The following is a 144179-nucleotide window of genomic DNA, read 5'->3' on the forward strand; positions in this document are numbered from 1 at the left end:
GGAAACTAATACTGGTCTCACAGGGAGAGCTCAAAGCACCGACTATAAGAAGAGTCTCTATTCTTGTACTTATGGCGGCATTGTGCCTTTTGTATTTAATTCCGATGCGATATCTGTGTTTCATCGTCAATGTGAAGGTGCAAGGAAAACATTGAACCTGCAGTGGTGTATCGGAAACTAATACTGGTGTCACAGGGAATGCTCAAAGCACCGACTGTAAGAAGAGTCTCTATTCTTGTACTTACGGTGGCATTGTGTCTTTTGAATTTAATTCCGATGTAATTTCTGTGTTTCATCATCAATGCTAAGGTCCAAGGATTACCTTGAGTCTGCAGTAGTGTATCGGAAACTAATACGGGTCTCACAGGAAAGGAACAAAGCACAGACTCTAAGAAGTGTCACTCTTCTTACACTGAAAGCGGCATTGTGCCATTTGTATTTAATCCCGATGTAATTTCAGTGTTTCATCGTCAATGTGTATGTCCAAGGAATACATTGAAGCTGCAGGGGTGTATTGGAAACTAATACTGGTCTCACAGGAAAGGATCAAAGCACAGACTGTAAGAAGAGTCTCTATACTTGTACTTAAGGCGGCATTGTGCCTTTTGTATTTAATTCCGATGCGATTTCTGTGGTTCATCGTCAATGTGAAGGTCCAAGGAATACCCTGAACGTTCAGTGGTCTATCGGAAACTAATACTGGCTCGCAGGGAATGCTCAATGCACCAACTGTAAGAAGAGTCTCTATTCTTGTACTTAAGACGGCATTGTGCCTTTTGTATTTAATTCCGATACGATATCTGTGTTTCATCGTCAATGTGAAGGTCCAGTAATACATTGAACCTGCAGTGGTGTATCGGAAACTAATACTTGTCGCACAGGGAATGCTCAAAGCACCGACTGTAAGAAGAGTCTCTATTCTTGTACTTCAGACGGCATTGTGCCTTTTGTATTTAATTCCGATGTAATTTCACAGTTTTATCGTCAATGTGTATGTCCAAGGAATACATTGAACCTGCAGTGGTGTATTGGTAACTAATACTGGTTTCACAGGGAATGCTCAAAGCACCGACTGTAAGAAGTGTCTCTATTCTTGTACTTAAGGCGGAATTGTGCCTTTTAAATTTAATTCCGATGAGATTTCTGTGTTTCATCGTCAATGTGAAGGTCCAAGGAATACATTGAACCTGCAGTGGGGTATCGGAAACTAATACTGGTCTCACAGGGAATGGTCAAATCACCGACTGTCAGAAGAGTCTCTATTCTTGTACTTAAGGCGGCATTGTGCCTTTTGTATTTAATACCGATATAATTTTGTGTTTCATCGTCGATGTGAATGTCCAAGGAATACATTGAACCTGCAGTGGTGTATCGGAAACTATTACTGGTCTCACAGGGAGTGCTCAAATCACCGACTGTCAGAAGAGTCTCTATTCTTGGACTTAAGGCGGCATTGTGCCTTTTGTATTTAATTCCCATGTAATTTCAGTGTTTCATCGTCAATGTTTACTTCCAAAGAATACATTGAACCTGCAGTGGCGTATTGGAAACTAATACTGGTCTCACTGGGAATGCTCAAAGCACCGACTGTAAGAAGAGTTTTCATACTTGTACTTAAGGCGGCAATGTGCCTTTTGTATCTAATTCCGTTGCGATTTCTGTGTTTCATCGTCAATGTGAAGGTCCGAGGAATACATTGAACCTGCAGTGTTGTATCGGAAACTAATACTGGTCTCACAGGGAATGCTCAAAGCACTGACTATAAGAAGAGTCTCTATTCCTGTACTTATGGCGGCATTGTGACTTTTGTATTTAATTCCGTTGCGATTTCTGTGTTTCATCGTCAATGTGAATGTGCAAGGAATTCATTGAACCTGCATTGGTGTATCGGAAACTAATATTGGTCAAACAGGGAATGCTCAAAGCACCGACTGTAAGAAGAGTCTCTATTCTTGTACTTAAGGCGGCATTGTGCCGTTTGTATTTAATTCCGATGCGATTTCTGTGTTTCATCGTAAATGTGATGGTCCAAGGAATACATTAAACCTGCAGTGGTGTACCGGAAACTAATACTGGTCTCACAGGAAAGGATCAAAGCACAGATTCTAAGAAGTCTCACTCTTGTTGCACTTAAGGAGGCATTGTGCCTATTGTATTTAATTCCGAGATAATTTCAGTGTTTCATCATCAATTTTAATGTCCAAAGAATACATTGAACATGTAGTGCTGTATTGGATACTAATACTGGTCTCACAGGGATTGCCCAAAGCACCGACTGTAAGAAGAGTCTCTATTCTTGTACTTAAGGTGGCATTGTGCCTTTTGTATTTAATTCCGATGCGATATCTGTGTTTCATCGGCAGTGTGATGGTCCAAGGAATACATTGAACCTGCAGTGGTGTATCGGAAACTAATACTGGTCTCACAGGGAATGGTCAAATCACCGACTGTAAGAAGAATCTCTATTCTTGTACTTAAGGCGGCATTGTGCTTTTTGTATGTAATTGCGATACGATTTCTGTGTTTTATCGTCAATGTGAAGGTCAAAGGATTACATTGAACGTGCAGTGGTGTATCGGAAACTAATACTGGTCTCACAGGGAGTGCTCAATGCACCGACTGTAAGAAGAGTCTCTATTCTTGTACTTAAGGCGGCATTGTGACTTTTGTATTTAATTCCGTTGCGATTTCTGTGTTTCATCGTCAATATGAAGGTCCGAGGAATACATTGAACCTAGAGTGGTGTATCGGAAACTAATACTGGTCTCACAGGGAATGCTCAAAGCACCGACTATAAGAAGAGTCTCTATTCTTGTACTTATGGCGGCATTGTGCCTTTTGTATTTAATTCCGATGCGATTTCTGTGTTTCATCGTCAATGTGAAGGTGGAAGGAATACATTGAACCGGCAGTGGTGTATCGGAATCTAAAACTGGACTCACAGGGAATGCTCAAAACACCGTCTGTAAGAAGAGTCTGTAGTCTTGTACATAAGGTGACATTGTGATTTTTGTATTTAATTCCGATGCGATTTCTGTGTTTCATCGTCAATGTGAAGGTCCAAGGAATACATTGAACCTGCTGTGGTGTATCGGAAACTAATACTGGTATCACTGGGAATGCTCAAGGCACCGACTGTAAGAAGAGTCCCTATTCTTGTACTTACGGCGGCATTGTGTCTTTTGAATTTAATTCCGATGTAATTTCTGTGTTTCACCATCAATGCTAAGGTCCAAGGATTACCTTGAGCCTGCAGTAGTGTATCGGAAACTAATACTGGTCTCACAGGAAAGGAACAAAGCACAGACTCTAAGAAGAGTCACTCTTCTTGCACTGAAAGCGGCATTGTGCCAATTGTATTTAATCCCGATGTAATTTCAGTGTTTCATCGTCAATGTGTATGTCCAAGGAATACATTGAACCTGCAGTGGTGTATTGGAAACTAATACTGGTCTCACAGGGAATGCTCAAAGCACCGACTGTAAGAAGAGTCTCAATTCTTGTACTTAAGGCCGCATTGTGTCTTTTGTATTTAATTCGGATGCGATTTCTGTGTTTCATATTCAATTTGAAGGTCCAAGGAATAGATTGAACCTGCAGTGGTGTATCGGAAACTAATACTGGTCTCACAGGGAATGCTCAAAGCACCGACTGTAAGAAGAGTCTCTATTCTTGTACTTAAGGCGGCATTGTGCCTTTTGTATTTAATTCCGATGCGATTTCTGTGTTTCATTGTCAATGTGAAGGTCCAGTAATACATTAAACCTGCAGTGGGGTATCGGAAACTAATACTTGTCGCACAGGGAATGCTCAAAGCACCGACTGTAAGAAGAGTGTCTATTCTTGTACTTCAGACGGCATTGTGCCTTTTGTATTTAATTCCGATGTAATATCAGAGTTTCTTTGTCAATGTGTATGTCCAAGGAATACATTGAACCTGCAGTGGTCTATTGGAAACTAATACTGGTTTCACAGGGAATGCCCAAATCCCCGACTGTAAGAAGAGTCTACATTCTTGTACTTAAGGCGGCATTGTGCCTTTTGTATTTAATTCCGTTGCGATTTCTATGTCTTATCGTCAATGCGAAGGTCCAAGGAATTCATTGAACTTGCAGTGGGGTTTCGGAAACTATTACTGGTCTCATAGGGAATGCTCAAAGCACCGACTGTAAGAAGAGTCTCTATTCTTGTAGTTAAGGCGGCATTGTGCCTTTTGTATTTAATACCGATGTAATTTATGTGTTTCATCGTCAATATGTATGTCCAAGGAATACATTGAACCTGCAGTGGTGTATCGGAAACTAATACTGGTCTCACAGTGAATGCTCAAAGCACCGACTGTAAGAAGAGTCTCTATTCTTGTACTTCTAACGGCATTGTGCCTTTTGTATTTAATTCCGATGCGGTTTCTTTGTTTTATCGTCAATGTGAAGGTCCAAGGATTACCTTGAACCTGCAGTAGTGTATCGGAAACTAATACTGGTCTCGCAGGAAAGGATCAAAGCACAGACCCTAAGAAGTCTCACTCTTCTTGCACTTAAGGCGGCATTGTGACTTTTGTACTTAATTCCGATGTAAATTCAGTGTTTCATCGTAAATGTGAAGGTCCAAGGAATACTTTGAACCTGCAGTGGTGTATCGGAAACTAATACTGGTCTCACAGGGAATGCTCAAAGCAACGACTGTAAGAAGAGTCCCTATTCTTGTACTTAAGGCGGCATTGTGCCTTTTGTATATAATTCCGAGGCGGTTTCTTTGTTTTATCGTCAATGTGAAGGTCCAAGGATTACCATGAACCTGCAGTAGTGTATCGGAAACTAATACTGGTCTCACAGGAAAGGATCAAAGCACAGACCCTAAGAAGTCTCACTCTTCTTGCACTTAAGGCGGCATTGTGACTTTTGTATTTAATTCCGATGTAAAATCAGTGTTTCACCGTAAATGTGAAGGTCCAAGGAATACATTGAACCTGCAGTGGTGTATCGGAAACTAATAGTGGTCCCAAAGGGAATGCTTAAAGCACCGACTGTAAGAAGTGTCTCTATTCTTGTACATAAGTCGGCATTGTGCCTTTTGAATTTAATTCCGATGTAATTTCTGTGTTTCATCATCAATGCTAAGGTCCAAGAATTACCTTGGACCTGCAGTAGTGTATCGGATACTAATACTGGTCTCACAGGAAAAGATCAAAGCACAGACTCTAAGATGTCTCGCTCTTCTTGCTCTGAAAGCGGCATTGTGCATTTTGTATTTAATTCCGATGTAATCTCAGTGTTTCATCGTCAATGTGTATGTCCAAGGAATACACTGAACCTGCAGTGGTGTATTGGAAACTAATACTGGTCTCACAGGGAATGCTCAAACCACCGGCTGTAAGTATTGTCTCTATTCTTGTACTTACTGCCGCATTGTGCCTTTTGTATTTAATTCCGATGCGATATTTGTGTTTTATCTTCAATTTGAAGGTCCAAGGAATACATTGAACCTGCAGTGGTGTATCGAAAACCAATACTGGTCTCACAGGGAATGCTCAAAGCAACGACTGTAAGAAGAGTCTCTATTCGTGTACTTAAGGCGGCATTGTGCCTTTTGTATATAATTCCGATGCCGTTTCTTTGTTTTAACGTCAATGTGAAGGTCCAAGGATTACCTTGAACCTGCAGTAGTGTATCGGAAACTAATAATGGTCTCACAGGAAAGGATCAAAGCACAGACCCTAAGAAGTCTCACTCTTCTTGCACTTAAGGCGGCATTGTGCCTTTTGTATTCAATTCCGATGTAAATTCAGTGTTTGATCGTAAATGTGAAGGTCCAAGGAATACATTGAACCTGCAGTGGTGTATCGGAAACTAATACTGGTCTCACAGGGAATGCTCAAAGCACCGACTGGTAGAAGAGTCTCTATTCTTGCAATTAAGGCGGCATTATGCCTTTTCTATTTAATTCCGATGTAATTACTGTGTTTCATCGTCAATGTGAAGGTCCAAGGAATACATTGAACCTGCAGTGGTGTATCGGAAACTATTACTGGTCTCACAGGGAATGCTCAAAGCATCGGCTGTAAGGAGAGTCTCTATTCTTGTACTTAAGGCGGCATTGTGCCATTTGTATTTAATTCCGATGCGATTTCAGTGTTTCATCGTCAATGTGAAGGTCCAAGGAATACATTGAACCTGCAGTCGTGTATCGGAAAATAAAACTGGTCTCACAGGAAAGGATCAAAGCCCAGACTCGAAGAAGCCTCATTCCTCTTGCAGTTAAGGCGGCATTGTGCCTTTTGTATTTAATTCCGATGTAATTTCAGTGTTTCATCGACAATGTGTATGTCCAAGGAATTCATTGAACCTGCAGTGGTGTATCGGAAACTAATACTGGTCTCACAGGGAATGCTCAAAGCAACGACTGTAAGAAGAGTCTCTATTCTTGTACTTAAGGCGGCATTGTGCCATTTGTATTTAATTCCGATGCGATTTCTGTGTTTCATCGTCAATGTGAAGGTCCAAGGAATACATTGAACCTGCAGTCGTGTATCGGAAAATAAAACTGGTCTCACAGGAAAGGATCAAAGCCCAGACTCGAAGAAGCCTCATTCCTCTTGCAGTTAAGGGGGCATTGTGCCTTTTGTATTTAATTCCGATGTAATTTCAGTGTTTCATCGACAATGTGTATGTCCAAGGAATACATTGAACCTGCAGTGGTGTATCGGAAACTATTACTGGTCTCACAGGGAATGCTCAAAGCATCGGCTGTAAGAAGAGTCTCTATTCTTGTACTTAAGGCGGCATTGTGCCATTTGTATTTAATTCCGATGCGATTTCTGTGTTTCATCGTCAATGTGAAGGTCCAAGGAATACATTGAACCTGCAGTCGTGTATCGGAAAATAAAACTGGTCTCACAGGAAAGGATCAAAGCCCAGACTCGAAGAAGCCTCATTCCTCTTGCAGTTAAGGCGGCATTGTGCCTTTTGTATTTAATTCCGATGTAATTTCAGTGTTTCATCGACAATGTGTATGTCCAAGGAATACATTGAACCTGCAGTGGTGTATCGGAAACTATTACTGATCTCACAGGGAATGCTCAAAGCATCGGCTGTAAGAAGAGTCTCTATTCTTGTACTTAAGGCGGCATTGTGCCATTTGTATTTAATTCCGATGCGATTTCTGTGTTTCATCGTCAATGTGAAGGTCCAAGGAATACATTGAACCTGCAGTCGTGTATCGGAAAATAAAACTGGTCTCACAGGAAAGGATCAAAGCCCAGACTCGAAGAAGCCTCATTCCTCTTGCAGTTAAGGCGGCATTGTGCCTTTTGTATTTAATTCCGATGTAATTTCAGTGTTTCATCGACAATGTGTATGTCCAAGGAATACATTGGACTTGCAGTGGTGTATCGAAAACCAATACTGGTCTCACAGGGAATGCTCAAAGCAACGACTGTAAGAAGAGTCTCTATTCTTGTACTTAAGGCGGCATTGTGCCTTTTGTATATAATTCCGATGCCGTTTCTTTGTTTTAACGTCAATGTGAAGGTCCAAGGATTACCTTGAACCTGCAGTAGTGTATCGGATACTAATACTGGTCTCACAGGGAATGCTCAAAGCACCGACTGGTAGAAGAGTCTCTATTCTTGCAATTAAGGCGGCATTATGCCTTTTCTATTTAATTCCGATGTAATTACTGTGTTTCATCGTCAATGTGAAGGTCCAAGGAATACATTGAACCTGCAGTGGTGTATCGGAAACTATTACTGGTCTCACAGGGAATGCTCAAAGCATCGGCTGTAAGAAGAGTCTCTATTCTTGTACTTAAGGCGGCATTGTGCCATTTGTATTTAATTCCGATGCGATTTCTGTGTTTCATCGTCAATGTGAAGGTCCAAGGAATACATTGAACCTGCAGTGGTGTATCGGAAACTATTACTGGTCTCACAGGAAATGCTCAAAGCATCGGCTGTAAGAAGAGTCTCTATTCTTGTACTTAAGGCGGCATTGTGCCACTTGTATTTAATTCCGATGCGATTTCTGTGTTTCATCGTCAATGTGAAGGTCCAAGGAATACATTGAACCTGCAGTGGTGTATCGGAAACTAATACTGGTCTCACAGGGAATGCTCAAAGCACCGACTGGTAGAAGAGTCTCTATTCTTGCAATTAAGGCGGCATTATGCCTTTTCTATTTAATTCCGATGTAATTACTGTGTTTCATCGTCAATGTGAAGGTCCAAGGAATACATTGAACCTGCAGTGGTGTATCGGAAACTATTACTGGTCTCACAGGGAATGCTCAAAGCATCGGCTGTAAGAAGAGTCTCATTCTTGTACTTAAGGCGGCATTGTGCCTTTTGTATATAATTCCGATGCCGTTTCTTTGTTTTAACGTCAATGTGAAGGTCCAAGGATTACCTTGAACCTGCAGTAGTGTATCGGAAACTAATAATGGTCTCACAGGAAAGGATCAAAGCACAGACCCTAAGAAGTCTCACTCTTCTTGCACTTAAGGCGGCATTGTGCCTTTTGTATTCAATTCCGATGTAAATTCAGTGTTTGATCGTAAATGTGAAGGTCCAAGGAATACATTGAACCTGCAGTGGTGTATCGGAAACTAATACTGGTCTCACAGGGAATGCTCAAAGCACCGACTGGTAGAAGAGTCTCTATTCTTGCAATTAAGGCGGCATTATGCCTTTTCTATTTAATTCCGATGTAATTACTGTGTTTCATCGTCAATGTGAAGGTCCAAGGAATACATTGAACCTGCAGTGGTGTATCGGAAACTATTACTGGTCTCACAGGGAATGCCCAAAGCATCGGCTGTAAGAAGAGTCTCTATTCTTGTACTTAAGGCGGCATTGTGCCATTTGTATTTAATTCCGATGCGATTTCTGTGTTTCATCGTCAATGTGAAGGTCCAAGGAATACATTGAACCTGCAGTCGTGTATCGGAAAATAAAACTGGTCTCACAGGAAAGGATCAAAGCCCAGACTCGAAGAAGCCTCATTCCTCTTGCAGTTAAGGCGGCATTGTGCCTTTTGTATTTAATTCCGATGTAATTTCAGTGTTTCATCGACAATGTGTATGTCCAAGGAATTCATTGAACCTGCAGTGGTGTATCGGAAACTAATACTGGTCTCACAGGAAAGGATCAAAGCACAGACTGTAAGAAGAGTCTCTATTCTTGTACTTAAGGCGGCATTATGCCTTTTGTATTTAATTCCGATGCGATTTCTGTGTTTCATCGTCAATGTGTATGTCGAAGGAATACATTGAACCTGCAGTGGTGTATCGGAAACTAATACTGGTCTCACAGGGAATGCTCAAAGCACCGACTGTAAGAGGTGTCTCTATTCTTGTACTTATGGCGGCATTGTGCCCTTTGTATTTAATTCCGATGCGATTTCTGTGTTTCATCGTCAATGTGAAGGTCGAAGGAATACATTGAACCTGCGGTGGTGTACCGGAAACTAATACTGGTCTCACAGGAAAGAATCAAAGCACAGACTCTAAGAAGTCTCACCCTTATTGCACTTAAGGCGGCATTGTGGCTTTTGTATTTAATTCCGATGTAATTTCAGTGTTTCATCGTCAATGTGTATGTCCAAGGAATTCATTGAACCTGCAGTGATACATCGGAAACTTATACTGGTCTCACAGGGAATGCTCAAAGCATCGACAGTAAGAAGTGTCACTATTCTTGTACTTAAGGCGGCATTGTGCCATTTGTATATAATTCCCATGCGATTTCTGTGTTTTATCATCAATGTGAAGGTCCAAGGAATACATTGAACCTACAGTGGTGTATCGGAAACTAATACTGGTCTCACAGGGGCGGATCAAAGCCCAGACTCTAAGAAGCTTCATTCCTCTCGCACTTAATGCGGCATTTTGCCCTTTGTATTTAATTCCGATGTAATTTCAGTGTTTCATTGACAATGTGTATGTCCAAGGAATACATTGAACCTGCAGTGGTGTATCAGAAACTAATAATGGTCTCACAGGAAAGGATCAAAGCACAGACTGTAAGAAGTGTCGTTATTCTTGTACTTAAGGCGGCATTGTGCCTTTTGTAATTAATTCCGATGCCATATCTGTGTTTCATCGTGAATGTGAAGCTCCAAGGAATACATTGAACCTGCAGTGGTGTATCGGAAACTAATACTGGTCTCACAGGAAAGTATCAAAGCACAGCCTGTAAGAAGGGTCTCTATTCTTGTACTTAAGGCGGCATTGTGCCTTTTGTATTTAATTCCGATCCGACTTCTGTGTTTCATCGTCAATTTGAAGGTCCAAGGACTACATTGAGCCTGAGGTGGTGTATCGGAAACTAATACTGGTCTCACAGGAAAGGATCAAAGCACAGACTGTAAGAAGAATCTCTATTCTTGTACTTAAGGCGACATTGTGCCTTTTGTATTTAATTCCGATACGATTTGTGTGTTTCATTGTCAATGTTTACGTCCAAGGAATACATTGAACCTGCAGTGGTGTATCGGAAACTAATACTGGTCTCACAGGAAAGGATCAAAGCACCGACTGTAAGAAGAGTCTCTATTCTTGGACCTAAGGCGGCATTGTGCGTTTTGTATCTAATTCCGATCCGATTTCTGTGTTTCATTGTCAATGTGAAGGTCAAAGGAATACATTGAACCTGCAGTGGTGTATCGGAAACTAATACTGGTCGCACAGGAAAGGATCAAATCACAGACTGTAAGAAGAGTCTTTATTCTTGTACTTAAGGCGGCATTATAATTTTTGTATTTAATTCCGATGCGATTTCTGTGTTTCATCGTCAATGTAAAGGTCAAAGGAATACATTGAACCTACAGTGGTGTATCGGAAACTATTACTGGTCTCACAGGGAATGCTCAAAGCACCGACTGTAAGAAGAGTCTCTATTCTTGTACTTTAGGCGGCATTGTGCCTTTTGTATTAAATTCCGATGCCATTTCTGTGTTTCATCGTCAATGTGAAGGTCAAAGGAATACATTGAACCGGCAGTGATGTTTCGGAAACTAATACTGGTCTCACAGGAAAGGATCAAACACAGACTCTAAGAAGTCTCACTCTTCTTGCACTTAAGGAGGCATGGTGTCTTTTTTATTTAATTCCGATGTAATTTCAGTGTTTCATCGTCAATGTGTATATCCAAGAAATACATTGAACCTGCAGTGGTGTTTCGGAAACTAATACTGGTCTCACAGGGAATGCTGAAAGCACCGACTGTAAGAAGAATCTCTATGCTTGTACTTAAGGCGGCATTGTGCCTGTTGTATTTAATTCCGATGCGATTTCTGTGTTTCATCGTCAATGTGAAGGTCCAAGTAATACATTGAACCTGCAGTGGTGTATCGGAAACAAATACTGGTCGCACAGGGAATGCTCAAAGCACCGACTGTAAGAAGAGTATATATTCTTGTACTTCAGGCGGCATTGTGCCTTTTGTATTTAATTCCGTTGTAATCTCAGTGTTTGCATCGTCAATGTGTATGTCCAGGGAATACATTGAACCGGCAGTGGTGTATTGGAAACTAATACTGGTCTCACAGGGAATGCTCAAAGGACCGACTGTAAGAAGTGTCTCTATACTTGTACTTAAGGCGGCATTGTGCCTTTTATATTTAATTCCGATGAGATTTCTGTGTTTAATCGTCAATGTGAAGGTCCAAGAAATACATTGAACCTGCAGTGGTGTATCGGAAACTAATACTGGTCTCACAGGAAAGGATCAAAGCACAGACTCTAAGAAGTCTCACTCTTCTCGCATTTAAAGCGGCATTGTGCATTTAACATTTAATTCCGATGTAATTTAAGTGTTTCATCGTCAATGTGTATGTCCATGGACTACATTGAACCTGCAGTGGTGTATTGGAAACTAATACTGGTCTCTCAGGGAATGCTCAAGGCACCGACTGTAAGAAGTGTCTCTATTCTTGTACTTAAGGCGGCATTGTGCCTTTTGTATTTAATTCCGATGCGATTTGTGTGTTTCATCTTCAATGTTATGGTCGAAGGAATACATTGAACATGCAGTGGTGTATCGAAAATTTAATACTGGTCTCACAGGGAATGCTCAAAAGCAACGACTGTAAGAAGAGTCTCAATTCTTGTACTTATGCGGCATTGTGCATTTTGTATTTAATTCCGATGCAATTTCTGTGTTTCATCGTCAATGTGAAGGTCAAAGGATTACATTGAACCTGCAGTGGTGTATTGGAAACTAATACTGGTCTCACAGGGAGTGCTCAATGCACCGACTGTAAGAAGAGTCTCTATTCTAGTACTTAAGGCGGCATTGTGACCTTTGTATTTAATTCCGTTGCGATTTCTTTGTTTCATCGTCAATGTGAAGGTCCGAGGAATACATTGAACCTGCAGTGGTGTATCGGAAACTAATACTGGTCTCACAGGGAATGCTCAAAGCACCGACTATAAGAAGAGACTCTATTCTTGTACTTATGGCGGCATTGTGCCTTTTGTATTTAATTCCGATGCGATATCTGTGTTTCATCGTCAATGTGAAGGTTCAAGGAATACATTGAACCGGCAGTGGTGTATCGGAATCTAAAACTGGACTCACAGGTAATGCTCAAAACACCGTCTGTAAGAAGAGTCTGTATTCTTGTACATAAGGTGACATTGTGATTCTGTATTTAATTACGATGCGATTTCTGTGTTTCATCGTCAATGTGAAGGTCCAAGGAATACATTGAACCTGCAGTGGTGTATCGGAAACTAATACTGGTGTCACACGGAATGCTCAAAGCACCGACTGTAAGAAGAGTCTCTATTCTTGTACTTACGGCGGCATTGTGTCTTTTGAATTTAATTCCGATGTAATTTCTGTGTTTCATCATCAATGCTGTGGTCCAAGGATTACCTTGAGTCTGCAGTAGTGTATCGGAAACTAATACTGGTCTCACAGGAAAGGAACAAAGCACAGACTCTAATAAGTGTCACTCTTCTTACACTGAAAGCGGCATTGTGCCATTTGTATTTAATCCCGATGTAATTTCAGTGTTTCATCGTCAGTGTGTATGTCCAAGGAATACATTGAAGCTGCAGTGGTGTATTGGAAACTAATACTGGTCTCACAGGGAATGCTCAAAGCACCGACTGTAAGAAGAGTCTCAATTCTTGTACTTAGGCCGCATTGTGCCTTTTGTATTTAATTCGGATGCGATTTCTGTGTTTCATATTCAATTTGAAGGTCCAAGGAATACTTTGAACCTGCAGTGGGGTATCGGAGACTAATACAGGTCTCACAGGGAATGCTCAAAGCACCGACTGTAAGAAGAGTCTACATTCTTGTACTTAAGGCGGCATTGTGCCTTTTGTATTTAATTCCGATGCCATCTATGTTTTATCGTCAATGTGAAGGTCCAAGGAATACATTGAACGTGCAGTGGTGTATCAGAAACTAATACTGGTCTCACAGGGAATGCTGAAACACCGACTGTGTAGAAGAGTCTCTATTCTTGGACTTAAGGCGGCATTGTGCCTTTTGTATTTAATTCCCATGTAATTTATGTGTTTCATCGTCAATATGTATGTCCAAGGACTACATCGAACCTGCAGTGGTGTATTGGAAAGTAATACTGGTCTCACAGGGAATGCTCAATGCACCGACTGTAAGAAGAGTCTCTATTCTTGTACTTAAGGCGGCATTGTGCCTTTTGTATTTAATTACGATGTAATTTATGAGTTTCATCGTAAATGTGTATGTCCAAGGAATACATTGAACCTGCAGTGGTGTATCGGAAACTAATACTGGTCTCACAGGAAAGAATCAAAGCACAGACTCTAAGAAGTCTCAGTCTTCTGGCATTTAAAGCGGCATTGTTCCTTTTGCATTTAATTCCGATGTAATTTCAGTGTTTCATCGTCAATGTGTATGTCCAAGGACTACATTGAACCTGCAGTGGTGTATCGGAAACTAATACTGGTCTCACAGGGTGTGCTCAATGCACCGACTGTAAGAAGAGTCCCTATTCTTGTACTTAAGGCGGCATTGTGACTTTTGTATCTAATTCCGTTGCGATTTCTGTGTTTCATCGTCAATGTGAAGGTCCGAGGAATACATTGAACCTGCAGTGGTGTATCGGAAACTAATACTGGTCTCACAGGGAATGCTCAAATCACTGACTATAAGAAGAGTCTCTATTCTTGTACTTATGGCGGCATTGTGACTTTTGTATTTAATTCCGTTGCGATTTCTGTGTTTCATCGTCAATGTGAATGTGCAAGGAATTCATTGAACCTGTAGTGGTGTATCGGAAACTAATATTGGTCTCATAGGGAATGCTCAAAGCACCGACTGTAAGAAGAGTCTCAATTCTTGTACTTATGGCGGCATTGTGCCTTTTGTATTTAATTCCGATGCGATTTCTGTGTTTCATCGTAAATGTGATGGTCCAAGGAATACATTAAACCTGCAGTGGTGTACCGGAGACTAATACTGGTCCCACAGAGAATGCTCAAATCACCGACTGTAAGAAGGGTCTCTATTCTTGTACTTAAGGCGGCATTGTGCATTTTGTATTTAATTCCGATGCGATTTCAGTGTTTCATCGTCAATGTGAAGGTCCAAGGAATACATTGAACGTTCAGTGGTCTATCGGAAACTAATACTGGTTCGCAGGGAATGCTCAAAGCACCAACTATAAGAAGAGTCTCTATTCTTGTACTTAAGACGGCATTGTGCCTTTTGTATTTAATTCCGATGCGATTTCTATGTTTCATTGTCAATGTGAAGGTCCAGTAATACATTAAACCTGCAGTGGGGTATCGGAAACTAATACTTGTCGCACAGGGAATGCTCAAAGCACCGACTGTAAGAAGAGTGTCTATTCTTGTACTTCAGACGGCATTGTGCCTTTTGTATTTAATTCCGATGTAATATCAGAGTTTCATTGTCAATGTGTATGTCCAAGGAATACATTGAACCTGCAGTGGTGTATTGGAAACTAATACTGGTTTCACATGGAATGCTCAAATCCCCGACTGTAAGAAGAGTCCACATTCTTGTACTTAAGGCGGCATTGTGCCTTTTGTATTTAATTCCGTTGCGATTTCTATGTCTTATCGTCAATGCGACGGTCCAAGGAATACATTGAACCTGCAGTGGGGTATCGGAAACTATTACTGGTCTCATAGGGAATGCTCAAAGCACCGACTGTAAGAAGAGTCTACATACTTGTACTTATGGCGGCATTGTGCCTTTTGTATTTAATTCCGGTGTAATTTATGTGTTTCATCGTCAATATGTATGTCCAAGGAATACATTGAACCTGCAGTGGTGTATCGGAAACTAATACTGGTCCCACAGGGAATGCTCAAAGCACCGTCTGTAAGAAGAGTCTCTATTCTTGTACTTCAGACGGCATTGTGCCTTTTGTATATAATTCCGATGCGGTTTCTTTGTTTTATCGTCAATGTGAAGGCCCAAGGATTACCATGAACCTGCAGTAGTGTATCGGAAACTAATACTGGTCTCACAGGAAAGCATCAAAGCACAGACCCTAAGAAGTCTCACTCTTCTTGCACTTAAGGCGGCATTGTGTCTTTTGTATTTAATTCGGATGCGATTACTGTGTTTCATCTTCAATTTGAAGGTCCAAGGAATACATTGAACCTGCAGTGGTGTATCGGAGACTATTACTGGTGTCAGAGGAAAGGATCAAAGCACAGATTCTAACAAGTCTCACTCTTCTGGCACTTAAGGCGGCATTGTGTCTTTTATATTTAATTCCGATGAGATTTCTGTGTTTCATCGTCAATGTGAAGGTCCAAGGAATACATTGAACCTGCAGTGGTGTATCGGAAACTAATACTGGTCTCCCAGGGAATGCTGAAAGCACCGACTGTAAGAAGAGTCTCTATTCTTGTACTTAAGGCGGCATTGTGCCTTTTGTATATAATTCCGATGCGGTTTCTTTGTTTTATCGTCAATGTGAAGGTCCAAGGATTACCATGAACCTGCAGTAGTGTATCGGAAACTAATACTGGTCTCACAGGAAAGGATCAAAGCACAGACCCTAAGAAGTCTCACTCTACTTGCACTTAAGGCGGCATTGTGACTTTTGTATTTAATTCCGATGTAAATTCAGTGTTTCATCGTCAATGTGAAGGTCCAAGGAATACATTGAACCAGCAGTGGTGTATCGGAAACTAATACTGGTCCCACAGGGAATGCTCAAAGCACCGACTGTAAGAAGTGTCTCTATTCTTGTACATAAGTCGGCATTGTGCCTTTTGAATTTAATTCCAATGTAATTTCTGTGTTTCATCATCAATGCTAAGGTCCAAGGATTACCTTGGACCTGCAGTAGTGTATCGGATTCTAATACTGGTCTCACAGGAAAAGATCAAAGCACAGACTCTAAGAATTCTCACTCTTCTTGCACTGAAAGCGGCATTGTGCCTTTTGTATTTAATTCCGATGTAATCTCAGTGTTTCATCGTCAATGTGTATGTCCTAGGAATACACTGAACCTGCAGTGGTGTATTGGGAACTAATACTGGTCTCACAGGGAATGCTCAAACCACCGATTGTAAGTATTGTCTCTATTCTTGTACTTACGGCCGCATTGTGCCTTTTCTGTTTAATTCCGATGCGATATTTGTGTTTTATCTTCAATTTGAAGGTCCAAGGAATACATTGAACCTGCAGTGGTGTATCGAAAACCTATACTGGTCTCACAGGGAATGTTCAAAGCACCGACTGTAAGAAGAGTCTCTATTCTTGTACTTAAGGCGGCATTGTGCCTTTTGTATATAATTCCGATGCCGTTTCTTTGTTTTAACGTCAATGTGAAGGTCCAAGGATTACCTTGAACCTGCAGTGGTGTATCGGAAACTAATACTGGTCTCACAGGGAATGCTCAAAGCACCGACTGTAAGAAGAGTCTCTATTCTTGTACTTAAGGCGGCATTGTGCCTTTTGTATTTAATTCCGATGCGATATCTGTGTTTCATCGTCAATGTGAAGGTCCAAGGAATACATTGAACGTTCAGTGGTCTATCGGAAACTAATACTGGTTCGCAGGGAATGCTCAAAGCACCAACTAAAGGAAAAGAGTCTATATTCTTGTACTTAAGACGGCATTGTGCCTTTTGTATTTAATTCCGATGCGATTTCTGTGTTTCATTGTCAATGTGAAGGTCCAGTAATACATTAAACCTGCAGTGGGGTATCGGAAACTAATACTTGTCGCACAGGGAATGCTCAAAGCACCGACTGTAAGAAGAGTGTCTATTCTTGTACTTCAGCCGGCATTGTGCCTTTTGTATTTAATTCCGATGTAATATCAGATTTTCATTGTCAATGTGTATGTCCAAGGAATACATTGAAACTGCAGTGGGGTATCGGAAACTATTACTGGTCTCATAGGGAATGCTCAAAGCACCGACTGTAAGAAGAGTCTCTATTCTTGTAGTTAAGGCGGCATTGTGCCTTTTGTATTTAATACCGATGTAATTTATGTGTCTCATCGTCGATGTGTATGTCCAAGGAATACATTGAACCTGCAGTGGTGTATCGGAAACTATTACTGGTCTCACAGGGAATGGTCAAATCACCGACTGTAAGAAGAGTCTACATTCTTGTACTTAAGGCGGCATTGTGCCTTTTGTATTTAATTCCGATGCGATTTCTATGTTTTATCGTCAATGCGAAGGTCCAAGGAATACATTGAACGTGCAGTGGTGTATCGGAAAATAATTCTGGTCTCACAGGGAATGCTGAAACACCGACTGTAAGAAGAGTCTCTATTCTTGGACTTAAAGCGGCATCGTGCCTTTTGTATTTAATTCCCATGTAATTTCAGTGTTTCATCGTCAATGTTTACTTCCAAGGAATACTTTGAATCTGCAGTGGTGTGTTGGAAACTAATACTGGTCTCACAGGGAATGCTCAAATCACCGACGGTAAGAAGAGTCTACATACTTGTACTTATGGCGGCATTGTGCCTTTTGTATTTAATTCCGATGTAATTTATGTGTTTCATCGTCAATATGTATGTCCAAGGAATACATTGAACCTGCAGTAGTGCATCGGAAACTAATACTGGTCCCACAGGGAATGCTCAAAGCACCGACTGTAAGAAGTGTCTCTATTCTTGTACATAAGTCGGCATTGTGCCTTTTGAATTTAATTCCGATGTAATTTCTGTGTTTCATCATCAATGCTAAGGATCAAGGATTACCTTGGACCTGCAGTAGTGTATCGGATTCTAATACTGGTCTCACAGGAAAAGATCAAAGCACAGACTCTAAGAATTCTCACTCTTCTTGCACTGAAAGCGGCATTGTGCCTTTTGTATTTAATTCCGATGTAATCTCAGTGTTTCATCGTCAATGTGTATGTCCAAGGAATACACTGAACCTGCAGTGGTGTATTGGAAACTAATACTGGTCTCACAGGGAATGCTCAAACCACCGACTGTAAGTATTGTCTCTATTCTTGTACTTACGGCCGCATTGTGGCTTTTGTATTTAATTCCGATGCGATATTTGTGTTTTATCTTCAATTTGAAGGTCCAAGGAATACATTGAACCTGCAGTGGTGTATCGCATTCTAATACTGGTCTCACAGGAAAGGATCAAAGCACAGACTCTAACAAGTCTCACTCTTCTTGTACATAAGTCGGCATTGTGCCTTTTGTATTTAATTCCCATGTAATTTCAGTGTTTCATCGTCAATGTTTACTTCCAAGGAATACATTGAACCTGCAGTGGTGTGTTGGAAACTAATACTGGTCTCACAGGGAATGCTCAAAGCACCGACTGTAAGAAGAGTCTCTAATCTTTTACATAAGGCGGCATTGTGCCTTTTGTATTTAATTCCGATTCGATTTCTGTGTTTCATCGTCAATGTGAAGGTCCAAGGAATACGTTGAACCTGCAGTAGTGTATCGGAAACTAATACTGGTCTCACAGGGAATGCTCAAAGCACCGACTGTAAGAAGAGTCTCTATTCTTGTACTTAAGGCGGCATTGTGCCTTTTGTATATAATTCCGGTGCGGTTTCTTTGTTTTATCGTCAATGTGAAGGTCCAAGGATTACCATGAACCTGCAGTAGTGTATCGGAAACTAATACTGGTCTCACAGGAAAGGATCAAAGCACAGACCCTAAGAAGTCTCACTCTTCTTGCACTTAAGGCGGCATTGTGACTTTTGTATTTAATTCCGATGTAAATTCAGTGTTTCATCGTAAATGTGAAGGTCCAAGGAATACATTGAACCTGCAGTGGTGTATCGGAAACTAATACTGGTCCCACAGGGAATGCTCAAAGCACCGACTGTAAGAAGTGTCTCTATTCTTGTACATAAGTCGGCATTGTGCCTTTTGAATTTAATTCCGATGTAATTTCTGTGTTTCATCATCAATGCTAAGGTCCAAGGATTACCTTGGACCTGCAGTAGTGTATCGGATTCTAATACTGGTCTCACAGGAAAAGATCAAAGCACAGACTCTAAGAATTCTCACTCCTCTTGCACTGAAAGCGGCATTGTGCCTTTTGTATTTAATTCCGATGTAATCTCAGTGTTTCATCGTCAATGTGTATGTCCAAGGAATACACTGAACCTGCAGTGGTGTATTGGAAACTAATACTGGTCTCACAGGGAATGCTCAAACCACCGACTGTAAGTATTGTCTCTATTCTTGTACTTACGGCCGCATTGTGGCTTTTGTATTTAATTCCGATGCAATATTTGTGTTTTATCTTCAATTTGAAGGTCCAAGGAATACATTGAACCAGCAGTGGTGTATCGCAGACTAATACTGGTCTCACAGGAAAGGATCAAAGCACAGACTCTAACAAGTCAAACTCTTCTTGCACTTAAGGCGGCATTGTGACTTTTGTATTTAATTCCGATGTAATTTCTGTGTTTCATCGTCAATGTGTATGTCCAAGGAATACATTGAACCGGCAGTGGTGTATCGAAAACCTATACTGGTCTCACAGGGAATGCTCAAAGCAACGACTGTAAGAAGAGTCTCTAGTCTTGTACTTAAGGCGGCATTGTGCCTTTGTATATAATTCCGATGCCGTTTCTTTGTTTTAACGTCAATGTGAAGGTCCAAGGATTACCTTGAACCAGCAGTAATGTATCGGAAACTAATAATGGTCTCACAGGAAAGGATCAAAGCACAGACCCTAAAAAGTCTCACTCTTCTTGCACTTAAGGCGGCATTGTGCCTTTTGTATTCAATTCCGATTTAAAATCAGTGTTTGATCGTAAATGTGAAGGTCCAAGGAATACATTGAACCCGCAGTGGTGTATCGGAAACTAATACTGGTCTCACAGGGAATGCTCAAAGCACCGACTGTAAGAAGAGTCTCTATGCTTGTACTTAAGGCGGCATTGTGCGTTTTGAACTTAATTCCGATGTAATTTTTGTGTTTCATCATCAATGCTAAGGTCCAAGGATTACCTTGAACCTGCAGTAGTGTATCGGAAGCTAATACTGGTCTCACAGGAAAAGATCAAAGCACAGACTCTAAGAAGTCTCACTCTTCTTGCACTGAAAGCGGCATTGTGCCTTTTGTATTTAATTCCGAAGCGATTTCCTTGTTTTATCTTCAATTTGAAGGTCCAAGGAATACATTGAACATGCAGTGGTGTATAGGAGACTAATACTGGTCTCACAGGAAAGGATCAAAGCACAGACTCTAACAAGTCTCACTCTTCTGGCACTTAAGGCGGCATTGTGACTTTTGTATTTAATTCCGATGTAATTTCAGTGTTTCATCGTCAATGTGTATGTCCAAGGAACACATTGAACCAGCAGTGGTGTATCGGAAATTAATACTGGTCTCACAGGGAATGCTCAAAGCACCGACTGTAAGAAGAGTCTCTAGTCTTGTACTTAAGGCGGCATTGTGCCTTTTGTATTTAATTCGGATGCGATTACTGTGTTTCATCTTCAATTTGAAGGTCCAAGGAATACATTGAACCTGCAGTGGTGTATCGGAAACTAATACTGGCTCACAGGGAATGCTCAAACACCGACTGTAAGAAGAGTCTCTATTCTTGTACTTAAGGCGGCATTGTGCCTTTTGTATTTAATTCCCATATAATTTCAGTGTTTCATCGTCAATGTGTATGTCCAAGGAATACACTGAACCTGCAGTGGTGTATTGGAAACTAATACTGGTCTCACAGGGAATGCTCAAAGCACCGACTGAAAGAAGAGTCTCTATTCTTGTACTTAAAGCGGCATTGTGCCTTTTGTATGTAATTGCGATGCGATTTCTTTGTTTTATCGTCAATGTGAAGGTCGAAGGAATACATTGAACCTGCAGTGGTGTATCGGAAACTGATACTGGTCTCACAGGGAACGCTCAAAGCACCGACTGTAAGAAGTGTCTCTATTCTTGTACTTCAGGCGGCATTGCGCCATTTGTATTTAATTCCGATGTAATCTCAGTGTTTCATCGTCAATGTGTATGTCCAAGGAATACATTGAACCGGCAGTGGTGTATTGGAAACTAATACTGTTCTTACAGGGAATGCCAAAGCACCGACTGTAAGATGAGTCTCTATTCTTGCACTTAAGGCGGCATTGTGCCTTTTGTATTTAATTCCGATGTAATTTATGTGTTTCAACGTCAATGTGTATGTCCAAGGAATACATTGAACCTGCAGGGTGTATTGGAAACTAATACTGGTCTCACAGGCAATGCTCAAATCACCGACTGTAAGAAGAGTCTACATTATTGTACTTAAGGCGGCATTGTGCCTTTTGTATTTAATTCCGATGCGTTTTCTTTGTTTTATCGTCAATGTGAAGGTCCAAGGAATACATTGAACGTGCAGTGGTCTATCGGAACCTAATACTGGTCTCACAGGGAATGCTCAAACACCGACTGTAAGAAGAGTCTCTATTCCTGTACTTAAGGCGGCATTGTGCCTTTTGTATTTAATTCCCATGTAATTTCAGTGTTTCATCGTCAATGTTTACGTCCAAGGAATACATTGAACCGGCAGTGGTGTATTGGAAACTAATACTGGTCTCACAGGGAATGTTCAAACCACCGACTGTAAGAAGTGTCTCTATTCTTGTACTTAAGGCAGCATTGTGCCTTTTATATTTAATTCCGATGTGTTCGCAGGGTTTCATCGTCAATGATTACGTCCAAGGAATACATTGAACCTGCAGTGCTGTATCGGAAACTAATACTGGTCTCACAGGGAATGCTCTAAGCACAGACTGTAAGAAGAGTCACTATTCTTGTACTTAAGACGGCATTGTGCCTTTTGTATTTAATTCCGATTTAATTTATGTGTTTCATCGTCAATATGTATGTCCAAGGAATACAGTGACCCTGCAGTGGTGTATCGGAAACTAATACTGGTCTCACAGGAATGCTTAAAGAACCGACTGTAAGAAGAGTCTCTATTCTTGTACTTAAGGTGGCATTGTGCCTTTTGTATTTAATTCCGATGTGTTTTCTGTGTTTCATCGTCAATGTGAAGGTCCAAGTAATACATTGAACCTGCAGTGGTGTATCGGAAACTAATACTGGTCTCACAGGGAATGCTCAAAGCACCGACTGTAAGAAGAGTCTCTATTCTTGTACTTAAGGCGGCATTGTAAATTTTGTATTTAATTCCGATGCGATATCTGTGTATCATCGTCAATGTGAATGTCCAAGGAATACATTGAACCTGCAGTGGTCTATCGGAAACTAATACTGGCTCACAGGGAATGCTCAAAGCACCGACTGTAAGAAGTGTCTCTAATCTTGTACTTAAGGCGGCATTGTGCCTTTTGTATGTAATTGCGATGCGATTTCTTTATTTCATCGTCAATGTGAAGGTCGAAGGAATACATTGAACCTGCAGTGGTGTATCGGAAACTGATACTGGTCTCACAGGGAATGCTCAAAGCACCGAATGTAAGAGGAGTCTCTATTCTTGTACTTAAGACGGCATTGTGCCTTTTGTATTTAATTCCGATGCGATTTCTGTGTTTTATCGTCAATGTGAGGTCCAAGTAATACCATGAACCTGCAGTGGTGTATCGGAAACTAATACTGGTCGCACAGGGAATGCTCAAAGCACCGACTGTAAGAGCAGTCTCTATTCTTGTACTTCAGGCGGCATTGGGCCATTTGTATTTAATTCCGATGTAATCTCAGTGTTTCATCGTTAATGTGTATGTCCAAGGAATACATTGAACCTGCAGTGGTGTATTGGAAAGTAATACTGGTCTCACAGGGAATGCTGAAAGCACCGACTGTAAGAAGTGTCTCTATTCTTGTACTTAAGGCGGCATTGTGCCTTTTATATTAAATTCCGATGAGGTTTCTGTGTTTCATCGTCAATGTGTATGTCCAAGGAATACATTGAACCTGCAGTGGTGTATTGGTAACTAATACTGGTCTCACAGGGAATTCTCAAAACACCGACTGTAACAAGAGTCTCTATTCTTGTACTTAGGGCGGCATTGTGTCTCTTGTACTTAATTCCGATGCGATATCTGTGTTTCATCGTCAATGTGAAGGTCCAAGGAATACATTAAACTTGCAGTGGTGTATTGGAAACTAATACTGGTCTCACAGGGAATGCTCAAAGCACCGACCGTAAGAAGAGTCTCTATTCTTGTACTTAAGGCGGCATTGTGCCATTTGTATTTAATTCCGATGCGATTTCTGTGTTTCATCGTCAATGTGAAGGTCCACGGAATACATTGAACCTGCAGTGGTGTATTGGAAACTAATACTGGTCTCACAGGGAATGCTCAAACCACCGACTGTAAGAAGTGTCTCTATTCTTTTACTTAAGGCGGAATTGTGCCTTTTAAATTTAATTCCGATGTGTTCGCAGTGTTTCATCGTCAATGTGTAAGTCCAAGGAATACATTGAACCTGCAGTGGTGTATTGGTAACTAATACTGGTCTCACAGGAAATGCTCAAAGCTCCGACTGTATGAAGAGTCTCTATTCTTGTACATCAGGCGGCATTGTGCCTTTTGTATTTAATTCCGATGTAATCTCAGTGTTTCATCGTCAATGTGTATGTCCAAGGAATACATTGAACCTGCAGTGGTGTATTGGAAACTAATACTGGTCTCACAGGGAATGCTCAAAGCACCGACTGTAAGAAGAGTCTCTATTCTTGTACTTAAGCCCGCATTTTGCCTTTTGTATTTAATTCCGATGCGATTTCCGTGTTTTATCTTCAATTTGAAGGTCTAAGGAATACATTGAACATGCAGTGGTGTATCGGAGACTAATACTGGTCTCATAGGAAAGGATCAAAGCACAGACTCTAATAAGTCTCACTCTTCTGGCACTTAAGGCGGCATTGTGACTTTTGTATTTAATTCCGATGTAATTTCAGTGTTTCATCGTCAATGTGTATGTCCAAGGACTACATTGAACCAGCAGTGGTGTATCGGAAACTAATACTGGTCTTACAGGGAATGCTCAAAGCATCGACTGTAAGATGAGTCTCTATTCTTGTTCTTAAGGCGGCATTGTTCATTTTGTATTTAATTCGGATGCGATTACTGTGTTTCATCTTCAATTTGAAGGTCCAAGGACTACATTGAACCTGCAGTGGTGTATCGGAGACTAATACTGGTGTCAGAGGAAAGGATCAAAGCACAGACTCTAACAAGTCTCACTCTTCTCGCACTTAAGGCGGCATTGTGCCTTTTGTATTAAATTCCAATGTAATTTCAGTGTTTCATCGTCAATGTGTATGTCCAAGGAATACATTGAACCTGCAGTGGTGGATCAGAAACTAACACTGGTCTCACAGGGAATGCTCAAAGCACCGACTGTAAGAAGAGTCTCTATTCTTGTACTTTAGGCGGCATAGTGCCTTTTGTATTTAATTCCGATGGGATTTCTGTGTTTCATCGTCAATGTGAAGGTCCAAGGAATACATTGAACGTGCAGTGGTCTATCGGAAACTAATACTGGCTCACAGAGAATGCTCAAGGCACCGACTGTAAGAAGAGTCTCTATTCTTGTACTTAAGACGGCATTGTGCCTTTTGTATTTATTTCCGATGCGATTTCTGTGTTTCATCGTCAATGTGAAGGTCCCAGTAATACATTGAACCTGCAGTGGTGCATCAGAAACTAATACTAGTCGCACAGGGAATGCTCAAAGCACCGACTGTAAGAAGAGCCTCTATTCCTGTACTTCAGACGGCATTGTGCCTTTTGTATATAATGCCGATGTAATCTCAGAGTTTCATTGCCAATGTGTATGTCCAAGGAATACATTGAACCTGCAGAGGTGTATCGGAAACTATTACTGGTCTCAGAGGGACTGCTCAAATCACCGACTGTAAGAAGAGTCTACATTCTTGTACTTATGGCGGCATTGTGCCCTTTGTATTTAATTCCAATGCGATTTCTATGTTTTATCGTCAATGTGAAGGTCCAAGGAATACATTGAACGTGCAGTGGTATATCGGAAACTAATACTGGTCTCACAGGGAATGCTTAAACACCGACTGTAAGAAAAATCTCTATTCTTGTACTTAAGGCGGCATTGTGCCTTTTGTATTTAATTCCCATGTACTTTCAGTGTTTCTTCGTCAATGTTTACGTCCAAGGAATACATTCAACCTGCAGTGGTGTATTGGAACTACTACTGGTCTCACAGGGAATGCTCAAAACACCGACTGTAAGAAGAGTCTCTATTCTTGTACTTCAGGCGGCATTGTGACTTTTGTATTTAATTCCGATGCGATTTCCGTGTTTTATCTTCAATTTGAAGGTCCAAGGAATACATTGAACATGCAGTGGTGTATCGGAAACTAATACTGGCTCACAGGGAATGCTCAAAGCACCGACTGTAAGAAGAGTCTCTATTCTTGTACTTTAGGCGGCATAGTGCCTTTTGTATTTAATTCCGATGCGATTTCTGTGTTTCATCGTCAATGTGAAGGTCCAAGTATTACATTGAACCTGCAGTGGTGTATCGGAAACTAATACTTGTCGCACAGGGAATGCTCAAAGCACCGACTGTAAGAAGAGCCTCCATTCTTGTACTTCAGACGGCATTGTGCCTTTTGTATATAATGCCGATGTAATCTCAGAGTTTCATTGTCAATGTGTATGTCCAAGGAATACATTGAACCTGCAGTGGTGTATTGGAAACTAATACTGGTCTCACAGGGAATGCTCAAAGCACCGACTGTAAGAAGAGTCTCTATTCTTGTACTTAAGGCGGCATTGTGCCTTTTGAATTTAATTCCGATGTAATTTCTGTGTCATCAAAGCTAAGGTCCAAGGATTACCTTGAACCTGCAGTAGTTTATCGGAAACTAATACTGGTCTCACAGGAAAAGATCAAAGCACAGACTCTAAGAAGTCTCACTCTTCTTGCACTGTTAGCGGCATAGTGCCTTTTGTATTTAATTCCGATGTAATTTCAGTGTTTCATTGTCAATGTGTCTGTAAAAGGAATACACTGAACCTGCAGTGGTGTATTGGAAACTAATACTGGTCTCACAGGGAATGCTCATAGCACCGACTGTAAGAAGAGTCTCTATTCTTGTACTTAAGGCGGCATTGTGCCTTTTGTATGTAATTGCGATGCGATTTCTTTGTTTTATCGTCAATGTGAAGGTCGAAGGAATACATTGAACCTGCAGTGGTGTATCGGAAACTGATAATGGTCTCACAGGGAATGCTCAAAGCACCGACTGTAAGAAGAGTCTCTATTCTTGTACTTAAGGCGGCATTGTGCCTTTTGAATTTAATTCCGATGTAATTTCTGTGTTTCATCATCAAAGCTAAGGTCCAAGGATTACCTTGAACCTGCAGTAGTGTATCGGAAACTAATACTGGTCTCACAGGAAAAGATCAAAGCACAGACTCTAAGAAGTCTCACTCTTCTTGCACTGTTAGCGGCATAGTGCCTTTTGTATTTAATTCCGATGTAATTTCAGTGTTTCATTGTCAATGTGTATGTAAAAGGAATACACTGAACCTGCAGTGGTGTATTGGAAACTAATACTGGTCTCACAGGGAATGCTCATAGCACCGACTGTAAGAAGAGTCTCTATTCTTGTACTTAAGGCGGCATTGTGCCTTTTGTATGTAATTGCGATGCGATTTCTTTGTTTTATCGTCAATGTGAAGGTCGAAGGAATACATTGAACCTGCAGTGGTGTATCGGAAACTGATAATGGTCTCACAGGGAACGCTCAAAGCACCGACTGTAAGAAGTGTCTCTATTCTTGTACTTTAGGCGGCATTGGGCCATTTGTATTTTACTCCGATGTAATCTCAGTGTTTCATCGTCAATGTGTATGTCCAAGGAATACATTGAACCTGCAGTGGTGTATTGGAAACTAATACTGGTCTCACAGGGAATGCTCAAAGCACCGACTGTAAGAAGTGTGTTTATTCTTGTACTTAAGGCGTCATTGTGCCTTTTATATTAAATTCCGATGAGATTTCTGTGTTTCATCGTCAATGTGAAGGTCCAAGGAATACATTGAACCTACAGTGGTGTATCGGAAACTAATACTGGTCTCACATGGAATGCTCAAAGCACCGACTATAAAGATGAGTCTCTATCCTTGTACTTAAGGCGGCATTGTGCCTTTTGTATTTAATTCCGATGTAATTTATGTGTTTCATCGTCAATGTGTATGTCCAAGGAATACATTGAACCTGCAGGGTGTATTGGAAACTAATACTGCTCTCACAGGCAATGCTCAAATCACCGACTGTAAGAAGAGTCTACATTCTTGTACTTAAGGCGGCATTGTGCCTTTTGTATTTAATTCCGATGCGTTTTCTTTGTTTTATCGTCAATGTGAAGGTCCAAGGAATACATTGAACGTGCAGTGGTCTATCGGAAACTAATACTGATCACACAGGGAATGCTCAAACACCGACTGTAAGAAGAGTCTCTATTCTTGTACTTAAGGCGGCATTGTGCCTCTTGTATTTAATTCCCATGTAATTTCAGTGTTTCATCGTCAATGTTTACGTCCAAGGAATACATTGAACCGGCAGTGGTGTATTGGAAACTAATACTGGTCTCACAGGGAATGTTCAAACCACCGACTGTACGAAGTGTCTCTATTCTTGTACTTAATTCAGCATTGTGCCTGTTATATTTAATTCCGATGTGTTCGCAGTGTTTCATCGTCAATGGTTACGTCCAAGGAATACATTGAACCTGCAGTGGTGTATCGGAAACTAATACTGGTCTCACAGGGAATGTTAAAAAACCGACTGTAAGAAGAGTCTCTATTCTTGTACTTAAGGTGGCATTGTGCCTTTCGTATTTAATTCCTATGTGATTTCTGTGTTTCATCGTCAATGTGAAGGTCCAAGTAATACATTGAACCTGCAGTGGTGTATCGGAAACTAATACTGGTCGCACAGGAAAAGATCAAAGCACAGACTCTAAGAAGTCTCACTCTTCTTGCACTGTTAGCGGCATAGTGCCTTTTGTATTTAATTCCGATGTAATTTCAGTGTTTCATTGTCAATGTGTATGTAAAAGGAATACACTGAACCTGCAGTGGTGTATTGGAAACTAATACTGGTCTCACAGGGAATGCTCATAGCACCGACTGTAAGAAGAGTCTCTATTCTTGTACTTAAGGCGGCATTGTGCCTTTTGTATGTAATTGCGATGCGATTTCTTTGTTTTATCGTCAATGTGAAGGTCGAAGGAATACATTGAACCTGCAGTGGTGTATCGGAAACTGATAATGGTCTCACAGGGAACGCTCAAAGCACCGACTGTAAGAAGTGTCTCTATTCTTGTACTTTAGGCGGCATTGGGCCATTTGTATTTAATTTCGATGTAATCTCAGTGTTTCATCGTCAATGTGTATGTCCAAGGAATAAATTGAACCTGCAGTGGTGAATTGGAAGCTAATACTGGTCTCACAGGGAATGCTCAAAGCACCGACTGCAAGAAGTGTCTCTATTCTTGTACTTAAGGCGGAATTGTGCCTTTTATATTTAATTCCGATGACAATTCTGTGTTTCATCGTCAATGTGAAGGTCCAAGGAATACATCGAATCTGCAGTGGTGGATCGGAAACTAATACTGGTCTCACAGGGATTGCTCAAATCACCAACTGTAAGAAGAGTTTCTATTCTTGTACTTATGGCTGCATTGTGAATTTTGTATTTAATTCCGATGGAATTTATGTCTTTCATCGTCAATGTGTATGTCCAAGGAATACAGTGAACCTGCAGTGGTGTATCGGAAACTAATACTGGTCTCACAGGGAGTGCTCAAAGCACCGACTGTAAGTAGAGTCTCTATTCTTGTACTTAAGGCAGCATTGTGCCTTTTGTATATAATTCCGATGCGGTTTCTTTGTTTTATAGTCAATGTGAAGGTCCAAGGATTACCTTGAACCTGCAGTAGTGTATCGGAAACTAATACTGGTCTCACAGGAAAGGATCAAAGCACAGACCCTAAGAAGCCTCACTCTTCTTGAACTTAAGGCGGCATTGTGCACTTTGTATTTCATTCCGATGTAAACAGTGTTTCACCGTAAATGTGAAGGTCCAAGGAATACATTAAACCTGCAGTGGTGTATCGGAAACTAATACTGGTCTCACTGGGAATGCTCAAAGCACCGACTGTAAGAAGAGTCTCTATTCTTGTACTTAAGGCGGAATTGTGCCTTTTGAATTTAATTCCGATGCAATATCTGTATTTCATCATCAATGCTAAGGTCCAAGGATTACCTTGAACCTGCAGTAGTGTATCGGAAACTAATACTGGTCTCACAGGAAAAGATCAAAGCACAGACTCTAAGAAGTCTCACTCTTCTTGCACTGAAAGCGGCATTGTGCCTTTTGTATTTAATTCCGATGTAATTTCAGTGTTTCATCGTCAATGTGTATGTCCAAGGAATACATTGAACCTGGAGTGGTGTATCGGAAACTAATACAGTTCTCACAGGGAATGTTCAAAGCACCGACTGTAAGAAGAGTCTCTATTCTTGTACTTAAGGCGGCATTGTAACTTTTGTATTTAATTCCGATGCGATATCTGTGTGTCATCGTCAATGTGAAGGTCCAAGGAGTACATTGAACCTGCAGTGGTCTATCGGAAACTAATACTGGCTCACAGGGAATGCTCAAATCACCGACTGAAAGAAGAGTCTCTATTCTTGTACTTAAGGCGGCATTGTGCTTTTTGTATGTAATTGCGATGCGATTTCTTTGTTTTTTCGTCAATGTGAAGGTCGAAGGAATACATTGAACTTGCAGTGGTGTATCGGAAACTGATACTGGTCTCACAGGGAATGCTCAAAGCACCGACTGTAAGAAGAGTCTCTATTCTTGTACTTAAGACGGCATTGTGCCTTTTGTATTTAATTCCGATGCGATTTCTGTGTTTTATCGTCAATGTGAAGGTCCAAGTAATACATTGAACCTGCAGTGGTGTATCGGAAACTAATACTGGTCGCACAGGGAATGCTCAAAGCACCGACTGTAAGAGCAGTCTCTATTCATGTACTTCAGGCGGCATTGGGCCATTTGTATTTAATTCCGATGTAATCTCAGTGTTTCATCGTTAATGTGTATGTCCAAGGAATACATTGAACCTGCAGTGGTGTATTGGAAACTAATACTGGTCTCACAGGGAATGCTCAAAGCACCGACTGTAAGAAGTGTCTCTATTCTTGTACTTAAGGCGGAATTGTGCCTTTTATATTTAATTCCGATGAGAATTCTGTGTTTCATCGTCAATGTGAAGGTCCAAGGAATACATCGAATCTGCAGTGGCGTATCGGAAACTAATACTGGTCTCACAGGGAATGCTCAAATCACCAACTGTAAGACGAGTCTCTATTCTTGTACATAAGGTTGCATTGTGAATTTTGTATTTAATTCCGATGGAATTTATGTCTTACATCGTCAATGTGTATGTCCAAGGAATACATTGAACCTGCAGTGGTGTATCGGAAACTAATACTGGTCTCACAGGGAGTGCTCAAAGCACCGACTGTAAGAAGAGTCTCTATTCTAGTACTTATGGCGGCATTGTGCCTTTTGTAAATAATTCCGATGCGGTTTCTTTGTTTTATAGTCAATGTGAAGGTCCAAGGATTACCTTGAACCTGCAGTAGTGTATCGGAAACTAATACTGGTCTCACAGGAAAGGATCAAAGCACAGACCCTAAGAAGCCTCACTCTTCTTGCACTTAAGGCGGCATTGTGCATTTTGTATTTAATTCCGATGTAAACACAGTGTTTCACCGTAAATGTGAAGGTCCAAGGAATAGATTGAACCTGCAGTGGTTTATCGGAAACTAATACTGGTCTCACAGAGAATGCTCAAAGCACCGACTGTAAGAAGAGTCTCTATTCTTGTACTTAAGGCGGCATTGTGCCTTTTGAATTTAATTCCGATGTAATTTCTGTGTTTCATCATCAATGCTAAGGTCCAAGGATTACCTTAAACCTGCAGTAGTGTATCGGAAACTAATACTGGTCTCACAGGAAAAGATCAAAGCACAGACTCTAAGAAGTCTCACTCTTCTTGCACTGAAAGCGGCATTGTGCCTTTTGTATTTAATTCCGATGTAATTTCAGTGTTTCATCGTCAATGTGTATGTCCAAGGAATACATTGAACCTGGAGTGGTGTATCGGAAACTAATAGTGGTCTCACAGGGAATGCTCAAAGCACCGACTGTAAGAAGAGTCTCTATTCTTGTACTTAAGGCGGCATTGTAGCTTTTGCATTTAATTCCGATGCGATATCTGTGTTTCATCACCAATGTGAAGGTCCAAGGAATACATTGAACCTGCAGTGGTCTATCGGAAACAAATACTGGCTCACAGGGAATGCTCAAAGCACCGACTGTAAGAAGAGTCTCTATTCTTGTACTTATGGCGGCATTGTGCCTTTTGAATTTAATTCCGATGTAATTTCTGTGTTTCATCATCAATGCTAAGGTCCAAGGATTACCTTAAACCTGCAGTAGTGTATCGGAAACTAATACTGGTCTCACAGGAAAAGATCAAAGCACAGACTCTAAGAAGTCTCACTCTTCTTGCACTGAAAGCGGCATTGTGCCTTTTGTATTTAATTCCGATGTAATTTCAGTGTTTCATCGTCAATGTGTATGTCCAAGGAATACATTGAACCTGGAGTGGTGTATCGGAAACTAATAGTGGTCTCACAGGGAATGCTCAAAGCACCGACTGTAAGAAGAGTCTCTATTCTTGCACTTAAGGCGGCATTGTGCCTTTTGTATTTAATTCCGATGTAATTTATGTGTTTCATCGTCAATGTGTATGTCCAAGGAATACATTGAACCTGCAGGGTGTATCGGAAACTAATACTGGTCTCACAGGCAATGCTCAAATCACCGACTGTAAGAAGAGTCTACTTTCTTGTACTTAAGGCGGCATTGTGCCTTTTGTATTTAATTCCAATGCGACTTCTTTGTTTTATCGTCAATGTGAAGTTCCAAGGAATACATTGAACCTGCAGTGGTCTATCGGAAACTAATACTGGTCTCACAGGGAATGCTCAAACACCGACTGTAAGAAGAGTCTCTATTCTTGTACTTAAGGCGGCATTGTGCCTTTTGTATTTAATTCCCATGTAATTTCAGTGTTTCATCGTCAATGGTTACGTCCAAGGAATACATTGAACCGGCAGTGGTGTATTGGAAACTAATACTGGTCTCACAGGGAATGCTCAAACCACCGACTGTAAGAAGTGTCTCTATTCTTGTACTTAAGGCGGAATTGTGCCTTTTATATTTAATTCCGATGTGGTCGCAGTGTTTCATCGTCAATGTTTACGTCCAAGGAATACATTGAACCTGCAGTGCTGTATCGGAAACTAATACTGGTCTCACAGGGAATGCTCAAAGCACCGACTCTAAGAAGAACCTCTATTCTTGTTCTTAAGGCGGCATTGTGCCTTTTGTATTTAATTCCGATGTGATTTCTGTGGTTCATCGTCAATGTGAAGGTCCAAGTAATACATTGAATCTGCAGTGGTGTATCGGAAACTAATACTGGTCGCACAGGGAATGCCCAAAGCTCCGATTGTAAGAAGAGTCTTTATTCTTGTACTTCAGGCGGCATTCTGCCTTTTGTCTTTAAATCCGATGTAATCTCAGTGTTTCATCGTCAATGTGTATGTCCAAGGAATACATTGAACCTGCAGTGGTTTATTGGTAACTAATACTGGTCTCACAGGGAATGCTCAAAGCCCCGGCTGTAAGAAGAGTCTCTATTCTTGTACTTAGGGCGGCATTGTGTCTCTTGTATTTAATTCCGATGCGATTTCTGTGTTTCATCGTCAATGTGAAGGTCCAAGGAATACATTGAACCTGCATTGGTGTATTGGAAACTAATACTGGTCTCACAGGGAATGCTCAAAGCACCGACCGTAAAAACAGTCTCTATTCTTGTACTTAAGGCGGCATTGTGCCTTTTGTATTTAATTCCGATGCGATATCTGTGTTTCATCGTCAATGTGAAGGTCCAAGGAATACATTGAACCTGCAGTGGTGTATTGGAAACTAATACTGGTCTCACAGGGAATGCTCAAACCACCGACTGTAAGAAGAGTCTCTATTCTTGTACTCAAGACGGCATTGTACCTTTTGCATTTAATTCCGATGCGATTTCAGTGTTTTATCGTCAAGGTGAAGGTCCAAGTAATACATTGAACCTGCAGTGGTGTATCGGAAACTAATACTGGACGCACACGAAGGCTCAAAGCACCGACTGTACGAAGAGTCTCTATTCTTGTACTTAAGGCGGCATTGGGCCATTTGTATTTAATTCCGATGTAATCTCAGTGTATCATCGTTAATGTGTATGTCCAAGGAATACATTGAACCTGCAGTGGTGTATTGGAAACTAAGACTGGTCTCACAGGGTATGCTCAAAGCACCGACCGTAAGAAGAGTCTCTATTCTTGTACTTAAGGCGGCATTGTGCCTTTTGTATTTAATTCCGATTCGATTTCTGTGTTTCATCGTCAATGTGAAGGTCCAAGTAATACATTGAACCTGCAGTGGTGTATCGGAACCTAATACTGGTCTCACAGGGAATGCTCAAAGCACCGACTGTAAGAAGAGTCTGTATTCTTGTACTTAAGGCGGCGGTGTGCCTTTTATATTTAATTCCGATGAGATATCTGTGTTTCATCGTCAATGTGAAGGTCCAAGGAATACATTGAACCTGCAGTGGTGTATCGAAAACTAATACTGGTCTCACAGGGAATGCTCAAAGCACCGACTGTAAGTAGAGTCTCTATTCTTGCACTTAAGGCGGCATTGTGCCTTTTGTATTTAATTCCGATGTAATTTATGTGTATCATCGTCAATGTGTATGTCCAAGGAATACATTGAACCTGCTGTTGTGTATCGGAAACTAATACTGGTCGCACAGGGAATGCTCAAAGCACCGGCTGTAAGAGGAGAGTCTATTCTTGTACTTCAGGCGGCATTGGGTCATTTGTATTTAATTCCGATGTAATCTCAGTGTTTCATCGTTAATGTGTATGTCCAAGGAATACATTGAACCTGCAGTGGTGTATTGGAAACTAATACTGGTCTCACAGGGAATGCTCAAAGCACCGACTGTAAGAGGTGTCTCTATTCTTGTACTTAAGGCGGCATTGTGCCTTTTATATTAAATTCCGATGAGATTACTGTGTTTCATCGTCAATGTGAAGGTCCAAGGAATACATTGAACCTGCAGTGGTGTATCGGAAACTAATACTGGACTCACAGGGAATGCTCAAAGCACCGACTGTAAGAAGAGTCTCTAATCTTGCACTTAAGGCGGCATTGTGCCTTTTGTATTTAATTCCGATGTAATTTATGTGTTTCATCGTCAATGTGTATGTCCAAGGAATACATTGAACCTACAGGGTGTATCGGAAACTAATACTGGTCTCACAGGCAGTGCTCAAATCACCGACTGTAAGAAGAGTCTACTTTCTTGTACTTAAGGCGGCATTGTGCCTTTTGTATTTAATTCCAATGCGACTTCTTTGTTTTATCGTCAATGTGAAGTTCCAAGGAATACATTGAACCTGCAGTGGTCTATCGGAAACTAATACTGGTCTCACAGGGAATGCTCAAACACCGACTGTAAGAAGAGTCTCTATTCTTGTACTTAAGGCGGCATTGTGCCTTTTGTATTTAATTCCCATGTAATTTCAGTGTTTCATCGTCAATGTTTACGTCCAAGGAATACATTGAACCGGCAGTGGTGTATTGGAAACTAATACTTGTCTCACTGGGAATGCTCAAACCACCGACTGTAAGAAGTGTCTCTATTCTTGTACTTAAGGCGGAATTGTGCCTTTTATATTTAATTCCGATGTGGTCGCGGTGTTTGATCGTCAATGTTTACGTCCAAGGAATACATTGAACCTGCAGTGCTGTATCGGAAACTAATACTGGTCTCACAGGGAATGCTCAAAGCACCGACTCTAAGAAGATCCTCTATTCTTGTACTTAAGGCGGCATTGTGCCTTTTGTATTTAATTCCGATGTGATTTCTGTGGTTCATCATCAATGTGAAGGTCCAAGTAATACATTGAACCTGCAGTGGTGTATCGGAAACTAATACTGGTCGCACAGGGAATGCTCAAAGCTCCGATTGTAAGAAGAGTCTTTATTCTTGTACTTCAGGCGGCATTGTGCCTTTTGTCTTTAAATCCGATGTAATCTCAGTGTTTCATCGTCAATGTGTATGTCCAAGGAATACATTGAACCTGCAGTGGTGTATTGGTAACTAATACTGGTCTCACAGGGAATGCTCAAAGCCCCGGCAGTAAGAAGAGTCTCTATTCTTGTACTTAGGGCGGCATTGTGTCTCTTGTATTTAATTCCGATGCGATTTCTGTGTTTCATCGTCAATGTGAAGGTCCAAGGAATACATTGAACCTGCATCGGTGTATTGGAAACTAATACTGGTCTCACAGGGAATGCTCAAAGCACCGACCGTAAAAAGAGTCTCTATTCTTGTACTTAAGGCGGCATTGTGCCTTTTGTATTTAATTCCGATGCGATATCTGTGTTTCATCGTCAATGTGAAGGTCCAAGGAATACATTGAACCTGCAGTGGTGTATTGGAAACTAATTCTGGTCTCACAGGGAATGCTCAAACCACCGACTGTAAGAAGAGTCTCTACTCTTGTACTTAAGACGGCATTGTACCTTTTGCATTTAATTCCGATGCGATTTCTGTGTTTTATCGTCAATGTGAAGGTCCAAGTAATACATTGAACCTGCAGTGGTGTATCGGAAACTAATACTGGACGCACAGGGAAGGCTCAAAGCACCGACTGTACGAAGAGTCTCTATTCTTGTACTTCAGGCGGCATTGGGCCATTTGTATTTAATTCCGATGTAATCTCAGTGTTTCATCGTTAATGTGTATGTCCAAGGAATACATTGAACCTGCAGTGGTGTATTGGAAACTAAGACTGGTCTCACAGGGAATGCTCAAAGTACCGACCGTAAGAAGAGTCTCTATTCTTGTACTTAAGGCGGCATTGTGCCTTTTGTATTTAATTCCGATTCGATTTCTGTGTTTCATCGTCAATGTGAAGGTCCAAGTAATACATTGAACCTGCAGTGGTGTATCGGAACCTAATACTGGTCTCACAGGGAATGCTCAAAGCACCGACTGTAAGAAGAGTCTGTATTCTTGTACTTAAGGCGGCGTTGTGCCTTTTATATTTAATTCCGATGAGATTTCTGTGTTTCATCGTCAATGTGAAGGTCCAAGGAATACATTGAACCTGCAGTGGTGTATCGGAAACTAATACTGGTCTCACAGGGAATGCTCAAAAGCACCGACTGTAAGTAGAGTCTCTATTCTTGCACTTAAGGCGGCATTGTGCCTTTTGTATTTTATTCCGACGTAATTTATGTGTTTCATCGTCAATGTGTATGTCCAAGGAATACATTGAACCTGCAGGGTGTATCAGAAACTAATATTGGTCTCACAGGCAATGCTCAAATCACCGACTGTAAGAAGAGTGTACTTTCTTGTACTTAAGGCGGCATTGTGCCTTTTGTATTTAATTCCGTTGCGATTTCTTTGTTTTATCGTCAATGTGAAGTTCCAAGGAATACATTGAACGTGCAGTGGTCTATCGCAAACTAATACTGGTCTCACAGGGAATGCTCAAACACCGACTGTAAGAAGAGTCTCTATTCTCGTACTTAAGGCGGCGTTGTGCCTTTTGTATTTAATTCCCATGTAATTTCAGTGTTTCATCGTCAATGTTTACGTCCAAGGAATACATTGAACCGGCAGTGGTGTATTGGAAACTAATACTGGTCTCACAGGGAATGCTCAAAGCACCCACTGTAAGAAGAGTCTCTATTCGTGTACTTAGGGCGGCATTGTGCCTTTTGTATTTAATTCCGAAGCGATTTCTGTGTTTCATCGTCAATGTGAAGGTCCAAGGAATACATTGAACCTGCAGTGGTGTATTACAAACTAAGACTGGTCTCACAGGGAATGCTCAAAGCACCGACCGTAAGAAGAGTCTCTATTCTTGTACTTAAGGCGGCATTGTGCCTTTTGTATTTAATTCCGATACGATTTCTGTGCTTCATCGTCAATGTGAAGGTCCAAGTAATACATTGAACCTGCAGTGGTGTATCGGAACCTAATACTGGTCTCACAGGGAATGCTCAAAGCACCGACTGTAAGAAGAGTCTGTATTCTTGTATTTACGGCGGCATTTTGCCTTTTGTATTTAATTCCGATGCGATTTCTGTGTTTCTTCGTCAATGTCAAAGTCCTAGGGATAGATTGAACCGGCAGTGGTCTATCAGAAACTAATACTGGTCTCACAGGGAATGCTCAAAGCACCGACTGTAAGAAGAGTCTCTATTCATGCACTTAAGGCGGCATTGTGCCTTTTGTATTTAATTCCGATGTAATTTCTGTGTTTCATCGTCAATGTGAAGGACCAAGGAATACATTGATACTGCAGTGGTGTATCGGAAACTAATACTGGTCTCACAGGGTATGCTCAAAGCACCGACTCTAAGAAGAGTCTCTATTCTTGTACTTAAGGCGACATTGTGCCTTTTGTATTTAATTCCGATGCGATTTCTGTGTTTCATCGTCAATGTGAAGGTCCAAGGTATACTTTGAACCTCCAGTGGTGTATCGGAAACTAATACTGGTCTCACAGGGAATGCCCAAAGCACCGACAGTAAGAAGAGTCTCTATTCTTGTACTTAAGGCGACATTGTGCCTTTTGTATTTAATTCCGATGCGATTCCTGTGTTTCATCGCCAATGTGAAGGTCCAAGGAATACATTGAACCTGCAGTGGTGTATCGGAAACTAATACTGGTCTCACAGGGAATGCTCAAAACACCGACTGTAAATAGAGTCTCTATTCTTGCACTTAAGGCGGCATTGTGTCTTTTGTATTTAATTCCGATGTAATTTATGTGTTTCATCGTCAATGTGTATGTCCTTAGAATACATTGAACCTTCAGGGTGTATCGGAAACTAATATTGGTCTCACAGGCAATGCTCAAATCACCGACTGTAAGAAGAGTCTACTTTCTTGTACTTAATGCGGCATTGTGCCTTTTGTATTTAATTCCGTTGCGATTTCTTTGTTTTATCGTCAATGTGAAGTTCCAAGGAATACATTGAACGTGCAGTGGTTTATCGCAAACTAATACTGGTCTCACAGGGAATGCTCAAACACCGACTGTAAGAAGAGTCTCTATTCTTGTACTTAAGGCGGCATTGTGCCTTTTGTATTTAATTCCCATGTAATTTCAGTGTTTCATCGTCAATGTTTACATCCAAGGAATACATTGAACCGGCAGTGGTGTATTGGAAACTAATACTGGTCTCACAGGGAATGCTCATACCACCGACTGTATGAAGTGTCTGTATTCTTGTACTTAAGGCGGAATTGTGCCTTTTGTATTTAATTCCGATGTGTTCGCCGTGTTTCATCGTCAATGTTTACGTCCAAGGAATACATTGAACCTGCTGTGCTGTATCGGGAACTAATACTGGTCTCACAGGGAATGCTCAAAGCACCGACTGTAAGAAGAGTCCCTATTCTTGTACTTACGGCGGCATTGTGCCTTTTGTATTTAATTCCGATGTGATTTCTGTGTTTCATCGTCAATGTGAAGGTCCAAGTAATACAATGAACCTGCAGTGGTGTATCGGAAACTAATACTGGTCGCTCAGGGAAAGCTCAAAGCTCCGAATGTAAGAAGAGTCTCTATTCTTGTGCTTCAGGCGGCATTGTGCCTTTTGTATTTAATTCCGATGTAATCTCAGTCTTTCATCGTCAATGTGTATTTCCAAGGAATACATTGAACCTGCAGTGGTGTATTGGAAACTAATACTGGTCTCACAGGGAATGCTCAATGCACCGACTGTATGAAGAGTCTCTATTCGTGTACGTAGGGCGGCATTGTGCCTTTTGTATTTAATTCCGATGCGATTTCTGTGTCTCATCGTCAATGTGAAGGTCCATGGAATACAGTGAACCTGCAGTGGTGTATTGGAAACTAATACTGGTCTCACAGGGAATGCTCAAAGCACCGACTGTAAGAAGAGTCTCTATTCTTGTACTTAATGCGGCATTGTGCCTTTTGTATTTAATTCCGATGCGATTTCTGTGTTTCATCGTCAATGTGAAGGTCCAAGGAATACTTTGAACTTCCAGTGGTGTATCGGAAACTAATACTGGTCTCACAGGGAATCCCCAAAGCACCGACAGTAAGAAGAGTCTCTATTCTTGTACTTAAGGCGACATTGTGCATTTTGTATTTAATTCCGATGCGATTCCTGTGTTTCATCGCCAATGTGAAGGTCCAAGGAATAAATTGAACCTGCAGTGGTGTATCGGAAACTAATACTGGTCTCACAGGGAATGCTCAAAACACCGACTGTAAATAGAGTCTCTATTCTTGCACTTAAGGCGGCATTGTGTCTTTTGTATTTAATTCCGATGTAATTTATGTGTTTCATCGTCAATGTGTATGTCCAAGGAATACATTGAACCTGCAGGGTGTATCGGAAACTAATAATGGACTCACAGGCAATGCTCAAATCACCGACTGTAAGAAGAGTCTACTTTCTTGTACTTAAGGCGGCATTGTGCCTTTTGTATTAAATTCCGTTGCGATTTCTTTGTTTTATCGTCAATGTGAAGTTCCAAGGAATACATTGAACGTGCAGTGGTCTATCGCAAACAAAATCTGGTCTCACAGGGAATGCTCAAACACCGACTGTAAGAAGAGTCTCTATTCTTGTACTTAAGGCGGCATTGTGCCTTTTGTATTTAATTCCCATGTAATTTCAGTGTTTCATCGTCAATGTTTACGTCCAAGGAATACATTGAACCGGCAGTGGTGTATTGTAAACTAATACTGGTCTCACTGGGAATGCTCATACCACCGACTGTATGAAGTGTCTGTATTCTTGTACTTAAGGCGGAATTGTGCCTTTTATATTTAATTCCGATGTGATCGCCGTGTTTCATCGTCAATGTTTGCGTCCAAGGAATACATTGAACCTGCAGAGCTGTATCGGAAACTAATACTGGTCTCACAGGGAATGCTCAAAGCACCGACTGTAAGAAGAGTCTCTATTCTTGTACTTCAGGCGGCATTGTGCCTTTTGTATTTAATTCCGATGTAATCTCTGTCTTTCAACGTCAATCTGTATGTCCAAGGAATACATTGAACCTGCAGTGGTGTATTGGAAACTAATACTGGTCTCACAGGGAATGCTCAAAGAACCGACTGTATGAAGAGTCTCTATTCGTGTACATAGGGCGGCATTGTGCCTTTTGTATTTAATTCCGATGCGATTTCTGTGTTTCATCGTCAAGGTGAAGGTCCAAGGAATACAGTGAACCTGCAGTGGTGTATTGGAAACTAATACTGGTTACACAGGGAATGCTCAAAGCACCGACTGTAAGAAGAGTCCCTATTCTTGTACTTAAGGCGGCATTATGCCTTTTGTATTTAATTCCGATGTGATTTCTGTGTTTCATCGTCAATGTGAAGGTCCAAGTAATACATTGAACCTGCAGTGGTGTATCGGAAACTAATACTGGTCGCACAAGGAATGCTCAAAGCACCGACTGTAAGAAGAGTCTCTATTCTTGTACTTCAAACGGAATTGTGCCTTTTATATTTAATTCCGATGTGTTCGCAGTGTTTCATCGTCAATGTTTACGTCCAAGGAATACATTGAACCTGCAGTGCTGTATCGGAAACTAATACTGGTCTCACAGGGAATGCTCAAAGCACCGACTGTAAGAAGAGTCTCTATTCTTGTACTTAAGGCGGCATTGTGGCTTTTGTATTTAATTCCGATGTGATTTCTGTGTTTCATCGTCAATGTGAAGGTCCCAGTAATACATTGAACTTGCAGTGGTGTATCGGAACCTAATACTGGTCTCACAGGGAATGCTCAAAGCACCGACTGTAAGAAGAGTCTGTATTCTTGTATTTAAGGCGGCATTTTGCCTTTTGTATTTAATTCCGATGCGGTTTCTGTGTTTCTTCGTCAATGTCAAAGTCCTAGGAATAGATTGAACCTTCAGTGGTCTATCAGAAACTAATACTGGTCTCACAGGGAATGCTCAAAGCACCGACTGTAAGAAGAGTCTCTATTAAGGCACTTAAGGCGGCATTGTGCATTTTGGATTTAATTCCGAAGTAATTTCTGTGTATTATCGTCAATGTGGAGGACCAAGGAATACATTGATACTGCAGTGGTGCATCGGAAACTAGTACTGGTCTCACAGGGAATGCTCAAAGCACCGACTGTAAGAAGAGTCTCTATTCTTGTACTTAAGGCGGCATTGTGCCTTTTGAATTTAATTCCGATGTAATCTCTGTGTTTCATCATCAATGCTAAGGTCCAAGGATTACCTTGAACCTGCAGTAGTGTATCGGAAACTAATACTGGTCTCACAGGATAAGATCAAAGCACAGACACTTAGAAGTCTCACTCTTCTTGCACTGAAAGCGGCATTGTGCCTTTTGTATTTAATTCCGATGTAATTTATGTGTTTCATCGTCAATGTGTATGTCCAAGGAATACATTGAACCTGGAGTGGTGTTTCGGAAACTAATACTGGTCTCACAGGGAATGCTCAAAGCACCGACTGTAAGAAGAGTCTCTATTCTTGTACTTAAGGCGGCATTGTAACTTTTGTATTTAATTCCAATGCGATATCTGTGTTTCATCGTCAATGTGAAGGTCCATGGAATACATTGAACCTGCAGTGGTCTATCGGAAACTAATACTGGCTCACAGGGAATGCTCAAAGCACCGACTGTAAGTTGAGTCTCTAGTCTTGTACTTAAGGCTGCATTGTGCCTTTTGTATGTAATTGCGATGCGATTTCTTTGTTTTATCGTCAATGTGAAGGTCGAAGGAATACATTGAATCTGCAGTGGTGTATCGGAAACTGACACTGGTCTCACACGGAATGCTCAAGGCACCGACTGTAAGGCGAGTCTCTATTCTTGTACTTAAGACGGCATTGTGCCTTTTTTATTTAATTCCGATGCGATTTCTGTGTTTTATCGTCAATGTGAAGGTCCAAGTAATACATTGAACCTGCTGTTGTGTATCGGAAACTAATACTGGTCGCACAGGGAATGCTCAAAGCACCGACTGTAAGAGGAGTCTCTATTCTTGTACTTCAGGCGGCATTGGGCCATTTGTATTTAATTCCGATGTAATCTCAGTGTTTCATCGTTAATATGTATGTCCAAGGAATACATTGAACCTGCAGTGGTGTATTGGACACTAATACTGGTCTCACAGGGAATGCTCAAAGCACCGACTGTAAGAAGAGTCTCTATTCTTGTACTTAAGGCGGCATTGTGCCTTTTGTATTTAATTCCCATGTAATTTCAGTGTTTCATCGTCAATGTTTACGTCCAAGGAATACATTGAACCGGCAGTGGTGTATTGGCAACTAATACTGGTCTCACAGGGAATGCTCAAACCACCGACTGTAAAAAGTTTCTCTATTCTTGTACTTAAGGCGGAATTGTGCCTTTTATATTTAATTCCGATGTGGTCGCAGTGTTGCATCGTCAATGTTTACGTCCAAGGAATACATTGAACCTGCAGTGCTGTATCGGAAACTAATACTGGTCTCACAGGGAATGCTCAAAGCACCGACTGTAAGAAGTGTCTCTATTCTTGTACTTACGGCGGCATTTTGCCTTTTATATTAAATTCCGATGCGATTTCGTTGTTTTATCGTCAATGTGAAGTTCCAAGGAATACATTGAACGTGCAGAGGTCTATCGGAAACCAATACTGGTCTCACAGGGAATGCTCAAACACTGACTGTAAGAAGAGTCTCTATTCTTGTACTTAAGGCGGCATTGTGCCTTTTGTATTTAATTCCCATGTAATTTCAGTGTTTCATCGTCAATGTTTACGTCCAAGGAATACATTGAACCGGCAGTGGTGTATTGGAAACTAATACTGGTCTCACAGGGAATGCTCAAACCACCGACTGTAAGAAGAGTCTCTATTCTTGTACTTAAGGCGACATTGTGCCTTTTGTATTTAATTCCGATGCGATTCCTGTGTTTCATCGCCAATGTGAAGGTCCAAGGAATAAATTGAACCTGCAGTGGTGTATCGGAAACTAATACTGGTCTCACTGGGAATGCTCAAAACACCGACTGTAAATAGAGACTCTATTCTTGCACTTAAGGCGGCATTGTGTCTTTTGTATTTAATTCCGATGTAATTTATGTGTTTCATCGTCAATGTGTATGTCCAAGGAATACATTGAACCTGCAGTGCTGTATCAGAAACTAATACTGGTCTCACAGGGAATGCTCAAAGCACCGACTCTAAGAGAACCTCTATTCTTGTACTTAAGGCGGCATTGTGCCTTTTGTATTTAATTCCGATGTGATTTCTGTGTTTCATCGTCAATGTGAAGGTCCAAGTAATACAATGAACCTGCAGTGGTGTATCGGAAACTAATACTGGTCGCTCAGGGAAAGCTCAAAGTTCCGAATGTAAGAAGAGTCTCTATTCTTGTACTTCAGGCGGCATTGTGCCTTTTGTATTTAATTCCGATGTAATCTCAGTCTTTAATCGTCAATGTGTATGTCCAAGGAATACATTGAACCTGCAGGGTGTATCGGAAACTAATATTGGTCTCACAGGCAATGCTCAAATCACCGACTGTAAGAAGAGTCTACTTTCTTGTACTTAAGGCGGCATTGTGCCTTTTGTATTTAATTCCGTTGCGATTTCTTTGTTTTATCGTCAATGTGAAGTTCCTAGGAATACATTGAACGTGCAGTGGTCTATCGCAAACTAATTCTGGTCTCACAGGGAATGCTCAAACACCGACTGTAAGAAGAGTCTCTATTCTTGTACTTAAGGCGGCATTGTGCCTTTTGTATTTAATTCCCATGTAATTTCAGTGTTTCATCGTCAATGTTTACGTCCAAGGAATACATTGAACCGGCAGTGGTGTATTGGAAACTAATACTGGTCTCACTGGGAATGCTCATACCACCGACTGTATGAAGTGTCTGTATTCTTGTACTTAAGGCGGAATTGTGCCTTTTATATTTAATTCCGATGTGTTCGCCGTGTTTCATCGTCAATGTTTGCGTCCAAGGAATACATTGAACCTGCAGTGCTGTATCGGAAACTAATACTGGTCTCACAGGGAATGCTCAAAGCACCGACTGTAAGAAGAGTCTCTATTCTTGTACTTCAGGCGGCATTGTGCCTTTTGTATTTAATTCCGATGTAATCTCAGTCTTTCATCGTCAATCTGTATGTCCAAGGAATACATTGAACCTGCAGTGGTGTATTGGAAACTAATACTGGTCTCACAGGGAATGCTCAAAGCACCGACTGTATGAAGAGTCTCTATTCGTGTACTTAGGGCGGCATTGTGCCTTTTGTATTTAAATCCGATGCGATTTCTGTGTTTCATCGTCAAGGTGAAGGTCCAAGGAATACAGTGAACCTGCAGTGGTGTATTGGAAACTAATACTGGTTACACAGGGAATGCTCAAAGCACCGACTGTAAGAAGAGTCCCTATTCTTGTACTTAAGGCGGCATTGTGCCTTTTGTATTTAATTCCGATGTGATTTCTGTGTTTCATCGTCAACATGAAGGTCCAAGTAATACATTGAACCTGCAGTGGTGTATCGGAAACTAATACTGGTCGCACAAGGAATGCTCAAAGCTCCGACTGTAAGAAGAGTCTCTTTTCTTGTACTTCAAACGGAATTGTGCCTTTTATATTTAATTCCGATGTGTTCGCAGTGTTTCATCGTCAATGTTTACGTCCAAGGAATACATTGAACCTGCAGTGCTGTATCGGAAACTAATACTGGTCTCACAGGGAATGCTCAAAGCACCGACTGTAAGAAGAGTCTCTATTCTTGTACTTAAGGCGGCATTGTGGCTTTTGTATTTAATTCCGATGTGATTTCTGTGTTTCATCGTCAATGTGAAGGTCCAAGTAATACATTGAACTTGCAGTGGTGTATCGGAAACTAATACTGGTCGCACAGGGAATGCTCAAATCTCCGACTGTAAGAAGAGTCTCTATTCTTGTACTTCAGGCGGCATTGTGCCTTTTGTATTTAATTACGATGTAATCTCAGTGTTTCATCGTCAATGTGTATGTCCAAGGAATACATTGAACCTGCAGTGGTGTATTGGAAACTAATACTGGTCTCACAGGGAATGCTCAAAGCACCGACTGTAAGAAGAGTCTCTATTCGTGTACTTTGGGCGGCATTGTGCCTTTTGTATTTAATTCCGATGCGATTTCTGTGTTTCATCGTCAATGTGAAGGTCCAAGGAATACATTGAACCTGCAGTGGTGTATTGGATACTAATACTAGTCTCACAGGGAATGCTCAAAGCACCGACAGTAAGAAGAGTCTCTATTCTTGTACTTAAGGCGGCATTGTGCCTTTTGTATTTAATTCCGATGCGATTTCTGTGTTTCATCGTCAATGTGAAGGTCCGAGGAATACATTGAACCTGCAGTGGTGTATCGGAACCTAATACTGGTCTCACAGGGAATGCCCAAAGCACCGACAGTAAGAAGAGTCTCTATTCTTGTACTTAAGGCGACATTGTGCATTTTGTATTTAATTCCGATGCGATTCCTGTGTTTCATCGCCAATGTGAAGGTCCAAGGAATAAATTGAACCTGCAGTGGTGTATCGGAAACTAATACTGGTCTCACAGGGAATGCTCAAAACACCGACTGTAAATAGAGTCCCTATTCTTGCACTTAAGGCGGCATTGTGTATTTTGTATTTAATTCCGATGTAATTTATGTGTTTCATCGTCAATGTGTATGTCCAAGGAATACATTGAACCTGCAGGGTGTATCGGAAACTAATATTGGTCTCACAGGCAATGCTCAAATCACCGACTGTAAGAAGAGTCTACTTTCTTGTACTTAAGGCGGCATTGTGCCTTTTGTATTTAATTCCGTTGCGATTTCTTTGTTTTATCGTCAATGTGAAGTTCCAAGGAATACATTGAACGTGCAGTGGTCTATCGCAAACAAAATCTGGTCTCACAGGGAATGCTCAAACACCGACAGTAAGAAGAGTCTCTATTCTTGTACTTAAGGCGGTATTGTGCCTTTTGTATTTAATTCCCATGTAATTTCAGTGTTTCATCGTCAACGTTTACGTCCAAGGAATACATTGAACCGGCAGTGGTGTATTGGAAACTAATACTGGTCTCACTGGGAATGCTCATACCACCGACTGTATGAAGTGTCTGTATTCTTGTACTTAAGGCGGAATTGTGCCTTTTATATTTAATTCCGATGTGTTCGCCGTGTTTCATCGTCAATGTTTGCGTCCAAGGAATACATTGAACCTGCAGTGCTGTATCGGAAACTAATACTGGTCTCGCAGGGAATGCTCAAAGCACCGACTGTATGAAGAGTCTCTATTCGTGTACTTAGGGCGGCATTGTGCATTTTGTATTTAATTCCGATGCGATTTCTGTGTTTCATCGTCAAGGTGAAGGTCCAAGGTATACAGTGAACCTGCAGTGGTGAATTGGAAACTAATACTGGTTACACAAGGAATGCTCAAAGCTCCGACTGTAAGAAGAGTCTCTATTCTTGTACTTCAAACGGAATTGTGCCTTTTATATTTAATTCCGATGTGTTCGCAGTGTTTCATCGTCAATGTTTACGTCCAAGGAATACATTGAACCTGCAGTGCTGTATCGGAAACTAATACTGGTCTCACAGGGAATGCTCAAAGCACCGACTCTAAGAAGAGTCTCTATTCTTGTACTTAAGGCGGCATTGTGGCTTTTGTATTTAATTCCGATGTGATTTCTGTGTTTCATCGTCAATGTGAAGGTCCAAGTAATACATTGAACTTGCAGTGGTGTATCGGAAACTAATACTGGTCGCACAGGGAATGCTCAAATCTCCGACTGTAAGAAGAGTCTCTATTCTTGTACTTCAGGCGGCATTGTGCCTTTTGTATTTAATTACGATGTAATCTCAGTGTTTCATCGTCAATGTGTATGTCCAAGGAATACATTGAACCTGCAGTGGTGTATTGGAAACTAATACTGGTCTCACAGGGAATGCTCAAAGCACCGACTGTAAGAAGAGTCTCTATTCGTGTACTTTGGGCGGCATTGTGCCTTTTGTATTTAATTCCGATGCGATTTCTGTGTTTCATCGTCAATGTGAAGGTCCAAGGAATACATTGAACCTGCAGTGGTGTATTGGAAACTAATACTGGTCTCACAGGGAATGCTCAAAGCACCGACCGTAAGAAGAGTCTCTATTCTTGTACTTAAGGCGGCATTGTGCCTTTTGTATTTAATTCCGATGCGATTTCTGTGTTTCATCTTCAATGTGAAGGTCCAAGGAATACATTGAACCTGCAGTGGTGTATCGGAACCTAATACTGGTCTCACAGGGAATGCTCAAAGCACCGACTGTAAGAAGAGTCTGTATTCTTGTATTTAAGGCGGCATTTTGCCTTTTGTATTTAATTCCGATGCGGTTTCTGTGTTTCTTCGTCAATGTCAAAGTCCTAGGAATAGATTGAACCGGCAGTGGTCTATCAGAAACCAATACTGGTCTCACAGGGAATGCTCAAAGCACCGACTGTAAGAAGAGTCTCTATTAAGGCACTTAAGGCGGCATTGTGCTTTTTGTATTTAATTCCGAAGTAATTTCTGTGTATTATCGTCAATGTGGAGGACCAAGGAATACATTGATACTGCAGTGGTGCATCGGAAACTAGTACTGGTCTCACAGGGAATGCTCAAAGCACCGACTGTAAGAAGAGTCTCTATTCTTGTACTTAAGGCGGCATTGTGCCTTTTGAATTTAATTCCGATGTAATCTCTGTGTTTCATCATCAATGCTAAGGTCCAAGGATTACCTTGAACCTGCAGTAGTGTATCGGAAACTAATACTGGTCTCACAGGATAAGATCAAAGCACAGACTTTTAGAAGTCTCACTCTTCTTGCACTGAAAGCGGCATTGTGCCTTTTGTATTTAATTCCGATGTAATTTATGTGTTTCATCGTCAATGTGTATGTCCAAGGAATACATTGAACCTGGAGTGGTGTTTCGGAAACTAATACTGGTCTCACAGGGAATGCTCAAAGCACCGTCTGTAAGAAGAGTCTCTACTCTTGTACTTAAGGCGGCATTGTAACTTTTGTATTTAATTCCGATGCGATATCTGTGTTTCATCGTCAATGTGAAGGTCCATGGAATACATTGTACCTGCAGTGGTCTATGGGAAACTAATACTGGCTCACAGGGAATGCTCAAAGCACCGACTGTAAGTTGAGTCTCTATTCTTGTACTTAAGGCTGCATTGTGCCTTTTGTATGTAATTGCGATGCGATTTCTTTGTTTTATCGTCAATGTGAAGGTCGAAGGAATACATTGAATCTGCAGTGGTGTATCGGAAACTGACACTGGTCTAACACGGAATGCTCAAAGCACCGACTGTAAGGCGAGTCTCTATTCTTGTACTTAAGACGGCATTGTGCCTTTTTTATTTAATTCCGATGCGATTTCTGTGTTTTATCGTCAATGTGAAGGTCCAAGTAATACATTGAACCTGCTGTTGTGTATCGGAAACTAATACTGGTCGCACAGGGAATGCTCAAAGCACCGACTGTAAGAGGAGTCTCTATTCTTGTACTTCAGGCGGCATTGGGCCATTTGTATTTAATTCCGATGTAATCTCAGTGTTTCATCGTTAATATGTATGTCCAAGGAATACATTGAACCTGCAGTGGTGTATTGGACACTAATACTGGTCTCACAGGGAATGCTCAAAGCACCGACTGTAAGAAGAGTCTCTATTCTGGTACTTAAGGCGGCATTGTGCCTTTTGTATTTAATTCCCATGTAATTTCAGTGTTTCATCGTCAATGTTTACGTCCAAGGAATACATTGAACCGGCAGTGGTGTATTGGAAACTAATACTGGTCTCACAGGGAATGCTCAAACCACCGACTGTAAAAAGTGTCTCTATTCTTGTACTTAAGGCGGAATTGTGCCTTTTATATTTAATTCCGATGTGGTCGCAGTGTTTCATCGTCAATGTTTACGTCCAAGGAATACATTGAACCTGCAGTGCTGTATCGGAAACTAATACTGGTCTCACAGGGAATGCTCAAAGCACCGACTGTAAGAAGTGTCTCTATTCTTGTACTTACGGCGGCATTGTGCCTTTTATATTAAATTCCGATGCGATTTCGTTGTTTTATCGTCAATGTGAAGTTCCAAGGAATACATTGAACGTGCAGAGGTCTATCGGAAACCAATACTGGTCTCACAGGGAATGCTCAAACACCGACTGTAAGAAGAGTCTCTATTCTTGTACTTAAGGCGGCATTGTGCCTTTTGTATTTAATTCCCATGTAATTTCAGTGTTTCATCGTCAATGTTTACGTCCAAGGAATACATTGAACCGGCAGTGGTGTATTGGAAACTAATACTGGTCTCACAGGGAATGCTCAAACCACCGACTGTAAGAAGAGTCTCTATTCTTGTACTTAAGGCGACATTGTGCCTTTTGTATTTAATTCCGATGCGATTCCTGTGTTTCATCGCCAATGTGAAGGTCCAAGGAATAAATTGAACCTGCAGTGGTGTATCGGAAACTAATACTGGTCTCACAGGGAATGCTCAAAACACCGACTGTAAATAGAGCCTCTATTCTTGCACTTAAGGCGGCATTGTGCCTTTTGTATTTAATTCCGATGTGATTTCTGTGTTTCATCGTCAATGTGAAGGTCCAAGTAATACAATGAACCTGCAGTGGTGTATCGGAAACTAATACTGGTCGCTCAGGGAAAGCTCAAAGCTCCGAATGTAAGAAGAGTCTCTATTCTTGTACTTCAGGCGGCATTGTGCCTTTTGTATTTAATTCCGATGTAATCTCAGTCTTTCATCGTCAATGTGTATGTCCAAGGAATACATTGAACCTGCAGTGGTGTATTGGAAACTAATACTGGTCTCACAGGGAATGCTCAAAGCACCGACTGTATGAAGAGTCTCTATTCGTGTACTTAGGGCGGCATTGTGCCTTTTGAATTCAAATCCGATGCGATTTCTGTGTTTCATCGTCAATGTGAAGGTCCATGGAATACAGTGAACCTGCAGTGGTGTATTGGAAACTAATACTGGTCTCACAGGGAATGCTCAAAGCACCGACTGTAGGAAGAGTCTCTATTCTTGTACTTAATGCGGCATTGTGCCTTTTGTATTTAATTCCGATGCGATTTCTGTGTTTCATCGTCAATGTGAAGGTCCAAGGAATACTTTGAACCTCCAGTGGTGTATCGGAAACTAATACTGGTCTCACAGGGAATGCCCAAAACACCGACAGTAAGAAGAGTCTCTATTCTTGTACTTAAGGCGACATTGTGCCTTTTGTATTTAATTCCGATGCGATTCCTGTGTTTCATCGCCAATGTGAAGGTCCAAGGAATAAATTGAACCTGCAGTTGTGTATCGGAAACTAATACTGGTCTCACAGGGAATGCTCAAAACACCGACTGTAAATAGAGTCTCTATTCTTGCACTTAAGGCGGCATTGTGTCTTTTGTATTTAATTCCGATGTAATTTATGTGTTTCATCGTCAATGTGTATGTCCAAGGAATACATTGAACCTGCAGGGTGTATCGGAAACTAATATTGGTCTCACAGGCAATGCTCAAATCACCGACTGTAAGAAGAGTCTACTTTCTTGTACTTAAGGCGGCATTGTGCCTTTTGTATTTAATTCCGTTGCGATTTCTTTGTTTTATCGTCAATGTGAAGTTCCTAGGAATACATTGAACGTGCAGTGGTCTATCGCAAACTAATTCAGGTCTCACAGGGAATGCTCAAACACCGACTGTAAGAAGAGTCTCTATTCTTGTACTTAAGGCGGCATTGTGCCTTTTGTATTTAATTCCCATGTAATTTCAGTGTTTCATCGTCAATGTTTACGTCCAAGGAATACATTGAACCGGCAGTGGTGTATTGGAAACTAATACTGGTCTCACTGGGAATGCTCATACCACCGACTGTATGAAGTGTCTCTATTCTTGTACTTAAGGCGGAATTGTGCCTTTTATATTTAATTCCGATGTGTTCGCCGTGTTTCATCGTCAATGTTTGCGTCCAAGGAATACATTGAACCTGCAGTGCTGTATCGGAAACTAATACTGGTCTCACAGGGAATGCTCAAAGCACCGACTGTAAGAAGAGTCTCTATTCTTGTACTTCAGGCGGCTTTGTGCCTTTTGTATTTAATTCCGATGTAATCTCAGTCTTTCATCGTCAATCTGTATGTCCAAGGAATACATTGAACCTGCAGTGGTGTATTGGAAACTAATACTGGTCTCACAGGGAATGCTCAAAGCACCGACTGTATGAAGAGTCTCTATTCGTGTACTTAGGGCGGCATTGTGCCTTTTGTATTTAATTCCGATGCGATTTCTGTGTTTCATCGTCAAGGTGAAGGTCCAAGGAATACAGTGAACCTGCAGTGGTGTATTGGATACTAATACTGGTTACACAGGGAATGCTCAAAGCACCGACTGTAAGAAGAGTCCCTATTCTTGTACTTAAGGCGGCATTGTGCCTTTTGTATTTAATTCCGATGTGATTTCTGTGTTTCATCGTCAACATGAAGGTCCAAGTAATACATTGAACCTGCAGTGGTGTATCGGAAACTAATACTTGTCGCACAAGGAATGCTCAAAGCTCCGACTGTAAGAAGAGTCTCTTTTCTTGTACTTCAAACGGAATTGTGCCTTTTATATATAATTCCGATGTGTTCGCAGTGTTTCATCGTCAATGTTTACGTCCAAGGAATACATTGAACCTGCAGTGCTGTATCGGAAACTAATACTGGTCTCACAGGGAATGCTCAAAGCACCGACTGTAAGAAGAGTCTCTATTCTTGTACTTAAGGCGGCATTGTGGCTTTTGTATTTCATTCCGATGTGATTTCTGTGTTTCATCGTCAATGTGAAGGTCCAAGTAATACATTGAACTTGCAGTGGTGTATCGGAAACTAATACTGGTCGCACAGGGAATGCTCAATTCTCCGACTGTAAGAAGAGTCTCTATTCTTGTACTTCAGGCGGCATTGTGCCTTTTGTATTTAATTACGATGTAATCTCAGTGTTTCATCGGCAATGTGTATGTCCAAGGAATACATTGAACCTGCAGTGGTGTATTGGAAACTAATACTGGTCTCACAGGGAATGCTCAAAGCACCGACTGTAAGAAGAGTCTCTATTCGTGTACTTTGGGCGGCATTGTGCCTTTTGTATTTAATTCCGATGCGATTTCTGTGTTTCATCGTCAATGTGTATGTCCAAGGAATACATTGAACCTGCAGTGCTGTATCAGAAACTAATACTGGTCTCACAGGGAATGCTCAAAGCACCGACTCTAAGAGAACCTCTATTCTTGTAATTAAGGCGGCATTGTGCCTTTTGTATTTAATTCCGATGTGATTTCTGTGTTTCATCGTCAACATGAAGGTCCAAGTAATACATTGAACCTGCAGTGGTGTATCGGAACCTAATACTGGTCTCACAGGGAATGCCCAAAGCACCGACAGTAAGAAGAGTCTCTATTCTTGTACTTAAGGCGACATTGTGCATTTTGTATTTAATTCCGATGCGATTCCTGTGTTTCATCGCCAATGTGAAGGTCCAAGGAATAAATTGAACCTGCAGTGGTGTATCGGAAACTAATACTGGTCTCACAGGGAATGCTCAAAACACCGACTGTAAATAGAGTCCCTATTCTTGCACTTAAGGCGGCATTGTGTATTTTGTATTTAATTCCGATGTAATTTATGTGTTTCATCGTCAATGTGTATGTCCAAGGAATACATTGAACCTGCAGGGTGTATCGGAAACTAATATTGGTCTCACAGGCAATGCTCAAATCACCGACTGTAAGAAGAGTCTACTTTCTTGTACTTAAGGCGGCATTGTGCCTTTTGTATTTAATTCCGTTGCGATTTCTTTGTTTTATCGTCAATGTGAAGTTCCAAGGAATACATTGAACGTGCAGTGGTCTATCGCAAACAAAATCTGGTCTCACAGGGAATGCTCAAACACCGACAGTAAGAAGAGTCTCTATTCTTGTACTTAAGGCGGTATTGTGCCTTTTGTATTTAATTCCCATGTAATTTCAGTGTTTCATCGTCAACGTTTACGTCCAAGGAATACATTGAACCGGCAGTGGTGTATTGGAAACTAATACTGGTCTCACTGGGAATGCTCATACCACCGACTGTATGAAGTGTCTGTATTCTTGTACTTAAGGCGGAATTGTGCCTTTTATATTTAATTCCGATGTGTTCGCCGTGTTTCATCGTCAATGTTTGCGTCCAAGGAATACATTGAACCTGCAGTGCTGTATCGGAAACTAATACTGGTCTCGCAGGGAATGCTCAAAGCACCGACTGTATGAAGAGTCTCTATTCGTGTACTTAGGGCGGCATTGTGCATTTTGTATTTAATTCCGATGCGATTTCTGTGTTTCATCGTCAAGGTGAAGGTCCAAGGTATACAGTGAACCTGCAGTGGTGAATTGGAAACTAATACTGGTTACACAAGGAATGCTCAAAGCTCCGACTGTAAGAAGAGTCTCTATTCTTGTACTTCAAACGGAATTGTGCCTTTTATATTTAATTCCGATGTGTTCGCAGTGTTTCATCGTCAATGTTTACGTCCAAGGAATACATTGAACCTGCAGTGCTGTATCGGAAACTAATACTGGTCTCACAGGGAATGCTCAAAGCACCGACTCTAAGAAGAGTCTCTATTCTTGTACTTAAGGCGGCATTGTGGCTTTTGTATTTAATTCCGATGTGATTTCTGTGTTTCATCGTCAATGTGAAGGTCCAAGTAATACATTGAACTTGCAGTGGTGTATCGGAAACTAATACTGGTCGCACAGGGAATGCTCAAATCTCCGACTGTAAGAAGAGTCTCTATTCTTGTACTTCAGGCGGCATTGTGCCTTTTGTATTTAATTACGATGTAATCTCAGTGTTTCATCGTCAATGTGTATGTCCAAGGAATACATTGAACCTGCAGTGGTGTATTGGAAACTAATACTGGTCTCACAGGGAATGCTCAAAGCACCGACTGTAAGAAGAGTCTCTATTCGTGTACTTTGGGCGGCATTGTGCCTTTTGTATTTAATTCCGATGCGATTTCTGTGTTTCATCGTCAATGTGAAGGTCCAAGGAATACATTGAACCTGCAGTGGTGTATTGGAAACTAATACTGGTCTCACAGGGAATGCTCAAAGCACCGACCGTAAGAAGAGTCTCTATTCTTGTACTTAAGGCGGCATTGTGCCTTTTGTATTTAATTCCGATGCGATTTCTGTGTTTCATCTTCAATGTGAAGGTCCAAGGAATACATTGAACCTGCAGTGGTGTATCGGAACCTAATACTGGTCTCACAGGGAATGCTCAAAGCACCGACTGTAAGAAGAGTCTGTATTCTTGTATTTAAGGCGGCATTTTGCCTTTTGTATTTAATTCCGATGCGGTTTCTGTGTTTCTTCGTCAATGTCAAAGTCCTAGGAATAGATTGAACCGGCAGTGGTCTATCAGAAACCAATACTGGTCTCACAGGGAATGCTCAAAGCACCGACTGTAAGAAGAGTCTCTATTAAGGCACTTAAGGCGGCATTGTGCTTTTTGTATTTAATTCCGAAGTAATTTCTGTGTATTATCGTCAATGTGGAGGACCAAGGAATACATTGATACTGCAGTGGTGCATCGGAAACTAGTACTGGTCTCACAGGGAATGCTCAAAGCACCGACTGTAAGAAGAGTCTCTATTCTTGTACTTAAGGCGGCATTGTGCCTTTTGAATTTAATTCCGATGTAATCTCTGTGTTTCATCATCAATGCTAAGGTCCAAGGATTACCTTGAACCTGCAGTAGTGTATCGGAAACTAATACTGGTCTCACAGGATAAGATCAAAGCACAGACTTTTAGAAGTCTCACTCTTCTTGCACTGAAAGCGGCATTGTGCCTTTTGTATTTAATTCCGATGTAATTTATGTGTTTCATCGTCAATGTGTATGTCCAAGGAATACATTGAACCTGGAGTGGTGTTTCGGAAACTAATACTGGTCTCACAGGGAATGCTCAAAGCACCGTCTGTAAGAAGAGTCTCTACTCTTGTACTTAAGGCGGCATTGTAACTTTTGTATTTAATTCCGATGCGATATCTGTGTTTCATCGTCAATGTGAAGGTCCATGGAATACATTGTACCTGCAGTGGTCTATGGGAAACTAATACTGGCTCACAGGGAATGCTCAAAGCACCGACTGTAAGTTGAGTCTCTATTCTTGTACTTAAGGCTGCATTGTGCCTTTTGTATGTAATTGCGATGCGATTTCTTTGTTTTATCGTCAATGTGAAGGTCGAAGGAATACATTGAATCTGCAGTGGTGTATCGGAAACTGACACTGGTCTAACACGGAATGCTCAAAGCACCGACTGTAAGGCGAGTCTCTATTCTTGTACTTAAGACGGCATTGTGCCTTTTTTATTTAATTCCGATGCGATTTCTGTGTTTTATCGTCAATGTGAAGGTCCAAGTAATACATTGAACCTGCTGTTGTGTATCGGAAACTAATACTGGTCGCACAGGGAATGCTCAAAGCACCGACTGTAAGAGGAGTCTCTATTCTTGTACTTCAGGCGGCATTGGGCCATTTGTATTTAATTCCGATGTAATCTCAGTGTTTCATCGTTAATATGTATGTCCAAGGAATACATTGAACCTGCAGTGGTGTATTGGACACTAATACTGGTCTCACAGGGAATGCTCAAAGCACCGACTGTAAGAAGAGTCTCTATTCTGGTACTTAAGGCGGCATTGTGCCTTTTGTATTTAATTCCCATGTAATTTCAGTGTTTCATCGTCAATGTTTACGTCCAAGGAATACATTGAACCGGCAGTGGTGTATTGGAAACTAATACTGGTCTCACAGGGAATGCTCAAACCACCGACTGTAAAAAGTGTCTCTATTCTTGTACTTAAGGCGGAATTGTGCCTTTTATATTTAATTCCGATGTGGTCGCAGTGTTTCATCGTCAATGTTTACGTCCAAGGAATACATTGAACCTGCAGTGCTGTATCGGAAACTAATACTGGTCTCACAGGGAATGCTCAAAGCACCGACTGTAAGAAGTGTCTCTATTCTTGTACTTACGGCGGCATTGTGCCTTTTATATTAAATTCCGATGCGATTTCGTTGTTTTATCGTCAATGTGAAGTTCCAAGGAATACATTGAACGTGCAGAGGTCTATCGGAAACCAATACTGGTCTCACAGGGAATGCTCAAACACCGACTGTAAGAAGAGTCTCTATTCTTGTACTTAAGGCGGCATTGTGCCTTTTGTATTTAATTCCCATGTAATTTCAGTGTTTCATCGTCAATGTTTACGTCCAAGGAATACATTGAACCGGCAGTGGTGTATTGGAAACTAATACTGGTCTCACAGGGAATGCTCAAACCACCGACTGTAAGAAGAGTCTCTATTCTTGTACTTAAGGCGACATTGTGCCTTTTGTATTTAATTCCGATGCGATTCCTGTGTTTCATCGCCAATGTGAAGGTCCAAGGAATAAATTGAACCTGCAGTGGTGTATCGGAAACTAATACTGGTCTCACAGGGAATGCTCAAAACACCGACTGTAAATAGAGCCTCTATTCTTGCACTTAAGGCGGCATTGTGCCTTTTGTATTTAATTCCGATGTGATTTCTGTGTTTCATCGTCAATGTGAAGGTCCAAGTAATACAATGAACCTGCAGTGGTGTATCGGAAACTAATACTGGTCGCTCAGGGAAAGCTCAAAGCTCCGAATGTAAGAAGAGTCTCTATTCTTGTACTTCAGGCGGCATTGTGCCTTTTGTATTTAATTCCGATGTAATCTCAGTCTTTCATCGTCAATGTGTATGTCCAAGGAATACATTGAACCTGCAGTGGTGTATTGGAAACTAATACTGGTCTCACAGGGAATGCTCAAAGCACCGACTGTATGAAGAGTCTCTATTCGTGTACTTAGGGCGGCATTGTGCCTTTTGAATTTAAATCCGATGCGATTTCTGTGTTTCATCGTCAATGTGAAGGTCCATGGAATACAGTGAACCTGCAGTGGTGTATTGGAAACTAATACTGGTCTCACAGGGAATGCTCAAAGCACCGACTGTAGGAAGAGTCTCTATTCTTGTACTTAATGCGGCATTGTGCCTTTTGTATTTAATTCCGATGCGATTTCTGTGTTTCATCGTCAATGTGAAGGTCCAAGGAATACTTTGAACCTCCAGTGGTGTATCGGAAACTAATACTGGTCTCACAGGGAATGCCCAAAACACCGACAGTAAGAAGAGTCTCTATTCTTGTACTTAAGGCGACATTGTGCCTTTTGTATTTAATTCCGATGCGATTCCTGTGTTTCATCGCCAATGTGAAGGTCCAAGGAATAAATTGAACCTGCAGTTGTGTATCGGAAACTAATACTGGTCTCACAGGGAATGCTCAAAACACCGACTGTAAATAGAGTCTCTATTCTTGCACTTAAGGCGGCATTGTGTCTTTTGTATTTAATTCCGATGTAATTTATGTGTTTCATCGTCAATGTGTATGTCCAAGGAATACATTGAACCTGCAGGGTGTATCGGAAACTAATATTGGTCTCACAGGCAATGCTCAAATCACCGACTGTAAGAAGAGTCTACTTTCTTGTACTTAAGGCGGCATTGTGCCTTTTGTATTTAATTCCGTTGCGATTTCTTTGTTTTATCGTCAATGTGAAGTTCCTAGGAATACATTGAACGTGCAGTGGTCTATCGCAAACTAATTCAGGTCTCACAGGGAATGCTCAAACACCGACTGTAAGAAGAGTCTCTATTCTTGTACTTAAGGCGGCATTGTGCCTTTTGTATTTAATTCCCATGTAATTTCAGTGTTTCATCGTCAATGTTTACGTCCAAGGAATACATTGAACCGGCAGTGGTGTATTGGAAACTAATACTGGTCTCACTGGGAATGCTCATACCACCGACTGTATGAAGTGTCTCTATTCTTGTACTTAAGGCGGAATTGTGCCTTTTATATTTAATTCCGATGTGTTCGCCGTGTTTCATCGTCAATGTTTGCGTCCAAGGAATACATTGAACCTGCAGTGCTGTATCGGAAACTAATACTGGTCTCACAGGGAATGCTCAAAGCACCGACTGTAAGAAGAGTCTCTATTCTTGTACTTCAGGCGGCTTTGTGCCTTTTGTATTTAATTCCGATGTAATCTCAGTCTTTCATCGTCAATCTGTATGTCCAAGGAATACATTGAACCTGCAGTGGTGTATTGGAAACTAATACTGGTCTCACAGGGAATGCTCAAAGCACCGACTGTATGAAGAGTCTCTATTCGTGTACTTAGGGCGGCATTGTGCCTTTTGTATTTAATTCCGATGCGATTTCTGTGTTTCATCGTCAAGGTGAAGGTCCAAGGAATACAGTGAACCTGCAGTGGTGTATTGGATACTAATACTGGTTACACAGGGAATGCTCAAAGCACCGACTGTAAGAAGAGTCCCTATTCTTGTACTTAAGGCGGCATTGTGCCTTTTGTATTTAATTCCGATGTGATTTCTGTGTTTCATCGTCAACATGAAGGTCCAAGTAATACATTGAACCTGCAGTGGTGTATCGGAAACTAATACTGGTCGCACAAGGAATGCTCAAAGCTCCGACTGTAAGAAGAGTCTCTTTTCTTGTACTTCAAACGGAATTGTGCCTTTTATATATAATTCCGATGTGTTCGCAGTGTTTCATCGTCAATGTTTACGTCCAAGGAATACATTGAACCTGCAGTGCTGTATCGGAAACTAATACTGGTCTCACAGGGAATGCTCAAAGCACCGACTGTAAGAAGAGTCTCTATTCTTGTACTTAAGGCGGCATTGTGGCTTTTGTATTTCATTCCGATGTGATTTCTGTGTTTCATCGTCAATGTGAAGGTCCAAGTAATACATTGAACTTGCAGTGGTGTATCGGAAACTAATACTGGTCGCACAGGGAATGCTCAATTCTCCGACTGTAAGAAGAGTCTCTATTCTTGTACTTCAGGCGGCATTGTGCCTTTTGTATTTAATTACGATGTAATCTCAGTGTTTCATCGGCAATGTGTATGTCCAAGGAATACATTGAACCTGCAGTGGTGTATTGGAAACTAATACTGGTCTCACAGGGAATGCTCAAAGCACCGACTGTAAGAAGAGTCTCTATTCGTGTACTTTGGGCGGCATTGTGCCTTTTGTATTTAATTCCGATGCGATTTCTGTGTTTCATCGTCAATGTGTATGTCCAAGGAATACATTGAACCTGCAGTGCTGTATCAGAAACTAATACTGGTCTCACAGGGAATGCTCAAAGCACCGACTCTAAGAGAACCTCTATTCTTGTAATTAAGGCGGCATTGTGCCTTTTGTATTTAATTCCGATGTGATTTCTGTGTTTCATCGTCAATGTGAAGGTCCAAGTAATACAATGAACCTGCAGTGGTGTATCGGAAACTAATACTGGTCGCTCAGGGAAAGCTCAAAGCTCCGAATGTAAGAAGAGTCTCTATTCTTGTACTTCAGGCGGCATTGTGCCTTTTGTATTTAATTCCGATGTAATCTCAGTTTTTCATCGTCAATGTGTATGTCCAAGGAATACATTGAACCTGCAGTGGTGTATTGGAAATTAATACTGGTCTCACAGGGAATGCTCAAAGCACCGACTGTATGAAGAGTCTCTATTCGTGTACTTAGGGCGGCATTGTGCCTTTTGAATTTAAATCCGATGCGATTTCTGTGTTTCATCGTCAATGTGAAGGTCCATGGAATACAGTGAACCTGCAGTGGTGTATTGGAAACTAATACTGGTCTCACAGGGAATGCTCAAAGCACCGACTGTAGGAAGAGTCTCTATTCTTGTACTTAATGCGGCATTGTGCCTTTTGTATTTAATTCCGATGCGATTTCTGTGTTTCATCGTCAATGTGAAGGTCCAAGGAATACTTTGAACCTCCAGTGGTGTATCGGAAACTAATACTGGTCTCACAGGGAATGCCCAAAGCACCGACAGTGAGAAGAGTCTCTATTCTTGTACTTAAGGCGACATTGTGCCTTTTGTATTTAATTCCGATGCGATCCCTGTGTTTCATCGCCAATGTGAAGGTCCAAGGAATAAATTGAACCTGCAGTGGTGTATCGGAAACTAATACTGGTCTCACAGGGAATGCTCAAAACACCGACTGTAAATAGAGTCTCTATTCTTGCACTTAAGGCTCCATTGTGTCTTTTGTATTTAATTCCGATGTAATTTATGTGTTTCATCGTCAATGTGTATGTCCAAGGAATACATTGAACCTGCAGGGTGTATCGGAAACTAATATTGGTCTCACAGGCAATGCTCAAATCACCGACTGTAAGAAGAGTCTACTTTCTTGTACTTAAGGCGGCATTGTGCCTTTTGTATTTAATTCCGTTGCGATTTCTTTGTTTTATCGTCAATGTGAAGTTCCTAGGAATACATTGAACGTGCAGTGGTCTATCGCAAACTAATTCAGGTCTCACAGGGAATGCTCAAACACCGACTGTAAGAAGAGTCTCTATTCTTGTACTTAAGGCGGCATTGTGCCTTTTGTATTTAATTCCCATGTAATTTCAGTGTTTCATCGTCAATGTTTACGTCCAAGGAATACATTGAACCGGCAGTGGTGTATTGGAAACTAATACTGGTCTCACTGGGAATGCTCATACCACCGACTGTATGAAGTGTCTCTATTCTTGTACTTAAGGCGGAATTGTGCCTTTTATATTTAATTCCGATGTGTTCGCCGTGTTTCATCGTCAATGTTTGCGTCCAAGGAATACATTGAACCTGCAGTGCTGTATCGGAAACTAATACTGGTCTCACAGGGAATGCTCAAAGCACCGACTGTAAGAAGAGTCTCTATTCTTGTACTTCAGGCGGCATTGTGCCTTTTGTATTTAATTCCGATGTAATCTCAGTCTTTCATCGTCAATCTGTATGTCCAAGGAATACATTGAACCTGCAGTGGTGTATTGGAAACTAATACTGGTCTCACAGGGAATGCTCAAAGCACCGACTGTATGAAGAGTCTCTATTCGTGTACTTAGGGCGGCATTGTGCCTTTTGTATTTAATTCCGATGCGATTTCTGTGTTTCATCGTCAAGGTGAAGGTCCAAGGAATACAGTGAACCTGCAGTGGTGTATTGGATACTAATACTGGTTACACAGGGAATGCTCAAAGCACCGACTGTAAGAAGAGTCCCTATTCTTGTACTTAAGGCGGCATTGTGCCTTTTGTATTTAATTCCGATGTGATTTCTGTGTTTCATCGTCAACATGAAGGTCCAAGTAATACATTGAACCTGCAGTGGTGTATCGGAAACTAATACTGGTCGCACAAGGAATGCTCAAAGCTCCGACTGTAAGAAGAGTCTCTTTTCTTGTACTTCAAACGGAATTGTGCCTTTTATATTTAATTCCGATGTGTTCGCAGTGTTTCATCGTCAATGTTTACGTCCAAGGAATACATTGAACCTGCAGTGCTGTATCGGAAACTAATACTGGTCTCACAGGGAATGCTCAAAGCACCGACTGTAAGAAGAGTCTCTATTCTTGTACTTAAGGCGGCATTGTGGCTTTTGTATTTAATTCCGATGTGATTTCTGTGTTTCATCGTCAATGTGAAGGTCCAAGTAATACATTGAACTTGCAGTGGTGTATCGGAAACTAATACTGGTCGCACAGGGAATGCTCAAATCTCCGACTGTAAGAAGAGTCTCTATTCTTGTACTTCAGGCGGCATTGTGCCTTTTGTATTTAATTACGATGTAATCTCAGTGTTTCATCGTCAATGTGTATGTCCAAGGAATACATTGAACCTGCAGTGGTGTATTGGAAACTAATACTGGTCTCACAGGGAATGCTCAAAGCACCGACTGTAAGAAGAGTCTCTATTCGTGTACTTTGGGCGGCATTGTGCCTTTTGTATTTAATTCCGATGCGATTTCTGTGTTTCATCGTCAATGTGAAGGTCCAAGGAATACATTGAACCTGCAGTGGTGTATTGGAAACTAATACTGGTCTCACAGGGAATGCTCAAAGCACCGACCGTAAGAAGAGTCTCTATTCTTGTACTTAAGGCGGCATTGTGCCTTTTGTATTTAATTCCGATGCGATTTCTGTGTTTCATCGTCAATGTGAAGGTCCAAGGAATACATTGAACCTGCAGTGGTGTATCGGAACCTAATACTGGTCTCACAGGGAATGCTCAAAGCACCGACTGTAAGAAGAGTCTGTATTCTTGTATTTAAGGCGGCATTTTGCCTTTTGTATTTAATTCCGATGCGGTTTCTGTGTTTCTTCGTCAATGTCAAAGTCCTAGGAATAGATTGAACCGGCAGTGGTCTATCAGAAACTAATACTGGTCTCACAGGGAATGCTCAAAGCACCGACTGTAAGAAGAGTCTCTATTCAGGCACTTAAGGCGGCATTGTGCTTTTTGTATTTAATTCCGAAGTAATTTCTGTGTATTATCGTCAATGTGGAGGACCAAGGAATACATTGATACTGCAGTGGTGCATCGGAAACTAGTACTGGTCTCACAGGGAATGCTCAAAGCACCGACTGTAAGAAGAGTCTCTATTCTTGTACTTAAGGCGGCATTGTGCCTTTTGAATTTAATTCCGATGTAATCTCTGTGTTTCATCATCAATGCTAAGGTCCAAGGATTACCTTGAACGTGCAGTAGTGTATCGGAAACTAATACTGGTCTCACAGGATAAGATCAAAGCACAGACTCTTAGAAGTCTCACTCTTCTTGCACTGAAAGCGGCATTGTGCCTTTTGTATTTAATTCCGATGTAATTTATGTGTTTCATCGTCAATGTGTATGTCCAAGGAATACATTGAACCTGGAGTGGTGTTTCGGAAACTAATACTGGTCTCACAGGGAATGCTCAAAGCACCGACTGTAAGAAGAGTCTCTATTCTTGTACTTAAGGCGGCATTGTAACTTTTGTATTTAATTCCGATGCGATATCTGTGTTTCATCGTCAATGTGAAGGTCCAAGGAATACATTGAACCTGCAGTGGTCTATCGGAAACTAATACTGGCTCACAGGGAATGCTCAAAGCACCGACTGTAAGTTGAGTCTCTATTCTTGTACTTAAGGCTGCATTGTGCCTTTTGTATGTAATTGCGATGCGATTTCTTTGTTTTATCGTCAATGTGAAGGTCGAAGGAATACATTGAATCTGCAGTGGTGTATCGGAAACTGATACTGGTCTCTCACGGAATGCTCAAAGCACCGACTGTAAGAAGAGTCTCTATTCTTGTACTTAAGACGGCATTGTGCCATTTATATTTAATTCCGATGCGATTTCTGTGTTTTATCGTCAATGTGAAGGTCCAAGTAATACATTGAACCTGCTGTTGTGTATCGGAAACTAATACTGGTCGCACTGGGAATGCTCAAAGCACCGACTGTAAGAGGAGTCTCTATTCTTGTACTTCAGGCGGCATTGGGCCATTTGTAATTAATTCCGATGTAATCTCAGTGTTTCATCGTTAATATGTATGTCCAAGGAATACATTGAACCTGCAGTGGTGTATTGGACACTAATACTGGTCTCACAGGGAATGCTCAAAGCACCGACTGTAAGAAGAGTCTCTATTCTTGTACTTAAGGCGGCATTGTGCGTTTTGTATTTAATTCCCATGTAATTTCAGTGTTTCATCGTCAATGTTTACGTCCAAGGAATACATTGAACCGGCAGTGGTGTATTGGAAACTAATACTGGTCTCACAGGGAATGCTCAAACCACCGACTGTAAGAAGTGTCTCTATTCTTGTACTTAAGGCGGAATTGTGCCTTTTATATTTAATTCCGATGTGGTCGCAGTGTTTCATCGTCAATGTTTACGTCCAAGGAATACATTGAACCTGCAGTGCTGTATCGGAAACTAATACTGGTCTCACAGGGAATGCTCAAAGCACCGACTGTAAGAAGTGTCTCTATTCTTGTACTTACGGCGGCATTGTGCCTTTTATATTAAATTCCGATGCGATTTCGTTGTTTTATCGTCAATGTGAAGTTCCAAGGAATACATTGATCGTGCAGAGGTCTATCGGAAACTAATACTGGTCTCACAGGGAATGCTCAAACACCGACTGTAAGAAGTGTCTCTATTCTTGTACTTAAGGCGGCATTGTGCCTTTTGTATTTAATTCCCATGTAATTTCAGTGTTTCATCGTCAATGTTTACGTCCAAGGAATACATTGAACCGGCAGTGGTGTATTGGAAACTAATACTGGTCTCACAGGGAATGCTCAAACCACCGACTGTAAGAAGTGTCTCTATTCTTGTACTTAAGGCGGAATTGTGCCATTTATATTTAATTCCGATGTGGTCGCAGTGTTCCATCGTCAATGTTTACGTCCAAGGAATACATTGAACCTGCAGTGCTGTATCAGAAACTAATACTGGTCTCACAGGGAATGCTCAAAGCACCGACTCTAAGAGAACCTCTATTCTTGTACTTAAGGCGGCATTGTGCCTTTTGTATTTAATTCCGATGTGATTTCTGTGTTTCATCGTCAAAGTGAAGATCCAAGTAATACATTGAACCTGCAGTGGTGTATCGGAAACTAATACTGGTCGCACAGGGAATGCTCAAAGCTCCGATTGTAAGAAGAGTCTCTATTCTTGTACTTCAGGCGGCATTGTGCCTTTTGTATTTAATTCCGATGTAATCTCAGTGTTTCATCGTCAATGTGTTTGTCCAAGGAATACATTGAACCTGCAGTGGTGTATTGGTAACTAATACTGGTCTCACAGGGAATGCTCAAAGCACAGACTGTAAGAAGAGTCTCTATTCTTGTACTTAGGGCGGCATTGTGTCTGTTGTATTTAATTCCGATGCCATTTCTGTGTTTCATCGTCAATGTGAAGGTCCAAGGAATACATTGAACCTGTAGTGGTGTATTGGAAACTAATACTGGTCTCACAGGGAATGCTCAAAGCACCGACCGTAAGAAGAGTCTCTATTCTTGTACTTAAGGCGGCATTGTGCCTTTTGTATTTAATTCCGATGCGATTTCTGTGTTTCATCGTCAATGTGAAGGTCCTAGGAATACATTGAACCTGCAGTGGTGTATTGGAATTTAATACTGGTCTCACAGGGAATGCTCAAACCACCGACTGTAAGAAGTGTCTCTATTCTTGTACGTAAGGCGGAATTGTCCCTTTTATATTTAATTCCGATGTGTTCGCAGTGTTTCATCGTCAATGTTTACGTCCAAGGAATACACTGAACCTGCAGTGCTGTATCGGAAACTAATACTGGTCTCACAGGGAATGCTCAAAGCACCGACTGTAAGAAGAGTCTCTATTCTTGTACATAAGGCGGCATTGTGCCTTTTGTATTTAATTCCGATGTGATTTCTGTGTTTCATCGTCAATGTGAAGGTCCAAGTAATACATTGAACCTGCAGTGGTGTATCGGAAACTAATACTGGTCGCACAGCTAATGCTCAAAGCTCCGACTGTAAGAAGAGTCTCTATTCTTGTACTTCAGGCGGCATTGTGCCTTTTGTATTTAATTCCGATGTAATCTCAGTGTTTCATCGTCAATGTGTATGTCCAAGGAATACATTGAACCTGCAGTGGTGTATCGGAAACTGATACTGGTCTCACAGGGAATGCTCAAAGCACCGACTGTAAGAAGAGTCTCTATTCTTGTAATTAAGACGGCATTGTACCTTTTGCATTTAATTCCGATGCGATTTCTGTGTTTTATCGTCAATGTGATGGTCCAAGTAATACATTGAACCTGCAGTGGTGGATCGGAAACTAATACTTGTCACACAGGGAATGCTCAAAGCACCGACTGTAAGAAGAGTCTCAATTCTTCTACTTCAGGCGGCATTGGGCCATTTGTATTTAATTCCGATGTAATCTCAGTGATTCATCGTTAATGTGTATGTCCAAGGAATACATTGAACCTGCAGTGGTGTATTGGAAACTAATACTGGTCTCACAGGGAATGCTCAAAGCACCGACTGCAAGAAGTGTCTCTATTCTTGTACTTAAGGCGGCATTGTGCCTTTTATATTAAATTCCGATGAGATTTCTGTGTTTCATCGTCAATGTGAAGGTACAAGGAATACATTGAACCTGCAGTGGTGTATCGGAAACTAATACTGGTCTCACAGGCAATGCTCAAATCACCGACTGTAGGAAGAGTCTACTTTCTTGTACTTAAGGCGGCATTGTGCCTTTTGTATTTAATTCCGTTGCGATTTCTTTGTTTTATCGTCAATGTGAAGTTCCAAGGAATACATTGAACGTGCAGTGGTCTATCGGAAACTAATACTGGTCTCACAGGGAATGCTCAAAGCACCGACTGTAAGAAGAGTCTCTATTCTTGTACATAAGGCGGCATTGTGCCTTTTGTATTTCATTCCGATGTGATTTCTGTGTTTCATCGTCAATGTGAAGGTCCAAGTAATACATTGAACCTGCAGTGGTGTATCGGAAACTAATACTGGTCGCACAGGGAATGCTCAAAGCTCCCATTGTAAGAAGAGTCTCTATTCTTGTACTTCAGGCGGCATTGTGCCTTTTTTATTTAATTCCGATGTAATCTCAGTGTTTCATCGTCAATGTGTATGTCCAAGGAATACATTGAACCTGCAGTGGTGTATTGGTAACGAATACTGGTCTCACAGGGAATGCTCAAAGCACCGACTGTAAGAAGAGTCTCTATTCTTGTACTTAGGGGGGCATTGTGTCTCTTGTATTTAATTCCGATGCGATTTCTGTGTCTCATCGTCAATGTGAAGGTCCAAGTAATACATTGAACCTGCAGTGGTGTATCGGAAACTAACACTGGTCGCACAGGGAATGCTCAAAGCTCCCATTGTAAGAAGAGTCTCTATTCTTGTACTTAAGGCGGAATTGTGCCTTTTATATTTAATTCCGATGTGTTCGCAGTGTTTCATCGTCAATGTTTACGTCCAAGGAATACACTGAACCTGCAGTGCTGTATCGGGAACTAATACTGGTCTCACAGGGAATGCTCAAAGCACCGACTGTAAGAAGAGTCTCTATTCTTGTACTTAAGGCGGCATTGTGCCTTTTGTATTTAATTCCGATGTGATTTCTGTGTTTCATCGTCAATGTGAAGGTCCAAGTAATACATTGAACCTGCAGTGTTGTATCGGAAACTAATACTGGTCGCACAGGGAATGCTCAAAGCTCCGACTGTAAGAAGAGTCTCTATTCTTGTACTTAAGACGGCATTGTACCTTTTGCATTTAATTCCGATGCGATATCTGTGTTTTATCGTCAATGTGAAGGTCCAAGTAATACATTGAACTTGCAGTGGTGTATCGAAAACTAATACTGGACGCACAGGGAAGGCTCAAAGCACCGACTGTAACAAGAGTCTCTATTCTTGTACTTCAGGCGGCATTGGGCCATTTGTATTTAAGTCCGATGTAATCTCAGTGTTTCATCGTTAATGTGTTAGTCCAAGGAATACATTGAACCTGCAGTGGTGGATTGTAAACTAATACTGGTCTCACAGGGAATGCTCAAAGCACCGACTGTAAGAAGTGTCTCTATTCTTGTACTTAAGGCGGCATTGTGCCTTTTATATTTAATTCCGATGAGATTTCTGTGTTTCATCGTCAATGTGAAGGTCCAGGGAATACATTGAACCTGCAGTGGTGTATCGGAAACTAATACTGGTCTCACAGGGAATGCTAAAAACACCGACTGTAAGTAGAGTCTCTATTGTTGCACTTAAGGCGCATTGTGTCTTTTGTATTTCATTCCGATGTAATTTATGTGTTTCATCGTCAATGTGTATGTCCAAGGAATACATTGAACCTGCAGGGTGTATCGGAAACTAATATTGGTCTCACAGGCATTGCTCAAATCACCGACTGTAAGAAGAGTCTACTTTCTTGTACTTAGGGCGGCATTGTGACTTTTGTATTTAATGCCGTTGCGATTTCTTTGTTTTATCGTCAATGTGAAGTTCCAAGGAATACATTGAACGTGCAGTGGACTGTCGCAAACTAATACTAGTCTCACAGGGAATGCTCAAACACCGACTGTAAGAAGAGTCTCTATTCATGTACTTAAGGCGGCATTGTGCCTTTTGTATTTAATTCCCATGTAATTTCAGTGTTTCATCGTCAATGTTTACGTCCAAGGAATACATTGAACCGGCAGTGGTGTATTGGAAACTAATACTGGTCTCACAGGGAATGCTCAAAGCACCGACTGTATGAAGAGTCTCTATTCGTGTACTTAGGGCGGCATTGTGCCTTTTGTATTTAATTCCGATGCGGTTTCTGTGTTTCATCGTCAATGTGAAGGTCCAAGGAATACAGTGAACCAGCAGTGGTGTATTAGAAACTAATACTGGTCTCACAGGGAATGCTCAAAGCACCGACTGTAAGAAGAGTCTCTATTCTTGTACTTAAGGCGGCATTGTGCCTTTTGTATTTAATTCCGATGTGATTTCTGTGTTTCATCGTCAATGAGAAGGTCCAAGTAATACATTGAACCTGCAGTGGTGTATCGGAAACTAATACTGGTCGTACAAGGAATGCTCAAAGCTCCGACTGTAAGGAGAGTCTCTATTCTTGTACTTCAAACGGAATAGTGCCTTTTATATTTAATTCCGATGTGTTTGCAGTGTTTCATTGTCAATGTTTACGTCCAAGGAATACATTGAACCTGCAGTGCTGTATCGGAAACTAATACTGGTCTCACAGGGAATGCTCAAAGCACCGACTGTAAGAAGAGTCTCTATTCTTGTACTTAAGGCGGCATTGTGGCTTTTGTATTTAATTCCGATGTGATTTCTGTGTTTCATCGTCAATGTGAAGGTCCAAGTAATACATTGAACTTGCAGTGGTGTATCGGAAACTAATACTGGTCGCACAGGGAATGCTCAAAGCTCCGACTGTATGAAGAGTCTCTATTCTTGTACTTCAGGTGGCATTGTGCCTTTTGTATTAAATTCCGATGTAATCTCAGTGTTTCATCGTCAATGTGTATGTCCAAGGAATACATTGAACCTGCAGTGGTGTATTGGAAACCAATACTGGTCTCACAGGGAATGCTCAAAGCACCGACTGTAAGAAGAGTCTCTATTCGTGTACTTTGGGCGGCTTTGTGCCTTTTGTATTTAATTCCGATGCGATTTCTGTGTTTCATCGTCAATGTGAAGGTCCAAGGAATACATTGAACCTGCAGTGGTGTATTGGAAACTAATACTGGTCTCACAGCGAATGCTCAAAGCACCGACCGTAAGAAGAGTCTCTATTCTTGAACTTAAGGCGGCATTGTGCCTTTTGTATTTAATTCCGATGCGATTTCTGTGTTTCATCGTCAATGTGAAGGTCCAAGGAATACATTGAACCTGCAGTGGTGTATCGGAACCTAATACTGGTCTCACAGGGAATGCTCAAAGCACCGACTGTAAGAAGAGTCTGTATTCTTGTATTTAAGGCGGCATTTTGCCTTTTGTATTTAATTCCGATGGGGTTTCTGTGTTTCTTCGTCAATGTCAACGTCCTAGGAATAGATTGAACCGGCAGTGGTCTATCAGAAACTAATACTGGTCTCACAGGGAATGCTCAAAGCACCGACTGTAAGAAGAGTCTCTATTAATGCATTTAAAGCGGCATTGTGCCTTTTGTATTTAATTCCGAAGTAATTTCTGTGTTTCATCGTCAATGTGAAGGACCAAGGAATACATTGATACTGCAGTGGTGTATCGGAAACTAATACTGGTCTCACAGGGAATGCTCAAAGCACCGACTGTAAGAAGAGTCTCTATTCTTGTACTTAAGGCGACATTGTGCCTTTTGTATTTAATTCCGGTGCGATTTCTGTGTTTCATCGTCAATGTGAAGGTCCAAGGAATACTTTGAACCTCCAGTGGTGTATCGGAAACTAATACTGGTCTCACAGGGAATGCTCAAAGCACCGACTGTAAGAAGAGTCTGTATTCTTGTATTTAAGGCGGCATTTTGCCTTTTGTATTTAATTCCGATGGGGTTTCTGTGTTTCTTCGTCAATGTCAACGTCCTAGGAATAGATTGAACCGGCAGTGGTCTATCAGAAACTAATACTGGTCTCACAGGGAATGCTCAAAGCACCGACTGTAAGAAGAGTCTCTATTAATGCATTTAAAGCGGCATTGTGCCTTTTGTATTTAATTCCGAAGTAATTTCTGTGTTTCATCGTCAATGTGAAGGACCAAGGAATACATTGAACCTGTAGTGGTGTATTGGAAACTAATACTGGTCTCACAGGGAATGCTCAAAGCACCGACCGTAAGAAGAGTCTCTATTCTTGTACTTAAGGCGGCATTGTGTCTGTTGTATTTAATTCCGATGCCATTTCTGTGTTTCATCGTCAATGTGAAGGTCCAAGGAATACATTGAACCTGTAGTGGTGTATTGGAAACTAATACTGGTCTCACAGGGAATGCTCAAAGCACCGACCGTAAGAAGAGTCTCTATTCTTGTACTTAAGGCGGCATTGTGCCTTTTGTATTTAATTCCGATGCGATTTCTGTGTTTCATCGTCAATGTGAAGGTCCTAGGAATACATTGAACCTGCAGTGGTGTATTGGAATTTAATACTGGTCTCACAGGGAATGCTCAAACCACCGACTGTAAGAAGTGTCTCTATTCTTGTACGTAAGGCGGAATTGTCCCTTTTATATTTAATTCCGATGTGTTCGCAGTGTTTCATCGTCAATGTTTACGTCCAAGGAATACACTGAACCTGCAGTGCTGTATCGGAAACTAATACTGGTCTCACAGGGAATGCTCAAAGCACCGACTGTAAGAAGAGTCTCTATTCTTGTACATAAGGCGGCATTGTGCCTTTTGTATTTAATTCCGATGTGATTTCTGTGTTTCATCGTCAATGTGAAGGTCCAAGTAATACATTGAACCTGCAGTGGTGTATCGGAAACTAATACTGGTCGCACAGCTAATGCTCAAAGCTCCGACTGTAAGAAGAGTCTCTATTCTTGTACTTCAGGCGGCATTGTGCCTTTTGTATTTAATTCCGATGTAATCTCAGTGTTTCATCGTCAATGTGTATGTCCAAGGAATACATTGAACCTGCAGTGGTGTATCGGAAACTGATACTGGTCTCACAGGGAATGCTCAAAGCACCGACTGTAAGAAGAGTCTCTATTCTTGTAATTAAGACGGCATTGTACCTTTTGCATTTAATTCCGATGCGATTTCTGTGTTTTATCGTCAATGTGATGGTCCAAGTAATACATTGAACCTGCAGTGGTGGATCGGAAACTAATACTTGTCACACAGGGAATGCTCAAAGCACCGACTGTAAGAAGAGTCTCAATTCTTCTACTTCAGGCGGCATTGGGCCATTTGTATTTAATTCCGATGTAATCTCAGTGATTCATCGTTAATGTGTATGTCCAAGGAATACATTGAACCTGCAGTGGTGTATTGGAAACTAATACTGGTCTCACAGGGAATGCTCAAAGCACCGACTGCAAGAAGTGTCTCTATTCTTGTACTTAAGGCGGCATTGTGCCTTTTATATTAAATTCCGATGAGATTTCTGTGTTTCATCGTCAATGTGAAGGTACAAGGAATACATTGAACCTGCAGTGGTGTATCGGAAACTAATACTGGTCTCACAGGCAATGCTCAAATCACCGACTGTAGGAAGAGTCTACTTTCTTGTACTTAAGGCGGCATTGTGCCTTTTGTATTTAATTCCGTTGCGATTTCTTTGTTTTATCGTCAATGTGAAGTTCCAAGGAATACATTGAACGTGCAGTGGTCTATCGGAAACTAATACTGGTCTCACAGGGAATGCTCAAAGCACCGACTGTAAGAAGAGTCTCTATTCTTGTACATAAGGCGGCATTGTGCCTTTTGTATTTCATTCCGATGTGATTTCTGTGTTTCATCGTCAATGTGAAGGTCCAAGTAATACATTGAACCTGCAGTGGTGTATCGGAAACTAATACTGGTCGCACAGGGAATGCTCAAAGCTCCCATTGTAAGAAGAGTCTCTATTCTTGTACTTCAGGCGGCATTGTGCCTTTTTTATTTAATTCCGATGTAATCTCAGTGTTTCATCGTCAATGTGTATGTCCAAGGAATACATTGAACCTGCAGTGGTGTATTGGTAACGAATACTGGTCTCACAGGGAATGCTCAAAGCACCGACTGTAAGAAGAGTCTCTATTCTTGTACTTAGGGGGGCATTGTGTCTCTTGTATTTAATTCCGATGCGATTTCTGTGTCTCATCGTCAATGTGAAGGTCCAAGTAATACATTGAACCTGCAGTGGTGTATCGGAAACTAACACTGGTCGCACAGGGAATGCTCAAAGCTCCCATTGTAAGAAGAGTCTCTATTCTTGTACTTAAGGCGGAATTGTGCCTTTTATATTTAATTCCGATGTGTTCGCAGTGTTTCATCGTCAATGTTTACGTCCAAGGAATACACTGAACCTGCAGTGCTGTATCGGGAACTAATACTGGTCTCACAGGGAATGCTCAAAGCACCGACTGTAAGAAGAGTCTCTATTCTTGAACTTAAGGCGGCATTGTGCCTTTTGTATTTAATTCCGATGCGATTTCTGTGTTTCATCGTCAATGTGAAGGTCCAAGGAATACATTGAACCTGCAGTGGTGTATCGGAACCTAATACTGGTCTCACAGGGAATGCTCAAAGCACCGACTGTAAGAAGAGTCTGTATTCTTGTATTTAAGGCGGCATTTTGCCTTTTGTATTTAATTCCGATGGGGTTTCTGTGTTTCTTCGTCAATGTCAACGTCCTAGGAATAGATTGAACCGGCAGTGGTCTATCAGAAACTAATACTGGTCTCACAGGGAATGCTCAAAGCACCGACTGTAAGAAGAGTCTCTATTAATGCATTTAAAGCGGCATTGTGCCTTTTGTATTTAATTCCGAAGTAATTTCTGTGTTTCATCGTCAATGTGAAGGACCAAGGAATACATTGATACTGCAGTGGTGTATCGGAAACTAATACTGGTCTCACAGGGAATGCTCAAAGCACCGACTGTAAGAAGAGTCTCTATTCTTGTACTTAAGGCGACATTGTGCCTTTTGTATTTAATTCCGGTGCGATTTCTGTGTTTCATCGTCAATGTGAAGGTCCAAGGAATACTTTGAACCTCCAGTGGTGTATCGGAAACTAATACTGGTCTCACAGGGAATGCTCAAAGCACCGACAGTAAGAAGAGTCTCTATTCTTGTACTTAAGGCGACATTGTGCCTTTTGTATTTAATTCCGATGCGATTCCTGTGTTTCATCGCCAATGTGAAGGTCCAAGGAATACATTGAACCTGCAGTGGTGTATCGGAAGCTAATACTGGTCTCACAGGAAAGGATCAAAGCACAGACTAAGAAGTCTCACTCTTCTTGCACTTAAGGCGGCATTATGCCCTTTGTATTAAATTCCGATGTAATTTCAGTGTTTCATCGTCATTGTGAAGGTCCAGGGAATACAATGAACCCGCAGTGGTGTATCGGAAACTAATACTGGTCTCACAGGGAATTCTCAAAGCACCGAATGTAAGATGATTCTCTATTCATGTACTTAAGTCAGCATTGTGCCTTTTGTATTTAATTCTGATTTAATTTCAGTGTTTCATCTTCAATATGTATGTCCATGGAATACATTGAACCCGCAGTGGTGTATCGGAAACTAATACTGGTCTCGCAGCGAATGCTCAAAGCACCGACTGTAAGAAGAGACTCTATTCCTGTACTTAAGGCTGCATTGTACCTTTTGTACTTAATTCCGATGCGATTTCTGTGTTTCATCGTTAATGTTAAGGTCCACGGAATACATTGAACCTGCAGTGGTGTATCGGAAACTAATACTGGTCTCACATTAAAGGATCAAAGACAGACTCTAAGAAGTCTCACTCTTCTTGCACTTAAGGCGGTATTGTGCCTTTTGTATTTAATTCCAATGTAATTTCAGTGTTTCATCGTCAATGTGTGTGTCCAAGGAATACATTTAACCTGCAGTGGTGTATCGGAAACAATTACTAGTCTCACAGGGAATGCTCAAAGCACCGACTGTAAGAAGAGTCTCTATTCTTGTACTTAAGGCGGCAGTGTGCCTTTTGTATTTAATTCCGATGCAATTTCTGTGTTTCATCGTCAATGTGAACGTCCAAGTTATGCATTAAACCTTCAGTGGTGCATCGGATTCTAGTACTGGTCTCACAGAAAACGGTCAAAGTATAGACTCATAGAAGAGTCTCTCTTCTTGTACATAAGGCGGCATTGTGGCTTTTGTATTTAATTCCGATGCAATTTCTTTGTTTCATCGTCAATGTGAAGGTCCAATTAATACATTGCACCTGCAGTGGTTTATCGGAAACTAATACTGGTCTCACACGGATTGCTCATTGCACAGACTGTAAGAAGAGTCGCTATTTGTGTACTTACGGCGGCATTTTGCCATTTGTATTTAAATCCAATGCAATCTCTGTGTTTCATCGTCAATGTGTGGGACCAAGTAATACATTAATCCTGCATTGCTGCATCGGTATCTAAAACTGGTCTCACAGGAAATGCTCAAATCACAGACTGTAAGAAGAGTCACTATTCTTGTACTTAAGGCGGTTTTGTGCCTTTTGTATTTAATTCCGATGTATTTTCAGGGTTTCATCGTCTATGTGTATGTCCAAGGAATACATTGAACCTGCAGTGGTGTATCGGAAACTAATACTGGTCTCACAGGGAATGCTCAAAGCACCGGCTGTAAGAAGAGTCTCTATTCTTGTACTTACGGGGGCATTGTGCCTTTTGTATTTAATTCCGATGTATTTTCAGTGTTTCATCGCCAGTGTGTATGTCCAAGGAATACATTGAACCTCCAGTGGTGCATCGGAAACTAATACTGGTCACACAGGGAGTGTTCAAGGCAGAGACTGTAGAGGAGTCACTATTCTTGTACTTAAGACGGAATTGTGCGATTTGTATTTAATTCCGATGTAAGTTCCTAGTTTCATTGTCAATGAGTAGGTCCAAGGAATACATTGTGCCTGCAGTGGTGAATCGGAAACTAATACTGGCCTCACAGGAACGGATCAAAGCACAGACACTAGGAAGTGTCACTCTTCTTGCACTTAAAGTAGCATTGTGACTTTTGTTTTTAATTCCGATGTAATTTGAGTGTTTCATCGTCAATGTGTATGATCAAGGAATACATTGAACCTGCAGTGGTGTATCGGAAACTAATACTGGTCTCACAGGGAGTGTTCAAGGCACAGACTGTAGAAGAGTCTCTGATCTTGTACTTTACGCGGGATTGTGCTTCTTATTTTTAATTCCGATGCGGTTTCTGTGTTTCATCGTCAATGTGAAGCTCCAAGGAATACATTGAACCTGCAGCGGTGTATCGGAAACTAATACTGGTCTCACAGGAAAGGATCAAGGTCAGACTCAAAGAAGTCTCACTTTCTAGCACTTAAGGCGGCATTGTCCTTTTTGTAATTAATTCCGATGTAATTTCAGTATTTCATCGTCAATGTGTATGTCCAAGGAATACATTGAACCTGCAGTGGTGTATCGGAAATGAATACTGGTCTCACAGGGAATGCTCAAAGCACCGACTGTAAGAAGAGTCTCTATTCTTGAACTTAAGGCGGCATTGTGCCTTTTGTATTTAATTCCGAAGCGATTTCTTTGTTTCATCGTCAATGTGAAGGTCCAAGGAATACATTGAACCTGCAGTGGTGTATCGGAAACTAATACTGGTCTCACAGGGAATGGTCAAAACACCGACTGTAAGAAGAGTCTCTATTTTTTGTACTTAAGGCGGCATTGTGCTTTTTGCATTTAATTCCGCTGCGATTTCTGTGTTTCATAGTCAATGTGAATGTCCAAGAATAACTTTGAACCTGCAGTGGAGTATCGGAAACTAATACTGGCCTCACAGGGAATGCTCAAAGCACCGACTGTAAGAAGAGTCTCTGTTCTTGTACTTAAGGCGGCCTTGTGCCTTTTGTATTTAATTCCGATGCGATATCTGTGTTTCATAGTCAATGTGAAGGTCCAAGGAATACCTTGAACCTGCGGTGGTGTATCGGAAACTAATACTGCTCTCAGAGGGAATGCTCAAAACACCGACTGTAAGAAGTGTCTCTATTCTTGTACTTAAGGCGGAACTGTGCATTTGTATTTAATTCCGAAGCGATTTCTGTGTTTCATCGTCAATGTGAAGGTCCAAGGATTACATTGATACTGCAGTGGTGTATCGGAAACTAATACAGGTCTCACAGGGAATGCTCAAAGCCGCGACTGTAAGAAGTGTCTCTATTCATGTAATTAAGGCGGCATTGTGCCATTTGTATTTAATTCCGATGCGATTTCTGTGTTTCATCTTCAATGTGAAGGTCCAAGGAATACATTGAACCTGCAGTGGTGTATCGGAAACTAATACTGGTCTCACAGAAAAGGATCAAAGAATGGAATCTAAGAAGTCTCACAATTCTTGCATTAAGGCGGCATTCTGTCTTTTGTATTTAATTCCGATGTAATTTCTGTGTTTCATCGTAAATGTGAAGGTCCAAGGAATACATTGAACCTACAGTGGTGTATCGGAAACTAATACTGGTCTCTGAATGCTCAAAGCACCGACTGTAAGAAGATTCTCTATTCTTTTACTTAAGGCGGCATTGTTGCCGTTTGTATTTAATTCGGATGCGATTTCTGTGTTTCATCGTCAACTTGAAGTTCCAAGGAATACATTGAACCTGCAGTGGTGTATCGGAAACTAACCCTGGTCTCACAGGGAATGTTCAAAGCACCGACTGTAAGAAGAATCTCTATTGTTGTACTTAAGGCGGCTTTGTGCCTTTTGTACTTAATTCCGATGCGATTTCTGTGTTCCATCGTCAATTTGAAGGTCCAAGGAATACACTGAACCTGCAGTTGTGAATCGGTAACTAATACTGGTCTCACAGGGAATGCTCAAAGCACCGATTGTAAGAAGAGTCTCCATTCTTGCACTTAAAGCGGCATTGTGCCTTTTGTATTTAACTCTGATGTAATTTCAGTGTTTAATCGTCAATGTGTATGACAGGGAATACATTGAACCAGCAGTGGTGTATCGGAAATTAATACTGGCCTCACAGGAAATGCTCAAAGCACTAACTGTAAGAAGAGTCTCTATTCTTGTACTTAAGCCGGCATTGTGCCTTTTGTATTTAATTCCGATGCGATTTCTGTGTTTCATAGTCAATGTGAAGGTCCAAGGAATACTTTGAACCTGCAGTCGTGTATCGGAAAGTAATGCTGGTCTCACATTAATGGATCAAAGCGCAGATTCTAAGAAGTCTCACTCATCTTCCACTAATGGCGGCATTGTGCCTTTTGTATTTAATTCCGATGTAATTTCTATGTTTCTTCGTCAATGTTTAGGACCAAGGAATACATTGAGCCTGCAGTGGTGCATCGGAAACTAATACTGGTCACACAGGGAGTGTTCAAGGCACAGACTGTAGGAGAGTCCTGATCTTGTACTTTACGCGGCATAGTGCTTCTTGTATTTAATTCCGATGCGATTTCTGTGTTTCATCGTCAATTTGAAGGTCCAAGAGGTACATTGAACCTGCAGTGGTGTATCGGAAACTAATACTGGTCTCACAGGAAACGATGAAAACACAGACACTAAGAAGTCTCACTCTTCTGGCACTTAATTCGGCATTGTGCCTTTTGTGTTTAATTCCGATGTAATTTGAGTGTTTCATCGTCAATGTGTATGTCCAAGGAATACATTGAACCTGCAGTGGTGATTCAGAAACTAATACTGGTCTCACAGGAAAGGATCAAAGCACAGACTCTAAGAAGTCTCACTCTTCTTGCACTTAAGGCGGCATTGTGCCTTTTGTGTTTAATTTCGATGTAATTTCAGAGTTTCATCGTCAATGTGTATGTCCAAGGAATACATTGAACCTGCAGTGGTGTATCGGAAACTAATACTGGTCTCACAGTGAATGCTCAAAACACTAACTGTAAGAAGAGTCTCTATTCTTGTACTTAAGCCGGCATTGTGCCGTTTGTATTTAATTCCGATGCGATTTCTGTGTTTCATAGTCAATGTGAAGTCCAAGAAATAGATTGAACCTGCAGTGGAGTATCGGAATCTAATACTGGTCTCACAGGGAATGCTCAAAGCACCAACTGTAAGAAGAGTCTCTATTCTTGTACTTAAGGCGGCCTTGTGCCTTTTGTATCTAATTCCGATGCGATTTCTGTGTTTCATAGTCAATGTGAAGTCCATGGAATAGATTGAACCTGCAGTGGTGTATCGGAAACTAATACTGGTCTCACAGGGAATGCTCAAAGCATCAACTGTAAGAAGAGTCTCTATTCTTGTACTTAAGGCGGCCTTGTGCCTTTTGTATTTAATTCCGATGCGATTTCTGTGTTTCATAGTCAATGTGAAGGTTCAAGGAATACCTTGAACCTGAAGTGGTGTATCGGAAACTAATACTGCTCTCAGAGGGAATGCTCAAAGCACCGACTGTAAGAAGTGTCTCTATTTTTGTACTTAAGGCGGCAATGTGCCTTTTGTATTTAATTCCGATGCGATTTCTGTGTTTCATCGTTAATCTGAAGGTCCAAAGAATTCATTGAACCTACAGTGGTGTATCGGAAACTATTACTCGTCTCACAGGGAATGCTCAAAGCACCGACTGTAAGAAGAGTCTCTATTCTTGCACATTAGGCGGCATTGTGCCTTTTGTATTTAATTCCGATGTAATTTCAGTGTTTCATCGTCAATCTGTATGACAAGGAACACATTGCACCAGCAGTGGTGTATCGGAAATTAATACTGGTCTCACAGGGAATGCTCAAAGCAATAACTGTAAGAAGGGTCTCTACTCCTTTACTTAAGGCGGCATTGTGCCTTTTGTATATAATTCCGATGCGATTTCTGTGTTTCATCTCCATTTTGAAGCTCCAAGCAATACATTGAACCTGCAGTGGTGTATCGGAAACTAATACTGGTCTCACAGGGAACGCTCAAAGCACCGACAGTAAGAAGAGTCTCTATTCTTGTACTTAAGGCGGCATTGTGTTTTTGTATTTAATTCCGATGCGATTTCTGTGTTTCATTGTCAATATGAAGGTCCAAGGAATACAGTGAACCTGCAGTTGTGTATCGGAAACTAATACTGGTCTCACAGGAAAGGATCAAGGCACAGACTCTAAGAAGTCTCACTCTTCTGGAACTAAAGGCGGCATTGTGCCTTTTGTATTTAATTCCGATGTAATTTCAGTATTTCATCGTCAATGTGTATGTCCAAGGAATACATCGAAACTGCAGTGGTGTATCGGAAACTAATACTGGTCTCACAAGGAATGCTCAAAGCACCGACTGTAAGAAGAGTCTCTATTCTTGTACTTATGGCGGCATTGTGCCTTTTGTATTTTATTCCGACGCGATTTCTGTGTTTCATCGTCAATGTGAAGGTCCAAGGAATATATTTAACCTGCAGTGGTGTATCGGAAACTAATACTAGCGTCACAGGGAATGCTCAAGGCACCGGCTGTAAGAAGAGTCTCTGTTCTTGTACTTAAGGCGGCCTTGTGCCTTTTGTATTTAATTCCGATGTGATTTCCGTGTTTCATAGTCAATGTGAAGGTCCAAGGAATACCTTGATCCTGCAGTGGTGTATCGGAAACTAATACTGCTCTAAGAGGGAATGCCCAAAGAACCGACTGTTGGAAGTGTCTCTATTCTTGTACTTAATTCGGAATTGTGCCTTTTGTATTTAATTCTGATGTGATTTCTGTGTTTCATCGTCAATGTGAAGGTCCAAGGAATACATTGAAACTGCAGTGGTGTATCGGAAACTAATACTGGTCTCACAGGGAATGCTCAAAGCAGCGACTGTAAGAAGAGTCTCTATTCTTGTAATTAAGGCGGTATTGTGCCATTTGTATTTAATTCCGATGCGATTTCTGTGTTTCATCTTCAATGTGAAGGTCCAAGTAATATATTGAACCTGCAGTGGTGTATCGGAAACTAATACTGGTCTCACAGGAAACGATTAAAGAATGGCCTCTAAGAAGTCTCACACTTCTTGCATTAAGGCGGCATTCTTTCTTTTGTATTTAATTCCGATGTAATTTCTGTGTTTCATCGTCAATGTGAATGTCCAAGGAATAGTTTTGAACCTGCAGTGGTGTATCGGAAACTAATACTGCTCTCAGAGGCAATGCTCAAAAGACCGACTGCAAGAAGTGTCTCTATTCTTGCACTTAAGGCGGCATTGTGCCTTTTGAATTTAATTCCGATGCGATTTCTGTGTTTCATCGTGAATGCGAAGGTTCAAGGAATACATTGAACCTGCAGTGGTGTATCGGAAACTATTACTGGTCTCTCAGGGAATGCTCAAAGCACCAAATGTAAGAAGAGTATCTATTCTTGTAATTAAGTCGGCATTGTGCCTTTTGTAATTAATTGCGATATGATTTCTGTGTTTCATCGTCAATGTAAAGGTCCAAGGAATACATTGAACCTGCAGTGGTGTAACGGAAACTCATACTGGTGTCACAGGGAATGCTCAAATCACCGACTGTAAGAAGAGTCTCTATTCTTGTACTCAAGGCGGCCGTGTGCCTTTTGTATTTAATTCCGATGCGATTTCTGTGTTTCACAGTCAATGTGAATTTCCAAGGAACACCTAGAACCTGCAGTGGTGTATCGGAAACTAATACGGCTCTCAGAGGGAATGTTCAAAGCACCGACTGTAAGAAGTGTCTCTATTCTTGTACTTAAGGCGGCATTGTGCCTTTTGCATTTAATTCCGCGTCGATTTCTGTGTTTCATAGTCTATGTGAAGGTCCAAGGAAAACTTTGAACCTGCAGTGGTGTATCGAAAACTAATACTGATCTCACAGGGAATGCTTAAAACACCGACTGTAAGAAGAGTCCCTATTCTTGTACTCAAGGCGGCCGTGTGCCTTTTGTATTTAATTCCGATGCGATTTCTGTGTTTCATAGTCAATGTGAATTTCCAAGGAACACCTAGAACCTGCAGTGGTGTATCGGAAACTAATAGGGCCTCAGAGGGAATGCTCAAAGCACCGACTGTAAGAAGTGTCTCTGTTCTTGTACATAAGGCGGCATTGTGCCTTTTGTATTTAATTGCGATGCGATTTCTGTGTTTCATCGTTAATGCGAAGGTCCAAGGAATACATTGAACCTGCAGTGGTGTATCGGAAACTAATACTGGTCTCACAGGGAATGCTCAAAGCACCGTCTGTAAGAAGAGTCTCTATTCTTGTAATTAAAGCGGCATTGTGCCTTTTGTATTTAATTCCGATGCGATTTCTGTGTTTCATCTTCAATGTGAAGGTCCAAGGAATACATTGAACCTGCAGTGGTGTATCGGAAACTAATACTGGTCTCACAGGAAAGGATCAAAGAATGGACTCTAAGAAGTCTTACTCTTCTTGCATTAAGGCGGCATTCTGTCTTTTGTATTTAATTCCGATGTAATTGCAGTGTTTCATCGTCATTGTGTATGTCCAAGGAATACATTGAACCTGCAGTGGTGTATCGGAAACTAATACTGGTCTCACAGGGAATGCTCAAAGCACCGACTGTAAGAAGAGTCTGTATTCTTGTACTTAAGCCGGCATTGTGCCTTTTGTATTTCATTCCGATGCGATTTCTGTGTTTCATCGTCAACTTGAAGTTCCAAGGAATACATTGAACCTGCAGTGGTGTATCGGAAACTAATACTGGTCTCACAGGGAATGCTCAAAGCACCAACTGTAAGAAGAATCCCTATTCTTGTACTTAAGGCGGCATTGTGGTTTTTGTATTTAATTGCGATGCGATTTCTGTGTTTCATCGTCAATGTGAAGGTCCAAGGAATACATTGAACCTGCAGTGGTGTATCGGAAACTAATACTGGTCTCACAGGGAGTGCTCAAAGCACCGACTGTAAGAAGAGTCTCTAATCTTGTAATTAAGGCGGCATTGTGCCTTTTGTATTTAAATCCGATGCGATTTCTGTGTGTCATAGTCAATGTGAAGGTCCAAGGAATACCTTGACCCTGCAGTGTTGTATCGGAAACTAATACTGGTCTCACAGGAACGGATCAAGTCACATACTCTAAGAAGTCTCACTCTTCTAGCACTTAAGGCGGCATTGTGCCTTTTGTATTTAATTCCAATGTAATTTCAGTATTTCATCGTCAATGTGTATGTCCAAGGAATACATTGAGCCTGCAGTGGTGTATCGGAAACTAATACTGGTCTCCCAGGGATGCTCAAAGCACCGACTGTAAGAAGAGTCTCTATTCTTGTACTTAAGGCGGCATTGTGCCTTTTGTATTTAATTCCGATGCGATTTCTGTGTTTCATCGTCAATGTGAAGGTCCAAGGAATACATTGAACTTGCTGTGGTGTATTGGAAACTAATACTGGCCTCACAGGGAATGCTCAAAGCACCGGCTGTAAGAAGAGTCTCTGTTCTTGTACTTAAGGCGGCCTTGTGCCTTTTGTATTTAATTCCGATGCGATTTCTGTGTTTCATAGTCAATGTGAAGGTCCAAGGAATATATTTAACCTGCAGTGGTGTATCGGAAACTAATACTAGCGTCACAGGGAATGCTCAAGGCACCGGCTGTAAGAAGAGTCTCTGTTCTTGTACTTAAGGCGGCCTTGTGCCTTTTGTATTTAATTCCGATGCGATTTCTGTGTTTCATCGTCAATTTGAAGCTCCAAGCAATACATTGAACCTGCAGTGGTGTATCGGAAACTAATACTGGTCCCACAGGGAACGCTCAAAGCACCGACAGTAAGAAGAGTCTCTATTCTTGTACTTAAGGCGGCATTGTGTTTTTGTATTTAATTCCGATGCGATTTCTGTGTTTCATTGTCAATATGAAGGTCCAAGGAATACACTGAACCTGCAGTTGTGTATCGGAAACTAATACTGGTCTCACAGGAAAGGATCAAGGCACAGACTCTAAGAAGTCTCACTCTTCTGGCACTAAAGGCGGCATTGTGCCTTTTGTATTTAATTCCGATGTAATTTCAGTATTTCATCGTCAATGTGTATGTCCAAGGAATACATTGAACCTGCAGTGGTGTATCGGAAACTAATACTGGTCTCACAAGGAATGCTCAAAGCACCGACTGTAAGAAGAGTCTCTATTCTTGTACTTATGGCGGCATTGTGCCTTTTGTATTTTATTCCGACGCGATTACTGTGTTTCATCGTCAATGTGAAGGTCCAAGGAATATATTTAACCTGCAGTGGTGTATCGGAAACTAATACTAGCGTCACAGGGAATGCTCAAGGCACCGGCTGTAAGAAGAGTCTCTGTTCTTGTACTTAAGGTGGCCTTGTGCCTTTTGTATTTAATTCCGATGTGATTTCCGTGTTTCATAGTCAATGTGAAGGTCCAAGGAATACCTTGAACCTGCAGTGGTGTATCGGAAACTAATACTGCTCTAAGAGGGAATGCCCAAAGAACCGACTGTAAGAAGTGTCTCTATTCTTGTACTTAATTCGGAATTGTGCCTTTTGTATTTAATTCTGATGCGATTTCTGTGTTTCATTGTGAATGTGAAGGTCCAAGGAATACATTGAAACTGCAGTGGTGTATCGGAAACTAATACTGGTCTCACAGGGAATGCTCAAAGCAGCGACTGTAAGAAGAGTCTCTATTCTTGTAATTAAGGCGGCATTGTGCCATTTGTATTTAATTCCGATGCGATTTCTGTGTTTCATCTTCAATTTGAAGGTCCAAGTAATATATTGAACCTGCAGTGGTGTATCGGAAACTAATACTGGTCTCACAGGAAACGATTAAAGAATGGCCTCTAAGAAGTCTCACTCTTCTTGCATTAAGGCGGCATTCTTTCCTTTGTATTTAATTCCGATGTAATTTCTGTGTTTCATCGTCAATGTGAATGTCCAAGGAATATATTGAACCTGCAGTGGTGTATCGGAAACTAATACTGCTCTCAGAGGCAATGCTCAAAGGACCGACTGTAAGAAGTGTCTCTATTCTTGTACTTAAGGCGGCATTGTGCCTTTTGAATTTAATTCCGATGCGATTTCTGTGTTTCATCGTGAATGTGAAGGTTCAAGGAATACATTGAACCTGCAGTGGTGTATCGGAAACTATTACTGGTCTCTCAGGGAATGCTCAAAGCACCAAATGTAAGAAGAGTATCTATTCTTGTAATTAAGGCGGCATTGTGCCTTTTGTAATTAATTGCGATATGATTTCTGTGTTTCATCGTCAATGTAAAGGTCCAAGGAATACATTGAACCTGCAGTGGTGTATCGGAAACTAATACTGGTGTCACAGGGAATGCTCAAATCACCGACTGTAAGAAGAGTCTCTATTCTTGTACTCAAGGCGGCCGTGTGCCTTTTGTATTTAATTCCGATGCGATTTCTGTGTTTCACAGTCAATGTGAATTTCCAAGGAACACCTAGAACCTGCAGTGGTGTATCGGAAACTAATACGGCTCTCAGAGGAAATGCTCAAAGCACCGACTGTAAGAAGTGTCTCTATTCTTGTACTTAAGGCGGCATTGTGCCTTTTGCATTTAATTCCGCGTCGATTTCTGTGTTTCATAGTCTATGTGAAGGTCCAAGGAATACTTTGAACCTGTAGTGGTGTATCGAAAACTAATACTGGTCTCACAGGGAATGCTTAAAGCACCGACTGTAAGAAGAGTCTCTATTCTTGTACTCAAGGCGGCCGTGTGCCTTTTGTATTTAATTCCGATGCGATTTCTGTGTTTCATAGTCAATGTGAATTTCCAAGGAACACCTAGAACCTGCAGTGGTGTATCAGAAACTAATACGGCTCTCAGAAGGAATGCTCAAAGCACCGACTGTAAGAAGTGTCTCTGTTCTTGTACATAAGGCGGCATTGTGCCTTTTGTATTTAATTGCGATGCGATTTCTGTGTTTCATCGTTAATGCGAAGGTCCAAGGAATACATTGAACCTGCAGTGGTGTATCGGAAACTAATACTGGTCTCACAGGGAATGCTCAAAGCACCGTCTGTAAGAAGAGTCTCTATTCTTGTAATTAAAGCGGCATTGTGCCTTTTGTATTTAATTCCGATGCGATTTCTGTGTTTCATCTTCAATGTGAAGGTCCAAGGAATACATTGAACCTGCAGTTGTGTATCGGAAACTAATACTGGTCTCACAGGAAAGGATCAAAGAATGGACTCTAAGAAGTCGTACTCTTCTTGCATTAAGGCGGCATTCTGTCTTTTGTATTTAATTCCAATGTAATTGCAGTGTTTCATCGTCATTGTGTATGTCCAAGGAATACATTGAACCTGCAGTGGTGTATCGGAAACTAATACTGGTCTCACAGGGAATGCTCAAAGCACCGACTGTAAGAAGAGTCTGTATTCTTGAACTTAAGCCGGCATTGTGCCTTTTGTATTTCATTCCGATGCGATTTCTGTGTTTCATCGTCAACTTGAAGTTCCAAGGAATACATTGAACCTGCAGTGGTGTATCGGAAACTAATACTGGTCTCACAGGGAATGCTCAAAGCACCAACTGTAAGAAGAATCCCTATTCTTGTACTTAAGGCGGCATTGTGCCTTTTGTATTTAATTGCGATGCGATTTCTGTGTTTCATCGTCAATGTGAAGGTCCAAGGAATACATTGAACCTGCAGTGGTGTATCGGAAACTAATACTGGTCTCACAGGGAGTGCTCAAAGCACCGACTGTTAGAAGAGTCTCTAATCTTGTAATTAAGGCGGCATTGTGCCTTTTGTATTTAAATCCGATGCGATTTCTGTGTGTCATAGTCAACGTGAAGGTCCAAGGAATACCTTGAACCTGCAGTGTTGTATCGGAAACTAATACTGGTCTCACAGGAACGATTCAAGTCACAGACTCTAAGAAGTCTCACTCTTCTAGCACTTAAGGCGGCATTGTGCCTTTTGTATTTAATTCCGATGTAATTTCAGTATTTCATCGTCAATGTGTATGTCCAAGGAATACATTGAGCCTGCAGTGGTGTATCGGAAACTAATACTGGTCTCCCAGGGATGCTCAAAGCACCGACTGTAAGAAGAGCCTCTATTCTTGTACTTATGGCGGCATTGTGCCTTTTGTATTTAATTCCGATGCGATTTCTGTGTTTCATCGTCAATATGAAGGTCCAAGGAATACATTGAACTTGCTGTGATGTATCGGAAACTAATACTGGCCTCACAGGGAATGCTCAAAGCACCGGCTGTAAGAAGAGTCTCTGTTCTTGTACTTAAGGCGGCCTTGTGCTTTTGTATTTAATTCCGATGCGATTTCTGTGTTTCATAGTCAATGTGAAGGTGCAAGGAATACCTTGAACCTGCAGTGGTGTATCGGAAACAAATACTGCTCTAAGAGGGGAAGCCCAAACCACCGACTGTAAGAAGTGTCTCTATTCTTGTACTTAATTTGGAATTGTGCCTTTTGTATTTAATTCCGATGCGATATCTCTGTTACATCGTCAATGTGAAGGTCCAAGGAATACATTGCAACTGCAGTGGTGTATCGGAAACTAATACTGGTCTCACAGGGAATGCTCAAAGCAGCGACTGTAAGAAGAGTCTCTAATCTTGTAATTAAGGCGGCATTGTGCCATTTGTATTTAATTCCGATGCGATTTCTGTGTTTCATCTTCAATGTGAAGGTCCAAGTAATACATTGACCTGCAGTGGTGTATCGGAAACTAATACTGGTCTCACAAGAAAGGATTAAAGAATGGACTCTAAGAAGTATCATTCTTCTTGCATTAAGGCGGCATTCTTTCTTTTGTATTTAATTCCGATGTAATTTCTGTGTTTCATCGTCAATCTGAAGGTCCAAGGAATACATTGAATACGCAGGGGTGTGTCGGAAACTATACTGGTCTCACAGTGAATGCTCAAAGCACCAACTGTAAGAAGATTCTCTATTCTTGTACTTAAGGCGGCTTTGTGCCTTTTGTATTTAATTCCGATGCCATTTCTGTGTTTCATCGTCAACTTGAAATTCCAAGGAATACATTGAACCTGCAGTTGTGTATCGGAAACTAATACTGGTCTCATAGGGAATGCTTAAAGCTCCGACTGTAAGAAGAATCTCTATTGTTGTACTTAAGGCGGCTTTGTGCCTTTTGTATTTAATTCCGATGCGATTTCTGTGTTTCATCGTCAATGTGAAGGTCCAAGGAATACACTGAACCTGCAGTTGTGTATCGGAAACTAATACTGGTCTCACAGTGAATGCTCAAAGCACCGACTGTAAGAAGATTCTCTATTCTTGTACTTAAGGCGGCATTGTTGCCTTTAGAATTTAATTCCGATGTAATTTCAGTGTTTCATCGTCAATGTGTATGACAAGGAATACATTGAACCTGCAGTGGTGTATCGGAAATTAATACTGGCCTCAAACAGAATGCTCAATGCACACTGTAAGAGGAGTCTCTATTCTTGTACTTAAGCCGGCATTGTGCCTTTTGTATTTAATTCCGATGCGATTTCTGTGTTTCATAGTCAATGTGAAGGTCCAAGGAATACTTTGAACCTGCAGTCGTGTATCGGAAACTAATACTGGTCTCACATTAAAGGAACAAAACACAGATTCTAAGAAGTCTCACTCATCTTGCACTAAAGGCGGCATTGTGCCTTTTGTATTTAATTCCGATGTAATTTCTGGGTTTCATCGTCAATGTTTAGGTCCAAGGAATACATTGAGCCGGCAGTGGTGCATCGGAAACTAATACTGGTCACACAGGGAGTGTTCAAGGCACAGACTGTAGAAGATTCTCTGATCTTGTACTTTACGCGGCATTGTGCTTCTTGTATTTAATTCCGATGCGATTTCTGTGTTTCATCGTCAATGTGAAGGTCGAAGAAATACATTGAACCTGCAGTGGTGTATCGGAAACAAATACTGCTCTCACAGGAAACGATCAAAACACAGACACTAAGAAGTCTCACTGTTCTGGCACTTAATTCGGCATTGTGCATTTTGTATTTAATTCCGATGTAATTTGAGTGTTTCATCGACAATGTGTATGTCCAAGGAATACATTGATCCTGCAGTGGTGTATCGGAAACTAATACTGGTCTCACAGGGAGTTTTCAAGGCACAGACTGTAGAAGAGTCTCTGATCTTGTACTTTACGCGGCATTGTGCTTCTTGTGTTTAATTCCGATGCGATTTCTGTGTTTCATCGTCAATGTGAAGGTCCAAGGAATACATTGAACCTGCAGTGTTGTATCGGAAACTAATACTGGTGTCACAGGAAGGATTAAAGCACAGACTCTAAGAAGTCTCACTCTACTTGCACTTAAGGCGGCATTGTGCCTTTTGTATTTAATTCCGATGTAATATTAGTGTTTCATCGTCAATGTGTATGTCCAAGGAATACATTGAACCTACAGTGGTGAATCGGAAACTAAAACTGGTCTCACAGGGAGTGTTCATGGCACAGACTGTAGGAGAGTCTCTGATCTTGTACTTTACGCAGCATTGTGCTTCTTGTATTTAATTCCGATGCGATTTCTGTGTTTCATCGTCAATGTGAAAGTCCAAGGAATACATTGAACCTGCAGTGGTGTATCGGAAACTATTACTGGTCTCACAGGGAATGCTCAAAGCACCGAATGTAAGAAAAGTGTCTATTCTTTTAATTAAGGCGGCATCGTGCCTTTTGTATTTAATTCCGATGCGAATTCTGTGTTTCATCGTCAATGTGAACGTCCAAGGAATACATTGAACCTGCAGTGGTGTGTCGGAAACTAATACTGGTCTCACAGGGAATGCTCAAAACACCGACCGTAAGAAGATTCTCTATTCTTGTGCTTAAGGCGGCATTGTGCCTTTTGCATTTAATTCCGCGTCGTTTTCTGTGTTTCATAGTCAATGTGAAGGTCCAAGGAATACTTTGAATCTGCAGTGGTGTATCGGAAACTAATACTGGTCTCTCAGGGAATGCTTAAAGCACCGACTGTAAGAAGAGTCTCTATTCTTGTACTTAAGGCGGCAGTGTGCCTTTTGTATTTAATTCCGATGCGATTTCTGTGTTCATCGTCAATGTGAAGGTCCAAGGAACACATTGAACCTGCAGTGGTGTTTAGGAAACTAATACTAGTCTCACAGGGAATACTCAAAGCACCGACTGTACGAAGAGTCTCTATTCTTGTAATTAAGGTGGCATTGTGCCTTTTGTATTTAATTCCGATGCGATTAATGTGTTTCTTCTTCAGTGTGAAGGTCCAAGGAATACATTGAACCTACAGTGGTGTATCGGAAACTAATATTGGTCTCACTGGAAAGGATCAAAGAATGGACTCTAGGAAGTCTTACTCTTCTTGCATTAAGGCGGCATTCTGTCTTTTGTATTTAATTCCGATTTAATTTCAGTGTTTCATCGTCATTGTGTATGTCCAAGGAATACATTGAACCTGCAGTGGTGTATCGGAAACTAACACTGGTCTCACAGGGAATCTCAAAGCACCGACTGTAAGAAGAGTCTGCATTCTTGTACTTAAGCCGGCATTGTGCCTTTAGTATTTAATTCCAAAGCGATTTCTGTGTTTCATCGTCAACTTGAATTTCCAAGGAATACATTGAACCTGCAGTGGTGTATCGGAAACTTATACTGGTCTCACATTAAAGGATCAAAGCACAGATTCTAAGAAGTCTCACTCATCTTGCACTAAAGGCGGCATTGTGCCTTTTGTATTTAATTCCGATGTAATTTCAGTGATTTATCATCAATGTTTAGGTCCAAGGAATACATTGAGCCTGCAGTGGTGCATCGGAAACTAATACTGGTCACACAGGGAGTGTTCAAGGCACAGACTGTAGAAGAGTCTCTGATCTTGTACTTTACGCGGCATTGTGCTTCTTGTATTAATTTCCGATGCGATTTCTGTGTTTCATCGTCAATGTGAAAGTCCAAGGAATAAATATAACCTGCAGTGGTGTATCGGAAAGTAATACTGGTCTCACAGGGAATGCTCAAAGCACTAACTGTAAGAAGAGTCTCTATTCTTGTACTTAAGCCGGCATTGTGCCTTTTGTTTTTCATGCCGATGCGATTTCTGTGTTTCATAGTCAATGTGAAGGTCCAAGGAATACTTTGAACCTGCAGTGGTGTATCGGAAACTAATACTGCTCTCAGAGGGAATGCTCAAAGCATCGACGGTAAGAAGTGTCTCTATTCTTGTACTTAAGGCGGCGTTGTGCCTTTTGTATTTAATTCCGATGCGATTTCTGTGTTTCATAGTCAATGTGAAGGTGCACGGAATACTTTGAACCTGCAGTGGTGTATCGGAAACTAATAATGGTCTCACAGGGAATGCTCAAAGCACCAACTGTAAGAAGAGACTTTATTCTTGTACTTAAGGCGGCCTTGTGCCTTTTGTATTTAATTCCGATGCGATTTCTGTGTTTCATCGTCAATATGAAGGTCCAAGTAATACATTGAACCTGCATTGGTGTATCGGAAACTAATACTGGTCTCACAGGGAATGCTCAAAGCACCGACTGTAAGAAGAGTCTCTATTCTTGTAATTAACGCGGCATTGTGCCTTTTGTATTTAATTCCGATGCGATTTCAGTGTTTCATCGTCAATGTGAAGGTCCAAGGAATACATTCAACCTGCAGTGGTGTATCGGAAACTAATACTGGTCTCACAGGGAATGCTCAAATCACCGACTGCAAGAAGAGTCTCTATTCTTGTAATTAAGGGGGCATTGTGCATTTTGTATTTAATTCCGATGCTATTTCTGTGTTTTATCGTCCATGTGAAGGTCCGAGGAATACATTTTACCTGCAGTGGTGTATCGGAAACTAATACTGGTCTCACAGGAAAGGATCAAAGAATGGACTCTAAGAAGTCTCACTCTTCTTGCATTAAGGCAGCATTGTGCCTTTTGCATTTAATTCCGATGTAATTTCAGTGTTTCATCGTCATTGTGTATGTCCAGGGAATACATTGAACCTGCAGTGGTGATAGGAAACTAATACTGGTCTCACAGGGAATGCTCAAATCACCGACTGTAAGAAGAGTCTCTAATCTTGTACTTAAGGCGGCATTGTGCCATTTGTATTTCATTCCGATGCGATTTCTGTGTTTCATCGTCAATGTGAAGGTCCAAGGAATTCATTGAACCTGCAGTGGTGTATCTGAAACTAATACTGGTCTCACAGGGAATGCTCAAAACACCGACTGTAAGAAGAGTATCTATTCTTGTAATTAAGGCGGCATTGTGCCTTTTGTATTTAATTCCGATGCGATTTCTGTGTTTCATCGTCAATGTGAAGGTCCAAGGAGTACATTGAACCTGCAGTGGTGTATCGGAAACTAATACTGGTCTCACAGGGAATGCTCATATCACCGACTGTAAGAAGAGTCTCTATTCATGTACTTAAGGCGGCATTGTGGATTTTGTATTTAATTCCGATGCGATTTCTGTGTTTCATCGCCAATGTGAAGCTCCAGGGAATACATTGAACCTGCAGTGGTGTATCGGAAACTAATGCTGGTCTCACAGGAAAGGATCAAGGCACAGACTCTAAGAAGTCTCACTCTTCTAGCACTTAAGGCGGCATTGTGCCTCTTGTATTTAATTCCGATGTAATTTCAGTATCTCATCGTCAATGTGTATGTCCAAGGAATACACTGAACCTACAGTGGTGTATCGGAAACTAATACTGGTCTCACAGGGAATGCTCAAAAGCACCGACTGTAAGAAGAGTCTCTTTTATTGTACTTATGGCGTCATTGTGCCTTTTGTATTTAATTCCGATGCGATTTCTGTGTTTCATCGTCAATGTGAAGGTCCAAGGAATACATTGAACCTGCAGTAGTGTATCGAAAACTAATACTGGTCTCACAGGGGATGTTCAAAGCACCGACTGTAAGAAGAGTCTCTATTCTTGTACTTAAGGCGGCATTGTGCCTTTTGTATTTAATTCCGATGCCATTTCGGTGTTTCATAGTCAATGTGAAGGTCCAAGGAATACTTTGAACCAGCAGTGGTGTATCGGAAACTAATACTGCTCTCAGAGGGAATGCTCAAAGCACCGACTGTAAGAAGTGTCTCTATTCTTGTTCTTAAGGCGGCATTGTGCCTTTTGTATTTAATTCCGACGCGATTTCTGTGTTTCATATTCAATGTGAACGTCCAAGGAATACTTTGAACCTGCAATGGTGTATCGGAAACTAATACTGGTCTCACAGGGAATGCTCAAAGCACCGACTGTAAGAAGAGTCTCTAATCTTGTACTTAAGTCTTCCTTGTGCCATTTGTATTTAATTCCGATGCGATTTCTGTGTTTCATACTCAATGTGAAGGTCCAAGGAATACCTCGATTCTGCAGTGGTGTATCGGAAACTAATACTGCCCTCAGAGGCAATGCTCAAAGCTCCGACTGTAAGAAGTGTCTCTATGCTTGTACTTAAGGCGGCATTGTGCATTTGTATCTATATCCGATGCGATTTCTATGTTTCATCGTGAATGTGAACGTCCAAGGAATACATTGAACCTGCAGTGGTGTATTGGAAACTATTACTGGTCTCACAGGGAATGCTCAAAGCACCGACTGTACGAAGTGTCTCTATTCTTGTAATTAAGGCGGCATTGAGCCTTTTGTATTTAATTCCGATGCGATTTCTGTGTTTCATCGTCAATGTGAAGGTCCAAGGAATACATTGAACCTGCAGTGGTGTATCGGAAACTAATACTTGTCTCACAGGAAAGGATCAAGTCACAGACTCTAAGAAATCTCACTCTTCTTGGAATTAAGGTGGCATTGTGCCTTTTGTATTTAATTCCGATGCGATTTCTGTGTTTCATCGTCAATGTGAAGTTCCAAGGAATACATTGAACCTGCAGTGGTGTATCGGAATCTAATACTGGTCTCACAGGGAATGCTCAAAGCACCGACTGTAAGAAGGGTCTCTATTCTATTACTTAAGGTGGCATGGTGCCTTTTGTATTTAATTCCGATGAGATTTCTGTGTTTCATCGTCAATGTGAAGGTCCAAGGAATACATTGAACCTGCAGTGGTGTATCGGAAACTAATACTGGTCTCACAGGAAATGCTCAAAACACCGACTGTAAGAAGTGTCTCTATTCTTGTACTTAAGGCGGCTTTGTGCCTTTTGCATTTAATTCCGATGCGATTTCTGTGTTTCATAGTCAATGTGAAGGTCCAAGGATTGGTTTGAACCTGCAGTGGTGTATCGGAAATTAATACTGGTCTCACAGGGAATGCTCAAAGCACCGACTGTAAGAAGAGTCTCTATTCTTGTACTTAAGTCTTCCTTGTGCCTTTTGTATTTAATTCCGATGCGATTTCTGTGTTTCATAGTCAATTTGAAGGTCCAAGGAATACCTCGATTCTGCAGTGGTGTATCGGAAACTAATACTGCCCTCAGAGGCAATGCTCAAAGCACCGACTGTAAGAAGTGTTTCTATTCTTGTACTTAAGGCGGCATTGTGACTTTCGTATTTAAATCCGATAAGATTTCTATGTTTCATCGTGAATGTGAACGTCCAAGGAATACATTGAACCTGCAGTGGTGTATCGAAAACTAATACTGGTCTCACAGGGAATGTTCAAAGCACCGACTGTACGAAGAGTCTCTATTCTTGTACTTAAGGTGGCATTGTGCCTTTTGTATTTAATTCCGATGCGATTTCTGTGTTTCATCGTCAATGTGAAGGTCCAAGGAATTCATTGAACCTGCAGTGGTGTATCTGAAACTAATATTGGTCTCACAGGGAATGCTCAAAACACCGACTGTAAGAAGAGTTTCTATTCTTGTAATTAAGGCGGCATTGTGCCTTTTGTATGTAATGCCGATGCGATTTCTGTGTTTCATAGTCAATGTGAAGGTCCAAGGAGTACTTTGAACCTGCAGTGGTGTATCGGAAACTAATACTGGTCTCACAGGGAATGCTCAAAGTACTGACTGTAAGAGGAACCTCTATTCTTGTACTTAAGGCGTCCTTGTGACTTTTGTATTTAATTCCGATGCCATTTCTGTGTTTCATAGTCAATGTGAAGGTCCAAGGAATACCTTGAACCTGCAGCGGTGTATCGGAAACTAATACAGCTCTCAGAAGGAATGCTCAAATCACCGACTGTAAGAAGTGTCTCTATTCTTGTACGTAAGGCGGCATTGTGCCTTTTGTATTTAATTCCGATGCGATTTCTGTGTTTCATCGTCAATGTGAAGGTCCAAGGAATACATTGAAACTGCAGTTGTGTATCGGAAACTAATACTCGTCTCACAGGGAATGCTCAAATCACCGACTGTAAGAAGAGTCTCTATTGTTGTACTTAAGGCGGCATTGTGGCTTTTGTATTTAATTCCGATGCGATTTCTGTGTTTCATCGTCAATGTGAAGGTCCAAGGAGTACATTGAACCTGCAGTGGTGTATCGGAAACTAATACTGGTCTCACAGGGAATGCTCAAAGCACCGTATGTAAGAAGAGTCCCTATTCTTGTACTTAAGGCGGCATTGTGCCTTTTGTATTTAATTCCGATGCGATTTCTGTGTTTCATCGTCAATGTGAAGGTCCAAGGAATACATTGAAACTGCAGTGGTGTATCGGAAACTATTACTGGTCTCACAGGGAATGCTCAAAGCACCGACTGTAAGACGAGTCTCTATTCTGGTAATTAATGCGTCATTGTGCCTTTTGTATTTAGTTCCGCTGCGATTTCTGTGTTTCATCGTCAATGTGAAGGTCCAAGGAATACATTGAACCTGCAGTGGTGTATCGGAAACTAATGCTGGTCTCACAGGAAAGGATCAAGGCACAGACTCTAAGAAGTCTCACTCTTCTAGCACTTAAGGCGGCATTGTGCCTTTTGTATTTAATTCCGATGTAATTTCAGTATCTCATCGTCAATGTGTATGTCCAAGGAATACACTGAACCTACAGTGGTGTATCGGAAACTAATACTGGTCTCACAGGGAATGCTCAAAGCACCGACTGTAAGAAGAGTCTCTTTTATTGTACTTATGGCGTCATTGTGCCTTTTGTATTTAATTCCGATGCGATTTCTGCGTATCATCGTCAATGTGAAGGTCCAAGGAATACATTGAACCTGCAGTGGTGTATCGAAAACTAATACTGGTCTCTCAGGGAATGTTCAAAGCACCGACTGTAAGAAGAGCCTCTATTCTTGTACTTAAGGCGGCATTGTGCCTTTTGTATTTAATTCCGATGCGATTTCTGTGTTTCATAGTCAATGTGAAGGTCCAAGGAATACTTTGAACCAGCAGTGGTGTATCGGAAACTAATACTGCTCTCAGAGGGAATGCTCAAATCACCGACTGTAAGAAGTGTCTCTATTCTTGTTCTTCAGGCGGCATTGTGCCTTTTGTATTTAATTCCGATGCGATTTCTGTGTTTCATATTCAATGTGAACGTCCAAGGAATACTTTGAACCTGCAATGGTGTATCGGAAACTAATACTGGTCTCACAGGGAATGCTCAAAGCACCGACTGTAAGAAGAGTCTCTTTTATTGTACTTATGGCGTCATTGTGCCTTTTGTATTTAATTCCGATGCGATTTCTGCGTATCATCGTCAATGTGAAGGTCCAAGGAATACATTGAACCTGCAGTGGTGTATCGAAAACTAATACTGGTCTCTCAGGGAATGTTCAAAGCACCGACTGTAAGAAGAGCCTCTATTCTTGTACTTAAGGCGGCATTGTGCCTTTTGTATTTAATTCCGATGCGATTTCTGTGTTTCATAGTCAATGTGAAGGTCCAAGGAATACCTCGATTCTGCAGTGGTGTATCGGAAACTAATACTGCCCTCAGAGGCAATGCTCAAAGCACCGACTGTAAGAAGAGTCTCCATTCTTGTACTTAAGGCGGCATTGTGCCTTTGTATTTAAATCCGATGCGATTTCTATGTTTCATCGTGAATGTGAACGTCCAAGGAATACATTGAACCTGCAGTGGTGTATTGGAAACTATTACTGGTCTCACAGGGATTGCTCAAAGCACCGACTGCACGAAGAGTATCTATTCTTGTAATTAAGGCGGCATTGTGCCTTTTGTATTTAATTCCGATGCGATTTCTGTGTTTCATCGTCAATGTGAAGGTCCAAGGAATACATTGAACCTGCAGTGGTGTGTCGGAAACTAATACTGGTCTCACAGGAAAGGATCAAGTCACAGACTCTAAGAAATCGCACTCTCTTGGAATTAAGGTGGCATTGTGCCTTTTGAATTTAATTCCGATGCGATTTCTGTGTTTTATCGTCAATGTGAAGTTCCAAGGAATACATTAAACCTGCAGTGGTGTATCGGAATCTAATACTGGTCTCACAGGGAATGCTCAAAGCACCGACTGTAAGAAGAGTCTCTATTCTTGTACTTAAGGGGGCATTGTGCCTTTTGTATTTAATTCCGATGCGATTTCTGTGTTTCATAGTCAATGTGAAGGTCCAAGGAATACCTCGATTTTGCAGTGGTGTATCGGAAACTAATACTGCCCTCAGAGGCAATGCTCAAAGCACCGACTGTAAGAAGTGTCTCTATTCTTGTACTTAAGGCAGCATTGTGCCTTTCGTATTTAAATCCGATGCGATTTCTATGTTTCATCGTGAATGTGAACGTCCAAGGAATACATTGAACCTGCAGTGGTGTATCGAAAACTATTACTGGTCTCACAGGGAATGTTCAAAGAACCGACTGTACGTAGAGTCTCTATTCTTGTACTTAAGGCGGCATTGTGCCTTTTGTATTTAATTCCGATGCGATTTCTATGTTTCATAGTCAATGTGAAGGTCCAAGGAATACTTTGAACCAGCAGTGGTGTATCGGTAACTAATACTGCTCTCAGAGGGAATGCTCAAAGTACCGACTGTAAGAAGTGTCTCTATTCTTGTTCTTAAGGCGGCATTGTGGTTTTTGTATTTAATTCCGATGCGATTTCTGTGTTTCATATTCAATGTGAACGTCCAAGGAATACTTTGAACCTGCAATGGTGTAATGGAAACTAATACTGGTCTCACAGGGAATGCTCAAAGCACCGACTGTAAGAAGAGTCTCTATTCTTGTACTTAAGTCTTCCTTGTGCCTAATGTATTTAATTCCGATGCGATTTCTGTGTTTCATAGTCAATGTGAAGGTCCAAGGAATACCTCGATTCTGCAGTGGTGTATCGGAAACTAATACTGCCCTCAGAGGCAATGCTCAAAGCACCGACTGTAAGAAGTGTCTCTATTCTTGTACTTAAGGCGGCATTGTGCCTTTCGTATTTAAATCCGATGCGATTTCTAAGTTTCATCGTGAATGTGAACGTCCAAGGAATACATTGAAGCTGCAGTTGTGTATTGGAAATTATTACTGGTCTCACAGGGAATGCTCAAAGCACCGACTGTACGAAGAGTCTCTATTCTTGTAATTAAGGCGGCATTGTGCCTTTTGTATTTAATTCCGATGCGATTTCTGTGTTTCGTCGTCAATGTGAAGGTCCAAGGAATACATTGAACCTGCAGTGGTGTATCGGAAACTAATACTGGTCTCACAGGAAAGGATCAAGGCACAGACTCTTAGAAATCTCACTCTTCTTGGAATTAAGGTGGCATTGTGCCTTTTGTATTTAATTCCGATGCGATTTCTGTGTTTCATCATCAATGTGAAGTTCCAAGGAATACATTGAACCTGCAGTGGTGTATCGGAAACTAATAACGGTCTCACAGGGAATGTTCAAAGCACCGACTGTAAGAAGAGTCTCTATTCTTGTAATTAAGAAGGCATTGTGCTTTTGTATTTAATTCCATTGCGATTTCTGTGTTTCTTCGTCAATGTGAAGGTCCAAGGAATACATTGTACATGCAGTGGTGTATCGGAAACTAATACTGGTCTCACAGGGAATGCTCAAAACACCGACTGTAAGAAAAGTCTCTATTCTTGTACTTAAGGCGGCATTGTGCCTTTTGTATTTAATTCCGATGCGATTTCTGTGTTTCATAGTCAATGTGAAGGTCCAAGGAATACTTTGAACATGCAGTGGTGTATCGGAAATTAATACTGCTCTCAGAGGGAATGCTGAAATCTCCGACTGTAAGAAGTGTCTCTTTTCTTGTTCTTAAGGCGGCATTGTGCCTTTCGTATTTAATTCTGATGCGATTTCTGTGTTTTATAGTCAATGTGAAGGTCCAAGGAATACTTTGAACCTGCTGTGGTGTATGGGAAACTAATACTTGTCTCACAGGGAATCCTCAAAGCTCCGGCTGTAAGAAGAGTCTCTATTCTTGTACTTAAGGCGGCCTTGTGCCTTTTGTATTTAATTCCGATGCGATTTCTGTGTTTCATAGTCAATGTGAACGTCCAAGGTATACCGTGAACCTGCAGTGGTGTGTCGGAAACTAATACTGGTCTCACAGGAAAGGATCAAGGCACAGACTCTAAGAAGTCTCACTCTTCTAGCACTTAAGGTGGCATTGTGACTTTTGTATTTAATTCCGATGTAATTTCAGTATTTCTTCGTCAATGTGTATGTCCAAGAAAAACATTGAACCAGCAGTGGTGTATCGGAAACTGATACTGGTCTCACAGGGAATGCTCAAAGCACCGACAGTAAGAAGAGCCTCTATTCTTGTACTTAAGGCGGCATTGTGCCTGTTGTATTTAAATCCGATGCGACTTCTGTGTTTCATCGTCAATGTGAGGGTCCAAGGATTACATTGAACCTGCAGTGGTGTATCGGAAACTAATACTGGTCTCACAATGAATGCTCAAAACACCGACTGTAAGAAGAGTCTCTATTCTTGTACTTAAGGCGGCATTGTGCCTTTTGTATTTAATTCCGATGCAATTTCTGTTTTTTATCGTCAATGCGAGGGTCCAAGGAATACATTGAACCTGCAGTGGTGTATCGGAAACTAATACTGGTTTCACAGGGAATGCTCAAAGCACCAACTGTATGAAGAGTCTCTATTCTTGTACTTAAGGCGGCATTGTGCCTTTTGTATTTAATTCCGATGCGATTTCCGTGTTTCTTCGCAAATGTGAAGGTCCAAGGAATACATTGAACCTGCAGTGGTGTATCGGAAACTAATACTGGTCTCACAGGGAATTCTCAAAGCACAGACTGTAAGAAGAGTCTGTGTAATTGTACTTAAGGCGGCATTGTGCCTTTTGTATTTAATTCCGATGCGATTTCTGTGTTTCATCGTCAATGTGAAGGTCCAAGGAATACATTGAACCTGCAGTGGTGTATCAGAAACTAATACTGGTCTCACAGGAAAGGATCAAAGGACAGATTCTAAGAAGTCTCACTCTTCTTGCACTTAAGGCGGAATTGTGCCTTTTGTATTTAATTCCAGTGCGATTTCTGTCTTTCATCGTCAATGTGACGGTCCTAGAAATACATTGAACGTGCAGTGGTGTATCGGAAACTGATACTGGACTCAAAGGAAAGGATCAAAGCACAGACTCTAAGAAGTCTCACTCGTCTTGCATTTAAGGCGGCATAGTGCCTTTTGTATTTAATTCCGATGTAATTTCAGTGTTTCATCGTCAATGTGTATGTCCAAGGAATACATTGACCCAGCAGTGGTGTATCGGAAACTAATACTGGTCTCACAGGGAATGCTCAAAGCACCGACTGTAAGAAGAGTCTCTATTCTTGTACTTAAGGCGGCATTGTGCCTATTGTATTTAATTCCGATGCGATTTCTGTGTTTCATCGTCAATGCGAAGGTCCAAGGAATACATTGATCCTGCAGTGGTGTATCGGAAACTAATACTGGTCTCAGAGGGAATGCTCAAAACACCGACTGTAAGAAGAGTCTCTATTCTTTCACTTAAGGCGGCATTGTGCCTTTTGTATTTAATTCCGATGCGATTTCTGTGTTTCATAGTCAATGTGAAGGTCCAAGAAATACTTTGAACCTGCAGTGGTGTACGGAAACTAATACTGCTCTCCGAGGGAATGCTCAAAGCACCGGCTGTAAGAAGTGTCTCTATTCTTGTACTTAAAGCGGCATTGTGCCTTTTGTATTTAATTCCGATGCGATTTCTGTGTTTCATAGTCAATGTGAAGATCCAAGGAATACTTTGAACCTGCAGTGGTGTATCGGACACTAATACTGGTCTCACAGGGAATGCTCAAAGCACCGACTGCAAGAAGAGTCTCTATTCCTCTACTTAAGGTGGCATTGTGCCTTTTGTATTTAATTCCGATGCGATTTCTGTGTTTCATCATCAATGTGAAGGTCCAAGGAATACATTGAACCTGCAGTGGTGTATCGGAAACTAATACTGGGCTCACAGGGAATGCTTAAAGCACCGACTGTAAGAAGAGTCTCTATTCTTGTACTTAAGGCGGCATTGTGCCTTTTGTATTTAATTCCGATGCGATTTCTGTGTTTCATCGTCAATGTGAAGGTCCAAGGAATACCTTGAACCTGCAGTGGTGTATCGGAAACTAATACTGCTCTCAGAGGGAATGCTCAAAGCACCGACTGTAAGAAGAGTCTCTATTCTTTGACTTAAGGCGGGAATGTGTCTTTTCTATTTAATTCCGATTCGATTTCTGTGTTTCATCGTCAATGTGAAGGTCCAAGGAATACATTGAACCTGCAGTGGTGTATCGGAAACTATTACTGGCCTCACATGAATGCTCAAAGCACCGACTGTAAGAAGAGTCTCTACTCCCTCACTTATGGCGGTTTTGTGCCTTTTGTATTTAATTCCGGTGCGAATTCTGTGTTTCATCGTCAATGTGAAAGTCCAAGGAATACATTGAACCTGCAGTGGTGTATCAGAAACTAATACTGGTCTCACAGGAAAGGATCAAAGGACAGATTCTAAGAAGTCTCTCTCTTCTTGGACTTCAGGCGGAATTGTGCCTTTTGTATTTATTTCCAGTGCGATTTCTGTCTTTCATCGTCAATGTGACGGTCCTAGAAATACATTGAACGTGCAGTGGTGTATCGGAAACTGATACTGGGCTCAAAGGAAAGGATCAAAGCACAGACTCTAAGAAGTCTCACTCTTCTTGCAATTAAGCCGGCATAGTGCCTTTTGTATTTAATTCCGATGTAATTTCAGTGTTTCATCGTCAATGTGTATGTCCAAGGAATACATTGACCCTGCAGTGGTGTATCGGAAACTAATACTGGTCTCACAGGGAATGCTCAAAGCACCGACTGTAAGAAGAGTCTCTATTCTTGTACTTAAGGCGGCATTGTGCCAATTGTTTTTATTTCCGATGCGATTTCTGTGTTTCATCGTCCATGTGAAGGTCCAAGGGATACATTGAACCTGCAGTGGTGTATCGGAAACTAATACTGGTCTCAGAGGGAATGCTCAAAACACCGACTGTAAGAAGAGTCTCTATTCTTGCACTTAAGGCGGCATTGTGCCTTTTGTATTTAATTCCGATGCGATTTCTGTGTTTCATAGTCAATGTGAAGGTCCAAGGTATACTTTAAACCTGCAGTGGTGTACAGAAACTAATACTGCCCTCCGAGGGAATGCTCAAAGCACCGGCTGTAAGAAGTGTCTCTATTCTTGTACTTAAGGCGGCATTGTGCCTTTTGTATTTAATTCCGATGCGATTTCTGTGTTTCATAGTCAATGTGAAGGTCCAAGGAATACTTTGAACCTGCAGAGGTGTATCGGACACTAATACTGGTCCCACAGGGAATGCTCAAAGCACCGACTGCAAGAAGAGTCTCTATTCTTCTACTTAAGGTGGCATTGTGCCTTTTGTATTTAATTCCGATGCGATTTCTGTGTTTCATCATCAATGTGAAGGTCCAAGGAATACATTGAACCTGCAGTGGTGAATCGGAAACTAATACTGGTCTCACAGGGAATGCTTAAAGCACTGACTGTAAGAAGAGTCTCTATTCTTGTATTTAAGGCGGCATTGTGCCTTTTGTATTTAATTCCGATGCGATTTCTGTGTTTCATCGTCAATGTGAAGGTCCAAGGAATACCTTGAACCTGCAGTGGTGTATCGGATACTAATACTGCTCTCAGAGGGAATGCTCAAAGCACCGACTGTAAGAAGAGTCTATATTCTTTTACTTAAGGCGTCATTGTGCCTTTTGTATTTAATTCCGATTCGATTTCTGTGTTTCATCGTCAATGTGAAGGTCCAAGGAATACATTGAACCTGCAGTGGTGTTTCGGAAACAAATACTGGTCTCACAGGGAATGCTCAAAGCACCGACTGTAAGGAAAGCCTCTAATCTTTTACTTAAGGCTTCCTTGTGCCTTTTCTATTTAATTCCGATGCAATTTCTGTTTTTTATCGTCAATGCGAGGCTCTAAGGAATATATTAAACCTGCAGTGGTGTATCGGAAACTAATACTGGTCTCACAGGAAAGGATCAAAGCAATGACTCTAAGAAATCTAACTCTTCTTGCAATAAAGCGGCATTGTGCCTTTTGTATTTAATTCCAATGTAATTGCAAAGTTTGATCGTCAATGTGAATGTCCAAGGAATACATTGAACCTGCAGCTGTGTATCGTAAACTAATACTGGTCTCACAGGGAATGCTCAAAGCAACGACTGTAAGAAGAGTCTCTACTCCCTCACTTAAGGCGGTTTTGTGCCTTTTGTATTTAATTCCGATGCGATTTCTGTGTATCATCGTCAATGTGAAGCTCCAAGGAATACATTAAATCTGCAGTGGTGTTTCGGAAACTAATACTGGTCTCACAGGGAATGCTCCAAACACCGACTGTTAGAAGAGGCTCCATTCTTGTACGTACGGCTCCATTGTGCCTTTTGTATTTAATTTCGATGCGATTTCTGTGATTCATCGTCAATGTGAAGGTCCAAGGAATACATTGAACCTTGCGTGGTGTATCAGAAACTAATACTGGTCTCACAGGAAAGGATCAAAGCACAGACTCTATGAAGTCTCACTCTTCTTGCACTTAAGGCGTTATTGTCCCTTTTGTATTTAATTCCGATGCGATTTCAGTGTTTCATCGTCAACGTGAATGTCCAAGGAATACATTAAACCTGCAGTGGTGTATCGGAAACTAATACTGGTCTCACAAGGAAAGCTCATAGCACAGACTGTAAGAAAAGTCTCTATTCTTGTACTTAAGGCGGCATTGTGCCTTTTATATTTAATTCCGATGCGATTTCTGTGTTTCATCGTCAATGCGAAGGTCCAAGGAATACATTGAACCTGCAGTGTTGTATCGGAAACTAATACAGGTCTCACAGGGAATGCTCAAAGCATCGACTGTAAGAAGAGTCTGTATTCTTGTACTTAAGGCGGCTTAGTGGATTTTGAGTTTAATTTCGATACGATTTCTGTTTTTCATATTCAATTTGACCGTCCAAGGAGTACATTGAACGTGCAGTGGTGTATCAGAAACTAATACTGGTCTCACAGGAAAGGATCAAAACACTGACTCTAAGAAGTCTCACTCTTCTTGCAATTAAGGCGGCATTGTGCCATTTGTATTTAATTGCAATGTAATTTCAGTGTTTGACGTCAATGTGAATGTCCAAGGAATACATTGAACCTGCAGCTGTGTATCGGAAACTAATACTGGTCACACATGGAATGCTCAAAGCAGCGACTGTAAGAAGAGTCTCTATTCTTGTACTAAAGGCGGATTTGTGCTTTTCGTATTTAATTCCGATGCGATTTCTATATTTCATCGTCAATGTGAATGGCCAAGGAATACATTGAACGTGCAGTGGTGTATCGGAAACTAATACTGGTCTCACAGGAAAGGATCAAAACACTGACTCTAAGAAGTCTCACTCTTCTTGCAATTAAGGTGGCATTGTGCCATTTGTATTTAATTGCAATGTAATTTCAGTGTTTGACGTCAATGTGAATGTCCAAGGAATACATTGAACCTGCAGCTGTGTATCGGACACTAATACTGGTCTCACAGGGAATGCTCAAAGCAACGACAGTAAGAAGAGTCTCTACTCCCTCACTTAAGGCGGTTTTGTGCGTTTTGAATTTAATTCCGATGCGATTTCTGTGTTTCAACGTCAATGTGAAGCTCCAAGGAATACATTGAATCTGCAGTGGTGCATCGGAATCTAATACTGGTCTCACAGGGAATGCTCAAAGCACCGACTGTAAGAAGAGTCCCCATTCTTGTACTTAAGGCGCGATTGTGCCTTTTGTATTTAATACCGATGCGATTTCTGTGATTCATCGTCAATGTGAAGGTCCAAGGAATACATTGAGCCCGCAGTGGTGTATCAGAAACTAATACTGGTCTCACAGGAAAGGATCAAGGCACAGACTCTAAGACGTCTCACTCTCCTAGCACTTAAGACGGCATTGTGCCTTTTGTATTTCATTCCGATGTAATTTCAGTATTTAATCGGGAATGTGTATGTCCAAGGAGTACATTGAACCTACAGTGGTGTATCGGAATCTAATACTGGTCTCACAGGGAATGCTCAAAGCACCGACTGTAAGAAGAGTCTCTATTCTTGTACTTAAGGCGGCATTGTGCCTTTAGCATTTAATTCCGATACGATTTATGTGTTTCATAGTCAATGTGAAGCTCCAAGCAATACCTTGGCCTGCAGTGGTGTATCGGAAACTAATACTGGTCTCACAGGGATTGCTCAAAGCACCGACTACAAGAAGAGTCACTATTCTTGTACTTATGGCGGCCTTGTGCCTTTTGTATTTAATTCCGATGCGATTTCTGTGTCTCATAATCAATGTGAGGTTCCAAGGAAAACCTTGAACCTGCAATGGTGTATGGGAAACTAATACTGCTCTCAGAGGAAATGCTCAAAGCACCGACCGTAAGAAGAGTCTCTATTCTTGTACTCAAGGCGGCATTGTGCCTTTTGTATGTAATTACAATGCGATTTATGTGTTTCATCGTCAATGTGAAGGTCCAAGGAATACATGGAACCTGCAGTGGTGTATCGGAAACTAATACTGGTCTCACAGGGAATGCTCAAAGCACCGACTGTAAGAAGAGCCTCTAATCTTTTAATTAAGGCTTCCTTGTGCCTTTTGTATTTAATTCCGATGCGACTTCTGTGTTTCATAGTCAATGTGAAGGTCCAAGGAATACCTTGGACCTGCAGTGGTGTATCGGAAACTAATACTGCCCTCAGAGGCACTGCTCAAAGCACCGACTGTAAGAAGTGTCTCTATTCTAGTACTTAAGGTGGCATTGTGCCTTTTGTATTTAAATCCGATGCGATTTCTGTGTTTCATAGTGAATATGAACGACCAAGGAATACATTGAACCTGCAGTGGTGTATCGGAAATTATTACTGGTCTCACAGGGAATGCTCAAAGCACCGACTATAAGAAGAGTCTCTATTCTTGTAATTAAGGCGGCATTGTGCCTTTTGTATTTAATTCCGATGTGATTTCTGTGTTTCATCGTCAATGTGATGGTCCAAGGAATACATTGAACCTGCAGCGGTGTATCGGAAACTAATAGTGGTTTCACAGGAAAGGATCAAGGCACAGACTCTAAGAAGTCTCACTCTTCTAGCACTTAAGGTGGCATTGTGACTTTTGTATTTAATTCCGATGATATTTCAGCATTACATCGTCAATGTGTATGTCCAAGAAATACATTGAACCAGCAGTGGTGTATCGGAAACTAATACTGGTCTCACAGGGAATGCTCAAAGCACCGACTGTAAGAAGAGCCTCTAATCTTTTAATTAAGGCATCCTTGTGCCTTTTGTATTTAATTCCGATGCGACTTCTGTGTTTCATAGTCAATGTGAAGGTCCAAGGAATACCTTGGACCTGCAGTGGTGTATCGGAAACTAATATTGCCCTCAGAGGCACTGCTCAAAGCACCGACTGTAAGAAGTGTCTCTATTCTAGTACTTAATGTGGCATTGTGCCTTTTGTATTTAAATCCGATGCGATTTCTGTGTTTCATAGTGAATATGAACGTCCAAGGAATACATTGAACCTGCAGTGGTGTATCGGAAATTATTACTGGTCTCACAGGGAATGCTCAAAGCACCGACTATAAGAAGAGTCTCTATTCTTGTACTTAAGGCGGCATTGTGCCTGTTGTATTTAAATCCGATGCGATTTCTGTGGTTCATCGTCAATGTGAAGGTCCAAGGAATACATTGAACCTGCAGTGGTGTATCGGAAACTAATACTGGTCTCACAGGGAATGCTCAAATCACCGACTGTAAGAAGAGTCTCTATTCTTGTACTTAAGGCGTCATTCTGCCTTTTGTATTTAATTCCGATGCAATTTCTGTTTTTTATCGTCAATGCGAGGTTCCAAGGAATACATTGAACCTGCAGTAGTTTATCGGAAACTAATACTGGACTCACAGGAAAGGATCAAAGAATGGACTCTATGAAGTCTCACTCGTCTTGCATTAAGGCGGCATTGTGCCTGTTGTATTTAATTCCGATGTAATTTCAGTGTTTCATCGTCATTGTGTACGTCCAAGGAATACATTGAACCTGCAGTGGTGTATCGGAAACTAATACTGGTTTCACAGATAATGCTCAAAGCACCAACTGTAAGAAGAGTCTCTATTCTTGTACTTAAGGCGGCATTGTGCTTTTGTATTTAATTCCGATGCGATTTCTGTGTTTCTTCGCAAATGTGAAGGTCCAAGGAATACATTGAACCTGCAGTGGTGTATCGGTAACTAATACTGGTCTCACAGAAAAGGATCAAAGCAATGACTCTAAGAAGTCTAACTCTTCTTGCAATAAAGCGGCATTGTGCCTTTTGTATTTAATTCCAATTTAATTTCAGAGTTTGATCGTCAATGTGAATGTCCAAGGAATACATTGAACCTGCAGCTGTGGTTCGGAAACTAAATCTGGTCTCACAGGGAATGCTCAAAGCAACGACTGTAAGAAGAGTCTCTACTCCCTCACTTAAGGCGGTTTTGTGCCTTTTGTATTTAATTCCGATGCGATTTCTGTGTTTCATCGACAATGTGAAGCTCTAAGGAATACATTGAATCTGCAGTGGTGTTTCGGAAACTAATACTGGTCTCACAGGGAATGCTCCAAGCACAGACTTTTAGAAGAGTCTCTATTCTTGTACTTAAGGCCTCATTGTGCCTTTTGTATTTAATTTCGATGCGATTTCTGTGATTCATCGTCAATGTGAAGGTCCAAGGAATACATTGAACCTGCAGTGGTGTATCAGAAACTAATACTGGTCTCACAGGAAAGGATCAAAGCACAGACTGTAAGAAGAGTCTGTATTCTTGTACTTAAGGCGGCTTAGTGCCTTTTGAGTTTAATTCCGATACGATTTCTGTCTTTCATATTCAATGTGATGGTCCAAGGAATACATTGAACGTGCAGTGGTGTATCGGAAACTAATACTGGTCTCACAGGAAAGGATCAAAGCACTGACTCTAAGAAGTCTCACTCTTCTTGCAATTAAGGCGGCATTGTGCATTTTGTATTTAATTCCGATGTAATTTCAGTGTTTGATCGTCAATGTGAATGACCAAGGAATACATTGAACCTGCAGCTGTGAATCGGAAACTAATACTGGTCTCACAGGAAATGCTCAAAGCAACGACTGTAAGAAGAGTCTCTACTGCCTCACTTATGGCGGTTTTGTGCCTTTTGAATTCAATTCCGGTGCGATTTCTGTGTTTCATCGTCAATGTGAAAGTCCAAGGAATACATTCAACCTGCAGTGGTGTACCAGAAACTAATACTGGTCTCACAGGAAAGGATCAAAGGACAGATTCTAAGAAATCTGACTCTTCTTGCACTTAAGGCGGCATTGTGCCTTTTGTATTTAATTCCAGTTCGATTTCTGTATTTCATAGTCAATGTGAAGGTCCAAGGAATACTTTGAACCTGCAGTGGTGTATCGGAGACTAATACTGGTCTCACAGGGAATGCTCAAAGCACCGACTGCAAGAAGAGTCTCTTTTCTTGTACTTAAGGTGGCATTGTGCCTTTTGTATTTAATTCCGATGCGATTTCTGTGTTTCATCATCAATGTGAAGGTCCAAGGAATACATTGAACCTGCAGTGGTGTATCGGAAACTAATACTGGTCTCACAGTGAATGCTTAAAGCACCGACTGTAAGAAGAGTCTCTATTCTTGTACTTAAGGCGGCATTGTGCCTTTTGTATTTAATTCCGATGCGATTTCTGTGTTTCATCGTCAATGTGAAGGTCCAAGGAATACCTTGAACCTGCAGTGGTGTATCGGAAACTAATACTGCTCTCAGAGGGAATGCTCAAAGCACCGACTGTAAGAAGAGTCTCTATTCTTGTACTTAAGGCGGCATTGTGCCTTTTGTTTTTTAATTCCGATTCGATTTCTGTGTTTCATCGTCAATGTGAAGGTCCAAGGAACACATTGAACCTGCAGTGGTGTATCGGAAACTATTACTGGCCTCACATGAATGCTCAAAGCACCGACTGTAGGAAGAGTCAGTATTCTTGTAATTAATTCGGCATTGTGCCTTTTGTATTTAGTTCCGATGCGATTTCTGTGTTTCATCGTCAATGTGAAGGTCCAAGGAATACATTGAACCTGCAGTGGTGTATCGGAAACTAATACTGGTTTCACAGGAAAGGATCAAGGCACAGACTCTAAGAAGTCTCACTCTTCTAGCACTTAAGGCGGCATTGCGCCTTTTGTATTTCATTCCGATGTAATTTCAGTATTTCATCGGGAATGTGTATGTCCAAGGAATACATTGAACCTTCAGTGGTGTATCGGAATCTAATACTGGTCTCACAGGCAATGCTCAAAGCACCGACTGTAAGAAGAGTCTCTATTCTTGTACTTAAGGCGGCATTGTGCCTTTTGTGTTTAATTGCGAAGCGATGTCTGTGTTTCATCGTGAATGTGGACGGCCAAGGAATACATTGAACCTGCAGTGGTGTATCAGAAAGTAATACTGGTCTCACAGGAAAGGATCAAAGCACAGTCTCTATGACGTCTCACTGTTCTTGCACTTAAGGCGGCATTGTCCCTTTTGTATTTAATTCCGATGCGATTTCAGTGTTTCATCGTCAATGTGAAGGTCCAAGGAATACATTGAACCTGCAGTGGTGTATCGGAAACTAATACTGGTCTCACAAGGAAAGCTCATAGCACCGACTGTAAGAAAAGTCTCTATTCTTGTTCTTAAGGCGGCATTGTGATTTTTATATTTAATTCCGATGCGATTTCTGTGTTTCATCGTCAATGTGAAGGTCCAAGGAATACATTGAACCTGCAGTGTTGTATCGGAAACTAATACAGGTCTCACAGGGAATGCTCAAAGCATCGACTGTAAGAAGAGTCTGTATTCTTGTACTTAAGGCAGCTTAGTGCTTTTTGAGTTTAATTCCGATACGATATCTGTCTTTCATATTCAATTTGACCGTCCAAGGAGTACATTGAACGTGCAGTGGTGTATCGGAAACTAATACTGGTCTCACAGGAAAGGATCAAAGCACAGATTCTAAGAAGTCTCACTCTTCTTGCAATTAAGGCGGCATTGTGCCTTTTGTATTTAATTCCAATGTAATTTCAGTGTTTGATCGTCAATGTGAATGTCCAAGGAATACATTGAACCTGCAGCTGTGTATCGGAAACTAATACTGGTCTCACAGGGAATGCTCAAAGCAGCGACTGTAAGAAGAGTCTCTATTCTTGTACTTAAGGCGGCTTTGTGCCCTTTGTATTAAATTCCGATGCGATATCTGTGTTTCATCGTCAATGTGAAGCTCCAAGGAATACATTGAATCTGCAGTGGTGTATCGGAATCTAATACTGGTCTCACAGGGAATGCTCCAATCACCGACTGTAAGAAGAGTCCCTGTTCTTGTACTTAAGGCGCCATTGTGCCTTTTGTATTTAATACCGATTAGATTTCTGTGATACTTCGTCAATGTGAAGGTCCAAGGAATACATTGAACCTACAGTGGTGTATCAGAAACTAATACTGGTCTCACAGGAAAGGATCAAAGCACAGACTCTAAGAAGTGTTACTCTTCTTGCACTTAAGGCGGCATTGTCCCGCTTGTATTTAATTCCGATGCGATTTCAGTGTTTCATCGTCAATGTGAAGGTCCAAGGAATATATTGCACCTGCAGTGGTGTATCGGATACTAATACTGGTCTCACAGGGAATACTCATAGCACCGACTGTAAGAAGAGTCTGTATTCTTGTACTTAAGGCGGCTTAGTGCCTTTTGAGTTTAATTCCGATACGATTTCTGTCTTTCATATTCAATGTGATGGTCCAAGGAATACATTGAACGTGCAGTGGTGTATCGGACACTAATACTGGTCTCACAGGAAAGGATCAAAGCACAGACACTAAGAAGTCTCACTCTTCTTGCAATTAAGGCGGCATTGTGCCTTTTGTATTTAATTCCGATGCGATTTCTGTCTTTCATCGTTAATGTGACGGTCCTAGAAATACATTGAACGTGCAGTGGTGTATCGGAAAGTGATACTGGGCTCTCAGGAAAGGATCAATGCACAGACTCTAAGAAGTCTCACTCTTCTTGCAATTAAGGCGGCATAGTGCCTTTTGTATTTAATTCCGATGAAATTTCAGTGTTTCATCGTCAATGTGTATGTCCAAGGAATACATTGACCCTGCAGTGGTGTATCGGAAACTAATACTGGTCTCACAGGGAATGCTCAAAGCACCGACTGTAAGAAGAGTCTCTATTCTTGTACTTAAGGCGGCATTGTGCCTATTGTATTTAATTACGATGCGATTTCTGTGTTTCATCGTCAATGTGAAGGTCCAAGGAATACATTGTATCTGCAGTGGTGTATCGGAAACTAATACTGGTCTCAGAGGGAATGCTCAAAACACCGACTGTAAGAAGAGTCTCTATTCTTGTACTTAAGGCGGCATTGTGCCTTTTGTGTTTAATTCCGATGCGATTTCTGTGTTTCATAGTCAATGTGAAGGTCCAAGGAATACTTTGAACCTGCAGTGGTGTACGGAAACTAATACTGCTCTCAGAGGGAATGCTCAAAGCACCGGCTGTAGGATGTGTCTCTATTCTTGTACTTAAGGCGGCATTGTGCCTTTTGTATTTAATTCCGATGCGATTTCTGTGTTTCATAGTCAATGTGAAGGTCCAAGGAATACTTTGAACCTGCAGTGGTGTATCGAACACTAATACTGGTCTCACAGGGAATGCTCAAAGTACCGACTGCAAGAAGAGTCTCTATTCTTGTACTTAAGGCGGCATTGTGCCTATTGTATTTAATTACGATGCGATTTCTGTGTTTCATCGTCAATGTGAAGGTCCAAGGAATACATTGAACCTGCAGTGGTGTATCGGAAACTAATACTGGTCTCACAGGGAATGCTCAAAGCAACGACTGTAAGAAGAGTCTCTATTCTTGTACTTAAGGCGGCATTGTGCCTTTTGTATTTAATTCCGATGCGATTTCTGTGTTTCATCGTCAATGTGAAGGTCCAAGGAATACCTTGAACCTGCAGTGGTGTATAGGAAACTAATACTGCTCTCAGAGGGAATGCTCAAAGCACCGACTGTAAGAAGAGTCTCTATTCTTGTACTTAAGGCGGCATTGTGCCTTTTGTATTTAATTCCGATTCGATTTATGTGTTTCTTCGTCAATGTGAACGTCCAAGGAATACATTTAACCTGCAGTGGTGTATCGGAAACTATTACTGGCCTCACATGAATGCTCAAAGCACCGACTGTTAGAAGAGTCTCTATTCTTGTAAAAATTCGGCATTGTGCCTTTTGTATTTAGTTCCGATGCGATTTCTGTGTTTCATCGTCAATGTGAAGGTCCAAGGAATACATTGAACCTGCAGTGGTGTATCGGAAACTAATACTGGTCTCACAGGAAAGGATCAAGGCACAGACTCTAAGAAGTCTCACTCTTCTAGCACTTATGGCGGCATTGTTCCTTTTGTATTTTATTCCGATGTAATTTCAGTATTTCATCGGGAATGTGTATGTCCAAGGAATACATTGAACCTACAGTGTTGTATCGGAAACTAATACTGGTCTCACAGGGAATGCTCAAAACACCGACTGTAAGAAGAGTCTCTATTCTTGTACTTAAGGCGGCATTGTGCCTTTAGCATTTAATTCCGATACGATATCTGTGTTTCATAGTCAATGTGATGCTCCAAGCAATACCTTGATCTGCAGTGGTGTATCGGAAACTAATACTGGTCTCACAGGGATTGCTCAAAGCACCGGCTGCAAGAAGAGTCTCTATTCTTGTACTTATGGCGGCCTTGTGCTTTTTGTATTTAATTCCGTTGCGATTTCTGTGTCTCATAGTCAATGTGAAGTTCCAAGGAAAACCTTGATCCTGCAATGGTATATCGGAAACTAATACTGCTCTCAGAGGAAATGCTCAAAGCACCGACTGTAAGAAGAGTCTCTATTCTTGTACTTAAGGCGGCATTGTGCCTTTTGTATGTAATTATAATGCGATTTCTGTGTTTCATCGTCAATGTGAAGGTCCAGGGAATACATGGAACCTGCAGTGGTGTATCGGAATCTAATACTGGTCTCACAGGGAATGCTCAAAGCACCGACTGTTAGAAGAGTCTCTATTCTTGTAATTAAGGCGGCATTGTGCCTTTTGTGTTTAATTGCGAAGCGCTTTCTGTGTTTCATCGTGAATGTGGACGTCCAAGGAATACATTGAACCTGCAGTGGTGTGTCGGAAACTAATACTGGTCTCTCAGGAAAGGATCAAGGCACAGACTCTAGGAAGTCTCACCCTTCTTGCACTTAAGGCGGCATTGTGCCTTTTGTATTTAATTCCGATGTAATTTCAGTATTTCATCGTCAATGTGTATGTCCAAGGAATACATTGAACCTGCAGTGGTGTATCGGAAACTAATACTGGTCTCACAGGGAATGCGCAAAGAACCGACTGTAAGAAGAGCCTCTATTGTTGTACTTAAGGCGGCATTATGCCTTTTGTATTTAATTCCGATGCGATTTCTGTGTTTCATCGTCAATGTGAAGGTCCAAGGAATACATTGAATTTGCAGTGGTGTATCGGACACTAATACTGGTCTCACAGGGAATGCTCAATGCACCGACTGTAAGAGGAATCTCTATTCTTGTACATATGCCGGCATTGTGCCTTTTGTATTTAATTCCGATGTGATTTCTGTGTTTCATCGACAATGTGAAGGTCCAAGGAATGCATTGAACCTGCTGTGGTGTATCGGAAACTAATACTGGTTTCACAATGAATGCTCAAAGCACCGACAGTAAGATGAGTCTCTATTCTTGTACTTAAGGCGGCATTGTGCCTTTTGTATATATTTCCGATGCAATTTCTGTTTTTTATCGTCAATGTGAGGGATCAAGGAATACTTTGAACTTGCAGTAGTGTATCGGAAACTAATACTGGACTCACAGGAACGTATCAAAGAATGGACTCAAAGAAGTCTCACTATTCTTGCATTAAGGCGGCATTGTCCCTTTTGTATTTAATTCCGATGTAATTTCAGTGTTTCATCGTCATTGTGTATGTCAAAGGAATACATTGAACCTGCAGTGGTGTATCAGAAAGTAATACTGGTCTCACAGGGAATGCTCAAAGCACCGACTCTAAGAAGAGTCTCTATTCTTGTACTTAAGGCGGAATTGTGCCTTTTGTATTTAATTCCGATGCGATTTCTGTGTTTCATCGTCAATGTGAAGGTCCAAGGAATATATTGAACCTGCAGTGGTGTATCGGAAACTAATACTGGTCTCTCAGAAATTGCTCAAAGCAGCGACTGTAAGAAGAGTCTCTATTCTTGTACTTAAGGCGGCATTGTGCCTTTTTTATTTATTTCCGATGCGATTTCTTTGTTTCATAGTCAATGTGAAGGTCCAAGGAATACTTTGAACCTGCAGTGGTGTATCGAAAACTAATACTGCTCTCAGAGGGAATGCTCAAAGCACCGACTGTAAGAAGGGTCCCTATTCTTGTACTTAAGGCGGCATTGTGCCTTTTGTATTTAATTCCGATGCGATTTCTTTGTTTCATAGTCAATGTGAAGGTCCAAGGAATACTTTGAAGCTGCAGTGGTGTATCGGAAACTAATACTGGTCTCACAGGGAATTCTCAAAGCACCGACTGAAAGAAGAGTCTCTATTCTTGTACTTAAGGCTTCGTTGTGCCTTTTGTATTTAAAGACGTTGCGATTTCTGTGTTTCATCGTCAATGTGAAGGTCCAAGGAATACATTGAATCTGCAGTGGTGTATCGGACACTAATTCTGGTCTCACAGGGAATGCTCAAAGCACCGACTGTAAGAAGAGTCTCTATTCTTGTACTTAAGGCGGCATTGTGCCTATTGTATTTAATTCCGATGCGATTTCTGTGTTTTATCGTCAATGTGAAGGTCCAAGGAATACATTGAACCTGCAGTGGTGTATCGGAAACTAATACTGGTCTCAGAGGGAATGCTCAAAACACCGACTGTAAGAAGAGTCTCTATTCTTGCACTTAAGGCGGCATAGTGCCTTTTGTATTTAATTCCGATGCGATTTCTGTGTTTCATAGGCAATGTGAAGGTACAAGGAATACTTCGAACCTGCAGCGGTGTACGGAATCTAATACTGCTCTCAGAGGGAATGCTCAAAGCACCGGCTGTAAGAAGTGTCTCTATTCTTGTACTTAAGGCGGCATTGTGCCTTTTGTATTTAATTCCGATGCGATTTCTGTGTTTCATAGTCAATGTGAAGGTCCAAGGAATACTTTGAACCTGCAGTGGTGTATCGGACACTAATACTGGTCTCACAGGGAATGCTCAAAGCACCGACTGCAAGAAGAGTCTCTTTGCTTGTACTTAAGGTGGCATTGTGCTTTTTGTATTTAATTCCGATGCGATTTCTGTGTTTCATCATCAATGTGAAGGTCCAAGGAATACATTGAACCTGCAGTGGTGTTTCGGAAACTAATACTGGTCTCACAGTGAATGCTTAAAGCACCGACTGTAAGAAGAGTCTCTATTCTTGTACTTTTGTATTTAATTCCGATGCGATTTCTGTGTCTCATAGTCAATGTGAAGTTCCAAGGAAAACCTTGAACCTGCAATGCTGTATCGGAAACTAACACTGCTCTCAGAGGAAATGCTCAAAGCACCGACTGTAAGAAGAGTCTCTATTCTTGTACTTAAGGCGGCATTGTGCCTTTTGTATGTAATTACAATCAATTTCTGTGTTTCATCGTCAATGTGAAGGTCCAAGGAATACATGGAACCTGCAGTGGTGTATCGGAAACTAATACTGGTCTCACAGGGAATGCTCAAAGCACCGACTGTTAGAAGAGTCTCTATTCTTGTAATTAAGGCGGCATTGTGCCTTTTGTGTTTAATTGCGAAGCGATTTCTGTGTTTCATCGTGAATGTGGACGTCCAAGGAATACATTGAACCTGCAGTGGTGTATCGGAAACTAATACTGGTCTCTCAGGAAAGGATCAAGGCACAGACTCTAGGAAGTCTCACCCTTCTAGCACTTAAGGCGGCATTGTGCCTTTTGTAGTTAATTCCGTTGTAATTTCAGTATTTCATCGTCAATGTGTATGTCCAAGGAATACATTGAACCTGCAGTGGTGTATCGGAAACTAATACTGGTCTCACAGGGAATGCTCCAAGCACCGACTGTTAGAAGAGTCTCTATTCATGTACTTAAGGCTCCATTGTGCCTTTTGTATTTCATTTCGATGCGATTTCTGTGATTCATCGTCAATGTGAAGGTCCAAGGAATACATTGAACCTGCAGTGGTGTATCAGAAAGTAATACTGGTCTCACAGGAAAGGATCAAAGCACAGACTCTATGAAGTCTCACTCTTCTTGCACTTAGGGCGGCATTGTCCCTTTTGTATTTAATTCCGATGCGATTTCAGTGTTTCATCGTCAATGTGAAGGTCCAAGGAAAACATTGAACCTGCAGTGGTGTATCGGAAACTAATACTCGTCTCACAAGGAAAGCTCATAGCACCGACTGTAAGAAAAGTCTCTATTCTTGTTCTTAAGGCGGCATTGTGCCTTTTATATTTAATTCCGATGCGATTTCTGTGTTTCATCGTCAATGTGAAGGTCCAAGGAATACATTGAACCTGCAGTGTTGTATCGGAAACTAATACAGGTCTCACAGGGAATGCTCAAAGCATCGACTGTAAGAAGAGTCTGTATTCTTGTACTTAAGGCGGCTTAGTGCTTTTTGAGTTTAATTCCGATACCATATCTGTCTTTCATATTCAATTTGACCGTCCAAGGAGTACATTGAACGTGCAGTGGTGTATCGGAAACTAATACTGGTCTCACAGGAAAGGATCAAAGCACAGATTCTAAGAAGTCTCACTCTTCTTGCAATTAAGGCGGCATTGTGCCCTTTGTATTTAATTCCAATGTAATTTCAGTGTTTGATCGTCAATGTGAATGTCCAAGGAATACATTGAACCTGCAGCTGTGTATCGGAAACTAATACTGGTCTCACAGGGAATGCTCAAAGCAGCGACTGTAAGAAGAGTCTCTATTCTTGTACTTAAGGCGGCTTTGTGCCTTTTGTATTAAATTCCGATGCGATATCTGTGTTTCATCGTCAATGTGAATGGCCAACGAATACATTGAACCTGCAGTGGTGTATCGGAAACTAATACTGGTGTCACAGGAAAGGATAAAAACACTGACTCTAAGAAGTCTCACTCTTCTTGCAATTAAGGCGGCATTGTGCAATTTGTATTTAATTGCAATGTAATTTCAATGCTTGATCGTCAATGTGAATGTCCAAGGAATACATTGAACCTGCAGCTGTGTATCCGAATCTAATACTGGTCTCACAGGGAATGCTCAAAGCAACGACTGTAAGAAGAGTTTCTACTCCCTCACTTAAGGCGGTTTTGTGCTTTTGTATTTAATTCCGATGCGATTTCTGTGTTTCATCGTCAATGTGAAGGTCCAAGGAATACATTGAACCTGCAGTGGTGTATCGGAACCTAATACTGGTCTAACAGGGAATGCTCAAAGCAGCGACTGTAAGAAGAGTCTCTATTCTTGTACTTAAGGCGGCATTGTGCCTTTTGTATTAAATTCCGATGCGATATCTGTGTTTCATCGTCAATGTGAATGGCCAAGGATCACATTGAACCTGCAGTGGTGTATCGGAAACTAATAATGGTCTCACAGGAAAGGATAAAAACACTGACTCTAAGAAGTCTCACTCTTCTGGCAATTAAGGCGGCATTGTGCAATTTGTATTTAATTGCAATGTAATTTCAATGCTTGATCGTCAATGTGAATGTCCAAGGAATACAATGAACCTGCAGCTGTGTATCCGAATCTAATACTGGTCTCACAGGGAATGCTCAAAGCATCGACTGTAAGAAGAGTTTCTACTCCCTCACTTAAGGCGGTTTTGTGCTTTTGTGTTTAATTCCGATGCGATTTCTGTGTTTCATCGTCAATGTGAAGGTCCAGGGAATACATTGAACCTGCAGTGGATGTATTGGAAACTAATACTGGTCTCACAGGGAATGCTCAAAGCAGCGACTGTAAGAAGAGTCTCTATTCTTGTACTTAAGGCGGCTTTGTGCCTTTTGTATTAAATTCCGATGCGATATCTGTGTTTCATCGTCAATGTGAATGGCCAACGAATACATTGAACCTACAGTGGTGTATCAGAAACTAATACTGGTCTCACAGGAAAGGATCAAAGCACAGACTCTAAGAAGTGTTACTCTTGTTGCACTTAAGGCGGCATTGTCCCGCTTCTATTTAATTCCGATGCGATTTCAGTGGTTCATCGTCAATGTGAAGGTCCAAGGAATATATTGCTCCTGCAGTGGTGTATCGGATACTAATACTGGTCTCACAGGGAATACTCATAGCACCGACTGTAAGAAGAGTCTGTATTCTTGTACTTAAGGCGGCTTAGTGCCTTTTGAGTTTAATTCCGATACGATTTCTGTCTTTCATATTCAATGTGATGGTCCAAGGAATACATTGAACGTGCAGTTGTGTATCGGACACTAATACTGGTCTCACAGGAAAGGATCAAAGCACAGACACTAAGAAGTCTCACTCTTCTTGCAATTAAGGCGGCATTGTGCCTTTTGTATTTAATTCCGATGCGATTTCTGTCTTTCATCGTTAATGTGACGGTCCTAGAATTACATTGAACGTGCAGTGGTGTATCGGAATGTGATACTGGGCTCACAGGAAAGGATCAATGCACAGACTCTAAGAAGTCTCAATCTTCTTGCAATTAAGGCGGCATAGTGCCTTTTGTATTTAATTCCGATGAAATTTCAGTGTTTCATCGTCAATGTGTATGTCCAAGGAATACATTGACCCTGCAGTGTAGTATCGGAAACTAATACTGGTCTCACAGGGAATGCTCAAAGCACCGACTGTAAGAAGAGTCTCTATTCTTGTACTTAAGGCGGCATTGTGCCTATTGTATTTAATTACGATGCGATTTCTGTGTTTCATCGTCAATGTGAAGGTCCAAGGAATACATTGTACCTGCAGTGGTGTATCGGAAACTAATACTGGTCTCAGAGGGAATGCTCAAAACACCGACTGTAAGAAGAGTCTCTATTCTTGTACTTAAGGCGGCATTGTGCCTTTTGTGTTTAATTCCGATGCGATTTCTGTGTTTCATAGTCAATGTGAAGGTCCAAGGAATACTTTGAACCTGCAGTGGTGTACGGAAACTAATGCTGCTCTCAGAGGGAATGCTCAAAGCACCGGCTGTAGGAAGTGTCTCTATTCTTGTACTTAAGGCGGCATTGTGCCTTTTGTATTTAATTCCGATGCGATTTCTGTGTTTCATAGTCAATGTGAAGGTCCAAGGAATACTTTGAACCTGCAGTGGTGTATCGAACACTAATACTGGTCTCACAGGGAATGCTCAAAGCACCGACTGCAAGAAGAGTCTCTATTCTTGTACTTAAGGTGGCATTGTGCCTTTTGTATTTAATTCTGATGCGATTTCTGTGTTTCATCATCAATGTGAAGGTCCAAGGAATACATTGAACCTGCAGTGGTGTATCGGAAACTAATACTGGTCTCACAGGGAATGCTCAAAGCAACGACTGTAAGAAGAGTCTCTATTCTTGTACTTGAGGCGGCATTGTGCCTTTTGCATTTAATTCCGATGCGATTTCTGTGTTTCATCGTCAATGTGAAGGTCCAAGGAATACCTTGAACCTGCAGTGGTGTATCGGAAACTAATACTGCTCTCAGAGGGAATGCTCAAAGCACCGACTGTAAGAAGAGTCTCTATTCTTGTACTTAAGGCGGCATTGTGCCTTTTGTATTTAATTCCGATTCGATTTCTGTGTTTCTTCGTCAATGTGAAGGTCCAAGGAATACATTGAACCTGCAGTGGTGTATCGGAAACTATTACTGGCCTCACATGAATGCTCAATGCACCGACTGTAAGAAGAGTCTTTATTCTTGTAAAAATTCGGCATTGTGCCTTTTGTATTTAGTTCCGATGCGATTTCTGTGTTTCATCGTCAATGTGAAGGTCCAAGGAATACATTGAACCTGCAGTGGTGTATCGGAAACTAATACTGGTCTCACAGGAAAGGATCAAGGCACAGACTCTAAGAAGTCTCACTCTTCTAGCACTTATGGCGGCATTGTGCCATTTGTATTTTATTCCGATGTAATTTCAGTATTTCATCGGGAATGTGTATGTCCAAGGAACACATTGAACCTACAGTGGTGTATCGGAATCTAATATTGGTCTCACAGGGAATGCTCAAAGCACCGTCTGTTAGAAGAGTCTGTATTCTTGTACTTAAGGCGGCATTGTAACTTTTGTATTTAATTCCGATGCGATTTCTTTGTCTCATCGTCAATGTGGAGGTCCAAGGAATACATTGAACCTGCAGTGGTGTATCGGAAACTAATACTGGTCTCACAGGGAATGCTCAAAACACCGACTGTAAGAAGAGTCTCTATTCTTGTACTTAAGGCGGCATTGTGCCTTTAGCATTTAATTCCGATACGATTTCTGTGTTTCATAGTCAATGTGATGCTCCAAGCAATACCTTGACCTGCAGTGGTGTATCGGAAACTAATACTGGTCTCACAGGGATTGCTCAAAGCACCGGCTGCAAGAAGAGTCTCTATTCTTGTACTTATGGCGGCCTTGTGCCTTTTGTATTTAATTCCGATGCGATTTCTGTGTCTCATAGTCAATGTGAAGTTCCAAGGAAAACCTTGATCCTGCAATGGTGTATCGGAAACTAATACTGCTCTCAGAGGAAATGCTCAAAGCATCGACTGTAAGAAGAGTCTCTATTCTTGTACTTAAGGCGGCATTGTGCCTTTTGTATGTAATTACAATCAATTTCTGTGTTTCATCGTCAATGTGAAGGTCCAAGGAATACATGGAACCTGCAGTGGTGTATCGGAAACTAATACTGGTCTCACAGGGAATGCTCAAAGCACCGACTGTTAGAAGATTCTCTATTCTTGTAATTAAGGCGGCATTGTGCTTTTTGTGTTTAATTGCGAAGCGATTTCTGTGTTTCATCGTGAATGTGGACGTCCAAGGAATACATTGAACCTGCAGTGGTGTATCGGAAACTAATACTGGTCTCTCAGGAAAGGATCAAGGCACAGACTCTAGGAAGTCTCACCCTTCTAGCACTTAAGGCGGCATTGTGCCTTTTGTAGTTAATTCCGTTGTAATCTCAGTATTTCATCGTCAATGTGTATGTCCATGGAATACATTGAACCTGCAGTGGTGTATCGGAAACTAATACTGGTCTCACAGGGAATGCTCCAAGCACCCACTGTTAGAAGAGTCTCTATTCATGTACTTAAGGCTCCATTGTGCCTTTTGTATTTCATTTCGATGCGATTTCTGTGATTCATCGTCAATGTGAAGGTCCAAGGAATACATTGAACCTGCAGTGGTGTATGAGAAAGTAATACTGGTCTCACAAGAAAGGATCAAAGCACAGACTCTATGAAGTCTCACTCTTCTTGCACTTAAGGCGGCATTGTCCCTTTTGTATTTAATTCCGATGCGATTTCAGTGTTTCATCGTCAATGTGAAGGTCCAAGGAATACATTGAACCTGCAGTGGTGTATCGGAAACTAATACTCGTCTCACAAGAAAAGCTCATAGCACCGACTGTAAGAAAAGTCTCTATTCTTGTTCTTAAGGCGGCATTGTGCCTTTTATATTTAATTCCGATGCGATTTCTGTGTTTCATCGTCAATGTGAAGGTCCAAGGAATACATTGAACCTGCAGCTGTGTATCGGAAACTAATACTGGTCTCACAGGGAATGCTCAAAGCAGCGACTGTAAGAAGAGTCTCTATTCTTGTACTTAAGGCGGCTTTGTGCCTTTTGTATTAAATTCCGATGCGATATCTGTGTTTCATCGTCAATGTGAATGGCCAACGAATTCATTGAACCTGCAGTGGTGTATCAGAAACTAATACTGGTGTCACAGGAAAGGATAAAAACACTGACTCTAAGAAGTCTCACTCTTCTTGCAATTAAGGCGGCATTGTGCAATTTGTATTTAATTGCAATGTAATTTCAATGCTTGATCGTCAATGTGAATGTACAAGGAATACATTGAACCTGCAGCTGTGTATCCGAATCTAATACTGGTCTCACAGGGAATGCTCAAAGCAACGACTGTAAGAAGAGTTTCTACTCCCTCACTTAAGGCGGTTTTGTGCTTTTGTATTTATTTCCGATGCGATTTCTGTGTTTCATGGTCAATGTGAAGGTCCAAGGAATACATTGAACCTGCAGTGGTGTATCGGAACCTAATACTGGTCTCACAGGGAATGCTCAAAGCAGCGACTGTAAGAAGAGTCTCTATTCTTGTACTTAAGGCGGCTTTGTGCCTTTTGTATTAAATTCCGATGCGATATCTGTGTTTCATCGTCAATGTGAATGGCCAAGGATCACATTGAACCTGCAGTTGTGTATCGGAAACTAATAATGGTCTCACAGGGAAGGATAAAAACACTGACTCTAAGAAGTCTCACTCTTCTTGCAATTAAGGCGGCATTGTGCAATTTGTATTTAATTGCAATGTAATTTCAATGCTTGATCGTCAATGTGAATGTCCAAGGAATACATTGAACCTGCAGCTGTGTATCCGAATCTAATACTGGTCCCACAGGGAATGCTCAAAGCAACGACTGTAAGAAGAGTTTCTACTCCCTCACTTAAGGCGGTTTTGTGCTTTTGTATTTAATTCCGATGCGATTTCTGTGTTTCATCGTCAATGTGAAGGTCCAAGGAATACATTGAACCTGCAGTGGTGTATCGGAACCTATTACTGGTCTCACAGGGAATGCTCAAAGCACCGACTGTAAGAAGAGTCCCTATTCTTGTACTTAAGGCGCCATTGTGCCTTTTGTATTTAATACCGATTAGATTTCTGTGATACATCGTCAATGTGAAGGTCCAAGGAATACATTGAACCTACAGTGGTGTATCAGAAACTAATACTGGTCTCACAGGAAAGGCTCAAAGCACAGACTCTAAGAAGTGTTACTCTTGTTGCACTTAAGGCGGCATTGTCCCGCTTGTATTTAATTCCGATGCGATTTCAGTGTTTCATCGTCAATGTGAAGGTCCAAGGAATATATTGCACCTGCAGTGGTGTATCGGATACTAATACTGGTCTCACAGGGAATACTCATAGCACCGACTGTAAGAAGAGTCTGTATTCTTGAACTTAAGGCGGCTTAGTGCCTTTTGAGTTTAATTCCGATACGATTTCTGTCTTTCATATTCAATGTGATGGTCCAAGGAATACATTGAACGAGCAGTGGTGTATCGGACACTAATACTGGTCTCACAGGAAAGGATCAAAGCACAGACACTAAGAAGTCTCACTCTTCTTGCAATTAAGGCGGCATTGTGCCTTTTGTATTTAATTCCGATGCGATTTCTGTCTTTCATCGTTAATGTGACGGTCCTAGAAATACATTGAACGTCATTAAGGCGGCATTGTCCCTTTTGTATTTAATTCCGATGTAATTTCAGTGTTTCATCGTCATTGTTTATGTCCAAGGAATACATTGAACCTGCAGTGGTGTATCAGAAAGTAATACTGGTCTCACAGGGAATGCTCAATGCACCGACTCTAAGAAGAGTCTCTATTCTTGTACTTAAGGCGGAATTGTGCCTTTTGTATTTAATTCCGATGCGATTTCTGTGTTTCATCGTCAATGTGAAGGTCCAAGGAATATATTGAACCTGCAGTGGTGTATCGGAAACTAATACTGGTCTCTCAGAAAATGCTCAAAGCAGCGACTGTAAGAAGAGTCTCTATTCTTGTACTTAAGGCGGCATTGTGCCTTTTGTATCTATTTCCGATGCGATTTCTTTGTTTCATAGTCAATGTGAAGGTCCAAGGAATACTTTGAACCTGCAGTGGTGTATCGAAAACTAATACTGCTCTCAGAGGGAATGCTCAAAGCACCGACTGTAAGAAGTGTCCCTATTCTTGTACTTAAGGCGGCATTGTGCCTTTTGTATTTAATTCCGATGCGATTTCTTTGTTTCATAGTCAATGTGAAGGTCCAAGGAATACTTTGAAGCTGCAGTGGTGTATCGGAAACTAATACTGGTCTCACAGGGAATTCTCAAAGCACCGACTGAAAGAAGAGTCTCTATTCTTGTACTTAAGGCTTCGTTGTGCCTTTTGTATTTAATGACGTTGCGATTTCTGTGTTTCATCGTCAATGTGAAGGTCCAAGGAATACATTAAATCTGCAGTGGTGTATCGGACACTAATACTGGTCTCACAGGGAATGCTCAAAGCACCGACTGTAAGAAGAATCTCTATTCTTGTACATATGGCGGCATTGTGCCTTTTGTATTTAATTCCGATGCGATTTCTGTGTTTCATCGACAATGTGAAGGTCCAAGGAATGCATTGAACCTGCTGTGGTGTATCGGAAACTAATACTGGATTCACAATGAATGCTCAAATCTTCGACTGTAGGACGAACCTCTATTGTTGTACTTAAGGCGGCATTGTGCCTCATGTATTTTAATTCCGATGCAATTTCTGTTTTTTATCGTCAATGTGAGGATCCAAGGAATACTTTGAACCTGCAGTACCGTATCGGAAACTAATACTGGACTCTCAGGAAGGTATCAAAGAATGGACTCTAACAAGTCCCACCCTTCTTGCATTAAGGCGGCATTGTGTCTTTTGTATTTAATTCCGATGTAATTTCAGTGTTTCATCGTCATTGTGTATGTCCAAGGAATACATTGAACCTGCAGTGGTGTATCAGAAAGTAATACTGGTCTCACAGGGAATGCTCATAGCACCGACTGTAAGAAGAGTCTATTCTTGTACTTAAGAGGGCATTGTGCCTTTTGTATTGAATGCCGATGCGATTTCTGTGTTTCATCGTCAATGTGAAGGTCCAAGGAATACATTAAATCTGCAGTGGTGTATCGGAGACTAATACTGGTCTCACAGGGAATGCTCAAAGCAACGACTGTAAGAAGAGTCTCTACTCCCTCACTGAAGGCGGTTTTGTGCCTTTTGTATTTAATTCCGATGCAATTTCTGTGTTTCATCGTCAATGTGAAGCTCTAAGGAATACATTGAATCTGCAGTGGTGTATCGGAATCTAATACTGGTCTCACAGGGAATGCTCCAATCACCGACCGTAAGAAGAGTCCCTATTCTTGTACTTAAGGCGCCATTGTGCCTTTTGTATTTAATACCGATTAGATTTCTGTGATACATCGTCAATGTGAAGGTCCAAGGAATACATTGAACCTACAGTGGTGTATCAGAAACTAATACTGGTCTCACAGGAAAGGATCAAAGCACAGACTCAAAGAAGTGTTACTCTTCTTGCACTTAAGGCGGCATTGTCCCGCTTGTATTTAATTCCGATGCGATTTCAGTGTTTCATCGTCAATGTGAAGGTCCAAGGAATATATTGCACCTGCAGTGGTGTATCGGATACTAATACTGGTCTCACAGGGAATACTCATAGCACCGACTATAAGAAGAGTCTGTATTCTTGTACTTAAGGCGGCTTAATGCCTTTTGAGTTTAATTCCGATACGATTTCTGTCTTTCATATTCAATGTGATGATCCAAGGAATACATGAACGTGCAGTGGTGTATCGGAAACTAACACTGGTCTCACAGGAAAGGATCAAAGCACAGACACTTAGAAGTCTCACTCTTCTTGCAATTAAGGCGGCATTGTGCCTTTTGTATTTAATTCCGATGCGATTTCTGTCTTTCATCGTTAATGTGACGGTACTAGAAATACATTGAACGTGCAGTGGTGTATCGGAAAGTGATACTGGGCTCACAGGAAAGGATCAATGCACAGACTCTAAGAAGTCTCACTCTTCTTGCAATTAAGGCGGCATAGTGCCTTTTGTATTTAATTCCGATGTAATTTCAGTGTTTCATCGTCAATGTGTATGTCCAAGGAATACATTGACCCTGCAGTGGTGTATCGGAAACTAATACTGGTCTCACAGGGAGTGCTCAAAGCACCGACTGTAAGAAAAGTCTCTATTCTTGTACTTTAATCGGCATTGTGCCTATTGTATTTAATTCCGATGCGATTTCTGTGTTTCATCGTCAATGTGAAGGTCCAAGGAATACATTGTAATTGCAGTGGTGTATCGAACACTAATGCTGGTCTCACAGGGAATGCTCAAAGCACCGACCGCAAGAAGAGTCTCAATTCTTGTACTTAAGGTGGCATTGTGTCTTTTGTTTTTAATTCTGATGCGATTTCTGTGCTTCATCATCAATGTGAAGGTCCAAGGAATACATTGAACCTGCAGTGGTGTATCGGAAACTAATACTGGTCTCACAGGGAATGCTCAAAGCACCGACTGTAAGAAGAGTCTCTATAATTGTACTTAAGGCGGCATTGTGCCTTTTGTATTTAATTCCGATGCGATTTCTGTGTTTCATCGTCAATGTGAAGGTCCAAGGAATACCTTGAACCTGCAGTGGTGTATCGGAAACTAATACTGCTCTCAGAGGGAATGCTCAAAGCACCAACTGTAAGAAGAGTCCCTATTCTTGTACTTAAGGCGGCATTGTGCCTTTTGTATTTAATTACGATTCGATTTCTGTGTTTCTTCGTCAATGTGAAGGTCCAAGGAATACATTGAACCTGCAGTGGTGTATCGGAAACTATTACTGGCCTCACATGAATGCTCAAAGCACCGACTGTAAGAAGAGTCTCTATTCTTGTAAAAATTCGGCATTGTGCCTTTTGTATTTAGTTCCGATGCGATTTCTGTGTTTCATCGTCAATGTGAAGGTCGAAGGAATACATTGAACCTGCAGTGGTGTATCGGAAACTAATACTGGTCTCACAGGAAAGGATCAAGGCACAGACTCTAAGAAGTCTCACTCTTCCAGCACTTATGGTGGCATTGTGCCTTTTGTATTTTATTCCGATGTAATTTCAGTATTTCATCGGGAATGTGTATGTCCAAGGAATACATTGAACCTACAATGGTGTATCGGAATCTAATACTGGTCTCACAGGGAATGCTCAAAGCACCGTCTGTAAGAAGAGTCTGTATTCTTGTACTTAAGGCGGCATTGTGCCTTTTGTATTTAATTCCGATGCGATTTCTGTGTTTCATCGTCAATGTGAAGGTCCAAGGAATACATTGAATCTGCAGTGGTGTATCGGACACTAATACTGGTCTCACAGGGAATGCTCAAAGCACCGACTGTAAGAAGAATCTCTATTCTTGTACATATGGCGGCATTGTGCATTTTGTATTTAATTCCGATGCGATTTCTGTGTTTCATCGACAATGTGAAGGTCCAAGGAATGCATTGAACCTGCTGTGGTGTATCAGAAACTAATACTGGTTTCACAATGAATGCTCAAAGCACCGACTGTAAGATGAGTCCCTATTCTTGTACTTAAGGCGGCATTGTGCCTTTTGTATATAATTCCGATGCAATTTCTACTTTGTATCGTCAATGCGAGGGTTCAAGGAATACTTTGAACTTCCAGTAGTGTATCTGAAACTAATACTGGACTCACAGGAAAGCATCAAAGAATGGACTCAAAGAGGTCTCACTCTTCTTGCATTAAGGCGGCATTGTGCTTTTGTATTTAATTCCGATGTAATTTCAGTGTTTCATCGTCATTGTGTATGTCCAAGGAATACATTGAACCTGCAGTGGTGTATCAGAAAGTAATACTGGTCTAACAGGGAATGCTCAAAGCACCGACTCTAAGAAGAGTCTCTATTCTTGTACTTAAGGCGGAATTGTGCCTTTTGTATTTAATTCCGATGCGATTTCTGTGTTTCATCGTCAATGTGAAGGTCCAAGGAATATATTGAACCTGCAGTGGTGTATCGGAAACTAATACTGGTCTCTCAGAAAATGCTCAAAGCAGCGACTGTAAGAAGAGTCTCTATTCTTGTACTTAAGGCGGAATTGTGCCTTTTGAATTTAATTCCGATGCGATTTCTGTGTTTCATCGTCAATGTGAAAGTCCAAGGAATACATTGAACCTGCAGTGGTGTATCGGAAACTAATACTGGTCTCTCAGGAAAGGATCAAGGCACAGACTCAAAGAATTCTCACTCTTCTAGACTTAAGGCGGCATTGTGCGTTTTGTATTTAATTCCGATGTAATTTCAGTATTTCATCGTCAATGTGCATGTCCAAGGAACACATTGAACCTGCAGTGGTGTATCGGAAACTAATACTGGTCTCACAGGGAATGCTCAAATCACCGACTGAAGAACGAACCTCTATTGTTGTACTTAAGGCGGCATTGTGCCTCTTGTAATTAATTCCGATGCAATTTCTGTTTTTTATCGTCAATGTGAGGGTCCAAGGAATACTTTGAACCTGCAGTAGCATATCGGAAACTAATACTGGACTCTCAGGAAGGTATCAAAGAATGGACTCTAACAAGTTCCACCCTTCTTGCATTAAGGCGGCATTGTGTCTTTTGTATTTAATTCCAATGTAATTTCAGTGTTTCATCGTCATTGTGTATGTCCAAGGAGTACATTGAACCTGCAGTGGTGTATCAGAAAGTAATACTGGTCTCACAGGGAATGCTCAAAGCACCGACTGTAAGAAGAGTCTATTCTTGTACTTAAGGCGGCATTGTGCCTTTTGTATTTAATTCCGATGCGATTTCTGTGTTTCATCGTCAATGTGAAGGTCCAAGGAATGTATTGAACCTGCAGTGGTGTATCGGAAACTAATACTGGTCTCTCAGAAAATGCTCAAAGCAGCGACTGTAAGAAGAGTCTCTATTCTTGTACTTAAGGCGGAATTGTGCCTTTTGAATTTAATTCCGATGCGATTTCTGTGTTTCATCGTCAATGTGAAAGTCCAAGGAATACATTGAACCTGCAGTGGTGTATCGGAAACTAATACTGGTCTCTCAGGAAAGGATCAAGGCACAGACTCAAAGAATTCTCACTCTTCTAGACTTAAGGCGGCATTGTGCGTTTTGTATTTAATTCCGATGTAATTTCAGTATTTCATCGTCAATGTGCATGTCCAAGGAACACATTGAACCTGCAGTGGTGTATCGGAAACTAATACTGGTCTCACAGGGAATGCTCAAATCACCGACTGAAGGACGAACCTCTATTGTTGTACTTAAGGCGGCATTGTGCCTCTTGTAATTAATTCCGATGCAATTTCTGTTTTTTATCGTCAATGTGAGGGTCCAAGGAATACTTTGAACCTGCAGTAGCATATCGGAAACTAATACTGGACTCTCAGGAAGGTATCAAAGAATGGACTCTAACAAGTTCCACCCTTCTTGCATTAAGGCGGCATTGTGTCTTTTGTATTTAATTCCAATGTAATTTCAGTGTTTCATCGTCATTGTGTATGTCCAAGGAGTACATTGAACCTGCAGTGGTGTATCAGAAAGTAATACTGGTCTCACAGGGAATGCTCAAAGCACCGACTGTAAGAAGAGTCTATTCTTGTACTTAAGGCGGCATTGTGCCTTTTGTATTTAATTCCGATGCGATTTCTGTGTTTCATCGTCAATGTGAAGGTCCAAGGAATGTATTGAACCTGCAGTGGTGTATCGGAAACTAATACTGGTCTCTCAGAAAATGCTCAAAGCAGCGACTGTAAGAAGAGTCTCTATTCTTGTACTTAAGGCGGAATTGTGCCTTTTGAATTTAATTCCGATGCGATTTCTGTGTTTCATCGTCAATGTGAAAGTCCAAGGAATACATTGAACCTGCAGTGGTGTATCGGAAACTAATACTGGTCTCTCAGGAAAGGATCAAGGCACAGACTCAAAGAATTCTCACTCTTCTAGACTTAAGGCGGCATTGTGCCTTTTGTATTTAATTCCGATGTAATTTCAGTATTTCATCGTCAATGTGCATGTCCAAGGAACACATTGAACCTGCAGTGGTGTATCGGAAACTAATACTGGTCTCACAGGGAATGCTCAAATCACCGACTGAAGGACGAACCTCTATTGTTGTACTTAAGGCGGCATTGTGCCTCTTGTAATTAATTCCGATGCAATTTCTGTTTTTTATCGTCAATGTGAGGGTCCAAGGAATACTTTGAACCTGCAGTAGCATATCGGAAACTTATACTGGACTCTCAGGAAGGTATCAAAGAATGGACTCTAACAAGTTCCACCCTTCTTGCATTAAGGCGGCATTGTGTCTTTTGTATTTAATTCCGATGTAATTTCAGTGTTTCATCGTCATTGTGTATGTCCAAGGAGTACATTGAACCTGCAGTGGTGTATCAGAAAGTAATACTGGTCTCACAGGGAATGCTCAAAGCACCGACTGTAAGAAGAGTCTATTCTTGTACTTAAGGCGGCATTGTGCCTTTTGTATTGAATTCCGATGCGATTTCTGTGTTTCATCGTCAATGTGAAGGGCCAAGGAATACATTGAACCTGCAGTGGGTTATCGGAAACTAATACTGGTTTCACAGGGAATGCTCAAAGCACCGATTGTAAGAAGAGTCTCTATTCTTGTACTTAAGACGGCATTGTGCCTTTTGTATTTAATTCCGATGCGATTTCTGTGTTTCTTCGGCAATGTGAAAGTCCAAGGAATACATTGAACCTGTAGTGGTGTATCGGAAACTAATACTGGTCTCACAGGAAAGGATCAATGCACAGACTCTAAGAAGACTCACTCTTCTTGCACTTAAGTCGGCATTGTGCCTTTTGTATTTAATTCCGATGTAATATCAGTATTTCATCGGGAATGTGTATGTCCAAGGAATACATTGAACCTACAGTGGTGTATCGGAATCTAATACTGGTCTCACAGGGAATGCTCAAAGCACCGTGTGTAAGAAGAGTCTGTATTCTTGTACTTAAGGCGGCATTGTGCCTTTTGTATTTAATTCCGATGCGATTTCTGTGTTTCATCGTCAATGTGAAGGTCCAAGGAATACATTGAATCTGCAGTGGTGTATCGGACACTAATACTGGTCTCACAGGGAATGCTCAAAGCACCGACTGTAAGAAGAATCTCTATTCTTGTACATATGGCGGCATTGTGCCTTTTGTATTTAATTCCGATGCGATTTCTGTGTTTCATCGACAATGTGAAGGTCCAAGGAATGCATTGAACCTGCTGTGGTGTATCAGAAACTAATACTGGTTTCACAATGAATGCTCAAAGCACCGACGGTAAGATGAGTCTCTATTCTTGTACTTAAGGCGGCATTGTGCCTATTGTATATAATTCCGATGCAATTTCTACTTTTTATCGTCAATGTGAGGGTTCAAGGAATACTTTGATCTTGCAGTAGTGTATCGGAAACTAATACTGGACTCACAGGAAAGTATCAAAGAATGGACTCAAAGAAGTCTCACTCTTCTTGCATTAAGGCGGCATTGTACCTTTTGTATTTAATTCCGATGTAATTTCGGTGTTTCATCGTCATTTTGTATGTCCAAGGAATACATTGAACCTGCAGTGGTGTATCAGAAAGTAATACTGGTCTCACAGGGAATGCTCAAAGCACCGACTCTAAGAAGAGTCTCTATTCTTGTACTTAAGGCGGAATTGTGCCTTTTGTATTTAATTCCGATGCGATTTCTGTGTTTCATCTTCAATGTGAAGGTCCAAGGAATATATTGAACCTGCAGTGGTGTATCGGAAACTAATACTGGTCTCTCAGAAAATGCTCAAAGCAGCGACTGTAAGAAGAGTCTCTATTCTTGTACTTAAGGCGGCATTGTGCCTTCTGTATTTATTTCCGATGCGATTTCTTTGTTTCATAGTCAATGTGAAGGTCCTAGGAATACTTTGAACCTGCAGTGGTGTATCGAAAACTAATACTGCTCTCAGAGGGAATGCTCAAAGCACCGACTGTAAGAAGTGTCCCTATTCTTGTTCTTAAGGCGGCATTGTGCCTTTTGTATTTAATTCCGATGCGATTTCTTTGTTTCATAGTCAATGTGAAGGTCCAAGGAATACTTTGAACCTGCAGTGGTGTATCGGAAACTAATACTAGTCTCACAGGGAATTCTCAAAGCACCGACTGAAAGAAGCGTCTCTATTCTTGTACTTAAGGCTTCGTTGTGCCCTTTGTATTTAATGACGATGCGATTTCTGTGTTTCATAGTGAATGTGAAGGTCCAAGGAGTACCTTGAACCTGCAGTGGTGTATCAGAAACTAATACTGCTCTGAGAGGCAATGCTCAAAGCACCGACTGTAAGAAGTGTCTCTCTTCTTGTACTTAAGGCGGCATTGTGCCTTTTGTATTTAATTCCGATGCAATTTCTGTGTTTCACCGATAATGTGTATGTCCAAGGAATACATTGAACCTCAAGTGGTGTATCGGAAACTATTACTGGTCTCACTGGGAATGTTCAAAGCACCGACTGTAAGAAGAGGCTCTATTCTTGTAATTAAGGCGGCATTGTGAGTTTGAATTTAATTCCGATGCGATTTCTGTTTTTTATCGTCAATGTGAGGGTCCAAGGAAAACTTTGAACCTGCAGTACCGTATCGGAAACTAATACTGGACTCTCAGGAAGGTATCAAAGAATGGACTTTAACAAGTCCCACCCTTCTTGCATTAGGGCGGCATTGTGTCTTTTGTATTTAATTCCGATGTAATTTCAGTGTTTCATGGTCAAAGTGTATGTCCAAGGAATACACTGAACCTGCAGTGGTGTATCAGAAAGTAATTCTGGTCTCACAGGGAATGCTCAAAGCACCGACTGTAAGAAGAATCTATTCTTGTACTTAAGGCGGCATTGTGCCTTTTGTATTGAATTCCGATGCGATTTCTGTGTTTCATCGTCAATGTGAAGGGCCAAGGAATACATTGAACCTGCAGTGGTGTATCGGAAACTAATACTGGTTTCACAGGGAATGCTCAAAGCACCGATTGTAAGAAGAGTCTCTATTCTTGTACTTAAGACGGCATTGTGCCTTTTGTATTTAATTCCGATGCGATTTCTGTGTTTCTTCGGCAATGTGAGAGTCCAAGGAATACATCGAACCTGCAGTGGTGTGTCGGAAACTAATACTGGTCTCACAGGAAAGGATCAAAGCACAGACTCTAAGAAGACTCCCTCTTCTTGCACTTAAGTCGGCATTGTGCCTCTTGTATTTAATTCCGATGTAATATCAGTGTTTCATCGTCAATGTGTATGTCCAAGGAATACATTGTACCTGCAGTGGTGTATCGGAAACTAATACTGGTTTCACAGGGAATGCTCAAAGCACCGACTCTAAGAAGAGTCTCTATTCTTGTACTTAAGGCGGCATTTTGCCTTTTGTATTTATTTCCGATGCGATTTCTGTGTTTCATAGTTAATGTGAAGGTCCAAGGAATACTTTGAACCTGCAGTGGTCTATCGGAAACTAATACTGCTCTAAGAGGGAATGCTCAAAGCACCGACTGTAAGAAGTGTCTCTATTCTTGTACTTAGGGCGGCATTGTGCCTTTTGTATTTAATTCCGATGCGATTACTTTGTTTCATAGTCAATGTGAATGCCCAAGGGATACTTTGAACCTGCAGTGGTGTATTGGAAACTAATACTGGTTTCACATGGAATTCTCAAAGCACCGACAGTAAGAAGAGTCTCTATTCTTGTACTTACGGCGGCATTGTGCCTTTTGTATTTAATTCCGATGCGATTTCTTTGTTTCATAGTCAATGTGAAGGTCCAAGGAATACTTTGAACCTGCAGTGGTGTACCGGAAACTAATACTGGTCTCACAGGGAATTCTCAAAGCACCGACTGTAAGAAGAGTCTCTATTCTTGTACTTAAGGCTTCCTTGTGCCTTTTGTATTTAATGACGATGCGATTTCTGTGTTTCATAGTGAATGTGAAGGTCCAAGGAATACCTTGAACCTGCTGTGGTGTATCAGAAACTAATACTGCTCTGAGAAGCAATGCTCAAGGCACCGACTGTAAGAAGTGTCTCTATTCTTGTACTTAAGGCGGCATTGTGCCTTTTGTATTTAATTCCGACGCAATTTCTGTGTTTCAAAGTGAATGTGTATGTCCAAGGAATACATTGAACCTCCAGTGGTGTATCGGAAACTATTACTGGTCTCACTGGGAATGCTCAAAGCACCGACTGTAAGAAGAGACTCTATTCTTGAAAATTAGGCGGCATTGTGCCTTTTGTATGTAATTCCGATGCGATTTCTGTGTTTCATCGTCAATGTGAAAGTCCAAGGAATACATTGAACCTGCGGTGGTGTATCGGAAACTAATACTGGTCTCTCAGGAAAGGATCAAGGCACAGACTCAAAGAAGTCTCACTCTTCTAGCACTTAAGGCGGCATTGTGCCTTTTGTATTTAATTCCGATGTAATTTCAGTATTTCATCGTCAATGTGCATGTCCAAGGAACACATTGAACCTGCAGTGGTGTATCGGAAACTCATACTGGTCTCACAGGGAATGCTCAAATCACCGACTGTAAGAAGAACCTCTATTGTTGTACTTAAGGCGGCATTGTGCCTTTTGTATTTAATTCCGATGCAATTTCTGTTTTTTATCGTCAATGTGAGGGTCGAAGGAATACTTTGAACCTGCAGTAGCGTATCGGAAACTAATACTGGACTCTCAGGAAGGTATCAAAGAATGGACTCTAACAAGTCCCACCCTTCTTGCATTAAGGCGGCATTGTGTCTTTAGTATTTAATTCCGATGTAATTTCAGTGTTTCATCGTCATTGTGTATGTCCAAGGAATACATTGCACCTGCAGTGGTGTATCAGAAAGTAATACTGGTCTCACAGGGAATGCTCAAAGCACCGACTGTAAGAGGAGTCTCTATTCTTGTACTTAAGGCGGCATTGTGCCTTTTGTATTGAGTCCAATGCGATTTCTGTGTTTCATCGTCCATGTGAAGGTCCAAGGAATACATTGAACCTGCAGTGGTGTATCGGAAACTAATACTGGTGCACAGGGAATGCTCAAAGCACCGATTGTAAGAAGAGTCTCTATTCTTGTACTTAAGACGGCATTGTGCCTTTTGTATTTAATTCCGATGCGATTTCTGTGTTTCTTCGGCAATGTGAAAGTCCAAGGAATACATTGAACCTGCAGTGGTGTATCGGAAACTAATACTGGTCTCACAGGAAAGGATCAAATCACAGGCTCTAAGAAGACTCACTCTTCTTGCACTTAAGTCGGCATTGTGCCTTTTGTATTTAATTCCGAAGTAATATCAGTGTTTCATCGTCAATCAGTATGTCCAAGGAATACATTGTACCTGCAGTGGTGTATCGGAAACTAATACTGGTTTCACAGGGAATGCTCAAAGCACCGACTCTAAGAAGAGTCTCTATTCTTGTACTTAGGGCGGCATTGTGCCTTTTGTATTTATTTTCGATGCAATTTCTGTGTTTCATTGTCAATGTGAAGGTCCCAGGAATACTTTGAACCTGCAGTGGTGTATCGGAAACTAATACTGCTCTCAGAGGGAATGCTCAAAGCACCGACTGCAAGAAGAGTCTCTATTCTTGTACTTAGGGCGGCATTGTGCCTTTTGTATTTATTTTCGATGCAATTTCTGTGTTTCATAGTCAATGTGAAGGTCCAAGGAATACTTTGAACCTGCAGTGGTGTATCGGAAACTAATACTGCTCTCAGAGGGAATGCTCAAAGCACCGACTGCAAGAAGTGTCTCTATTCTTGTACTTAGGGCGGCATTGTGGCTTTTGTATTTAATTCCGATGCGATTTCTGTGTTTCATCGTCAATGTGAAAGTCCAAGGAAAACATTGAACCTGCAGTGGTGTATCGGAAACTAATACTGGTCTCTCAGGAAAGGATCAAGGCACAGACTCAAAGAAGTCTCTCTCTTCTAGCACTTAAGGCGGCATAGTGCCTTTTGTATTTAATTCCGATGTAATTTCAGTATTTCATCGTCAATGTGCATGTCCAAGGAACACATTGAACCTGCAGTGGTGTATCGGAAACTAATACTGGTCTCACAGGGAATGCTCAAATCACCGACTGTAAGAAGAGTCTCTATTCTTGTACATAAGGCGGCATTGTGCCTTTTGTATTGAATTCCGATGCGATTTCTGTGTTTCATCGTCAATGTGAAGGTCCAAGGAATACATTGAACATGCAGTGGTGAATCGGAAACTAATACTGGTTTCACAGGGAATGCTCAAAGCACCGATTGTAAGAAGAGTCTCTATTCTTGTACTTAAGACGGCATTGTGCCTTTTGTATTTAATTCCGAAGCGATTTCTGTGTTTCTTCGGCAATGTGAAAGTCCAAGGAATACATTGAACCTGCAGTGGTGTATCTGAAACTAATACTGGTCTCACAGGAAAGAATCAAAGCACAGACTCTAAGAAGACTAACTCTTCTTGCACTTAAGTCGGCATTGTGCCTTTTGTATTTAATTCCGATGTAATATCAGTGTTTCATCGTCAATGTGTATGTCCAAGGAATACATTGTACCTGCAGTGGTGTATCGGAAACTAATACTGGTTTCACAGGGAATGCTCAAAGCACCGACTCTAAGAAGAGTCTCTATTCTTGTACTTAAGGCGGCATTGTGCCTTTTGTATTTATTTCCGATGCGATTTCTGTGTTTCACAGTCAATGTGAAGGTCCAAGGAATACTTTGAACCTGCAGTGGTGTATCGGAAACTAATACTGCTCTCAGAGGGAATGCTCAAAGCACCGTCTGTAAGAAGTGTCTCTATTCTTGTACTTAGAGCGTCATTGTGCCTTTTGTATTTAATTCCGATGCGATTTCTTTGTTTCATAGTCAATGTGAAGGTCCAAGGAATACTTTGAACCTGCAGTGGTGTATTGGAAACTAATACTGGCCTCACAGGGAATTCTCAAAGCACCGACTGTAAGAAGAGTCTCTATTCTTGTACTTAAGGCGGCATTGTGCCTTTTGTATTTAATTCCGATGCGATTTCTTTGTTTCATAGTCAATGTGAAGGTCCAAGGAATACTTTGAACCTGCAGTGGTGTATCGGAAACTAATACTGGTCTCACAGGGAATTCTCAAAGCACCGACTGTAAGAAGAGGCTCTATTCTTGTACTTAAGGCTTCCTTGTGCCTTTTGTATTTAATTCCGATGCGATTTCTCTGTTTCAAAGTGAATGTGAAGGTCCATGGAATACCTTGAACCTGCAGTGGTGTATTAGAAACTAATACTGCTCTGAGAGGCAATGCTCAAAGCACCGACTGTAAGGAGTGTCTCTATTCTTGAGCTTAAGGCGGCATTGTGCCATTTGTATTTAATTCCGATGCAATTTCTGTGTTTCACCGTGAATGTGGACGTCCAAGGAATACATTTAACCTGCAGTGGTGTATCGGAAACTATTACTGGTCTCACAGGGAATGCCCAAAGAACCGACTGTAAGAAGAGGCTCTATTCTTGTAATTAAGGCGGCATTGTGCCTTTTGTATTTAATTCCGATGCGATTTCTGTGTTTCATCGTCAATGTAAAAGTCCAAGAAATAAATTGAAACTGCAGTGGTGTATCGGAAACTAATACTGGTCTCTCAGGAAAGGATCAAGGCACAGACTCTATGAAGTCTCACTCTTCTAGCACATAAGGCGGCATTGTGCCTTTTGTATTTAATTCCGATGTAATTTCAGTATTTCATCGTCAATGTGTATGTCCAAGGAACACATTGAACCTGCAGTGGTGTATCGGAAACTAATACTGTTCTCACAGGGAAAGCTCAAAGCACCGACTGTAAGAAGAGTCTCTATTCTTGTAATTAAGGTGGCATTGTGCCTTTTGTATTTAATTCCGATGCGATTTCTGTGTTTCATCGTCAATGTGAAGGTCCAAGGAATGCATTGAACCTGCAGTGGTGTATCGCACACTAATACTGGTCTCACAGGGAATGCTCAAAGCACCGACTGTAAGAAGAGTCTCGTACTTAAGACGGCATTCTGCTTTTTGTATTAAATTCCGATGCGATTTCTGTGTTTCTTCGGCAATGTGAAAGTCCTAGGAATACATTGAACCTGCAGTGGTGTATCGGAAACTAATACCGGTTTCACAATGAATTCTCAATGCACCGACAGTAAGAAGAGTCTCTATTCTTGCACTTAAGGCGGCATTGTGCCTTATTATTTAATTCCGATGCAATTTCTGTTTTTTATTGTCAATGTGAGGGTACAAGGAATACATTGACCTGCAGTGGTGTATCAGAAAGTAATACTGGTCTCACAGGGAATGCTCAAAGCACCGACTGTAAGAAAAGTCTGTATTCTTGCACTTAAGACGGCATTGTGCCTTTTGTATTTAATTCCGATGCGATTTCTGTATTCATTGTCAATGTGAAGGTCCAAGGAATACATTGAACCTGCAGTGGTGTATCGGAAACGAATACTGGTTTCACAGGGAATGCTCAAAGCACCGACTGTAAGAAGAGTCTTGTACTTGAGACGGCATTCTGCTTTTTGTATTAAATTCCGATGCGATTTCTGTGTTTCTTCGGCAATGTGAAAGTCCTAGGAATACATTGAACCTGCAATGGTGTATCGGAAACTAATACTGGTCTCACAGGGAATGCTCAAAGCACAGACTGTAAGAAGAGTCTATATTCTTGTACTTAAGGCTTCCTTGTGCCATTTGTATATAATTCCGATGCGATTTCTGTGTTTCATAGTGAATGTGAAGGTCCAAGTAATACCTTGAACCTGCAATGGTGTATTAGAAAATAATACTGCTCTGAGAGGCAATGCTCGAAGCACCGACTGTAAGTAGTGTCTCTATTCTTGTACTTAAGGCGGCATTGTGCCTTTTGTATTTTATTCCGATGCAATTTCTGTGTTTCACCGTGAATGTGGACGTCCAAGGAATACATTGAACCTCCAGTGGTGTATCGGAAACTATTACTGGTCTCGCAGGGAATGCTCAAAGCACCGACTGTAAGAAGAGGCTCTATTCTCGTAATTAAGGCGGCATTGTGCCTTTTGTATTTAATTCCGATGCGATTTCTGTGTTTCTTCGTCAATGTGAAAGTCCAAGGAATACATTGAACCTGCAGTGGTGTATCGGAAACTAATACTGGTCTCTCAGGAAAGGATCAAGGCACAGACTCTAAGAAGTGTCACTCTTCTAGCACTTAAGGCGGCATTGTACCTTTTGTATTTAATTCCGCTGTAAATTCAGTATTTCATCGTCAATGTGTATGTCCAAGGAACACATTTAACCTGCAGTGGTGTATCGGAAACTAATACTGGTCTCACAGGGAATGCTCAAAGCACCGACTGTAAGAAGAACCTTTATTGTTGTACTTAAGGCGGCTTTGTGCCTTTTGTATTTAATTCCGATGCGATTTCTGTGTTTCATCGTCAATGTGAAGCTCCAAGGAATACATTGAACCTGCAGTGGTGCATCGGAAACCTATACTGGTCTCACAGGAAAGGATCAAAGCACTGACTCTAAGAAGTCTCACTCTTCCTGCAATTAAGGCGGCATTGTGCCTTTTGTATTTAATTCCAATGTAATTTAAGTATTTGATCGTCAATGTGAACGTCCAAGGAATACATTGTACTTGCAGTGGTGTATCAGAAACTAATACTGGTCTCACAGGGGATGCTCAAAGCAACGACTGTAAGAAGAGTCTCTACTCCGTCACTTAAGGCGGCATTGGGCCTTTTGTATTTGATTCCGATGCGATTTATGTGTTTCATCGTGAATGTGGACGTCCAAGGAATGCATTGAACCTGCAGTGGTGTTTCGGAAACTAATACTTGTTTCACAATGAATGCTCAAAGCACCGACAGTAAGAAGAGTCTCTATTCTTGTACTTAAGGCGGCATTGTGCCTTTTGTATTTAATTCCGCTGTAAATTCAGTATTTCATCGTCATTGTGTATGTCCAAGGAACACATTTAACCTGCAGTGGTGTATCGGAAACTAATACTGGTCTCACAGGGAATGCTCAAAGCACCGACTGTAAGAAGAACCTCTATTGTTGTACTTAAGGCGGCATTGTGCCTTTTGTATTTAATTCCGATGCGATTTCTGTGTTTCATCGTCAATGTGAAGCTCCAAGGAATACATTGAACCTGCAGTGGTGCATCGGAAACCTATACTGGTCTCACAGGAAAGGATCAAAGCACTGACTCTAAGAAGTCTCACTCTTCCTGCAATTAAGGCGGCATTGTGCCTTTTGTATTTAATTCCAATGTAATTTAAGTATTTGATCGTCAATGTGAACGTCCAAGGAATACATTGTACTTGCAGTGGTGTATCAGAAACTAATACTGGTCTCACAGGGGATGCTCAAAGCAACGACTGTAAGAAGAGTCTCTACTCCGTCACTTAAGGCGGCATTGGGCCTTTTGTATTTGATTCCGATGCGATTTATGTGTTTCATCGTGAATGTGGACGTCCAAGGAATACATTGAACCTGCAGTGGTATATCGGAAACTAATACTGGTCTCTCAGGAAAGGATCAAGGCACAGACTCTAGGAAGTCACACCCTTCTAGCACTTAAGGCGGCATTGTGCCTGTTGTATTTAATTCCGATGCAATTTCAGTGTTTCATCGTCATTGTGTATGTCCAAGGAATACATTGAACCTGCAGTGGTGTATCAGAAAGTAATACTGGTCTCACAGGGAATGCTCAAAGCACCGACTGTAAGAAGAGTCTCTATTCTTGTACTTAAGGCGGCATTGTGCCTTTTGTATTGAATTCCGATGCGATTTCTGTGTTTCATCGTCAATGTGAAGGTCCAAGGAATACATTGAACCTGCAGTGGTGTATCGGAAACTATTACTGGTCTCACAGGGAATGCTCAAAGCACCGACTGTAAGAAGAGGCTCTATTCTCGTAATTAAGGCGGCATTGTGCCTTTTGTATTTAATTCCGATGCGATTTCTGTGTTTCTTCGTCAATGTGAAAGTCCAAGGAATACATTGAACCTGCAGTGGTGTTTCGGAAACTAATACTGGTCTCTCAGGAAAGGATCAAGGCACAGACTCTAAGAAGTCTCACTCTTCTAGCACTTAAGGCGGCATTGTGCCTTTTGTATTTAATTCCGATGTAATTTCAGTATTTCATCGTCAATGTGTATGTCCAAGGAACACATTTAACCTGCAGTGGTGTATCGGAAACTAATACTGCTCTCACAGGGAATGCTCAAATCACCGACTGTAAGAAGAACCTCTATTGTTGTACTTAAGGCGGCATTGTGCCTTTTGTATTTAATTCCGATGCGATTTCTGTGTTTCATCGTCAATGTGAAGCTCCAAGGAATACACTGAACCTGCAGTGGTGCATCGGAAACCAATACTGGTCTCACAGGAAAGGATCAAAGCACTGACTCTAGGAAGTCTCACTCTTCTTGCAATTAAGGCGGCTTTGTGCCTTTTGTAATTAATTCCGATGTAATTTCAGTATTTCATCGTCAATGTGTATGTCCATGGAATACATTGAACCTGCAGTGGTGTATCGGAAACTAATACTGCTCTCACAGGGAATGCTCAAAGCACCGACTGTAAGAAAAGTCTGTATTCTTGCACATAAGACGGAATTGTGCCTTTTGTATTTAATTCCGATGCGATTTCTGTGTTTCATTGTAAATGTGAAGGTCCAAGGAATACATTGAACCTGCAGTGGTGTATCGGAAACTAATCCTGGTTTCACAGGGAATGCTCAAAGCACCGACTGTAAGAAGAGTCTTGTACTTAAGACGGCATTGTGCTTTTTGTAATAAATTCCGATGCGATTTCTGTGTTTCTTCGGCAATGTGAAAGTCCTAGGAATACATTGAACCTGCAGTGGTGTATCGGAAACTAATACTGGTCTCACAGGGAATGGTCAAAGCACAGACTGTAAGAAGAGTCTGTGTTCTTGTACTTAAGGCGGCATTGTGCCTTTTGTATTTAATTCCGATGCGATTTTTGTGTTTCATCGTCAATGTGAAGGTCCAAGGAATACATTGAATCTGCAGTGGTGTATCGGACACTAATACTGGTCTCACAGGGAATGCTCAAAGCATCGACTGTAAGAAGATTCTCTACTCTTGTAAATATGGTGGCATTGTGCCTTTTGTATTTAATTCCGATGCGATTTCTGTGTTTCATCGGCAACGTGAAGGTCCAAGGAATGCATTGAACCTGCAGTGGTGTATCGGAAACTAATACTGGTTTCACAATGAATGCTCAAAGCACCGACAGTAAGAAGACTCTCTATTCTTGTACTTAAGGCGGCATTGTGCCTTTTGTATATAATTCCGATGCAATTTCTGTGTTTCTTCGTCAATGTGAAAGTCCAAGGAATACATTGAACCTGCAGTGGTGTTTCGGAAACTAATACTGGTCTCTCAGGAAAGGATCAAGGCACAGACTCTAAGAAGTCTCACTCTTCTAGCACTTAAGGCGGCATTGTGCCTTTTGTATTTAATTCCGATGTAATTTCAGTATTTCATCGTCAATGTGTATGTCCAAGGAACACATTTAACCTGCAGTGGTGTATCGGAAACTAATACTGCTCTCACAGGGAATGCTCAAATCACCGACTGTAAGAAGAACCTCTATTGTTGTACTTAAGGCGGCATTGTGCCTTTTGTATTTAATTCCGATGCGATTTCTGTGTTTCATCGTCAATGTGAAGCTCCAAGGAATACACTGAACCTGCAGTGGTGCATCGGAAACTAATACTGGTCTCACAGGGAATGGTCAAAGCACAGACTGTAAGAAGAGTCTGTGTTCTTGTACTTAAGGCGGCATTGTGCCTTTTGTATTTAATTCCGATGCGATTTCTGTGTTTCATCGTCAATGTGAAGATCCAAGGAATACATTGAACCTGCAGTGGTGTATCGGAATCCAATACTGGTCTCACAGAAAAGGATCAAAGCACTGACTCTAAGAAGTCTCACTCTTCTTGCTATTAAGGCGGCATTGTGCCTTTTGTATTTAATTCCAATGTAATTTCAGTGTTTGATCGTCAATGTGAATGTCCAAGGAATACATTGAACTTGCAGTGGTGTTTCAGAAACTAATTCTGGTCTCACAGGGAATGCTCAAAGCAACGACTGTAAGAAGAGTCTCTACTACCTCACTTAAGGCGGCATTGTGCCTTTTGTATTTAATTCCGATGCGATTTTTGTGTTTCATCGTCAATGTGAGGGTCCAAGGAATACTTTGAACCTGCAGTAGTGTATCGGAAACTAATACTGAACTCACAGGATAGTATCAAAGAATGGACTCTAAGAAGTCTCACTCTTCTTGCATTAAGGCGGCATTGTGTCATTTGTATTTAATTCCGATGTAATTTCAGTGTTTCATCGTCATTGTGTATGTCCAAGGAATACATTGAACCTTCAGTGGTGTATCAGAAAGTAATACTGGTCTCACAGGGAATGCTCAAAGCACCGACTGTAAGAAGAGCTTCTATTCTTGTTCTTAAGGCGGCATTGTGCCTATTGTATTGAATTCCGATGCGATTTCTGTGTTTCATCGTCAATGTGAAGGTCCAACCAATACATTGAACCGGCAGTGGTGTATCGGAAACTGATACTGGTTTCACAGGGAATGCTCAAAGCACCGTTTGTAAGAAGAGTCTCTATTCTTGTACTTAAGACGGCATTGTGCCTTTTTTATTTAATTCCGATGCGATTTCTGTGTTTCTTCGGCAATGTGAACGTCCAAGGAATACATTGAACCTGCAATGGTGTATCGGAAACTAATACTGGTCTCACAGGGAATGCTCAAAGCACAGACTGTAAGAAGAGTCTATATTCTTGTACTTAAGGCTTCCTTGTGCCATTTGTATATAATTCCGATGCGATTTATGTGTTTCATAGTGAATGTGAAGGTCCAAGGAATACATTGAACCTGCAGTGGTGTATCTGAAACTAATACTGCTCTGAGAGGCAATGCTCAAAACACCGACTGTAAGTAGTGTCTCTATTCTTGTACTTAAGGCGGCATTGTGCCTCTTGTATTTAATTCCGATGCAGTTCTTGTGTTTCACCGTGAATGTGGACGTCCAAGGAATACATTGAACCTGCA

This window comes from Schistocerca serialis, chromosome 11 (genome assembly GCF_023864345.2).
Source record: "Schistocerca serialis cubense isolate TAMUIC-IGC-003099 chromosome 11, iqSchSeri2.2, whole genome shotgun sequence".
NCBI classification, from domain to species: domain Eukaryota; kingdom Metazoa; phylum Arthropoda; class Insecta; order Orthoptera; family Acrididae; genus Schistocerca; species Schistocerca serialis.